General features: G+C 41.2%; 1 protein-coding gene across 7 annotated transcripts; it reads right to left on the reverse strand.

Annotated features, from left to right (window-relative positions):
• Positions 1–16,065: 16,065 nt before the first annotated feature.
• On the reverse strand, positions 16,066–91,893 carry LOC148038330 (uncharacterized). Of its 7 annotated transcripts, none has more exons than XM_087670668.1 (9): positions 91,708–91,893; positions 91,413–91,556; positions 47,160–47,199; positions 46,889–46,946; positions 46,572–46,667; positions 46,414–46,467; positions 27,711–27,776; positions 27,551–27,629; positions 16,066–16,340 (listed from the first exon to the last, which is right to left on the reverse strand). In XM_087670668.1, exons 1-9 carry the CDS (start codon positions 91,777–91,779, stop codon positions 16,332–16,334), a joined length of 618 nt encoding a protein of 205 aa, XP_087526794.1. In that variant the 5' UTR covers positions 91,780–91,893; the 3' UTR covers positions 16,066–16,331. The 7 variants fall into 7 exon arrangements, 5 of the variants coding, with proteins under 5 accessions (XP_087526794.1, XP_087526787.1, XP_087526778.1 ...); XM_087670661.1 differs by having other exon boundaries at positions 16,066–16,346; XM_087670652.1 differs by lacking the exon at positions 16,066–16,340 and adding an exon at positions 24,075–24,113.
• Positions 91,894–144,179: the final 52,286 nt, after the last annotated feature.

The following is a 144,179-nucleotide window of genomic DNA, read 5'->3' on the forward strand; positions in this document are numbered from 1 at the left end:
ATTTCTTTAACAAGTATTTAGAAACAAATAGTTAAAATTATTATCCACACTAAAATGGAAATTGTGCTTCGTTTTCACTATAGAGGTATACCAATTTTCCCATGACTTAGAAGAATACATGTTTTTAATGAGCTTATCCAAGGAGACATTATAAAACTCTTAGTTAATTTGACTTGCTATAGAGATTATTATAGTCAATTTGGAGCATCACTTAATGAAAATATTATTGCAGATAGTTTGAAGTATCCTAAGCATAATAAAGCTTGGAATTGTTTTGGCCAATCCTTTGCTATTTATTCTATCTATCCTTGCACAATTTGGATCTAAAAGAGACTATCCTTTTGAAGAGATTGTCTCCTTGAGATACAAAAATATATGCAACAAGTATTGAGTAATTAAATATTTTTTTCAGCCATTATTTTGCTAATGATTCTTTTTATTACTACAAGATTTGTGTTTAATTTATCCAAATCTAGTAAATTATAAAAAATACGTGTTATTGCATATAAAGAACTTGTATAACATCCTAGTAATACTCTTTAATACATTTTCAAACAATAAATAAGATCATGAATACTAAAGAGTAAAAGAGATGTATAGTTACAATGATTATTTTGATATACAGTTTTTTGTGAAATGAGAGATATAAAATATTAGTAGAAAGATATACAAAGACAATGTAGCAATAGTGTAGTAATGCTTTCAACCCTAAAAGGCCAAATTTTTATGATTAGAGAGAGTAGCCCATACTAGCAAAAAAGTATCCACATATCCCTAATCTATACATTTTCAGTTTGTATGTTCTGAGATGAAGAAATGGAGTCAAGTCATTTTTATTTCTCCTCATAGAAGGGAAGAGATCTTAAGAGATTGGTAAGGATGGGAAAATTAAGGGAGCATCATCCCATGACATCAAGCCACCATTCAAGTATTGAAAATCATATAGCAATGCTAATATCTAATAAGTAGTTGCTCCTTCAACATCCTCTAACATATCATGCACACATGTGATCTTCTCAGTCCTAAAGTGGATATGATACATAATGCCACTAATAGTCTTATCTATTACTAGGTTAATATTCTTTTACCTCCTGATAGATTAAGCAATGAACAATGGACAATGAATGTTTGAAAATGCAGGAGGTTTACTCGTAGCAAAAGAATTGTTTGAATCAATATTTCTATCATAAATCAAAGTGCTTCCTTCCTTCTAATTGTAATATGTTACCCTTCTCTTATCTAGTAATGCTTGATGAAAATAGACTTCTCTAAGATGGATATGACTAATGCATTTGGATAATAAGCTGATAGTTGCATGGTCTTGTACTTTCTAATGAGATATTGATTAATATAATAATAGCATATAATCTATTATGTAGAAGGGATCAAATGGAAGAGGGGAGAATGGTATTTCAAATGACTATAGAGGAAGAAATGGATGTGATTTTGGTGGAAAAACTTATGGCAAAGTATGACCTACTATGGGAAGAAAGAAACACAAGAGAGGAGGAGAGAATGATGATACAAATGACTATAAACAAATGAAATAAATGTGATTTTGGTGGAAAATGTGATGGTAGAATGGTTAACCATTCAAAAAGAATGGATAATAGTTGAAAACCCACCTCTAACATGAGGTAAGACCTTATATATTCAATGGTGGACCTCCTAAATGAACCATATATTCTCTCATTAATCGCATTTAAATGGCCAAATTTGGAGGGTCCATTATTCTAAAACCTTAGCTAGTTAACAACTTAATCATTTTCTTACAAGTGCAATTTTGAAGTGTTTTTGACCTTAATGGGCTTAAGCTTATTAAAGTTCACTTTAATTTTAAACTCTATCCCATGAAATGTGCTAGGAGGTTGTAGAGCCATTTTTTCCTATGTGTACAAATTTATATGGCCCATCCCACTTGGGCTCAAATTTTCTAGCAAAATAGGTCACATCACGTATCATAGTGTAGGACCAATTATCCCTTCTCAAAAGTATACTCTTGGCACAAAAATTATGAAGTGCTTTCATTCACTTTTCTTGATGCAATAATACTTGCAACTTAATCTCATCTAGGTGTGGTAGAGAAGTAAGTGATAGCCTCCAATTTTGTCATCAAAAAGGCTAAAAGATTTGGGATCTACATTGACAAATTATTCACTTTATCAAAAATGTTTGTGATATTGTATCTAAGTTGTACTTCATTGATATATATTTTTACCATTGTAAATGCTTGGCTTGGAGCTATAAAAGCCATTGCATATGTTCCTTGATTTTAAAAACCTTAGGAATCTTGCCTAGAATACATGCAACACATAAGGGCTTCAACCTTAGTCTTTTTGTATGGTCAAAAATATTTGATTTAATAAAGGTTCAAAAGGGTGCAATTGGGGTTCTTGGGAAAAAGTGGTTGAGGAGGTTGGAGCACGGCAGATTGTGGTGCCTCTTTAACTTCTCTCTTCCTTCTTTTCCAAACTCTCTTTGTCCATCCTTCTTCTTGCTCTTCCTGTGTGCTGCAACTATGGATCTTGAGTGTGTAGAGGAAGAGGAGGAGCCTCCTGATCTTGTTTCTTGATTGGTGAGGGTGTGTCTTGAGTCTTTTGTGTGTGTGTATTCATGGCAAGAGAGGCTTGTTTGCAGGTTTCATGGTGAGGAGCAAAGCTCCAAGCATATACTTTGCTGCTCGGTACCCTGGTTTTATGTTTTCTTGAGTGATGGGTGAGAGCCAGTTAGTAAGCCATTCTTGTAGCACCTCCTCTTCACCTAAAGAATGATCCAATGCAAACTTTATAAGGTAGTTCAATTTCTAAAGGCAAGATACATTCCTTTCCATACACTAATTTTAATGGGTGTGGCATGTTGCTCTCTTGAATGTTGTATTATGTTCCTAGACAATCACATGCAATTTCTTATCTTAATCACATTGGCCTTCTAACATAGTTTTTTATAAAATCCCCACAAGCTGCTTATTAGTATTCGCACTTGACCATTTTCTTGGGGGTTATATGGAGTAGTTTTATTGTGTTTAATCTTCGAAGCTTATGAAAATGGTCAAGTGAGAGTACCAATAAGAAGCTTGAGGGGATTTTATAAAAAACTATGTTAGAAGGCTAATGTGATAGAGATAAGAAATTATATGTGGTTGTCTAGGCATATAATACAACCTTCAAGAGAGCAACATGGCATATAAAAAAATGAGGTCCATAGTAAGAAACTATCTCCTTTGTCGACCAAAATGGTATACAAATTTTTCCACAATGAAAATTTCATTTTCCTTATCATTATCCTTCATAGTAGCATGGGCTTCAAACCACTTTGTGAAGTAATATATATCACTTACGTGATGTTGACAAAGTATGAAGTGGATTAATAAATTCAATGCCCCACTTTCCAAAAGGCAACACCACTAAAATGGGATTGAGTAGCCACTTACAATCCTCTTGGCATCCTATCTCTCACAAACGTCATAATGCTTCACATGTGCCAATGCATCTTGGAAGATCGTAGACTACTAGTATCAACCATGCAAGGCCTTCTAGGAAAAATGAACTCTGTATGCCTAATCATAGCATTTCTCTACAATAAATGACATCTTTTCAGGTACTAATGGGACAATTCTTCTACTCTCCTTCTATACAAGATACTCACAATTAGGGTAAAGCAAAGTGCTTGGTGCTTAATCTTTCTCTATTCTAACATACAAAAATTTTAAGTCAGGTTTCCTGTAGATATATAATATGTGACAGAGGTATACCACAATGGAATAGAGGTTGCATCAATCTTATAAAAGTCCTCACAGTCACTATTGTCAACCCATTCTTCTTTAAGCTCACTAAAGTCCGCAAGACATTCAAAAATTTCTTGTAAATTTGGTAACTTACTTCAAATTTTGTAGTCAAATTCTTGAAGTGAAATCAATTGTTTCACAAGCTAGTCAAGGGGTCAAAGCTTATTTACAGTGATCATAACCCCTTCACCTGGTAAATAATACCACTTTCCCATGAAAAATATAATGCCTAAACTTTTTGGTAGCAAATGCCATGGCCAAGCATACCTTCTCAAGTTAACTATAATAAACCTCATAAATTCTGAATTTTTTGGCTTGTGAAAGAAATAGTTTGATACAAGTGCACCTCCCACATCTAGGATAGGCAAAGACGAATATTGCACATAGTCATAGCTATGAAAATGTAGAAAAATTTCCCTCTTTTAGGAGCCTTACAAATTGGTGTCTTAGTGATAATTCTAGCTTCACATCCTCAAACACCGGTTTACAAGGTTCTACCTACTCAAACACATGACTATGCAACTATAAATTTATCAATGGTGATAACTATTCAACCAATGTGTTTATGAATATTCAATAATAATTGATTGATGAGATAAACATGTGAATATCCCTAGGGATAGTGGGTGGGCTCCTTACTACAAAGAAGGCTACCTTTTTAGGGTCAATAGTAGCAATGCCAACTCCACTTATAACATGACCCAATAATAAACCATAAGGCATCCCAAATATACACTTTCATGGATTTAGTGCAATGCAATACTCTTGACAATACTCAAAACATTTATGTAATACTTTGAGCTATTGATTTTGAGATGTGGCAACTCCTAGATAATCTATAAGTACTAGGAGCTCCTCAGGTGAAATGTTACCAAAGGTCATATTCACCATTCTCTACCAAGATCCCAAGGCATTGCATAAATCAAACACCATTATGTGGTATGCAAAAGTACCAAAGACTATGATAAATGCTATTTCAACTTGTCTTCTTTGACTATGGTCATTTGGTTGTAACCTATAGAGAAGTCCATAAATGAATACATCTCTCATCCTACTAAACTAATCCAAGATCTAATTGCTAAAGGATAAGGGATAATAGTACTTTTTTGTTTAAAATCCACACATAAGCATATTAGATTGTTCTTCTTTTTTCTAATCACTACTAACGAGCACAATTTAGCATGCTCTACAAGGAAAATCAATCCAACCTTTCATAGATGCATCAGTTCCTCAAAGAGAGGCTCTCTAATATCAAATGTCATCCTTCTAATCATTTTCATTAGCTACTTACTATCGTCATTTAGCAGGAATGTGTGACATTAATAGTAGAGGGAATCCCCTTTAACTCATGGAAGCTCCATGCAAACACATCCTTGAACTCAAGGAGAAGTGACACATAGTCATTACACTCTACCTTAGATAACATGGTGAGAAGTTTGATCGGACGGGGATCATGTGGAGTCCTTAGATCCAAAACCACCATAACAACATCATGAGTCCAATATTTGGCTTTGATTGGATCATTTAAAATGACTTGATACCATTCCTTTGTGGCGGAACCCTCATTAGATTTGTTTGAACTAGGGGTTTCCCTAATTGGTGTTCCTTCAAGCTCCTTTCACTCTATGAAGAGATAGAGCTCTCTTATTCAAGTGATGCTTTGGGTAAATGTCAATGATCAGTCTCTTGAAATTGTGTCCAAAATCAAACAATCAATTGGGATATCAACCAAGCAATCAACATATAATATTTATGGTCATCCAAGTAAGAGCTGATAAGTTGGCCTCCCAACAAATCGCATGAACCTAAAGTCTAGGGTGCATTCAATGTGTGCAATAGTCACTAGCAATCGGGAAACGTGTACTTCAAGTTGTCTTAAATTGTCATCCATCTTCAATATGGTGGTGGTATTATCTTAATTGCCAATCTTGCCCAACAAATCTTGCTCATAATATTCATAGAAAAGCTTGTGTCTACCACTATAATATCTATGAGAATACCCTGCACATAAGCCTAAACCCTAGGGAACTGCTTTTCAATGTGCTCTAGCCACCCATTGATTAGATTCTAATTTGATTGGCCCCAAAAGACAACAATGTAGTTTGTTTGTAGGATTATTAAAATTTCCTTACGAACATTAGGTGACAAATGGATCAACTAAAGGATATTAATATCCAGTTTGATCTCACATAAGGCATTAGCTAGGTTAAACTCCAAAAAGCTAAACAAAGCCTTATTTTTTTTCCACACCTCAATGTGAATGCTAAACATAACCTTCTTTTCGTTCCACACCATTTTTTCCTTCAGCTTTCTAAGGGCCTTAAGAACCTCCTTGGCTTTCAATTTGTGCTTATCTTTTATAGTATGCTCCTCTAGCTCAACATCAAGTCTAAGAGGACCCACTTGAGTATTTGAGTGAGTAATTTCTTATCAATGGTACTCTACTTAGGGCTAGACTTTCTTGTACTAGGGTCAGCCTTATGACATTCTTATGCTTTCTTATCACTAGAAACAACTCTAACATTGTTAGAAGTGGAGTTTCCAATAGCAGGAAAGTCTCTTAACTAAACTAACCCCATTGGGTATGGCCTCAAGGTTGGCTCTTCCTCTTTGCAAAATTTTCTTTGAGCCATCCCCTTGAGAGTTTCCATAATTATTATGATGATTGGCTAGCTAGCCAGACTACATTAGTCATCCCAAGAGTAGGTAATTAGGGATCCCTTGATTCAAGGGTCCTTGCATCTATCCGTTGGAGCTACTAGGTAATGCTTGTAGTTGGTTATAACCTGCCAACATTGCAGTAGGTAATACTCTAGGGATTGAGAGGCTTTGCCCTCTTATCATATAAGCCACTTGAATCCTTGATTCCACCCCTTTTGTGGTTATAACAACAACATCTCGATCATTAAGGGTAGTGTTACTTAAGTGGAGTTGGATAATAAGGTAGTTGTATTTAAATAATGCAAAAAAATGCTCAAATTTTGCTCCTTAAAAGCCACTTTCACCTAACCATTTCATTCCTATAAAGTATAACAACACCTCCTATTTCATAATGATAAAAATATGAGAAATTTTTGGTAGGTTTAGGTTCAATTTTTCTATTTTTGGAAATGGAACAAAAAATTTATTGTGTTACCCTTGATAGTGGAACATTGTCAAACTCTTGTTCTTTTTTAAGAGTTTGTAACTACTACCAATGGTTTAAACTATCTCTTGCATAGTCAGCTCATGCTCTAGCTCCAAATCCTTTATGCAATATCCTCTCACTTCCCTTGAAATTATGAATTTGCAATAGACTCACCTAGTTACCTCTCTCCCATGTTATAGTCCAAATATAATAGTGGTTCACTGGTGGCTTCACAATCCAAATGATATCCTTCAAGCCATTGTCTCATCTTCTTCCAACTGCAAGCCACTACTATCCCAACCTAAGAGAAGAAGATAAATTAGAAGATGGAGAAGAGATTCTCCCTAACAGGTCAGTTGTTGGTGTCCCACACTCTCTTTCTCATACACTCCCTCTCACTCAACCTCATACCCTTTCAAGCTATGGAAGCAAGAGGGGGAGAAGAGATGAAATAAAGGAGTGAAAATAAAGCTTCACCTTCACTAGTTCCTCACTCTCACTCACTCTCTTCTTCCTCACTCTCAAGATATGGAGGATAAAATCTTGTAGACAAGGAGATGGAGACAAAAAATATGCACACATAAGAATGAGGCTTCTCTTCAAGCTTACATATTATACATTAGGGTTTTCTTTTAGAGTTTCCTTTAGCCTATTTTTCTCATGATTGGTCCTTTTTACATTCCAATTTGGGAATTGTGGTCATGGTCAAAACTAGAAGTTCCCTATCAATTATCTCCACATCCACTGTGGGTCTTCTAGTTTTGACCTAATGTAGTATGATAATTTGCACAAGGGCCCAACTCTCACTTTTTTTAAACAAAAATATAGTGTCCCATTTGTAGATAATTGATAGGGAAAAGTACAACTGCACCTTACAAACGAGTAGGTATACGAATAATACAATAAACTCCTCAAGTACTACATGACTTTGCAAGCCTACTAACTATTCTTCCTATGAGTGAGGACACCTAGCAACCTACATTTGTAGTATCTCTTTAATGCCACAAGGTACTTTCATCCAAGGATTTTGTTCTTACTCCCATTTGCTCCAAGCCAGATCATTTCTCCCTTGATGCAGTGTTCCTCGCTTCCCGCGGCAATATCAAACTTGAAGGACATAAGGAATATATTCTTGTTTCACATTATGTTTGAAGAAAGGACAAGTATCCTCAATGAATTAAACCCTTAATGAACTAAACACAAGCCTAATCCATGTATCTTTCCTAGTGATAGGACCATTGTAATGCCTTTGACCTCAATCATGTTCACATTAGCCTAAACCTCAATGATTCTCAGTCTCAATGAATTAAACATAGGCTGAAGCCATGTATCTTGCTCAACGTTACAACCATTATGATGCACTTGACCTCCGCCATGTTCATATAAGCTAATATAATATCCAACAAGAGGACTATGCATGTCCCTCGCACTTCTTATCCTTCACTCATATTTGATCTCATCAACATGCTCATCAAAGAATATTGGAAAAATCACATAGCTAAGGAGTTTCTTCAACAACTACCTCCCTAAGTGATGCCTCTGTCATGGACCACAACCATAGTGGAATAACTCCTACCTATAGAAACTTGAAAATTGGCACTTCTATTCTTCTCTTTTCCTCACATGCTCATATACCATAGTTTCTTTCTCTTTTTCGATGGATTATCTCTTTGTAATAAATTTAAAATAAGTGGAATTGATCTTTTTTACTCATCCGCATAGCTAAGAGTAGAGTTGTATCATTTGAGTTTGTGAATCATGTTGTCCTGACCTTTACATAGTTCATTCATTCTTTCAATAGTTACCCAAATAAAACTATAATCCTCATTGTACATTATATCATTGTCTTCAAAGATTTTCTTGCCCCTTCTCATTGTTGCATTATGATGTAAAAGCTTATCCATTGTATTAGAGCACAAGCTTTGAGATCAAGCTTATCCTCATCATCCCACTAAACCTCAAACCATATCTTTTTATATCAAATTAGCCGTGTCTCTTGACATAGTAGTGTAAGTTTTCCTACCTTATTGCATCCTTAGAGTGGTGCCACCCTAGGTCATTAAATCCTTATATTTTTGGAGCTATACATTATTAGTTTAGTCCTAAATTGCTCATGAGTGCTTTAATCAATATACTGGATCATTGAGTTTGCAATTTATTGCATTTGCATCCAAGCTCATAGTGACTAGCAAAATTCCACTCAAGCATCTAAAAGCTCAATCCAAGGAAGAAATTGACATCAAGGGTATTGACATTAAGTACCCTTGCATATTGCAATAGTTCATTTCCTCTTCTCAATCATGCTCCATGTTGTCATCCTTGCAAGCACGTTCAAATGACCTATGTCATGTACATTGTTATTATTCTTCTCTCATGCAAACAATGATTGCAATCCAAGTATGCCCCTTATCTTGACTACCAAAATAGGTAATATATAAGTGTCAAGAATCGTGTTGTGGGGGCCTTGCTTGAGCTGTTGCGCCAAACACACACTGTATACACAAGAGGAAGCTCACTCAGGAACACAAGAAGAGAAATGGAGGCCAAAATGTTTTCTTGTTAATTTCTTCTTATTCTTCCACACACACACTATGTACACAAAGTATAGATAAGATACAACATAAAGGAAAGTGGCCTATTAAGTCAAACAATGCATAACAAACTACACTAATTGACTAGTGCTATATCTTTGCCAGCTGTAGGTAGGTGTAACAAGCTAAATATAATAAGTGATAAGTCAATGGCCATGTGAGTATCATAATGACCACCGACGTGCTAAGTGTAGACGTGCGGACCCATCTAGCTAGGGGGTCCATCATCAATGTTTGCACGCGTTGAGCTTGTCATCTCAACACTCCCCCTCAAGCTCAACTATATCTCTACAACTCCAAGTAAGCTTTGGAACTTTTGAAGCTTCTCTGCACTCAATACCTTTGTGAGGATGTCAGCTATCTAATCCTGTGTGCTGACATATACCAAGTCAATCTCTCTTGCAAGTACCTTCTCTCTCACAAGGTGGTAGTGCACGTCAATGTGTTTTGTCCTAGCATGGAACACTGTATTCCTAACTAACTGTATGTTGCTCATATTGTCACAATGAATGACAATTGGACCATCTCCCTACACATCCAAATCACCTAATAACTTTTGCAACCATACCACCTCACATGCTGCCATAGCAGCACCTCTATACTCAGCCTCTGTACTCGATAAAGCAACTGTAGGTTGCTTTTTGCTGCTCCATGTAACTGCTGCACTACTAAGGGAAAACATGAATCCACTAGTAGATCTTCTGTTAGCCCAATTTGCATCTGTGTATCCAAAGACTTGTACATCCTTACCTGCCTCATAAAAAAGTCCATAATGTAAAGTGGACTTCACATATCTCAATATACGTCTAACTACATCCAAATGAGGCTTTCTAGGCATCTGCATAAACTGACTGACAAGGCCAATAGCATAGCTCAAGTCTGGCCTTGTGATAGTCATGTAAATCAAACTCTCTACTATTCCTGAACATAGTAGGGTCTTCTATCTCATCCCCAACGTCGGCACTCAACTTCACATTTTTCTCCAATGGTACTGAAAGAGGCTTACATTCTGTCATACCGTACTTGGATAACATATCCAAGCCATACTGCCTTTGGGATAACCATATACCATCATCACATCTGATCACCTCAATACCAAGAAAGTATCTCAGCTCACCCAAATCCTTCATCTCAAACTTCTTCTTCAAGAAGTCCTTAACTTCAGCAATCCCATTGTCACTGTCACCTGTAATAATCAAGTCATCCACATAAATGACTATAATGACCAAACATGCATCTCCCCTTCTCACATAAAGTGAGTGATCAACATCAAAAATACAAAATCCAATATTGACAAGATACTCTCCAATCTTGTCAGACCATGCTCTAGGTGCTTGCTTCAGCCCATAAAGCGCCTTCTTTAACCTACATACATATGTGGGATGCTCTAAATCCTCAAAACCTACTGGCTACTCCATATACACTTCTTCTTGTAATTCACCATACAAGAAGGCATTCTTAAATCCATTTGTTGCAAACTCCAACCTTTGGCTATTGCCAAGGCAATCACACATCTAACAGTTGCCATCCTAGTAACTAGACTAAATGTCTCTTCATAATCTATGCCATATATTTGAGCATAGCCTTTTGCAACCAGCCTAGCCTTATATTTGCTAACTAAACCATCTGCATTATGCTTGACTTTGTAAACCCACTTATAGCCAATAGCTTTCTTACCCTTAGGCAAGGGTACCAAATTCCAAGTCTTATTGGCTTCTAATACAGCCATCTCCTCATCCATTACTGCATCCCAATGAGCATGACCAACAACATCCTCAAAATAAGTGGGCTCAACATCCTCAACTAGTTTCATCATATAAGCATAATGGTGAGCTGCATAACCTTCAAAGCCAAATCTTTTAACAGGGGATCTGACCCTGCTAGACCTACGTACCACTGGATCACTCAATAGAGCCTTTACATTACAATGAGCTCTCTATACACCTGGTGTCTTGATTGAAAGAATACCAAGCTCATCATCCAAACTCTCTGAACCTCTAGAATCTCCATCAAATCCCAAATGACTAGTAGATGTATCATTATCATCTAGCACTTTCTTCTTTCCTTTGTCTTTGCCTGCAACACTTATAGATACATTTGAAGATGTGGGGCTACTCCTTAGTCTCCTAGACCAAGAACTCACTGTAGATGTAGTACGAGATGATGTTTCTGGTCCACTAAGACTCTGTGATTCTTGCTTTTCTTTTTGCACATAGCTATCATGATCATTATCATCATCTAATACATCATCAGCAGGTGCATATCAACTGCTCATCTAATAAAAAATAACGTCCATGCTCACTCTGAACTCACCTATGAGACAGGGTTATAACAACGATACCCTTTCTGCTCTAAAGAGTATCCAATAAAAATACATTTTTTAGCCTTTGGATCAAGCTTCTTCCATAGCTCATCTAGCACAAGAATATATGCAACGCAGCCAAATATCTTCAAGTGTGATACATCGTGCTTCTTGCCAGTAAAACATTCTTCGGGAGTCATCCCATGAACTGCACCTGTGGGAGTTTTGTTCATAATATAGACAACAGTATGGACACCTTCAAACCAAAAATACTTTGGCATATTCTTTTCAGCCATTAATGCTCGTGCAACTTCTGTAATATGCCTATTTTTTCTTTTTGCAATCCCATTTTGCTGTGGGGTATACTTGCAAGTAAATTGCCTCTTTATCCCGTGAGTCCTCAAGAAGCCAGCAATGCCCCTCACCTTCAACACATACTCATTGATAGACATTTTCCCTTTCTTCAATGTATTCAACTCTTGCTTGAGTTGAATCTTTAGTGCCTTTGTATTTACTGAAAACATGTTCTCAAAAATTGTCTAAGCTACATGTGAAGTTTCTGCATTCCTAATATGTCTCACCTTTTTGTCTTTTGTATTCCACTCTTTCCATGCCTTTAATGCATCTATAGTCGGAGGTATACCTAGCTCTGACTTCTTTTCTTCACCTGAAACAAACTCATAAAGGCCCTTTCCAATGAGGAAGTTCGTCACACGAAACTTCCATGAAGGGTAGTTGTTCTTGTCGAGCTTCTCAATAATGGGATTTCCACTGTTCTCTATCATTATCATAAAACAGGATACAACACAGCAAGCTAGTCTTCTGTAGCCTTTCAAAACAAGTGCACAACAATATCCCAAGCAACCTTTTTCATTGATTGCTCAATAGTACATGTAATTTGCAACTTGTTTGCATATGAACCTTATGTTTGCTTTCTAGCAAACACCTCAAAATTTACAGATTTGAAATATGTAACATGTGCACCCACTTTCGGTCAATACAACCGAAATCACAGTGTACATTGAAACTGTTGTCCGCAACTTTGTGGCTCTAAAACGGGGCTTGAAACGGCCTCAGATGTCAAAAAGATTTGTGGATAAGCCCTAAATGGCTTATCTGCAGAATATACAGTACTCTACTCGCACACCAAATCTCACAGCAATCTAAGATTTTCACTCTACCCTACTTCCAGTGCCTCCATGGGCACTATCCAAGAGAGAGAGTGAAAGAATGGGAGAGCTTCCTACTACCCGTTGCTTGCTTGCTCGAACCTTGCTTCTTGTCCTTCACTTTAGCCTTCAAAATCAACCTCTCTTAGTGACGCGGCTCTAATACCATGTCAAGAATCATGTTGTGGGGGGACCTTACTTGAGCTGCTGCGCCAAATACAAACTGTATACACAAGAGAAAGCTCACTCAAGAACACAAGAAGAGAGATGGAGGCCAAAACATTTTCTTGTTTATTTCTTCTTCTTCTTCCACACACACACTATGTACACAAAGTATAGATAAGATACAACATAAAGGAAAGTGGCCTACTAAGTTAAACAATGCATAACTGACTACACTAATTGACTGGCGCTATATCTTTGCCAGCTGTAGGTAGGTGTAACAAGCTAAATATAATAAGTGATAAGTCAGTGGCCATGTGAGTATCATAATGACCACCAATGTGCTAAGTGTAGACGTGCGGACCTATCTAGCCACGCGGTCTATCGTCAATGTCCGCACGTGTTGAGCTTGCCATCTCAACAATAAGTTGGTCAACTAGTGACTCAAATTGAGGACTCTCATTGTGCCAACAATAAGGAGGTCTCATTTAGTATTGTTGGAGAACTAACTACGGGATTGGATGCTCCATCAATCTATGCATATGCTACTCTCCTAATGGCCAAGAAGCAAGAACCTGATCTCACAAGACCACTCACATCAATGAAAAGGGCCAATCTCTTAGTTGACTACCTTACAAAAGAAGATGTTATTTATCAATCATCACTCAACCACCAATCTCACTTATTTTGCCCTAATATCAAGTATATCTCTCCATCCACACCTAAATATTCTAAAGCTTCTCAAATTCACTTCTAATTCATTTACTCCTCAACCACACATTGCCATTACCTTAAGCCTTCACCCTAGTCCCTTCTATTTATTTTCACTATTTGTAACCACTTCCATTTATCATTTTATCAATCCTACCAACTTATATTATGCTTTGCATATCCTTCTTGTTGCACTGATGCCACATTCGCACAAGCCACCTTCCTTTAGCACCATTGCTTTCCTATCCCTAGCATTACTTTCTCAACAATTTCTTCTCTACCATTTCCCTATTAGGTTTCTCCTCATCTTTCATTCTTATATTATTTTCCATGACCTTTCTCTTACTCCCAGATCACCATTGCTTCCCTATCCCTAGCATTACTTTCTCAACAATTTCTTCTCTACCATTTCCCTATTAGGTTTCTCCTCATCTTTCATTCTTATATTATTTTCCATGACCTTTCTCTTACTCCCAGATCACCTAGCATTACTTTCTCAACAATTTCTTCTCTACCATTTCCCTATTAGGTTTCTCCTCATCTTTCATTCTTATATTATTTTCCATGACCTTTATCTTACTCCCAAATCTAGCTTTGCCTCTCAATATGTCATCAAATTCATTTCATCAAAGGTTCCTACATGAACGTCTCCATAAACCATCAAACCTAAGACCACATGATCCTCTTCCAACAGTATCTATCACCTTTGTGTATGGCCTCCTCATAAGTAAGGGGCTCACTAGAATTTGTCACCATAGCATAGTCCATAGAGAGAGAAATGTTCAAATATCAGATCTAGAGCATGGCAAGAGCTATCGAGGTTGGCAGATGAAGACTAAATTCATGTTGACATAGACAATGAGTAGACAACTCTTACACAAGTGAATTAGGTTCCAAGATGGAAGCTTGGACTCATAAAGACAATCTTGTGTATTGGACTGACAATGACACTAACTGAAAGAGGAAAGCATCATGATATTGCATTCATCATTATGAAAGTGACAGCCAAGTACAATGCTTTATAGAAGTTGGGTCGTTCCACTCTCCTCATTGTGCATATGGGATTCAAGACCTCTCTTCTTGGAGCATACATCATTTGTCTATTTCTCAACAAGAAAACTGATCGGTTATCTCTAGTAGACCATCTCAAAATAGATTGTGGAGCTTGTACATCTTGTCCAACATCATGATCATTGGCCATTGGAACATCAGCTGTTGGTTGTCTATCTTGTTGTATAGCAATAAGAGGTCCTTCTAAAAGATCACCCTACATATCTCAACTACCACATCAAACTACTTTTGCATCTTTTCCTCATGGAAAACAATATCATGGCTACATATAACTTTCTGAGCTTGCACAATCACTATGCATGGTAACATGAAAAGAAGCCTCCGAATCAAGCAACCAACACACTGCAAATATGTTGTAGATGAAGCATTGGTCAATTGAGAAGCATCAAGAGAGGAAGCTACTAAGATGTAATTATCATCTGAATTAGGCTGTTGCATTATTTTTATCTCTTCAATCTTTATACTAGACTTACTAGGAATAATGATGCAATCACTAGATTTTTCCTACACTTTTCCCTTGCCTTTCTCTTTGCACTTACCATCATGCATTTTATGGCACTGTGGCCAAATATGACCCTACTTCCCATAGAAATGACATGTTAGAGAGGACTTACAAAAAGACTTATTGCAAGATTGCTCACGCGAGACTAAGAACTTTGTGGGTCTCGACCATGGCAATCATTACCACTTATCATCATGTATCTTATGGCATTGTGGCCAAATATGACCTTGCTTCCCATAGAAATGGTGTGTCAGAGAGGACTTACAATAAGACTTACTACAAGATTGCTCGTGCAAGCCTAAGCTCTTTGTGGGTCTCGACCATGGTGGTCATTACCACTCTTACTATCATGTTTGTCCCCTAACAATCAAATAATGAGAAGTGCATGCTACATCTACAATGCATGCTACATCTACATTCTTTCTGTTCATCTCCTTTCTGAATAAAGCACCCTTAACATCCTGGACTTTCAAGCCATCCTTAGGTATATTAGCATGCACAGTTGTAGACAAGTATCCCATGACCTAGAAAGTGTTATAAGAAAAAACAAGGGAGGTAGGTTATCCTTAAACTCAATGCCCTATAAAGTCAATTGACTGAAAATCAAATGAAATTCATTCAAATGTGTAGACACACGAGTCCCTTTCTTTATGCAAAGGTCCACAAGATATTTCAACCAATACATATGTGATGGATGACTTTGCTTGTCATAAAGATCACATATCTTTTTCCATAATTGCCATGCATTATCCTCAGGTGCAACAACATTGAAATAAACATGTTTAAACAATGATAGTATAAGAAGGGTGGATTTATATAGTTGATGCAACTCATCCCAATCATCTTGATCTATGCCTTCAAGCTTTACACTCTTGGTTTTCAACATCCTAGCCTGCTTCTTTGGGACCAGTTCTACCATACCTGCATCTTTCAATAGGTGAAATTTATGTCATTAAGCTTTTCAATATTGAAAATAACACTATCATTCAAAGAACCAACCATAATGACAATATACCAATGCAAAATCCAAGAGAATGGGTTTTTGTAAATGGTTGTAAATTAGCCATGAAACTCAGCCAAAAGAAGGGGGAAATAGGGTGAATACCAAAGGATAGAGCTTCCATCAACTGTAAGCAATAGACTATCAAAGTACAATGTTTGCTGCTCTCCAAGACAATGCTAAAAGCTGTAATTATAGAACCATTGTAATAAATGTAGCAATATGACTAAGACTGCTATGAAAAAATAATTTAAAAATACCAAGCTCCCAATGCTAGGAATATCCAAGTAATAGTTGAGATATATAAAAGCAACTAGCAGTAAATAAGCATACAACCGATACTAAAGTTTGTCAAGGAAGTCAATCACCAATACATCCCATAGGCATAGACATCATGTATATAAGAGATCTTAAGATCAAGTGCAAAGACCTGTCAAATATACAATTGACTAAGCATAGAGTAATGAAGCTCAATACATAACCAAGAAGCATGTATACATCATGAAATCTTGTTGATAGAGGTAAGTGCCAAAGTCTAAAGCATTTAAATCAAATCAGCCCACTAGTAGGTATAATTACATCCAAGAGTATCCAAGAGAGCATGCAGATAAGGCAAGAGTCCCACTGTCTCAATAAATCAAGCTCAACTATGTAGAAAATCCAAAGCTCTAATGCAATGTATCAAACTAAATATAAATATCTCAAAAAATGCATCCAATAAAGCGTATTCAGAGTGTAAAAGAGCAATGCAAATCTCAATACATCAAGTACATAACATCCATGTGCCCATAGATATCAACCGATACATTTGGACCCAAATAAGTTTTCAACCCATAATGTCAATCATTGAAGCATATAGCCAAAGCTCAAAGACATCCAATGTAGTGCCAAACCAAGTGCCAAAGCATTCCAAAATATATTCAAGTGGCATATCCATAGAGCATGTGGACTTTAAATGCATGAAGCTTATTGTTAATGGCTTGTTTCCCAAACTGTTATTATAGTAATGAACCTCTACAAAACTAAGCTAATAAAGCTCTAAACAATTCAAGTAGCATCTCAAAGCATAAGCATAACACCCGAGCACCAAAATAGTATCACTGAAGCATTAAACTTGCATTATGAAGCTCATTGTTTGCTATCCAAACTATGTACAACAACCTGCCCTAAACCATAGAGCAATGGCTGATCCAAAACTCTTCAACCAATGCCAAGAACAAAGCTAGAGGATGCCAAAAGGACCCCCAAACAATAGGCAAAGCACCAAGCAAGAGGGAAGAAGTAAAAGGCAGGAAGGGGAGCAATAGGGTATCCCCCTAAAATGCACTGAAAATTGTGGGGTGCTATCTTAGGACTCTATTTGCTACAACTGAGCACAAGGCTCACTTTTGGGAGCTCAAATGATCAAGGGAAAGGTCTGTAACAATGTCAAAATAATCTTAAATGAGCTAAAGATCGATAGGATTGATGCATATCTCGAGATGTGGCTTCTATGAAGCTTGAAGTTGAAGCTTTGAATCCAGGCTAAAGCAAATGATGAAGAAGATCCTTGAGCTCCTTGAATGGTAGGCTCTGAAATCAATTGAAGGGTGAAATGTGAGTGGAAGTATGAGCAAGTAGGAGCAAGAGAGATACGAGCTATGGAGGATGGAGAGAGAGAGAGAGAGAGAGAGAGAGAGAGAGAGAGAGAGAGAGAGAGAGAGAGAGAGAGAGAGAGAGAGAGAGAGAGAGAGAGAGAGAGAGAGAGATGTGGGAACTCCAACGTTCACACTATGTGACCAACCTTCCCTTATTCAATAGTCACTGAAAGAATAAATAATAAAGTGACAACGATGGGCATCCGCCACGTGCAATTATAGGTGTGCAGTCATGGTGTGTATAGTAAATAGAGGGTCGTGTAGGCACATGTGCCTTTACCCCCAATAGATCTCGGTGTGTAAGGAACGAAATGTTGGATTAATGTTACACCTTGGAGAAAGTGATGATAAAATATACTTTGCTATTATTTTTAAAAAATTTATTAACCTTGTCTTTGAGTTTATACCTAAATTAAGTGAAAATCCCTTATATTAACAATATAATTAAAGAAGCTATTTTATATGTGTTAAATTAATCATGCTAGGTAATAAGATAATTAAGCACTTTCCTCTTAAAAGGGAAGTGGGAAGGTGGATCCTCGATGGGTTCATCCTATGGTTGGGTAGTCTCAGTAAATCAAGAGTTTTCCTTCAAAAGCATTAGCCTTGGGAGGTTTCAAGAAAGAGCTTAACAATAATTATCCTAGGGAAAAAGTATTATAGAGCCTAACCTCATGTCACATTTAATAGGTCGAGGTAAGACTTTGCCTAATGGGTAGAGGAGTTGATGCATTAACTCCCCTCATTTCTCACCCTCTTTAACCAAGTCCAAGACGGGTCGAGTTTGATTCGAGTTGATTTGCACAAGCAACATGCTGAAAGATCGACACTAGATAAATTGTTAAGTAATCTTAGTATTGTTTAGGATCCTTGTTTCAAGTTGATCCTCATAAGTGTGGAGCAGAGATTTTCTACGAAGTAGACTCAAGCAAGCCTAGACAACAATGTCTACGATATTCCAAGGGAGTTTTGGACGGTGTCCCATAGGACTATCACTTGATGGGCTACCCAAATCATGCCATCAAGGGTTTGTTTGACAAGTATGTTAAAAATATGGATATGTGTCTAACATTTTCAATATTAACTTTTTTTTTGTAAAACGTGTCTATTGAAATTTGATTTTTCATTACTTTTAAAACGAAAAAGGCTAAGACAAAGGGACATATTCCCCTTTCAATTTACATCCAAAGGATGTCTCTTGCTCTTATATTGAAGGGCTATAGCTTTGTCATAGGTGTTAATCATTGCATGCACATGATGACACCAAGGTATACCAAATAATACCTCACAACCCTCCAATGGTGATATGAACAAATCTTCACTATCCACAGCTCTAAATGTGTAAACAAAATTATCCAATGATGGGCGTGACAAGCTCTATATGCCCTTCCTATGCCACACCAATCTTACCCATGGGACCCATCTCATCCTCTCAAATGCCTGAACAAATAGCCATACCTATAGAGATAAAACTCACTCGTGCACTAGGATCACAGAATATCAACGTATGCTAATCCCTTACTTTTCCCCATGATACTCTATAAAGTTTTGTTTCATTGTCACTAGGGTGATCAGTAAAGCACATTGAGAACTAAACTAGCTAAAATTTTGGGCTTTTCCTCCTTTGAATTGCCCTTGTTATCCCCCTGGTCAACCTGCTTCTTGTAGGGATAGTCCTTACCCATGTGCCCCTCTTGCTCACATTCAAAATATGCATTTGCAACCATAAATTCCTTGCATCGGGGGTAGCTATTTTCCAAGTTTTTCCTTTCATTTTTTGCCTCTTTTTAGTCTTATTTTTTGAGTCGCCTCTCTTTTCAACCTTAGAAGACAACCTGGACAACTTTTCATCATTTAATTATCCTTAAGCTCATAGACTTTTCATGCTATAAAGCATTTGTTGTACATGTAGCCTCTATGAGTTGTGACATGCTTGTCATAGTGTTCTTCATGCAAAAATATGAATTCCTCGAGTAGTCCACAAACAATATTCTCTATTTTCTTAGAAAAGGAAGCATCATGAGAAGAAGTGGCAAGTAGTAATACCTCCCAAAACTTCTTATTGCACTCTAAGATTCTTTCATTGTGATGCATCCAACTTATGCTAGGTAGTCATGACATCTACTTCAAAGGTACTTGTCAACCAAGTGGAAGCAAACAATTTCTTAAACCAAAACCATGTTGGTTGTGCTCTACCTTGCAAGAAGAGAGTTGATCACTATTGTAGCACATTCAAAGAGTGGTTGTCTTTTGGATCTTCGATGACCTTGTGAAATTTCCTCTTGAATAGGCCACATCAAAGTATTGAATAAGAGGCAAAGCTTTCAATATGTGTTGCATACCACTAAACACTGCAAATTTCACCCCTTTGCCACTCTCATCATAGTCTTTTTACTTTGCACCAAGTTGTCATAAATTGGTAGCTTGCTATATTTACATCATGACTAGCACATTAAGAAGTAAAGACATAACCAACATTAATCCCATGAGCCCCTAACACACTAGGGTTACTAGATGCATTGCCAAACATGCCACTTTGTGCCCTAAGTATCATGCCAACATTACTATACAAGGCGTTTTGCATTCCATTTGCCATACCCAGATTGCAATCCATACACTACTTGTTACATACCATAAGGATTGAGGCTATACATATCCATAGTTGGTCCTTGACTAGCCATTGCATGGAAAATTTATCCACCAAAGTATTCCCAATGTGGCCCACTAGATGGTCCTTAACTAGCCATTGTATGGAAAATTGATCCACCACTAAAGTATCCCTAATGCCCCCCCATTAGCATGCATGTCTTGCTATCCAAAACTCATTGGATTGCAAAGACGTCAATTTTTTGTCCACAATTGGGCTTTAAACCAATAATCATAGTCATCTTCATCTTGCTAGTCATCAATATTTTGAGGCCTTGAGGGACCCACTTCTTGGTCAAAACATACATTCTTAGCATGCTTCCCATAAGACTATACCCATTCCATGATTTGGCATTGCATTTCCCCCAATGCTTTGTGAAGATTCAAGCTGTGATGCATCATCATGACGTGAATCCATGTCAATGAGTACGATGACATTCTTTTGCTAAATTACACTCAATGGATCACAAACTCAACAATGTGCAGCAATTCTAGCTTGCAATCAAATGCCACGAGCCCACCAATTCAAGAGACTCGATGTGATTTAATACAACTTATAGCAAGCAACAAATTTAGAAATTAGAAATCACACACTTAATTGATTAGTCTTGGACAATTAACACATATTTGGTCCAACTAACACCCCTTGCGATATTTCTTTAACTTGTATTCCTCTAAGTTGGAGTACATTGAGATATAGATTGATCTTCAATCTTCAATTTAATGAGATGTCGTAAATGATCAACAACAATAATGATTGATTTTTCCCCTGATTTGACAAAGGAATTGGCACAAAGTTGATTCTTGGACTCTTCCATGTGGGCCAAAGCAAATGGGGATGGAGCTACCCTTCAAATCGAGTGCAATTTCTTCAATTACAATTGTTAAGCCCTTATCATGTCCTCAATTCATGTGCACAGGTTCCAAGATGACTGAGAAAACACTAATTTTTGCTATAAATTAGGGTTTGACAGTAGTACACCACCACTTCCCTTCACCAAGGGCTCAAATATGTTAAAATTTGATGAGAGAATATTAGAGAACGAGAGAAAAATCTGAGAAGTGGGAATTTTCTAAATTTTGTCATTGAAAAATGTCCAAATAACCTATTTCCTACTATCCAGAGCTTGTACCAATGAGCATATGCTTGAATCCTAGTCTTAGATGAGGTTATATGCTGGCCAAGAGACTTAGGATGCTATTACCAATAGTTTAGGCATCTCCAAAAGTTATGCCTACTGCAAACTTGGTCTCTCTTGGTAGGAAAGCCCATGGACAATAGTTGGCTTATTCCTGACAACTCCTTGATGGCCAATCTCTTTCTCTCCAACAACTCTCTACCTCAAAATGGCTATCTTCACACTAATGCCAAATACCTATAAGTACTTGTCCATCATTACTTAATACAACTTATGCCAATGTCATTCAATGTAGACTTAGGGTGCTTAGACTATCACCATAACTTAACTAACTTGCAATTCAAGTGTGCACAGCTTAATAATGGCAAGCTAAGCATTTTAAAAACACATCCTCGTGATAATACACATGCTTATAGTGTAGTACTTAAAAGACACCTTCTTGGGATTCTTCTTATAGCAATTGATGTGGCAAGGAAACCTCATTGATTGAGTAATAGGAAAAAGATTTGTTGTTGAAAAAAGGGTGTTTCCTAAAGAAAAGCATAAGGAAAAACAAGAGAGTAGACAAACTCTAAGTCTAACCTACGTAGTTCTTGAAGGACTTGGTCTCTATTGGTTTGAATGCTAGCTTAAATGATAATCGTGGCATGAGTGGTATTTCTTCTTAAAGTGGCTTTTCTACCTTGCTTTTAATGGGTTTGATCTTCTAGTACTGGAGTGAATAGGGTGTAGAGGAAAGAAGTGCAAGTAACTCAAGGTAAGAGTTCTAATAGGTGAGTCGAGGCTCCCTAAGCATGTTCTACCATTGATGTTCTCTAAGTGTATGTACAAGAAGTTGGAAAGAAGGGATACGGGCTTAAAGATGGAGTTGGTTGACTAAGGACAATGGGTATCTTTAACTTGAGAATCCCTAGGTGTTATGCATTAAGTCTCTATTTTTAAATGCATCTTTTTGCTTTGGGACATACCATACAATCATTGCATGTTAGCCCCTTAGCCTTACATTCATAAGGATTGGATTACAACTGCTAATTACAAATCTCTCAACTGGCTAGCTTGTAGTCTTGTTTTTTTATTAATGAGAATCATCAGAGTCCTCTACACTTGTTATAGTCTAATTTGTCTCACAGGTTTTTGATGAGCTTCATGATCTAAGTGTAGCTCTTTTGATCCGCTACTACTCCCTCCTTTGATCTGACTATCTCTGCCACTCCAACACCAAGCAAAGAATAGAGAAGAAGGATAAGAAGAAGAAAAGAATGAAGAATGGAACTTCCTCCCAATTGCTCCCTCACTCACAATATCTCTCATTCTCTCCCTCACCCAATCCCTCACTCTCATGGTCTCACCTTCTTGTTGTTTGGATAGCAAGATGGCAAGAAGAAGAATAAGAAGAGGAGGAGGAGGCATAATGATGAGTAGCTCCTCTTTCTTGAGTCCCTCACTCACTCCCTCACTTTCTCTCCTTCACTCAAGCTATCGTGAAGCAAGCAAGAAGACAAACAAGAAGAGACTCTTAGTAGTTTGTACATACAATAATGAGTTCTCTATTTGCTTTTACATGTTATATAGATTAGATTATGGTTTCCACTTTAGGTTGGGTACTCTCTAATCCCTCTTTTTCCCATTCCACTTTGGGTATTGCAGACACTGTCTTAAGGTAAAAGTAAACAAACTTGTCGATACTCTTCTCATCCCTTGCACATCTTCTAGTTTAATCTTGGATCATGTTACAACTTGCATGGGAGTGAGCGAAGCTTTCACTTTATTTTTACAAACATGTAAGGGTCCCATATGTAGAAGTAATGGGGATGGAAAAATTACAAACTCACCTAGTAGACACATCGTGCATAAAGTAACACGCTAGAGTTCTCAAAATTTTCAACTTTTTTCAAAAATTACTTTTGGCATGCAAATTGACCTTTCCCTCTTAGCTCTTATAGTGCTATATTTAATTGTTGCTATTTTTGACAATTCTTAAATTAGCTTAAAAATCATCATCAATATTCATGGATAATAACCTAGATATGCTTGCAAACCATCTTCGACTAAAGACAGCAGAGCTTGAAACATTATGAAAGGATATATTGGGATTCTTTGGGATAACATATCCACATTTCTTATTAACTCTTAGGACATTCATTGAAGAGCAAAAGAACTTGTAGTTTGACCATGTTCTGATGATAAATCTACAAGCTTCCATACTCCTCAAGAACATCAATATGCAAGTCCACCTTCTTCTCCAAGGTTATGATAGTGTCTTCATGTGAAGCTAAGTGCAAGATAGAAAATTGGAATTTCAACAAGCTTGATTTCTCAATTAAGAAGTTAAAAGTGCTTTTGTAAGTGAATAAGAGTATAGATGTGAAAATCCGAAAAGGTCAATATTTTAGGCAACCTAGAAAGAGATTGATAATGCGGCATTCTCCTTTTGAAAAAGGCTAAAAACAAAATTCAAACTGTAGCCCTCTTTTTATCATTGTAAGGCCCAACTAAGAATATGAAAGAAAGGGATTCTTGGGTTAAAAATGTAGTGTTGACATGGACCCCTCCTCAAGCCTACCACAATCCTAGAATGACCCTTACTTAAACCCCCTCAATGAAATTATCATGATGCTAATCTTTGTTTTTATCAAGCTAATTTTAATTCAAATTTTCCCTCGTGATGTTCTTCCCCTCTTAAAGAATGGTATCAATATGAGGGCATGGTCTAATGTCAAGGATTCACTTTTAAGAGCCTCCTAAATTGAGGATTTATGCCTGTCTATCTTTCGGACCACTCAACTCATGCTATAGGCCATCAAAATAGAGCAAATCATGATGGTGATGTGATTATCTAAGATAATCCAATCTTTTGCTTCATCATAGGTAACTCTTGTTAAACACAAAGAACAAAACATTTGTGCACATTTTTGGCTATTAGAAGGATGGCATAGGGCATAGCCCTAGTGCACAATTTGCAACCTCAATCCAAGGTGGTTTGCCAAAACAGGTCTTTAGCCAATTATCATATCACATCTTGAACATAAGGTGCGATCCATGTCCTCCAATTGATAAAAACTACTTAAGAACCTCTAAACTATATAAATGATCGTTTCTATTAAAGCTAGAACGTTTTCTTAAGTGTTATACCCATTTACTACCATATCTTAGCACTACAGTTCTTTCCTGTATCTTTATCCTCATGTTTTGTGCTTTTGGTGAGTAGATGGTTATATTAGAGATTGGAGAAAATTACATGTTGCCAAGGACGTGCTAGATAGTGTGCAAAAAATTATTTCGATTTTTGAAGATATTGAAGACATACTAGGCTCTTAGACTTAGTCAATTTACAAAATTTGATGGCCAAAAAGATGGAAAAACGATTTTGCCATGGCTCAGTCAATTTGATGACAATGTTGCTGAAGAATCCTTCATTGAAAAGGACAAAATTAAGTGTAGTACTTTTGAAGGGCCAAGTTCGAGAGACTTTACATTGTACTAAGTTGAGGGTACTCGCTAACTTTGTTTTGAATCTAACTCTTCTTTTGAAGAGTGAAAATTTTCACATCCTGCCTCAAGGAGTGAAATCCCTTGAGAAGGGTCTTGCAATCTTCAAACCAAGGGCAGTTAGGGCTTGCTCTAAAAACCAGGCTAGGCGGACAAGAGGAAAGCTCAAGATTGCCATGTATAGTCTGAGCATAAGCTCGAATAACGAAGACTTGATTCGACACCAACAAGGCAGCAACAAGCTCTCCGGCTAGGCTCCCCAACAAGAAGAAAGCCTAGATTTTTATGTTACAGGTTGGGCATAAGCTCGAATAATGAACCGCAGCTCTCTGATCATCTCCAGTGTGGTGGAGCTCTCATCGATACGAGTGGCTTGAGCTCCCCCATCACATCATTCGTGAGATGCGATATCGGGATAATCACAAGCGCAGAGGCAAAGAACCCAAAAAGCCAGGCTCGATAGCTGTACTGGTGTTGGGCGCCCCATTTGCCAAAGATCCTTCACGTGTAATGATTGAGCCACTGTGCCAATAAAGGTCGAGCTCTTCAGCGCACAACAAAATGTGCTCTGTTATGAAGACTCAAAAAGTCCCACGAAACTCATCCCCAAATGACAAAAGCAAGGCTTGTCACCTTCATACTAGTTAAGTCCGCCTGCTTCAATCTGCATTAGAATTGCAAGTATTCATTCACATGTGCAAGTATGAGATATGCAAGGTTGTATACAGCATTCGACCTGGCAGGAGTCAAAATCTATGAAACTAATGAATCTGGCCTAATATTTAGTTAAAGTTGTTAGTCCGAAAAAGAATCTCTCCCCCTGTTTTTCCAAAATAACTTCTCCAAACTCACCCCATGAAGGCTTTAAAGTGGGGAAAAGGTCTAATTTTTTCCCCTTTTCTAAACATCCCATCGAAAAGTCATTTGTCAAACCATCGTGAACTATATGCCTCTTCCAAATTTGTACCATAATTGCCACAAGGATCCATATGCAACACAAATTCCACTCCAAACAAAGATGACCTACCCAAATCATTTATTTTCTCCACATGCACGATGGGTCTTATAGACAGACGGTATGATTGGTTACTACGACCTATTGGATTCAACACCTCATCCCACCCATTGCATGTGGATGACAGTCAGATTGGAAACAGCAGTAGCAATCCCAACGAACTGCACATGCGGATTACGCCATCTAAATGCCGAGAAAGACAAGTGCTACATTGCAAAGCCCTGCCTTTTACGAGATCTAACGCCCATTTAATTTCCTCTTTCAAGATGGGTTTGGTCCACTCTTCTAGACCATGGAGTCCTCTGTCTATCCTGGCTCCACTAACATGTAGGAATATCTGCTGAGACAACCAACAGCACAACCCATGGAGAGCACCGACCAACATCCGTCTAATACTAAAATGCCATCCCCTCCTACACCCCTGGATAGTCATAGGCACTTTCATTTTGTATCACTTGATGAGGATATAACCATGCTCAAGAGACTAAACAAGACAAGAGATTAAACAAGTAGTATATAGTACTTGTGTTCATTTTTAAGGCTTTCTCATTGATTGCCTTATGAATAGAGGGCTTCACAACTTCCCTCAACATTTTTGTATTATGATCTAGGATTGAATTTCTGCTAAAATCCCTTGGATTTGGTAACCATCATATTGAAGGTGATTAAATACAAGGAAAAGTGATTTCATGATGAATCTCCAAACATACTAAACAAGCTCTTAAGCCCCAATGATGCCAATTGGTAGAATGAGAATTAAATGGCGCAAGTGATGATTTAAGACTTGAAAGAGACGTCTTAAAGATGAGGACCTTGTGATGCTGTTTCAAGTATCTTGAGCCATTTTGTGATTCCAATTTCATCCCATTAATTCTTTGGAATGTGGGATTAAAGCTGCTCGTATGGATATGTAGAGCTATTACATGACTGGAGCTTCAGTTTCTCTTCCTTTTTTTTTCCTTTGACAAGTCTCTATTGAGGCCAGAAAGTCGTATGAAATCTCGCTACAACAGAAGTCATCCTGAAGCTTGAAAATCAGTGCACTCTTTGGGATGTCATGCCCACAAAAATGTCATGATCAAAAAAAGTATGAAAGCAAGGCCAAAGCATGAGGCAACTATCATGCCAAAAGCCTGCAAATAGATACCAATACGATCAGCCAGTTATTTACTGCACTTAAACTCAAAAGACTGCAACTAGCATACCTGGCCCCTCGATTTGAACTTAAAATGGTTTGTAAACAATGTCAGACCGTGGTCAATTGCTGGAGCCAGAGCAAGAGCACTGTCAAATCACACCAAGAACTCTCAATAGAGGTAAAACACAGTTATTCACGAGCAGAAACATTGAAGAAAACAAAGTTACCAGCCGGCCCTTAACACCTTGGTAACTTGGCTACCTGCCCAGACCAAGGCAAACAGTTTGATGAACCTGCATACAATAGTGTAAAAGTTTAGCTGCTACTCCTGTGGAATGGAATATAGTTTCTCTTTTTGCTCGACCAGAACTGAGAAGTTCATTCTCAATTTTTGAAATGATAAGACTTTGTTTTACGGAGATCTCTTAGAAATGCAAGTAGTTTTTGTAGGAAGCAGGATTTGCTTAAGCAAATCAACATTGAAAATCAGCAATTAAATAATGCTGCAATTAGACGAATACGTTTAAACAATGTTTGTTAGTTGCAAAAACATCGATTGCAATAAGCTCCTAAGCATCATGTTGTAAAAGAATGACGAGAGAGATTTCTAGTATCCAACCTAGAACTCCATCACAGCATAGGGTGCCTTCTGTCATCTGTAAGTTTGTCTTTCTATTCCTCCCAACTTGTAATACCATGGAATCACCTTTCTAGAAAAGTGAGGAACCAAAATTCTTGAGCTAATAGAATATCACAATGACGACAACTTAAATACAAGAACTTATGTGGTGAGGTAACATGAAGGTATGATTATTGTTTCCACCAGTTGACATTAGGAAGCTATTAAGGCCAACAAGCTCTAGACAGTGGCAAGTCATGATACAAACTGCCTTGATGTTATCAAAAGCTTATCATGTCCCCAAAGTGACAGCCCGATGGTAAAGCTCATGCTTCATAACCTAGAGGTTGTGGGTTCAAGCTAGGGACACCTATGTTCACAGGCTCACGGTAAAAAACTTGTGGTGAAGCTTGTCGTTTCTGCCAGCGTGGCAGCATGGAGTCCTCCCTGTCTACCGTGGCAATCGAATGGTCTGTGTCCAGTGTGGCAGTCAAGTCGAACAGAATCACAGCCCAGGGCCACCACCAATCACGCACAGCTAGAATCGGCGCTCTCTTTACTCTCCCCCTACACCCGCACTGGAAGACTGGTTGTGGAACAGATTCTCCTTCCCCCCTCATCCTACACTAGCCCTTCTCCGATAGGGTACAGAAGAGCCCCTACTTCACGAGCTCTAGCCCTACTTCATGAGCTCCATCCCTGCTTGCGTGTGCATCAAACCCTTCTGATCTGCCTTTTGCTGCTGTCAGTAATGCGAACACTACCCTTGTGACATTAAGGTAAATCAAGGGAAACATGCACGAGGATGACCGTCCGGGGTCTTGGGCGCCCGAACGGGGTTTAGGGGAGCCTAGAACCAAAGAGAGTCCAAGAATAGTAGGACTCACCAAGGTTTGATGGCTGGCAATCGGATCACGATGGGTTTGGCCAGCAATAAACTAGGAAAGGCTGGGAGGTGAAAGGATCGCTCGTGCTCATTTATTTTTACTGCTTTTCCTCTGGCTTTTATGGTCTTCTTCAGAGCCGTTTGACATTGGTATCAGAGCCGACGGGTCTCGTTTCGTGGATCCGTGAAGCTGTTCGACGAGAAGACAGAGCCAACGGGTCTCGTGAAGCTGTTCGTTTCCGACACCCTGGTGACACGTCATATAAAATTTGACGTGACGTTTAATTTCACCACGTCACTTATCATTTGGCGGGGAAGCTATCTTTTATGTCTAACGCCGTATCTTGAATCGTGCGCCGAATCCTGGCTCGAGCCCCGTCTTAAAGCGCATCAACGGACCACACCTTGTTCCCCTTCCCGCAGGCCGGCCCTCCAGTTGCGTGAGACTGACGCTATTCTCTGGTCTCTCTGTGACCAGCCGACTGCACGCTATCTTTATTTGTCTGGTATTCCTCTTGCCAGCCCGACTGCACTTGCATAACAAGTACAAGCTGAGCAGAGAACAAGTTCAGGAAAGGTGCATTGATGGCCTACGTGATCATTAAGAAGGGGGCTGAATACTAGTCGTTTCTGCAAAGAAGCTCCATTTCCTACGTGACCGGCTTAGTTCGGAAGATAAAATTTGTTCCTTACTCTTCGGGTTTATTTACAAACCAGCAACAGTTGCCTGCCATTAAAACCAGGGAAGTACTTTATTTTGTATGCAAATTTCTTATCTTTGCTTTCCAATTCTAGTGTATTAATGGCAGAAAAAGGGAAAGAGAGAGTAATGGAAGGTTCCAGTTCTGGGGACCACCCTATGGTAGATCCTCATGAACCAGAGATGCAAGAAGAACAGTGGGAAGAATTTTGCCCCTTGTAATTGATCAAAAAGATCTTCCATTCTGGGCATAGGGAATTTATTCTTCACCGTTATTTTATTAAGTGCTCTATAGTCAACACAAAGTCGCATAGAACCATCTTTTTTCTTTACTAATAAAATTGGTGAAGCCCAAGGTGAATTACTGGGTTGTATAAACCCTTTATCAAGGTAATCCTTAAGAAAAAGATGAACCAGAGATGCAAGAAGAACAGTGGGAAGAATTTTTTGCTACACGAGAACAATTTGATGATCTTACTGCTCGTGTACAGGCTCAGGGGGTTCAAATGGAATTTTTAACTCAAACACTTACTGAAATAAAATCTCAATTAACTTTATTGTTAGAAAGAGATAAAAATAAGATAGAAACCTCGGATGTCCCATCTTCATCGAAAGATTTAGATGTGACTATGCGAGATCCTAAGGAACCCCACCACAAGTTGAGGGATAATCCAGTTCTAAAGGATATGAAACCCCCTCAGTTTCACGGGGAGGAAAAAGACAGAAATAAAGATACAATCTTTAATTTCCTCCAAAAATGGGAAGATTTACATAAACTTAAAAATACTCCACCACATCTCCAAGCACTGGAGGCTAGTTTAACTTCGGGGCCCAAAGCATATAAATGGTGGCGAACTTTAAAGGAGGCAAATAAAATACCTGAAACTTGGGCTCAATTTGAATCCATCTTTTTAAAAGAATTCCTTCCTGAAAATGAAATGGAAAGAAATTGGGAAGATTGGGATTATGTCAAACAAAAGGGAAGACCCCTGCTGACATATCTGGAGGAATATCGTGAGATAATCCTCAAATTGGAAGGAATAGATGAATTTCAAAAAACAAGAGGATTCATTAGGGGACTAGATAAAGCCTGTAAAAAGGAGTTCACCTAAGACGCTGGAAGAGGCAATTAAATTTGCATTAATCAATGAAGATAGTATGCGTCCAGGTACACTCACTAGTCTCACTGATACGGAGCCCAAGTCTAAGAAATTGGAAACCTCAAAATTTGTGGGCAAATTTAAAAGAAAAATGCAATTTTCTAAGGGTAAAAAACAACCTTTTGAAAAGAAACAATATGTGAGGCCAAAGTTAAGTCCTGATGACTTTGATAAGGCCAAAAAAGAAAAGTTGTGTTTCAATTGCCTATCCCCTAACCATGCTGCTTGGAATTGCCCTCAAAAGAAAAAGGGGGAAGACAAAGGAAAGGATAAGGACAAGGGCAAGGGAAAAGAAAAACAAATCCATGTAGTGCAGACCTTAGAATTAAAGGGGCATGAAAGGTATAAATCTTTAGAGGTCTTGCATATGGATGTACAACACAAGTATTGTATGTCAACCTCTATGTGGCAGCCTACCTTTGGGCCACATGATTTAGTTAGAGTGCATGGATTGATAGCTGGAAAGAGAGTTAGAGTCATGATTGATGACTCTGCTATACATACTTTTATAAATTATGCACTTGTCAAAAAATTGAAACTTCCCCAACAAAAGAGTGGGCATCAATATGTTGTTCGTATGATGCAAGGCCAAGACAATAAAATATGGGATACAATGGTATCCAATTTGAAAATTGAGATTCAAGGATATAAAGATAAACTTGATTTCCAAATTATGAACATGAAAAGAGCTGATATTGTTCTAGGGAGGGAGTGGCTATGGGGATTGGAACCATCCTTAAAACGTAGTTACCATCATAATACACTGGAATTTGAAAGGGATGGTAAGACTTTTGTCATTCAAGGTGAACATGAAGTATCTGATAATCCTTTGCTGTGTTCTACTGAAGTTCAGAAGCTGATAAAGAAGGAAGTTTGTGAGGTATATATGTTATGGTCTCTTCCTATACAAAATACTTTTACTTATTGTAATATAAAGCAACAATTTTCTTATGTTTGTGAGTTGAATATAAATAATGAATTAAGTAGTTTGTTAGATGATTTTAAAGATGTGTTTCCTTCTGATTTACCAAGGGGCTTTCCACCAGATAGGGGTGATATAAATCACCAAATTGACACAAATAAGGATACACACCCTATTTCTAAACCACCGTATAGGTTAAGTGAAACACAGCACCAAGAAGTTGAAAAACAAATTAAGGATTACCTTGATAAAGGGTTTATACAACCCAGTAATTCACCTTGGGCTTCACCAATTTTATTAGTAAAGAAAAAAGATGGTTCTATGCGACTTTGTGTTGACTATAGAGCACTTAATAAAATAACGGTGAAGAATAAATTCCCTATGCCCAGAATGGAAGATCTTTTTGATCAATTACAAGGGGCAAAATTCTTCACAAAGATAGATTTAAGATCAAGCTATCACCAAGTAAGAATTAGGACACAAGATGTTCCCAAGACAGCATTTTGTACTAGATACGGGCATTATGATTTTTTGGTGATGCCTTTTGGCCTCATTAATGCACCAGCTACCTTTATGAAGCTGATGAATAGTGTTTTACGGCCCTATCTAGGACATTTTATAGTAGTCTTCTTGGATGATATCTTGATCTTTAGTAAATCAAGAGAAGAACATTTGGAACACTTACAATTAGTATTTCAACTGTTAAGAACGCATTCCCTTTATGCAAAGAAAACTAAATGTGAATTCTTTGCACAAGAGGTCAAATATTTGGGGCATATTATCTCGAAAGAGGGAATCAACATGGATCCAGAAAAAGTAAGGGCAATTATTGAATAGCCATCTCCAAGGAACCTGGAAGAGCTGCAGATCTTCCTAGGTTTATTTGGATTTTATTGTAGATTCATTTGAGATTATGCCAAAATAGTTGTTCCAATGACAGACCAACTTAAAGGGAAAGGAAAGAGCTTTAATTGGGGAACAGACCAAAATGAAAGTTTTCAAAAACTTAAGGTAGCTATTGCTACAGCTCCAGTATTATTAATAGTGGATCCCAATAAACCATTTGTGATTGAAGTTGATGCCAGTGATAAGGCGATAGGCGCGGTCTTATTACAAGAAGGTCGACCAGTTGCTTTTGAAAGCAAGAAATTAGACCGTGCAAAACAGAATTATTCTGTTTATGAGAGGGAGCTATATGCAATAGTACATGCAATGAAGAAATGGAGGTACTATCTGTACGGTGCCAAACTTTTGATTTTATCGGATCATGAAAGCATTAAGTGGCTTAATGATCAACCGGATTTACACGGGCGTAAAGCCAGATGAGCCGAACTCCTCCAAGAGTTCGACTATGAGATAAGATATAGAAAAGGAAAGTATAATATAGTAGCTGATGCACTCAGCAGAATGCCCATCATTAATGAATTGAGTTTTACTCAGTTCACTTCCAACTTGCTTGAATCTTTACAAGGGAAATGCCAGGTTGATCCGGCATATTCCAACATATGGGAAGCGATAAAAAATGGGGATCCAAATCAAAGTGCTTCTACTGAGGAAGGAATATCTGAGGATGTTCAACAAGGAAATGGAGCATTAGGGGTTGCTCAAACCGGATTCAAGTGGAAGAATTTTACCATTGATAATGGTTATTTACTCTACAAGGGTAGGGTATGTGTCCCGAAAGATATAGAAATAAGGCGCCAGATACTCTTTGAGTGTCATGATACCCCTAGCGCGGGACATCCAAGAGTTAATAAGACTTATAGTCTTATTAAAAGGCAGTTCTATTGGCCTGGAATGAATAAGGACGTCCTTGACTATGTGGTCAAATGTAATAAATGCCAGGTTAATAAAGCTGAAAGATTGAAAATGAGAGGACTTCTCCATCCACTAGAGATTCCTTCAGGAAAATGGGAGAGTATCTCCATGGACTTTATTGTTGCTTTACCCAGAACACAAAGGGGGCACGACTCTGTGTGGGTGATTGTGGATAGGTTAACCAAAATGGCTAGGTTCATTCCAACTTCAACTGATGTTAAAACACCAAAATTGGCTAGATTGTTCGTAGAGAACATATACCGATTGTATGGCCTTCTGGCAAATATAGTTTCTGATCGGGATAGAAAATTTGATAGTCAATTTTGGCATGCGGTATTTAGGAAGTTGGATACTAAACTTAGCATGAGTACGGCGGATCACCCACAAACTGATGGGCAAACTGAAAGGGTTAACCAAATCCTTGAAGATATGCTTAGGGCATATGTAAGTAAAAGGCAAACAAATTGGGAAGAGTATCTACAGATAGCAGAGTTTGCATATAATAGTGCCAAGCACTCTTCCACTGGATATAGTCCATTTATGTTAATGTATGGATTTCAGCCCAGAGCTCCTTATGCAGTCCTATGCAGGAAAAGGTTCAGGCAGCTAAGGATTTTTTGGAGGATATGAATAGTATGTTAAAATTTGCTCAAGAAAATATTAAAAAAGCTCAAAATCGAGCTAGAGCATATGCAGATCCTTATCGGAGAGACATCTCCTTTGAAGAAGGAGAATTAGTCTATCTTAAGATGCCTAAACAAACTAAAACTATGAAAAAGGGACAATGTCCAAAGCTTTCACCAAGGTATTGTGGTCCTTTCATAATACTTAAAAAGGTGGGAGAATTGGCTTACAAGCTCCAACTACCTGCTGGTAGTAAAATACATCCAGTTTTTCATGTAAGTAAATTAAGGAAGAAGCTGGATGATTTGGATAATCTAATCTTAAATGATGATATTGTGGAGCTATTAAATGACCAATCTAATCCACATGAACCAGAAAGAATATTAAATGTTCGTAATAGACGAACAAGGAATACTATTTATCAAGAATGTTTGGTTAAGTGGAAAGATTATTCAGAAGAAAGCTCAACATGGGAGCGAGTAAGTACTTTAAAGAAAAGGTTTCCCAATTTACAGTTAGACCTTCCAAGTATCGTTTTCGAGGACGAAACCGATTCTTAAGGGGAAGGAAATGTGACATTAAGGTAAATCAAGGGAAACATGCACGAGGATGACCGTCCGGGGTCTTGGGCGCCCGAATGGGGTTTAGGGGAGCCTAGAACCAAAGAGAGTCCAAGAATAGTAGGACTCACCAAGGTTTGACGGCTGGCAATCAGATCACGATGGGTTTGGCCAGCAATAAACTAGGCAAGGCTGGGAGGTGAAAGGATCGCTCGTGCTCATTTATTTTTACTGCTTTTTCTCTGGCTTTTATGGTCTTCTTCAGAGCCGTCTGACAACCCTGCATTGGGTGAAGGGGAGAAGCTGCATAGAAGAAGAAGAAGAAGAAGAAGAAGGCATCTGTCTCCTCTCGCCCTCCCCTGGCCAAGGAGGAGGAGCTCTTCTATGTACTGTTGTTGGACCTACCTGAGCAGGTCTTTGTACTACTGTTGGACTTACTTGAGCAGCTCTTCTGTGTGTACTGCTCTCTTGTTTGGATCTTGTGTTCTTAATTGTTGTACAGCTTTTTCTACTTTACTAATGGGAAACTCATCTTATCAACCCAAATCCAATGTTATGTCTACTTTGCTCATCCAAAACTAATGTGGAGCTACACTCTTCACCTCGTTTAGTAGTGGATTGATATTGTGACTAATGTGTTTGGGCAAGTTGCACCCTTCACCTCTTAAGGAATGGATTGATATTGTAACTAATATGTTAGGGCTTAATTCTCAACAAATAAAGAGCTTTGCTTTTTTATCCCATTTTGTGACATCCCCTTTTGTCTCTAAGCTAACAACACATGCTTAAATGTGGCTCTTATATCTTATATGTGTGGGTCTTAAAAGCAGAATGCATATCTAGGAGAGGAAGACAAATAAACAAGAAATGTGGATCCAAATTTGAACTTCATCACATACAAATCTACAACTTTTTCACATCTCATCTACTTTTAAACCCATGATGATGAGCTACATTCTCTTTTTTAATTCCAATCGGCTTCATATGTGGCAATTATAATCTGCATTATATGAAGTTTGAACATAGATTTAAGGATTGGAACTACATCAACATCATAAAACATCCCATAATGCTACTTTCACTGGATCAAATTCTAGGTGTTTTCTAGATCTAATTATATTTTTATTTTATCCTCTCATGTGATGCATATAGACTCTTGATATGACCAACGTAAGATGCATAAAAGTACAAACACTACCTTCTAATCCTATACAAGCCTCTTCCTTGCATTGGGAAAACATAATTGACCCCCACGCAAGGTTTAATGTTCTACATATTACTTATATACCTTGGGATCGCGTTCAAGATTTCATCAATGGGGAGGAACAAAGAGAAGGTATGCCCACAAATTTTCGAAAGCATTGGACAAGCTTAAGAGTAATGGGACCATTGCCAAAACCAAATGAGTCGAGCTATTTGCAAATGACTACGTAAGTTCTTCATAAGTGTATTTATGCTATGTACTATACAGAAGGAAGTCCTAATGAGTTTTATGTAAAAAATGTTATGTCAAAACATAGGTATTAGTGTGCATATGGTCCTAAACATAAATGTGGACAAGTATCTCAGCCCCTCATGGTACATAAGAGATGGCGTGCATCAGGCATAAATGCATGCGGATGTACATGTCACTTTAGTATTAGCCAACTATATCTCTGGTCCCATGTCGCTTGGATAAGCTATATCCAATATGAGCACATAGACACTGTTGGCAAGATATGCCATGGTATCTTTTTCTAGTGAGAGAACATCTTTCGCACCATGGTTATCCATTGACATGAAGAAGTGGATAACCGAAATGCTACACAAGGGTTTTACACCTTTACAAGTTTTGACTCATCATATTACTTTGGTGTCTCAAAGTGCAATGCAAGGTCACTTTCGTCCCATTAGGGATACATTCTTGACCCTACGAGACATCCTCAATGTACACATTTCAAACAGATGTAGATGATGCAAAAAGTGTCCATAATTGGGTATTAAGTAATCAAAGTAACACCTTCATTTACCATCCATTTGGTGGAGTGGCTAATAGACCTTTCATACTCGGTATTCAAACAGAATGGCAACTCAAAATGATGAGCAAATGGAGCCACAATAGTGTCTTGGCTATGGATGCAACATTTGGTACAAACAAATACAAGGTATCGTTGGAGATTGAATTATTTCAAATTCAGTTTGGGGATTTTGTTTGTTTTTATTTCTAAAATATTTTACTATGTTGCAGTTTCTCTTATATACAATACTTGTATTTGACACCTTCATGAATGGTGTGCCACTTGCATGGGCTATCACTTCTTACAATGATACCCCATCAATCAACTCATGGCTTAGGGCTCTACGTGATCGGATGCTTGATCACACTAAGTCTTGGGATCCAAATGCTTTCATGGTCGATGATGCCCAAGCTGAAATCAATGCAATCTAGTAAGTTCCTTTCCATTGCACATTACATTGAGTATCATTTGCAATGTGAACTTAAATAGTTTTTTATCTATTTGTAGGTAGGTGTTTGGTGTGCCAATATACCTATGTATATGGCATGTTCATAGGAGCTGGTTGAAGAATTTGATTTAAAAAAGTACGTGATCCAAGCACCCGAGCAGCTATGTTTCGCCGCCTTGGACGCATCATGAATATGCATGGTTCACCCACAATTACAACACGGAATAGAGAAGAGGAAGGTTTGCAACTTCTACAAGAGTTCTATGATGTGTATTCGACGGAGATAGAATTCTTAAAGTACTTTAAAGACCAATGGGGACATTGCATAGGTATATCCTAAAGTTATTTTATTTGAAATTTGCTATTTTTAACATCTAAATCATTTGTAATGGCCTATAGATATGTGGATTCGTGCTACAAGGATGCTTTTTAACATCTAAATCATTTGTTATGTTCTATAGATATGTGGATTCATGCTACAATCATGTGTAATGATCTATAGATATGTGGATTCAATCTCCAACAATACCTTGTATTTGTTTGTACCAAATATCACGTCCATAGCCAAGACACTATTATGGCCCCATTTGCTCATCATTTTGAGTTGCCATTCCGTTTGAATACTGAGTATGAAAGGTCTATTAGCCACTCCACCAAATGGATGGTAAATGAAGGTGTTACTTTGATTACTTAATGCCCAGTTATGGACACTTTTTGCATCATCTACATCTGTTTGAAATGTGAGAAAGTCCAATGTGCTTGCTACATTGAGGATGTCTCGTAGGGTCAAGAATGCATCCCTAATGGGACGAAAGTGACCTTGCATTGCACTTTGAGACACCAAAGTAATATGATGAGTCAAAACTTGTGAAGGTGTAAAACCCTTGTGTAGCATTTTAGTTATCCACTTCTTCATGTCAATGGATAACCATGGTGCGAAAGATGTTCTCTCACCAGAAAAAAATACACCATGGCATATCTCGCCAACTGCGTCTATGTGTTCATATTGGATATAGCTTATCCAAGTAACATGGGGCCATAGATATAGTTGGCTAATACTAAAGTGACATATACATCCACATGCATTTACACCTGATGCACACCGTCTCTTACGTACCATGAGGGGCTGAGATACTTGTCCACATGTATCTTTAGAACCATATGCACACCAATACCTATGCATTAACATGACATTGTTTACATAAAACTCATCAGGACTTCCTTCTATATAGTAGATAGCATAAATACACTTATGAAGAACTTACATAGTCATTTGTCAATAGCTCGACTCATTTGAATTTGGCAAGAATCCCATTACTCTTGAGCTTGCCCAATGCTTTCGAAAGTTTGTGAACATACCTTCTCTTTGTTCCTCCCCATTGACAAAGTCTTGAACACGATCCCAAGGTATATAAGTAATACGTAGAACATAAACCTTGAGTGGGGATCAATTATGTTTTTCCAATGCAAGGAAGAGGCTTGTATAGGACCAAGAGGTGGTGTTTGTACTTTTATGCATCTCACGTTAGTCATATCAAGAGCCTATATGCATCACATGACAGGATAAAATAAAAATATAATTAGATCTAGAAAACACCTAGAATTTGATCCAGTGAAAGTAGCATTATGGGATGTTTTATGATGTTGATGTAGTTTCAATCCTTAAATCTATATTCAAACTTCATATAATGTAGATTATAATTGCCACATATGAAGCCAATTGGAATTAAAAAAGAGAATGTAGCTCACCATCATGGATTTAAAAGTAGATGAGATGTGAAGAAGTTGTAGATTTGTATGTGATGAAGTTCAAATTTGGATCCACATTTCTTGTTTATTTGTCTTCCTCTCCTAGATATACATTCTGCTTTTAAGACCCACACATATAAGATATAAGAGCCACATTTAAGCATGTGTTGTTGTTAGCTTGGAGACAAAAGGGGGTGTCACAAAATGGGATGAAAATGCAAAGCTCTTTATTTGTTGAGAATTAAGCCCTAACACATTAGTTACAATATCAATCCATTGCTTAAGAGGTGAAGGGTGCAACTTGCCCAAACACATTAGTTACAATATCAATCCACTACTTAACGAGGTGAAGGATGCAGCTCCACATTAGTTTTGGATAAGCAAAGTAGACATAACATTGGATTTGGGTTGATAAGATGAGTTTGCCATAAGTAAAGTAGAAAAAGATGTACAACAATTAAGGACACAAGATCCAAATAAAAGAGTAGTACACACAGAAGAGTTGTTCAAGCAAGTCCAACAGTAATACAAAGACCTGCTCAGGTAGGTCCAACAAGAGTACATAGAAGAGCTCCTCCTCCTTGGCCAGAGGAGGGCGAGAGGAGGCCAAGGGAGGGCGAGAGGAGGCAGACGCCTTCTTCTTCTTCTATGCAGCTTCTCCCCTTCACCCAATGCAAGGTAGTGTTCGCATTACCGACAGCAGCGGAAGGCATACCGGAAGGGTTTGATGCACACGCAAGCAAGGATGGAGCTCATGAAGCAAGGCTAGAGCTCGTGAAGCAGGGGCTCTTCTGTACCCTATCGGAGAAGGGCTAGTGTAGGATGAGGGGGGAAGGAGAATCTGTTCCACAACCAATCTTCCAGTGCGGGTGTAGGGGGAGAGTAAAGAGAGCGCCGATTCCAGCTGTGTGTGATTGAGAATGCCAGGACATGTCCATTACTTTGAATTTGGTATGGTAGTCCAAAGGTCCTTCACTAATTTGCATTGGGAGGAGCACCTGGAGATAGAGCTGATGAACTACTAGAAAAAGTAGATGAACCATTGGATGTCCCTAAAAAACTGATTGTACAATAGGGCTTCCAGGCCTAACATTTGTGCCAGATACATATCCCCATATCTGTTTTGCAACCAGCACCACAGTCACATGGAATCGAATGGGAATGGGAATGGCCACAAGTTGCCATTCCATGTGGCTATATAGTCACATGCAATAGGCATGAAACGGGAAATGGGAATGGGGATGGGGAATGAGGGACCCAAAAATGGTGATTCCATGTGACTGAGGTCCAGCACATGCTGCGTCATGTATGCCCACATCCGGTAGTTGGTACCATCCAGCTTGTCAAAACAAGGATGGATTCAATGGTGAGCAGCTTTTCTATTTATAGATGTAAGCCCAAGAGGGGGTGTTGAGATACCAAAGTCATTAAGTGCATTGTATTCCATTATTTCTTATTTTGGCTTCCATTTACAAACCCAAAAGGGCATTACCTATATCCTTCATTAGGGTCTCGACACTACCTAGGGTACCATCCTAGAGAGTTTAGTGACTCATGTGCCTATAAATTGGGCATGAGCATTCATCCATCTTCACTCTACACTTACTCTTTCGTTCCTTCTTCATCATTCGCCCGTCACAATTTCAGCCTCAACCCTCTACCATTGTTGTCCACACCCTTACCCTAGCGGATATCTCAACTCATGGTGTTGTCCAATTGATCGTGACAACATAACAACAAGCAATTTCATTCTAGAGATCTTCTTCACATTGCCATCAGCTCCATACACTCCAAATTGCTGCATTTTTGACTCCATATAGCTTAGCGGCCTGTCCTTCATTATCTCCATTGCTGTGTTTTCTAGTTTCACTCCTTTCTGGACTCATATAGCAGATCATCTTTATCATTATCGTGCGCTCCCTCTACAATTCTCCTTTATCTTCTGATGTCTATTATAGCATTCCAATATCCAGAGGACTGCGTTTCACTCCCCCCCATGGAGCAACCCTTTTCCTTGCCATCGACACCTCTACCTAAAGGACTACATTTCACTCCCTTCATAGTGCAGATCCCTTCTAGGTATTGCTGCCTAATCAATCAAGATAGTGCAAGTATCTTCGAGCTTCGCTCCATTGTATCAACATGATTCATTCAGCATGATTTAGTGTTCATCACTATTCATTATTCTTCTATTTTTGAGTTTTCTTCGTCATAGCGTTTGTCATACACTCTGTGTTTCTCCCCGCAAACCCTACCATCTCTTGACATTGTATCAAAGTATACCATTCTATCTCCCAACAAGTGGGGGATTGGTTTGCATTTCAAGAGTTATCACAAAAGACTCCATGGTAGAGACATGGTCAACAAATGACTAAGCAACCAAAGAGACAATAGGGTTTGAAGGAAGAAACACAAAGTGTGTACTACAAACATTGAGAAAAGAAGAAAAACTCAAATGAATAAGATGAAGGACTGAAATAATGAAATGAATCTGATACAAGGTTACCATAGTACAAAAGATGCCCTGGAGCAAGGAGACTACCGAAAAAACCTCAGAGTCTACAAACGCAAGTTGACGAGTGGCTGATGAAGGTGACCTCCCAAATAACCCAAACACCGATGCTAGATGCCGTCGAGGACTAGTTCACATTCACTTGAAGAAAGGGATACTAGAAACTGCCAAACACAAGGATAAACAGCCTTTGATGAGGTGAAAATCCCAGCTAGAGAAGTAACGCTTGATGGAGGATGGAGCAGCTAGGAAGCAAATGCAAGCACCAGCTGCCGCAAAAAATTGGCGCCAAGCTGATGATGAAAATGCTAGGTGGAGAGAACACCTCCAAGCAACCAAACGCAAGTGGAGGAGTAACGCCTAAAGGGTGAAAGATGACGACAAGCAAGTGGAAACTAACGCTAGAAGGGTGTAGACTCCAAACACAAGGTATAGGAGCACACAAGAGCTATCGCCAATAATGGAAGGGAAGCACCAGTTGAAGAGGAGGGAGGTTGCCACCAAAACACAACCCAAATGATGGTGGAGGCTAGCATCTGGCAGCAGGAGATGCGATGGTGAAAGAAAAGAGAGAGAGAGAGAGAGAGAGAGAGATGATGGGAGAGAGTGTTTGATGACTGATGGGGTGTGGGAGAGACCACTAAGGACTAAGGTGGGTGGCCTATAAATAGGCAAAAGACTGTCTAGTGGGGTGACAACATGAGGGAGTCAGCTGTCTAGGGTGGCGCAAGACTATGGGCACCTAGCCCTTTTTTGGGGCTGTCCATTGAGTGAAACCCTAAAACGCAAGGACAAAAATGAACTATGGGAAGGGTTGCTCAACACCCCCTCTCAAGCACAAAAAGAAGGACAAAAGAGGAGTGAGGTGAAGAGAAGAAGATCCACCCTATAATTTGAGAATACCACCTGAAAGGGGACCAATGAAGATAGTCAAGAGACCAGATAAGCGGTAAACTTGAAACACAACCTCAGGTGAGAAGCCACTAGTTCTGTTACATCATGCTAGAAGGAATACGAAGGCCTGATCATAAAGTTATTGCTGAAAATCCAAGGGCCCCGATCAAAGATAGATCCTCTAGATGTTGGGTTTCAATGGAGGTAAAACTAGTCGAAAGAGCGCCAAACCTCGGAAGTAAAAGATGGTGCGTGAAAAACTTCAAGAGTAGTAGGGTCCCCCTCTAATCGGAGACGGAGGAGCCCCCTCTGAAGCTGAAGAAGTAATGGAAGCCCTTCCTGAATCCCCCTCTAAAGGAGATAGGAAATCCAAATGCTCACGGTTCATGGACTCCAAGGTGTCTAATGATGAAGAAAGTACCCCCGGTGGTGCCAAAGAAGATATCTGGGGCTCAAAAGTGGGAGCTGCAGAATGCCCAGAAGTGTCTTCTTGAACCTGAGTAGAAGAGGGTGGGCAATAGTCACAAGCTCTCAAACGGAGTGGACTGTGGAGATGTGGGCCGTGGTAGCCACTGGACTTAAAAATGGGTGGGGAAAACCTCCATGCAGTGCAATGGTCTCCAGGAGGACTTATCGCCTCCTAAGGTCTTACAACCTCTGGCTGCTCATGAGGAGTTAGTGCATGTTGAATGCATCTTATTGCCTTGAATATGGTTAGTTCATAGCTGATGTAGAACGATCTCTGTGGCCTAGAAAGGAGAGGTAGCACAAGAAGCGCCTGTTGGAAGACACATAAACTCTAGTGGGGTAGGGAGCAAAGGTCGAAGTCGACAGTCTTTGAGGGTATGACCGCTCTTGCCGTAGGAGGAGCACCCAATACACTGATCAAGGATCTTTGCAACTCACTGAGCACCTCTGGCTTTGATACCATGTCAAGAAATAACTAAGCAACCAAAGAGACAATAGGGTTTGCAAGGAGAAACACAAAGTGTGTAGAGCAAACACTGAGAAGAGAAGAGAAACTTAGATGAATAAGATGATGGAAGTTTGGAATAATGAAGTGCATATGATACAAGGGTGTTGTAGCGCAAAAGATGCCCTCAAGCAGGAAGACTGCCGAAGAAGCCTCTAAGTCTGCAAACACAGGACGAAGAGTGGTTCATGAAGGTAACATCCCGAACAGCCATAATGCACATGTTGGATGCCACTTAAGACTGGTGCACTATTGCCTGAAGAAAGGGATATCAAAAATTGCCAAATGCAAGGATGAACAACCTCTGATGATGAAAACACTAGCCAAAGGAGTGACACTTGATGGAGGATGGAGCAATCAAAAAGCAAACGCAAGCATCAATTCCCATAGAAAACTAACGCCAAGCCAATGATGAAAAAGCCACGTGGAGAGAACACCTCCAAGCAGCCAAACACAAGTGGAGTGACGCCTAAAGGGTGGAAGATGACAATAGGCAAGTGGAAACTAACACTAGAAGGGTGTGGACTCCAAACACAAGGTGTAGGAGCACACAGGTGATGTCACCAATAATGGAAGGAAAGCATCGGCTGAGGAGGAGGGAGGCTACTACCAAAAGGCAGCCCAAATGATGGTGGAGGCTGATGCCTAGCAGCAGGAGATGACAATGGTGGAAGAAGAGGGGGGGAGGGAAAAAGAGAGAGAGAGATGATGGGAGAGAGAGTGTCTGATGAGACTGATGGGGTGTGGGAGAGACCCACTGAGGATGAAGGTGGGTGGCCTATAAATAGGCAAAAACACTGTCTAGTGAGGCACCAGCTGTCTAGGGTGGTGCCAGACTGTGAGCACCCAACCCCTTTTTGGGGCTGTCCACTAAGTGAAACCCTAAAGCACAGGGACAAAAATGAACTATGGGAAAGGTTGCTCAACAAGTCTAAGGGTTGCTAGGGCGATGATTGAGGCCGTGACAGAGCGGATTCCATCAGATTGGCAAACAGATATAGCCCCCTCCCAAACTTTGGACTATTCTCTTTTCTAGAGGGGACATCCTTCTAGCTTTCATTGCGTCTAGCGGAGACAAGACATTCACTTTCACAGTTGAGAAGGATAGCCGCCTCTAACGAGAAGATCTTGACCATATAGCACTCAATCGTTACTCCATGCAAAGGATCAAAGTAGTAGTACACTTTGAGAGGAAGTGGCACATAGACCCAAATGCAGTCACTTGTCTTGTAGATGGATGGAGATATTGGGCATACCAAAGGAGGCCTCTACAAGGACTAGAGTGGGATCCGGGACAGTGGGTGTGAAAGGACCCTTTCCTTGACACATCATGTGACATAACCTTCTTTGGCTACACTACTAGGTTGGGGAGGAGGACACAGCCAATCGCCCCCCATTGGCACAAAGAGGGAATTTCTAATGAGTTCCTAATATAGCTTTTGGAGGAGGCTACATGACAACTTGAGGCCTAGGAAGATCTCTCTCTTTGTTTAGAAGTTGGCACTTGGCTTGGCTATGGCAAGGACCTAGTGGCATGTGCATGATGCAATGAGCCAAATGAAATACACAGACATTGCCTATGGGATTGCCCCAAAGCCCGGGCGGTTTGGAGGAGAGCTCTCAACATAGTACTCCATCGGAGTCCATAATGGCAACATGGGGGGCTGAAGCTTGGGCCACTGTTACAGGTCCCAACATGTGGCTATGAGGACATTCAGGGGAGCACTTCTTTTCTTATCGTCAAACAGCATCTGAAAAGGATCCGTACTTAGTTACTCTTCACAAAGTTCCTTGTACTTTGTATTTACCTCAGTGATTTTCTCCAAGGTGTCATTAATAGATTTCTCTTTTCCAAAATAAAATTCTCTTCATTTGCACCTCTTGATCACAATTTTACTCAAGGTTAAAAGAGGCCATAACAATCCACCTCCTAGAAGCAACCCACTTCTTTGGCCCCAAGAGAGAACTTTACGAGGCAGGCTCTAAGAGACAACCCAAGTAGGTCTAACTCCACCCCAGGTGAATAGGCAGGCTCTATGAGACAACCCAAGTCAGCCTAACTCCACCCCAAGTGAACAGGTAGGCTCTAAGAGACGACCCACATAGGCCTGACTCCACCCTAGGTAAATAGGGGTATGAAGGACTGACCCTTCTGCTGCACAGAGAGTTTAGTCCCATGACCATAAAGACCCAAGCTTCAACTCAGGCACATACACATACCCCATAACTGAAGCAATGTAAGTTATTTTGGAGCCACACTTGACCACCTTTACAAAAACAATTGATATGGTGAGCCCATCCTGCCTGCCTCAGGCACAAGCTTACCTCTGCAGGTGTCCCATGTACTAAAACTTTCGGAGTTTTCACGGCTTTTTCACTCATCCTACCAGCCAACATTCCAGATCAGTTTCACTTCCTATTGAAACTTCAGCAATATATGCAGGCAGCCTAAGGCCAATCCAGCAGCTTGGACTACCTCAGCCCTCCTCTAGCCACAGGACTATCAACAGCATTTGCACGACTAGGAAACACCAGAGACCTTCCACGACCTTCACTTGCACTTAATCAGAGTGGCCAACCCTCCCAACACCCAGAGCATTGTCAACCCACCAGCTCCCGTTACACAGAAGATACAGCAAACTACATTCCATCTAACCATGACAAAGGGGAAGCATTGAGGCAAACAACCTCACCAACCTCTTAGCCATATTATAATCTGATGTTGTACACTCCAAAGGCAAGCTTCAGCAAGAATCACAAAAGTACTGGATCCCATTTCCTTTCATTGCTTTATATCTTGCTTCCTAGTTATTTTCAGTAGTTCCTTTTGGGATTCCATGAAGCCCCTTTAACCTCCCTCTCTGTGCCTTATCTCATTTCCTCTCCATCATACTCCTCACACAATATCCATGACAATAAATGCATGTCAATATGCCTTCAAGCACCAATCTCTTATTCAGTCATAGCCTATCAAAATGACATTGAATTTACTATATGAAAACTGCTACCGTTAATTCAGATGAAATTTTGTCTTTTTTTTTTCACAATCATAGCCCTAAGGCTTTAACCTTTCAGCAGCTGCTCTATAGCCAAGTCCACCTGGAGCTGGAGAGATGACAAACCTGAGCAAACAACAATGTACAATGGTTACAGATCATATCTAGCTTCAATTGGATTTACATCCTTCAAATAAACTTATTAAAAGCTTTATCACATAGAAGCATACCAGGCAAAAAGGAATGTTCCAAGGTAGTATACCGTGTTCAAAATGCCATATGATAAAACTCCAGCCAATCCGTATCTTTTTAACTTCAACATGATACTGAACAGGAAAACCTCCACCATCAAAAACTACAAGATATAGCATGTACCAATTCATTATTTACTCATCTTAGCTGTGATGTCAGAGATACCGATAATGTTTCCTGTACGGGTATTACTATCTACTTATCTTTAGCTTGGCTGTAAGTTGAAAGAGCACAAGGACATGTCATCATGCTATCTATAATACACTTCTGAGAAAAATGAACTAAATCCCATTACCCTTCTTTACCCATGGTCTCCTGCTTGGCAGCAATCTGAGTAGCCATAGCTTTTTCATCTGTCCAATACACATTCAAACACAAGGATCAGCATATTACCCTTGCAAAAGCTAGTTTTCAATACATGTCACTATACTTCAACTATAAAACGCAAATCCATCTTCAAATTGTTGGGTGCATAATAGCTTGAAGCATTTCAGCAACTTTAAAAAGACATTTCAAATTACAAAGCATGCTCAAATCATCTACTTAACAGCGGGCTTTAAAGGTACCTTTGACTTGGAAATTCTTCAAGTCAAGTTCTTCAGAGACCTACCAACCACAACAATCATATTTCATAGAGTCATAAAATACTCTCAGGCATTTCCATATGAAAAAAAATGTGTTTGCATGATAGAGAACTATCAATGACCAATGTTTCTTATTTTTGTACAAGAAACAGTATAAAAAAATGACAACTTGTACACCAACATACATACAACATGCATGAAAACTGCTCATTATTCAGGAAATTTAAGAATCACTTAATGGAATTTCAAAGAGGCTGAAATGTATACAAATTATACATTCTAGCTGTAAAAGAGATGGACATCTTTCCTGAAAAGTCCATAGGTTTCCAAGAACAGATTCTGATCCAGGTTCTGATATGCTGCCTCTTTAAGCTCACAAAACCCCATATTGCTCAGGACAGAAAACACAACAACATACCACAGGCAATCACACAATCCCAACGAAATTTTGATTCAAATGCATTTGTCGAACATCCTCAAAACCCATGTACCAATTCTTTATTTGGCATGTCCATATGCTTACACCAGCAAACTAACCAGATCCTTGTATACCTATTCCCAGGGAACCTTCTAATTACAGAAAATACCACAGCTAACCTTTGCAAAGCACCTAAATTATCATGTGAACATGAAGAAGATGGCCAAATAAGCTAGCAACAAGGCTATGCATTTCAAGGTATGGTATGCAGACAAACTTGATGCAAGCCCTGTCAACCTGTCCTCATTAGTAGCGATTGAATCAGATCCTTGTTGAGAATCTGTTTCTACGAAAATGTAGTCTTATTTTTGCAAAGAGCCAAGCCAGATCTCTCCTGCACACCTCCCCACCCCCACCTGCCTGTTTCCCCCCCCCCCCCCAAACAAAAAAAAGAGCATCAGGCCCTTTCTCCATAAAGCATTTTTCCTCTTGCTCAGAGCATTCAAGTCCATCAGCTTCCATGCACTCAATGGTTGCTACAAGAGCATCAGGCCCTTTCTCTCTTGCTCAGAACAATCCATTCAGTTTGCACTTCCAGGCATATGATGAGGCCTACATCTATCTACTATTGGCTTATCTTTCATCAAAACGTGTTTGTCACATCCAACGGCATCCGATTAGTATTGTCTAATACTAGTACAGTACTAATCGGACTAATAAATCTTGGGCCTATGTCCAATGGAAAAATATTGTACATATAATGTTAAGCCTATACTTAATGTTGGGACTTAAAATAATATGCTTCAAACATTTAGAGACTTTATGCCAAGAGTTCACATATTAAGAGCTTGAGGATAGAGAGGATGGAGAGCTTTAGAGTGGAGATAGGGCAGAGATAGGGCAAAGGAGAGCTTGAGGGAGTGGGGGTAGAAAGCTTGAGGAGAGAGAACTTGAGAATATAGCGCTTGAAAGTTGAGCTTGAAATTTGATGCCAAGAGTTCGCATATTAAGAGCTTGAGGATAGAGAGGATGGAGAGCTTTAGAGTGGAGATAGGGCAGAGATAGGGCAAAGGAGAGCTTGAGGGAGTGGGGGTAGAGAGCTTGAGGAGAGAGAACTTGAGAATATAGCGCTTGAAAGTTGAGCTTGAAATTTGAATTTGAAAATTAGAGAGGGAAAGAGAGGGAGAGAACATATTGCCAAGAAGGGGGGGTTTGGGGGGGGAGGAGATGGGGGGGTATGTACATGTGTTGTGGGAAACACACATGTCGGCTAACACCTCTTCTCAAATCCTAGGTTTGGTGGAGGGCCAAAGAAGATGCAAATCTAAGGATGACAAGAAGTGTCAGACAAGAAGCAAGACCCCCTCTGCAAATAAAAGGTTGATCCAACAGAAGGCCACCAGAGACCAATGGACACAGAGTGGCCTTGAATGGCTCACCCCTGAAATCACATGCCGGGGATGGGTGAGCCAAACCTCTGACCCAATTGTGAGACAATAGCAAGGAGCTATCGAAGGTGTCATAAGCTGCATAGAAATAACAAGGACCAAGGGCCAAGCAGTAGGGGATGGTATCTCGATGACGAAGGAAAGAGGTCACCACTTGAAAGAAAGGCCCAAAGTAGACTATAATCCCTAAAGAAACTCCTCAAGTTAATACGAACTCCACTTTGAAGCACAAAGGATATAATGTTAAGCCTATACTTAATGTTGGGACTTAAAATAATATGCTTCAAACATTTAGACACTTTATGCCAAGAGTTCACATATTAAGAGCTTGAGGATAGAGAGGATGGAGAGCTTTAGAGTGGAGATAGGGCAGAGATAGGGCAAAGGAGAGCTTGAGGGAGTGGGGGTAGAAAGCTTGAGGAGAGAGAACTTGAGAATATAGCGCTTGAAAGTTGAGCTTGAAATTTGATGCCAAGAGTTCGCATATTAAGAGCTTGAGGATAGAGAGGATGGAGAGCTTTAGAGTGGAGATAGGGCAGAGATAGGGCAAAGGAGAGCTTGAGGGAGTGGGGGTAGAGAGCTTGAGGAGAGAGAACTTGAGAATATAGCGCTTGAAAGTTGAGCTTGAAATTTGAATTTGAAAATTAGAGAGGGAAAGAGAGGGAGAGAACATATTGCCAAGAAGGGGGGGTTTGGGGGGGGAGGAGATGGGGGGGTATGTACATGTGTTGTGGGAAACACACATGTCGGCTAACACCTCTTCTCAAATCCTAGGTTTGGTGGAGGGCCAAAGAAGATGCAAATCTAAGGATGACAAGAAGTGTCAGACAAGAAGCAAGACCCCCTCTGCAAATAAAAGGTTGATCCAACAGAAGGCCACCAGAGACCAATGGACACAGAGTGGCCTTGAATGGCTCACCCCTGAAATCACATGCCGGGGATGGGTGAGCCAAACCTCTGACCCAATTGTGAGACAATAGCAAGGAGCTATCGAAGGTGTCATAAGCTGCATAGAAATAACAAGGACCAAGGGCCAAGCAGTAGGGGATGGTATCTCGATGACGAAGGAAAGAAGTCACCACTTGAAAGAAAGGCCCAAAGTAGACTATAATCCCTAAAGAAACTCCTCAAGTTAATACGAACTCCACTTTGAAGCACAAAGGATATAATGTTAAGCCTATACTTAATGTTGGGACTTAAAATAATATGCTTCAAACATTTAGACACTTTATGCCAAGAGTTCACATATTAAGAGCTTGAGGATAGAGAGGATGGAGAGCTTTAGAGTGGAGATAGGGCAGAGATAGGGCAAAGGAGAGCTTGAGGGAGTGGGGGTAGAAAGCTTGAGGAGAGAGAACTTGAGAATATAGCGCTTGAAAGTTGAGCTTGAAATTTGATGCCAAGAGTTCGCATATTAAGAGCTTGAGGATAGAGAGGATGGAGAGCTTTAGAGTGGAGATAGGGCAGAGATAGGGCAAAGGAGATCTTGAGGGAGTGGGGGTAGAGAGCTTGAGGAGAGAGAACTTGAGAATATAGCGCTTGAAAGTTGAGCTTGAAATTTGAATTTGAAAATTAGAGAGGGAAAGAGAGGGAGAGAACATATTGCCAAGAAGGGGGGGTTTGGGGGGGGGGGGGGAGGAGATGAGGGGTATGTACATGTGTTGTGGGAAACACACGTCGGCTAACACCTCTTCTCAAATCCTAGGTTTGGTGGAGGGCCAAAGAAGATGCAAATCTAAGGATGACAAGAAGTGTCAGACAAGAAGCAAGACCCCCTCTGCAAATAAAAGGTTGATCTAACAGAAGGCCACCAGAGACCAATGGACACAGAGAGGCCTTGAATGGCTCACCCCTGAAATCACAAGCCGGGGATGGGTGAGCCAAACCTCTGACCCAATTGTGAGACAATAGCAAGGAGCTATCGAAGGTGTCATAAGCTGCATAGAAATAACAAGGACCAAGGGCCAAGCAGTAGGGGATGGTATCTCGATGACGAAGGAAAGAGGTCACCACTTGAAAGAAAGGCCCAAAGTAGACTATAATCCCTAAAGAAACTCCTCAAGTTAATACGAACTCCACTTTGAAGCACAAAGGGTCATAGAATCCACAATCCCATCATTGATATCGTCCCTCTTTGAAAGGGATGGGAGGTATGAGGGAACCACCAAAGGAAATGATGGAGGATGGGATGGAACCTGTGGAAGAGATGGTGTGTAATCGAGAGCGAGTTTAGCTAAAGACAATTGCCTTGGAGAGCCTTGCATTATGGAAAGAGAATGGAGCATGTGTAGTCCCCTCTCCGACCAACCTATCACAATAGTGACTTCTATAGAAGAATCCTCAACAAAGACAACTTGCTTGGTAAAGATAACCCAAGTCCAAAGTCTAGTAAGGCCATAACTAGAGAGGAGAGGGAAGCCCAAGTCTGGAACATGTAGGGCCTCTAAAACAAAGCTCAATGGACGTCAAACAATACATGCAAGGTGTCAACACTACAAAGAGGCACTAAAGAGATGTCACCAACAATGATGATACCCTCTAATGGATGGAGATCCTGGAACAAATCACCTCGTGGAGTCATATGACTTGATGCACCATTGTCAATGAGCCTAGGTTGCTCAAAAGATGAGATAGTCAAGAAGTAAATGTGTAGAAACACAACTCAATGGTAATAGTCGGTAATGAAGTAGAGGCTAACAAAGGCTCCAATGTAGATCCACCCTTCGCTCCTAGACGAATGTGAGGGTATTTCCTCCAACACTACTTCTCGACATTGTGAAACCCATTAATTTAGTTCATTTCTTTTCTTTAATTCCTTTTGGTTGCACACTTAGAGCCCCAAAAAAGGGTTGGGCACCCACATTCTAGGGTGCCACCCAAGACTGCCCAATGCCTATAAATAGAACACAGTACAGACTCTCATAAATTCTCTAACATCCATTCTCTCATCATCCATCATTCCTCTCCTCTCCCTAGCCTCTCCATTGTTATTCACACCCCGCCTCAGAGGACATTACAGTTTGTGGAGTATTCTTCCTTACTATCTGTTGATAAGTGCCATATCTCCTCATTTGCAAGCTTCATTTTGGAGTAGTTCAAGTCATCCTGCTGTCCACATCCTTTAGGCTGGCTGGCAATAGATTTCCCCCTGCTTGCGACCAGATTCTGTGCAAATTTGACAAGCGTTTTTGCAATTGGTCCCTTCTCCAACAACACACGTGGCTTTTGCCTGAGGGCTGACCTGAGTTTTGCAGCTAGTGATCATCTTGAGGCTACATTTTCAGCCTGCGGCAAGCCGCCCCACTGTCCTACATCATCCAAAGCCAGTGGTTATTGATTTTCTTCTTCCTTCACTTTGACAACACCTAAGGACTGCATTCTACTCTCTCTACAACCGCCCTTCACCATTCAGCATTTACTTCTATACTCTACTACCAAGAGGATTGCATGTCAATCCCTTCATTGGGCATATTCCCTTCAAGTCCTACATCATCTGAAGCCGGTGGTTGCTGATTTTCTTCTTCCTTCACTCTAACAACACCTAAGGACTGTGCTCTACTCTCTCTACAACTGTCCTTCACCATTCACCATTTACTTCTATACTCTACTGCCTAGAGGACTGCATTTGGCTCCCTTCTGTTGAGAAACCCTTCACCCGCAGTTTGTGTTTTTGCATTTTTGCATTTTGCGTTTAGGGTTTGTGTTTAGGGTTTGTAGCCCCAAAAAGGGGTGCCATCCTAGACATTGTGTCACAAGACTGTGACAACTATTATCTTTTTGTTGATTTCTTTATTACTACTTTATTTGGTTTTTCTTTTTGGAAGGATCCCTCTTGAAATCTAAACGCCTGAGTTGCATGGCCAGTATGTGAAACGGACAGAAATGTCCAGTGAGTCAAGACTGGACAGTTAAGGTCCAGTACAAGTCTAGAAGAGACTGATGGCACTGTAGATTGACAAGCCTGGAAGAGACTTGTGAAAGTGTATATGGACAAGTGTGCTAAAGAACTAGTCTGGAAGAGACTAGTTCAAAGTGAAGATGGACAAATCTCCAAGAGTAATTAGTCCATGCAGGGTCATTAGTGGAAATTCACTTTCAGTTGAGCTACATTACAAATTTGGATGTAGCCATAGTCTACAAAGATGGTCAAAAGACTAGTGGGATGCAATGGAAGGAACTCCTAAAATTTAGGGAGTTACTATTTTCGGATCCCAGAATCTGTTCGCGTCATTATCTTTGTTTTTGCACGAGGATTAATCCTCTGGTCTGTGCCGAGGTCAAATTTTGAACAGAGGATGGAGAATTTTAGACCGGAAGGTTAGAACGGGAAATATCTTCCAGTGCTGCCATTTGGCACAAATTTGTGCACTTACCTCTTTAAAGAGGGGCTGGCGTGCAGTTTTTTGGGTATTGGGGCTCATTTGTGAAGGAGAGGAGGAACAGTTGCTGATGGAGAAGATTTGAGAGCTTGCCTATCTTGTCTATGATGCACAGAGGGCTGAGCTTGCTCCCTACTCTCTCTCTCTCTTCTTGACAGTATGGTTATGCTTCAGAATCAAGGGCTTTACTGCTGATTCATGTACAGTTGTGTGGGAATATGCTGTTTTTGCATGAGGCAAGAGCCTCCTTTCTCCAGGAACAGGAGCAATTGTTTGCTGCCCCCAACAGGAACAGGTGAGGCTGGTAACCTCACTAAGCAAGTGCCTGAAACAGCACTATATCAGTACTGATTCTGGACTGTTCAGAGGTTATTTCAGAGCCCAATTGATGTCAGAATCAAGGGGCACTTGGCACAGATGATGCAGAACAGTGCAGGGAACAAAATGGGCTGAAAACAGGTTTCAAAACAGGTCTGAACCAGTAATTATAGCAGGCTGAAATGGTCAATTCTGCACTCCAACCAGAAGTTTCAGACTTGGGCAGAGTTTCCCCTCCTGGTCAACTTGTTTTGGGTCAGTAATTGTACTGTTATGCTGCCAAATTTCACCCAGAATAGGTGAAAGACAGCCCATTGTACTTTCTCTCTTTATAAAAAATAAGGAAATACCGCAAGGGGCGCCTGACTTAGGGGCCAACAGGGTGTCTGTGTGGCAACAGGAGCATTCTAGCTTCCTGTTTTTCTTCTTGATACCATCGGAGTGCTCATCAAGAGACTCTAAAGATAACTCCTCAGCATCCGATGATGAGACACACTCATACGTGTGTTCAGCAGTAGAGAGTGCAAAGAGAGTAGAGACTTGAGTTGGGTGTGTACCAGTGTGGTACACACAAAGAATGAAAGAATGTATTTATGTTTTAGGGTACGGTACATTTACACCCGCAAGAGTGCGGTCACATGTACAAGTAAAATATATACACAGGAAGTGTAGCGAAGGGCCTTTACACCCAACAACCTCCCACTTAAAGGTCATGAGCAAACCTTTAACCAACTCCCACTAGTCGAATGCAATGCTCATGCTGAGCCTTTGCAAGATTTTTTGTGAGAGCATCTTCCTCCCCGCAAACCCTACTGTCTCGCTGGTACATCATCTTTTGACATGGTATCAGAGCTGGATCTGCTCAAACACTGGCAAAGATCCTCCACTCCAGTGACAGCAAAGACCGGCGTCGGGTTCGGCATTCACTTCTCTTCTTCTTCTGCTGCATCAAAATCTCGTTTTTACAAGTTTCAAGTGCCTTCAGCTTGCTGCCCACACCCCTTTCGTGGAGAACATCACAGTCTCAGTTGTCCCTTGCTATCATCTATAATCTGGCACCTGTTTCCAGCCTTCCACCTGCAGTTTGCAGCTATTTACAGCAAAGCGACTGTTGCTGATCACTCTCCATTCAGAAAACAATCTCGTTTTTGCAGATTTCAGGTATTTCAGCTTACTGCCCACACCGCGGACGCGGAGGACATCGCAGTCCAAGCTGGCCATTGCTGTCTACAACAGTCTAGCATCTGTTTCCAGCCTATCACACACTGTTCGGAGCTAATTTCAGCATATTGATTGCTGCTGCTGTTTTTTCCTGTGGTTTTAGTCTTTCTCTCTCCTCACCTGCGTTTTTCTATTGGTTGCAACCTCTTACTACTGGTCGCATCCTCCTCCCACTAGCAACTCACTTCCAGCCCTTCCACTGCCCTCCCACCTCTTGAGGTGGACATTGCGGTTCGTGCTTCACACTGCCCTCCACCCATTGAGACGAACATTGCGGTTCGTGGTTCATGGTGGCTAACCTCTTCCTTCTTTAGCAAGGCACACTGGTATCCATGGCTTCTTTACCAACAAATGACCAGACTATTGGGTGCTCCTACTGTGGTATCACCGAACACACCACCGATGCTTGCCAACTTCGACCTTTGCTCCCCACTCCCCTGGAGTATATGCATCTTCCACCAGGCACTCCTTGTGCCACCTCTCTTTTTTAGGCCACAGAGATCGTTCTGCATCGGCTATCAGAGTACTATGCCCAAGGCAATAAGATGCATCCGATGTGCACTAAGTCCATGAAGGATCGATTGGCGCTGCGACCTCCTCGAGATCGTCACAATGCTAGCGGCAGTCTTCTCCCACTTATTTTCAAGTATAGTGGCTTCCACGACCTACGGATCTGCAGTCTGCTGCTCCATCAAGAGACAGTGATTGTTTGATACGGTCTCCTTATTAGTCTGCTCCTTCGAGAGACAATGGTTGGTCGACTCCTTCATCTTCTTCGGCTATCCAATCCGCTCCAGTGAGAGACAACAACTGTTGCCCACCTCTTGCTCATTCTGAGCCCCACCCTTCTCCACCCTCGACTACTCAAGTTCGAGAGGCTATCTATGGGAGCTCTTCAACACCCCAAATACCTTCTTCGGCACGACCGGCTGCACTTCCTTCGTCATCAGACATTTTGGAGTTTGTGATCCATGAGTTTTTGGATTCCTATCTACTTCAGAGGGGAATGTTATTTCTTTGCCCTTAGAGGGGGCATCTACTTCTTCTTCGACTTCAACGGAGGCTCCTCCACCTCCCACCTCAGAGGGGGAACCTACTCCACATGAAGTTCTTCACCCATCCTCTACTTTATTGGGGTGGCTATCTTCGACCAATCATCTCTTCTATTGATACCCAGGATCTTCAGGTACCACTTAGATCGAGAAATCGGAGGTTGAGTCGCAACTTGGTGACGAGGCCTTTGTATTGCTTATAGCATGGATGCACGGAGCTAGTGGCTTCTCTCCCGAGGTTGAGTTTCAGATTGTCCACTTCACTCTGTCTACTGTTCTTTATTGCCGGTTACCTTTCAGGTGGAAATCTTGGATCTTAGGGATCCTCTACATCTTCTTCCTCCTCTTCTTCTTGCCTTGGTCACTTGGTCAGTATGGAGCCAACTCCCGAGATCGAGTATAGGTATATCCTTATAGTTCTCGGCCCCCCACAAGGTCCAACATTCCTCCTATGCATTGCATGTATTCATCATCTTTGTACTAGGGCGCTTGGGCAAGTGAATAATTTCCCCACGAGAGACACTTTCCAAGTGGCACCTACTGCATGAGCATTCTTCAGCATGTAGCATCGCATCTCCACCTCACTCTTCTCTTTTCCCCTTTTTGGGCCTAAGAGGGGGTGTTCAAAAACCCTTCATCCGCATTTTTCGTTTTTTGTGTTTCTGCATTTTGCGTTTAGGGTTTGCAACCTCAAAAAGGGGCACCACCCTAGACTGACTGTGCCTATTTATAGGCCACTCTCTCACTCATTCTTTACGGCTGATTCATTCAGTCCGTCACCTCTTCTCTCCAACCTCTCCACTACCCTCACACCCCTTCAGGAGGACATTGCAATTCATGGTTCGTGGCTGTCTTCATCATCTTCCTTGTGCTACGGCACCCTTGTTCCCTTGTATCACATTCACCCCATGATTCAGATCTTCATCATTCCATTTATCAGAGTTTCTTCTCTCTTCTCTTCTCTTCTCCATGTTTGCCGAGTTCACTCCGTGTTCCTCTCCACAAACCCTACTGTCTCACTGGGATCTGCTCAAACAGCGGCAAAGATCCTCCCCTCCAGTGATGGCAAGGACCGGTGGCGGGTTCGGCATCCACTTCTCTTCTTCTTCCGCTGCATCAAAATCTCGTTTTTGCAGGTTTCGGGTGTTTTCAGCTTGCTGCCCACACCCCTTTCACGAAGGACATCACAGTTTGAGCTATCCCTTGCTGTAATCTATAGTCTGGCGCATGTTTCCAACCTTCCACCCACAATTTGCAACTATTTACAACAGAGCAACTGTTGTTGATCACTCTCCATTCAAAAAACAATCTCGTTTTTGCAAATTTCAGGTATTTCAGCTTGCTGCCCACACCCCGGGCGCGGAGGACATCGCGGTCCAAGCTGGCCATTGCTGTCTACAACAGTCTGGCACCTCTTTCCAAACTATCACACACTGCTCGAAGCTGATTTCAGCATACTGATTGGTACTATTGGTTTTTCCTGCGTTTTTAGTCTTTCTCTCTCCTGCACTATCATCTACATCAGATCCAACCTTCCTTGGCTGCGTTTTCCCAGAAAGATCCTCCTCAGCAGAGAAGACAAAGACCAATGGTGGGTTCGGCATCAACATTTGATTTCTCTATCATTTCTGCTGCGCATTGGGAGATATCCTTTTTCTCCCTTCCACCCTACCTTCTCCAGTTTGCCACAGCAGTACCATGGCGTCTCCACCAACAGATTGTCTTGTTGAGCTAAAATATGCATTACTTGCTAATTAGCCTCTTAAACAACCCCAAAACACACTAAAAATGCTCTTTTAGAGTAAAACCCTAAAACGGGGAGCAGTTCGAGAAAGTTTAGTGGAAACCCTAATTTTTGGGGCGCCCTTCCACATCTATAAATAGACAGGCTGCCCCCATTCAGCAATCATCCTTGTTTTGCAGGTTACACCAGCCCACACACCCTCTGCTGTTGTTGGCACCCAATTTCCAGCCTGCAGCCCGCCTCCATCTGCTGTCCAGCCATCATCAACTACAGCCACATCATCTTCAGCCTGTCCATTGCTGTAGGCGACAGCTCTCAGCTGCTGGCGACTGCTCCAAACTGTCCCAGACTGCTGTTCAGCTTGCTGTCCATCATCTCCAGGGTCAGCCAGCCTACGTTTTCAGCATTGCAGGCCCTGACACTCTCAGACACTGTTTCAGCCTGCTGTTTACAGGCAGACTGTGCACAGTTTCCAACCCCTGATCAGTGGTACACTGCTGCGTTTACCAGTTTCCAGCCTCCAAACTGCTGCATTTTGGTGACCAGCCTGCTGCCATTCACTATTCAGCACTCCTACACTCCGACTGGTGGTCACAGACTTGGGATCCGTCTTCGGTGGACGTCACACTCCGACATTGCTTTGCCCTTGAGCACACTGTACACTCTTACATTCATTTACAGCATTCATTCACTTCAGAGTTGTGTTCTCTCTCTCCCTTCTTCTATTTGTGTTTGAGTTTTGAGTTTTGCGTTTAGGGATTGAGTTTTTCCCTCTGTGTCTATGTCTGTGTCTTTGTGTTTCTGTCGTGGTCGACACTCTGTGTGTCCTCAGTGCAAATCCTAGCACGCTTCTTAACATGGTATCAGAGCCGGTGCTCTTGTAAAGAGTATCCTGCGGCTAGTCTTTGTGCGAGGCACACAATACGACTCGTAACCGAATCACAATGTCCCAGACACCTTCTTCTCCAGTTCCTATGATGTCTTATCAGGCTTCTCCATCATTGGAGGCCCTGAGACGGCATTATGGACTCGGTGAGGAAGATGACACTCCACCTTCACCAGATTTCACTAACATGACAGAGGAGGACTTTGAGGAGTACTATTGCAACAAGTGTAATGATGTTTACACCCCTCCTACCAGTTTTGCTACCACATTCGGACCAGTTGGTGAGACTGGCCAACTTTCCGATCATGGAGAACATACGGCATTCGAAACGTCTGGCGATCCATCTTTATCATCTCCGCCAGGTCCAATGTCAAGTTTGTACAATTCTTTTGTGTTGCATGAATCAAAACCCTCACATGTTTCTTCTTTTAAGGTACAGGATCTGGATGGCTTTGCATATGTGAACTTCAATAGAGGGGGCTCACGAAGCAGACGAAATTCAGGTACATCTACAGCTTCTGTTTCATTTGAGCATATTACACACACTTCTCACTTCCCTCCCATCCCACCCTCTTCTATATCACACCTTGATCATCTCTCATCATCTTCCAAAATCTTGGATTACACTCCACATCTGCATCACACACCCTAGGGTTTGGATCTTCCATCTCCGCTCCTAGCACCTTTTCCTTCTCCACCCCATTCTCTATCTCTTTGCACCATGGTACTTCGTTAGGGGGAATGCCACCCTTTAACACAGTGCTCTCACCTTTCAGCAAATGAGCACACCCATCACTCCTGGGTCGACTGTGATGGGCATCCTCCTCACTATCCCCAACTTCACATCTCCCATGACCACTCATACGCAGGGGTTTCCATCCTCAACTTATGGTGCGTTTTCACACTCTCCTTGGGTTACACCTATGCAGGGATTCCCATCTTTTGCTCCCCATGTTCCCATCCCACCTCCTTGGGTTCCTCATGTGGCTACCATGCCCATGCCTAGTCAGCCCATCCCTACCTATGGATCCACCTTGCACACTACCCGCATGCCTGGTGGGCACTCTCAGGCCCATTCCCAAGTGTACTCCACTCCCCTATCCTATCCCCACTACACTTTTTCACACTATCCATCTCCGAGCACTACCACTCCTGTTGCAACGGCCAAGAATGCCTTCACGGATAAGGCACGTTTTAACGAGTCAAATTTTACTATTTGGTCGAATTTCATGCAACAAGTGCTTGAGTCTCAAGGTCTTTGGGACCTCGTCATTCGTCTAGAGCCTATGCCGGACCCTCGACTAGCTCACCCTGACTACATCCGTCAATGGAGAGTCCGCAATGCTACAGCCAATGTTGAGCTGATGCACGAATTGCTTCCTGAGTTTCACTCTCAGTTGCAGCACTTCCCGCTCGCGTCAGAGCGTTGAAGTCACCTTCTCGACCGCTATGCGGCTTGTGATCGTACTCGGCGCATCAATCTCGACTTTGAGCTTCAAGAGTTCTCTCTTAAGAAAGGGGATGATCTGAAAGCCAAGTTGGCTGACTATAGGCGGTTACTTGCCGAGTTCGCCACTACAAGCTCTCCGAAGTCAGATGACGATCAGGTTACATTCTTCTTGAATAAGTTGCCCATAAAATACTTCAATTTCATTCAACACATCATCTCCCAACCTCGATTGCCAACCTTCTACGAGTTTGAGTGTCAGTTCTTGCGTTACGCAAGGCTGCATGATCAAGTCCACAAGAAATCCTCATCACAGCCTTATTCAGAGCTGAGGGGACTGGTTGCTTCTTCTTTGGGAGGGAAAACCACCAGTGGCAAGAACTCGCTAGATGCGAAGGCAAGCCAATCAAAGGGTGACTCCTCTTCCTCCGATGGAACCAAAGAATCAAGACCTATCTGGCAGCAACTCCCTAAGAAAAACCGGTTTTGCACACACTGCCAGAGAGCACGCCATGTGGACGAGGAGTGTCGCTCCAAGGCCCAAGATCTTCCACCTAAAAAGCCTCAATAGACCGCTGCGACTTCACAGTCCAGTGGGGCTACGCCTTCTGCTGCTGCCCCATCTACTCCTCCAGCCCCCACAGCAGCTGCTGGACATGTGGCACACGGACAGCCTCAGCAGCCATCCTTTCTCTACTCCTGAAGGATTGGCTCTGATTGGTCTGCAAGTACCGATCCCGTTGCACTTCATGCATCTATCTCACCTTTCTCCCCACCTCGTCAGGCGTTCCCTTGGCAGAGCCCTGCTACTGGACGTACGCGATGGTGGCCACCTTCTTAAACTAGCATGTCTCTAAGTCCTTTCGGATACCCTAGGTTAGTCTAGCATTCATTTTTTGCACTCTTAGAGTCGAGCCCATAGGATTTTTGTCTCTACATTTTAAGCCTTCCACTGCATTTACTCACACACACATACACATTTGCATCTTTGCACTTGTTCCTTCAGTCAGCTTTTCATTTTTGTTTTGTTTTGTTTTTGGAGCATCTCACTACTGACCTCTATGATTGCAGACTTTGATCTCCTTTGCAGGTTTTGTTTTCAGTGTCGAGCTAACATGCAGGTTTGCCCAGTCCTACCTGGGCTGGAGACTGGGAATGTGTGTCGTTCCTTCATGATTACATCATCCTTGGAGTTTTGCTCTTCTACCAGCATGGAGGCTTCCCCTCCCGAGGCGGATCGTGCAGCATCTCTCTTGATGCTATTATGGCAGTGACTTCTACCTAGCTCTTCTAGCTGGGATGCTTTCTTCTCCTCTTCATTCTTTATGGTTCTCGGCACCACACGAAGACCGACATCAGGCTCCTCTTCCTTCTTCGGCATCTACATCCAGGTTGAGAGGGGATTCCTACCCTTCTTGGTATTCTACAGGCTTCAGCACTTTGTCTTCGACATCGGCTTCTCCCCCCTGTTGTACCTTACCCTTTGCATTGCATGATTTCATCATCTTTGTACTAGGGCGCTTGGGCAAGTGATCAATTTTCCCATGAGGGACATTGTCCAAGTGGCACTTGCTGCATGAGCATTCTTCACCATGTAGCATACTTTGCATCTCATTGTGCAAAGCACCACTTGCACAGATCCTAAGTTGTTTCCACCGGCGGCTATTGTTACCACACCACCATCCTTCTTCATCATATGGATACCTCATCACCTATTTTTCCTCGTTATCGACACCTTGAGTGGATGGGTTAGCTTGTACTATTTTGTGATGTGTTGGGTATACCCTCCCTACTCCCGTATTCTGGGTCACTATTCCTCAATCGGTTGCATCCCATAAAATTTACCACACTTATTCAAAAAAAAAAACAACACACAAAAGTTCCATGTAGTTCCATCCGCCTTTGTAGGGCTTGGTAGGCCACTGGGCAACCGAGGTGCACCCTTTATCCGATGCCCTGTCCTCTCTAGGGTGACTACTTGGATTCCCTTGGTAAGATAACCATCGCCTCTGTAGTCTTGGTAGGCCACTGGGCAGCCAACGTGCACCCTTTGTCCGATGCCTTGGCTGCTTTGGGGTACAACGCCTTGGGTTACATAAACATCACTATGGCTGGCCTAACCTTTCGGCTCAGTTTTGGGCTTGAGAGAGGATATTGAGCTAAAATATGCATTACTTGCTAATTAGCCTCTTAAACAACCCCAAAACACACTAAAAATGCTCTTTTCAAGTAAAACCCTAAAACGAGGAGCGGTTCGAGAAAGTTTAGTGGAAACCCTAATTTTTGGGGCGCCCTTCCACATCTATAAATAGACAGGCTGCCCCCATTCAGCAATCATCCTTGTTTTGCAGGTTACACCAGCCCACACACCCTCTGCTATTGTTGGCACCCAATTTCCAGCCTGCAGCTCGCCTCCATCTGCTGTCCAGCCATCATCAACTGCAGCCACATCATCTTCAGCCTGTCCATTGCTATAGGCGACAGCTCTCAGCTGCTGGCGGCTGCTCCAAACTGTCCCAGACTGCTGTTCAGCTTGTTGTTCATCATCTCCAGGGTTAGCCAGCCTACGTTTTCAGCATTGCAGGCCTTGACACTCTCAGACACTGTTTCAACCTGCTGTTTACAGCAAACTGTGCACAGTTTCCAGCCCCTGATCGGTGGTACACTACTGCGTTTACCAGTTTCCAGCCTCCAGACTGCTGCGTTTTGGTGATCAGCCTGCTGCCATTCACTATTCAGCACTCCTACACTCCGACTGGTGGTCATAGACTTGGGATCCGTCTTCGGTGGACGTCACACTCCGACATTGCTCTGCCCTTGAGCACACTGTACACTCTTACATTCATTTACAGCATTCATTCACTTCAGAGTTGTGTTCTCTCTCTCCCTTCTTCTGTTTGTGTTTAAGTTTTGAGTTTAGCAGGGTTTGCACTGAGGACACACAGAGTGTACGACCACGACAAAAACACAAAGACACAGACATAGACACAAAGGGCAAAACTCAAACCCTAAACACAAAACTCAAAACTCAAACACAAACAGAAGAAGGAAGAGAGAGAACACAACTCTGAAGTGAATGGATGCTGTAAATGAATGTAAGAGTGTACAGTGTGCTCAAGGGTAAAGCAATGTCGGAGTGTGACGTCCACCGAAGACGGATCCCAAGTCTATGACCACCAGTCAGAGTGTAGAAGTGCTGAATAGTGAATGGCAGCAGGCTAGTCACCAAAACGCAACAGTCTGGAGATTGGAAACTGGTAAACGTAGCAATGTACCACCGATCGGGGGCTGGAAACTGTGCACAGTCTGCTGTAAACACTAGGCTGAAACAGTGTCTAAGAGTGTCAGGACCTGCAATGTAGGCTGGCTGACCCTAGAGATGATGGACAACAGGTTGAACAGCAGTTTGGGATAGTTTGGAGCAATCGCCAACAGCTGAGAGCTGTCGCCTACAGCAATGGATAGGCTGAAGATGATGTGGTTGTAGTCGATGATGGCTGGACAACAAATGGAGGTGAGCTACATGCTGGAAATTGGGCGCCAACAGCAGCAAACGGTATGTGGGCTGGTGTAATGAGCTAAAATATGCATTACTTGCTGATTAGCCTCTTAAACAGCCCCAAAATACACTAAAAATGCTCTTTTAGAGTAAAACCCTAAAAACGGGGAGCGGTTCGAGAGAGTTCAATGGAAACCCTAAAACGGGGAGCGGTTCGAGAAAGTTTAATGAAAACCCTAATTTTTGGGGCGCCCTTTCACATCTATAAATAGACAGGCTGCCCCCATTCAGCCATGATCCTTGTTTTGCAGGTTACACCAGCCCACACACCCTTTGCTGCTGTTGGCGCCCAGTTTCCAGCTTGCAGCCCGCCTCCATCTACTGTCTAACCATCATCGACTGCAGCCACATCATCTTCAGCCTGTCCATTGCTGTAGGCGATAGCTCTCAGCTGTTGGCGACTGCTCGAAACTGTCCTAGACTGCTGTTCAACCTGCTGTCCATCATCTCCAGGGTCAGCCAGCCTACGTTTTCAGCATTGCAGGCCCTGACACTCTCAGACACTATTTCAGCCTGCTGTTTATAGCAGACTGTGCACAGTTTCCAGCCCCTGATCGGTGGTACACTACTGCATTTACCAGTTTCCAGCCTTCAGACTGCTGCGTTTTGGTGACCAGCCTGCCGCCATTCACTATTCAGCACTCCACTCCGACTGGTGGTCACAGACTTGGGATCCGTCTTCGATGGATATCACACTCCGACATTGCTCTGCCCTTGAGCACACTGTACACTCTTACATTCATTTACAGCATTCATTCACTTCAGAGTTGTGTTCTCTCTCTCCTTTATTCTATTTGTGTTTGAGTTTTGAGTTTTGTGTTTAGGGTTTGAGTTTTGAGTTTTGCGTTTAGGGTTTGAGTTTTGCCCTCTATGTCTGTGTCTGTGTCTTTGTGTTTCTGTCATGGTCGTACACTCTATGTGTCCTCAATGCAAACCCTAGCACTCTTCTTAACTTCTACTGGGCTTCAACCCTATATTACAAAATGCGACGGATGTTAAGTGGAGGGTGTTGTTACATTGACGCAAACTGGCTTGCTTACCTCTAGAATAATTTAAAGAGGTTAAGGTGGATGGAAGCCATTAAGGTTGCCAAGATTTATCTCTTCTATGAGGCCAGAGTAAACTCAAACATGTTCACTAGAGGGTGACATGTCAAATTAAACTGATACATCTATGAGGAGGTTACAATGGTTAGATCAACTGATCGAGTCATGGTTGTAGGATGCTCTAGTTGCCACAACTACAAGAAAGATGGATTACCTTATCTTCCCTTGAAATATAGAACCTACTACTGTGGCACGAATGGTCATCCCACCAAAGATTGTCGACATCGACCTTTGCTCCCCACCCCTCTGGAGTATATGTGTTTAGGGTTTGAGTTTTGCCCTCTGTGTCTGTGTCTGTGTCTTTGTGTTTCTGTTGTAGTCGTACACTCTGTGTGTCCTCAGTGCAAACCCTAGCACTCTTCTTAACTTCTACCGGGTGCTACTACTGTGGCAGGAACGGTCATCCCACCGAAGACTGTTGACATCGACCTTTGCTCCCTACCCCTCTGGAGTATATGTGTCTTCCACCAGGCACTCCTTGTGCCACCTCTCCTTTTTGGGCCACAGAGATCGTTCTGCATCGGCTATCAGAATATTATTCTCAAGGCAATAAGCAGCAACCGACGCGCACTTAGTCCTTTCGAGCACACGGAGGCGGTTCCCCCCATCTACTTTCGAGTACAGTGGCTTCCACGGCCCACATCTCCTCCACAATCCACTCTCCTAAGAGCCCGCAATTGTTCCCCACCCTTGGCTCATTCTGAGCCTCCTTCTTCTCCACCCTCTTCCACTCAAGTTCGAGAGGCCACTTTTGGGTGCTTTCCGGCTTCTTCTTCCAAGCCCCAGATACCTTCTTCGGCACAACCGACGGCACTTCCTTTGTCATCAGATGTTTCACAGTTCGTGAGCAATGAGTAGTTGGATTCCCTTTCTCTCTCAAACTGGGATTCAGAGAGGGATTTTCATACTTCCCCCTTAGAGGGGGGTTCCAATTCTTCTTCGGCTTCATAGGGGGCTCCTACTTCTACTCCTTCCAATTCAGAGAGAGACCCTATGTCCCATGAAGTTCTTCACACACCACCATCTTTCACTTTCGAGGAGTGGCTCTCCTTTGAGCAGTCATTTCCTTTGCTCATACCTAGGATCTAGAGAATCTACCTAGATCAGGGCCCTTGGGTCTTTAGTAGCGACTTGATGGCTAGGCCTTCTTATTCCTTCTAACATGAAGTCACGGAGCTAGTGGCTTCTCTCCCGAGGTTGAGTTTCGAGTTCTACAGTTCATCCAGTCTCCTGGCTATCTTCAAAGGTCTCCTTTTAGGTAGTATTCTCAAATTACAGGGTGGATCTTCTTCGTCCCTTGGTCAGCATGGAGCCACCTCCCGAGATCGAGTGTGGGCATATCCTTATGGTTCTCGGCACCACACAAAGTCTGACATTTCTCCTATGCATTGCATGTTTTCATCATTTTTTTACTAGGGCGAAGGTAAGTGAACAATTTTCCCACGAGGGACATTGTCCAAGTGACACCTGCTACATGAGCATTCTTCAGCATGTAGCATTACATCTCCACATCACTCTTCTCTTATTTCCCTTTTTGGGCCTGAGAGGGGGTGTTCAGAAACCCTTCGCCCGCAGTTTGTGTTTACGTGTCTCTATATTTTGGATTTAGGATTTGCAGCCCCAAAAAGGGGCGCCATCCTAGACATTGACTGTGCCTATTTATAGGTCATTCTCTCATTCATTCCTCACGGCTGATTCATTCAGTCCGTCACCTCTTTTCTCCAGCCTCTCCACTACCCTCACACCCCTTCAGGAGGACATTGCGGTTCGTGGTTCGTGGTTATCTTCATCATCTTCCTTGTGCTACGGCACCCTTGTTCCCTTGTATCACATTCACTCCATGATTCAAGTCTTCATCATTCCATTCATCAAAGTTTCTTCTCTCTTCTCTTTTCTTTTCCATGTTTGCTGAGTTCCAACTTAGTCATTTTCCTTCTTCACCGACACCTAGTGATGGTAGGGATAGTATGCTTGTTTTGTGAAGTCCTTGGGTCTGACCATCCCTTATCACGCTCCCATATTGGGGCACGGATACTCAATAGGAAGAAAACTAATTTGCAAACCTCATTTAATGCTAAATCTATCAAATATAAAAAGCCCTCCAAAAAAAAAGTCCATAGGCTGATTCCATCCCCCTTTGTAGAGCTTGGTAGGCCGCTCGTCGACAACCAACATGCACCACTGGGCAGGCGACACACACCCTTTGTCTGATGCTCTAGCTACTTCAGGGTGGGACACCTTGGGGTAAAAGATAAAGGAAAAGGGCATGGCGAGCCTTCATTCTCGTGGCACCGTTGTTGGGCCTGAGAGGGGGTGTTGAGCTAAAAATGCATTAGCTTCACATAAACAGCCCCAAAACATGCTTAATTAATGAAATAGCCTTGTTTATTTAAAAGAAACGCGATCCCAGAGAGAACTATGTCCCATAAGCACAAACCCACTTGGGAGGGCCCAAACTTTCTATAAATAGATATGTTGCCCTCCATTCAATCTAGATCTCGTGTTTGCAGGTTTCACGTGTTTTCAACTTGCTGCCCATACCCCTTTCACGAAGGACAACACAATCTCAACTATCCCTTGCTATCATCTACAATCTGGCACCTATTTCCAACCTTCCACCCACAGTTTGCAACTGTTTATAGCAGAGCGACTGTTACTGATCACTCTCCAACTGCCGCCTGCTTAGTTTTCTCTCTCCTCCCTACTATCGCAGCAGACATTCTCTCTCCACTACCTGCGTTTATTGTTTTCTCTCTCCTACAGCCTGCGTTTTTAGTCTTTCTCTCCTTCTGGGCCACAAAGGTCATTTTTCTACATCGACTATCAATTTTTTATGCTCAAGGTAATAAGACACACCCAATATGCACTAAGCCACTATGAGTAAAAGAAGGCTCTAGGACCCCACGAGGCAATAACCCCTCTTGGAGACCAGAACCATGCCATACCGAGGTTTCCCCCACCCATTTTCAGGTCTAATGGCTTCCACTGCCTATGGTTCTGCAGTCCACTCCATCTCGAGAGAATGATTGCTAGATACCATCTCCTCGATAGTCTACTACCTCGAGAGACAACAACTATTAGACTCCTTTGGCTCCGCAATCCGCTCCGACTAGAGACAAAGGTTGTTGCCCACCTATGGCTCCACAAGAGCAACCCATTTCAGAAATAGAAGAACCCTATATATGGGTCTCAAACCAAACTCAACTAGCTAAGGTGGCATACTAACTAAGCCACGAACTAGAGTAGATAAGGATAGCTATCATGTAGCTATTATTCATGGGCGGTGTACCAACCGCATCTGCAACTGACAAGTCGGTGACATAAATGCACAACGGTCACCCTGGCATATCACAAGTGGAGCTCGATATCTTAACACTCCCCCTCGAGCTCAATCCCAATTCCTGCACACCAAGCAGGTCTCTGTCCTCAAACACTCCAAAGGCCATGATACATGAGGTTTTAATTTCCCTATCTCTCTAAGAGGGGGATTCAAAGGGGGATCATCTTTCTTTAATTCCAAGGAGGATCCCATTCCTCCGACTTCAAAGGGAATCTCTACTCATCGTGTGGTCCTTTGCACACCTTGTCGAAAAAACCCTTTTCCTTCTTGGGGTGGTTGACATCGCCATGCCATCTCACCTATTGATACCCAAGATCTACAAGTCCTACCTAGTTCGGGGCCTTGGATGTTTCAGCCATGACTTCCTGGCTAGGCCTTCCTCTTTCTTCCAACATGGAGAAGTACCTACAAGGAAACAAAGAACATGCTGCCATTAGGATAAAAAACAACCAATAAGAGGTGTCCTTGAGAAATCGGGATATGTAAGGCTGCTGTATAGAAGAAGAATGACGTCAACAAGGTAGACGCAAAGTATCCAATGCCGAAAGGAGCACACAAGGCCGGGCAAAAAGGGCTGGCCGATTGAATGCAGATATGCAAAGGGTGATATAGCTTGTTTGAAGGTACATGAATGATAAAAGTACTTATTGACGTAGTAATCTGCAAGAAACGCAGATGTCCAGCCAAGAAGAGATGTAGATAACATTTGTCTCAAGCTGCCCAACACATGTAGAAGGTCGCCCAGGTCAAAAAGAACCAAACCGAAATGAAATGCAGCAACAAATAGAGATCTCTGCACCTATAAAAAATCATCCACCACTGTGCCTCATGTGCTTCTGTGCACTTCAGCAAGCCAAGCCTCTGTGTGCCATGCCAACCCTTAGTGAGCATTCCCACACCTTTGGCAATCACCCCAAAATTGCCAACATCCCTTACCAAGCCCTACCCTTCTTGCCCAATCTCTTGAAAACATAGATGTTCTAGAAATCGTTGATAATGTAGGAGAATTATGATCTACTACTTAAATGGATTCTTATGAAGTATCTATTGGTCCTATTATCACTAATTTGTGTAGGTTTTCATAATTTAAGTGAGATTGTTATGGTGTAAGAGCAGATATGGTTTCATATTCTCCTGTTTCCTGTATCGATTATGTTCAGTAGTAACAGCAGGCTGAAAATTTGTGCTTTCAACAATAGGGTGGTCTTCTTTGAAGGAAACCTCTGTCCTCACTTAGGCGATGATACCATGTGAAAGAGCGCAATGGAAGAGGAACACGAACATGGAGAGAAAAGACTGCATGAATGGAAGAGAAATCTGCACTGAATCTGGAAAGGAAACTAAATACAATGGACTGATCAGTCCCTACCTGCAGCCCAAAACATCAGTAGGGCACCAAATCAGGCTGAAAATGATGGCAGCACAGAAGATGAAGACGGAGACACAGTGTGCAGCCTGCAGCAACCTGCACAAGACAGAAGAAGAAGATGATCTTTCTACTGCTAAGTGTGGGCTATATATAGCCAACAGCCCGACTAGCAAATAAGCAAAAAATATGCAGTCTGACTGCATAAAATCTGGCCAACTGCAGTAAATGCTGCAAAAAAAATGCTGATGTGGCAGCAACAAGGCAGCTCAGAGCATACAAGGGCTGATCGCAGCCTACATATGCTGCCAGAAAAACATAGAAATGCACATCTAGAACTCATAAGAGAAGGAAATACACACAAAACTGAAAGGGAACCACAGTCATAGCTACCAATGTCTCCGTCAGACTCTAATGGAGCTCACAACCAAGAGATGACAGACTGACAAAGGAAAATGGCGGCTAACAATAACCTAACCCAATATTAAACAAGACTAAATTGGCCCAATAAACTTTAAATTGATCCATAAGGTCCCTTTGAAAACAGCTCCAAAAAGGCCAATTTAAAGATTGAAAGTTCTAGTTTGGGTAGGACAGATGCCCACCCAAGCCCTATTTTCATTCCCCATTATATATCTTTAGGGCCATCGTTATTATCATGCCTATGTCATCTATAGCTTTTATGCCAACCTCCATTGTTCCCACTAGCCCTTGTTGCAGCCATGATTGCTTAACAATTCAACCAACCTCCACAACTACTCCAACTACTCATTTTTTGAGCTAAAAAATGCATTACAAGCTGATTAGCCTCTTAAATAGCCCCAAAACATGCTTAATTAATTAAAAATCCTAAAATGGGAAGTAGTTCGAGAGAGTTACTATGTAAACCCTAATTTGGGAGGGTCCATCCACATCTATAAATAGCCAGGCTGCCCACCATTCAGCCTATCCTTTTGTGCAAGTTTCTCACTCTACCGGGCAGATTTTAGCCATCAGCCACCTACCATCTACTGTCTAGCTATCACCAACTACAGCCCATCACAATCTAGCCCTAGGTAGTCTGTTTCCAACCATCACCCTGCTGTTTGGAGGTCTCCATTTGTTGCATCATCATAGCACACGATCAACTTGCGTTTTCAACATTTGGTGATAGACGACAAGCTTCTGGCATCCCTCCCACTGCTGCAATACCTGTGTTTTTGCTATCCAGCAGCCCACCTACATCAGCAAACAACCCTCTTATTGTTCCCTAACAATTATTTGCCTCGGGTGATCAATTGTCAGCCTTCTTTGGTGATTATTTGCTGAGTTTGCCATTACTGGCTTTCCGAAGCCAGACAATGATCAAGTTACATTCTTTTTTAATAAGTTACCTGAAAAATACTTGCATTTCATTCAACATATTATCTTGTTCCCCAATTGCCGACCTTCTATGAGTTTGAGTGTTAGTTTTTGCATTACGCAAGGCTATACAATCAAGTCCACAAGAAATCCTCCACATACTCATATTCCAAGAGGAGTCTGGTTGCCTCTTCTTTAGGGAAAACCGGAAGTGACAAGAATCCACAAGATGAAAAGGCAAGCCCAAACAAGGGTGATACCCCTTCCTTCAACGGAACCAAAGAAACAAAACCCATCTGGCAACAACTCCCTAAGAAAAATAGGTTTTGCGTACACTCCCAAAGATCGGGCCATGTGGACAAGGTATCGTACCAAAGCCCAAGGTCTACCTCCTAAGAAACCCCAGTAGACCGTTGTGATTGCCTCCCATCCTATTGGACAATCCAGTGAGGCTACACCTCTTGTTGTTGCTCCATATGTCCCAATGGCTACTAGACATGTGGCATGCAAATAGCCTCAACAACCTATATCTTTCAATACTCCTAAAGGATTAGCTGATTGATTTGCTAGCTCCCCACCCATCGCACTCTTTGCATCCATTGCACTCTTTGCATCTAGGACTAGTTCTCCACCTCATTAGGCGTTTCATTAGCAAAGACCTACTAATAGATGTACACGATGGTGGCCCTATCTTTAGTTTTTCCTTCTTAAGTCTTCCACTGCATTCACACACACATACACCCTCATTGCATTTTTCTTTCATTTAGCTTTACTTTCTATTTTATTTTGCTTTGAAGCATCTCACTTCTAATCTCTGTTTTACAAATTCTAATCTCTCTCGTAGGATTTTGTATTTCAGTACATAGGGTTAACATGCAAGTTTGCACCGGTCCTTACTGAGCTGGAGACATGGGATGCACATCACTCCTCATCATGGTTTCGTCTTCCTAGGAGATTTGCTCTTCTACCAATATGGAGGCTTTTCCTTCCAAGGCAAATCATGTAGAATCTCTCTTGATGCTATCATGGCGATGTCTTCTACCTTGCTCTTCCAGTCGAGTGCTTCATCAAAGCACCCCTGGGGCAGATCTTGAGCTGTCTCCACCAGCGGTTCTTCCAATCCACCACCTTACTCCTTCATCACTCTTTTTCCTTGTGGTTGACACCCTTGGGTGGTTGGGTTAGCTTGTTTGTTTTAAGGTGTGTTGGATCTAACCATCCCTTTTCATTCTTCTATATAAGCACAATTACTTAATCACCCGCAAACCATCTCTAATCACACATTTTACCAAACAAAAAAAAGATTCAATGTGGTTCCATCCGCCTTTGCAAGACTTGGTAGGCCACTGGGTAGTGGCTAGCCAACGTGCATCCTTTGTTCGATGCCTTGTCCTCTCTAGGGTGACTACTTGGACTCCCTTGGTAAGATAACCATCCCCTCTATAGTCTTCGTAGGCCACTGGGCAACCACTATACACCCTTTGTCTAATGCCCTACCTGATTTGGGGTGGAATGCCTTGGGATAAAACTTGGTTGGCCTTCCTTTCTAGCCCTATTTTGAGCCTAGGAGGGGGTGTTGAGCTTACAAATGCATTACATGCTAGCCGGCCTCTTAAACAGCCCCAAAACATGCATATTTAATGGAAAACCCTACAACGGGGAGCAGTTCGAGAGAGTTTCTGTGTAAACCCCCCTAATCTGGGAGGGTCCATCCACATCTATAAATAGACAAACTACCCACCGTTCAGCCTATCCTTTTGTGCAAGTTTCTCACTCTACCGTACACATTTCAACCATCAACCATCTATGTAGCCCATCACCATCCAACCCTAGGCACCCTGTTTCTAGCCATCACCTTGCTGTTTGGAGGTCTCCATTTGTTGCATCACTACAGCACCTGATCAGCCTACATTTTCAACATTCGCTGCCAAGTGATAGGCTGCTGCCATCTCCCCCACTAGGCAACTTTTGCAATACCTACATTTTTGCTATCCAACAAGCTCCCTACATTAGTAGCACCTCTCTTATTGCCACTTGACTACTGTTCTCTACCTTGGGTAATCAATTTTCAGCCTTCTTTGGTGGTACACTACTACATTTACCAGATTTTAGCCTCCTACCACAATGTTTTGGTGACCAGCCTGCTACCCTTCATTATTCAGTACTCTCTCATCTCTGACTAGTAGTTACAGCACTTGGGATCCATCGCCGATGGATGTCGCTCTCTAACACTCACCACTCTGCCCTCAAGCATTCTATACACTCTTACATTCATTCATAGCATTGATTCATTCACTTCAAAATTCTCCTCTCTCTCATTGTGTTTGTGTTTTTGCACTTTGAGTTTTGCATTTTGTGTTTAGGGTTTCAGTTTTGAGCATCACTATCTGTGTCTTTGTTTTTCTATCGTGGTTGTAATGAGGCATCCAAGCCAGCCGGATCAGGACAGCAGCAAAGCGCAAGGTTTAAAGCAGTTGGAAGGAGTGATCAACCTGAAGCAGTAGTCAAAGAACACAGTATAGCACGAAAACCAAGACACTTGAGCTTAGATACCATGTCAAAATGATGCGGAACAACGAAAGGAAAAAAATAGAGTTGTTATACCACAAAGAACTGAACAAAAGAACAAAAGCACATGAACTCAAAAGTAATGAACTAAAGCGATAGAAGGAGGGGAAGGTGGCTGCGAGGGACTATCAAAACAAAACCACATAATCAAGATTAGCAAGAGCGTTATCAAGAGCATTAGGTGAAGGCGTATCCCGACCGTCGTACAAGGAATGATCCATGTACCAAAAGCACAAGAGTGCATACAAAGGCACGGGCAGTGGGCAATCACCAGAATGCTCCCAATCTTCCCCCCTCTAGCAAGATGCAATGAGCATGTATGAATGATGAATGAGAGGGAGGAGAGGCAGCCTATAAAATGAGCAGTTGAAAAAGCAATATTAAATAATTGCACGTCATGATGAAGGCAAGGTCTGGGCAAGAAGAGAAATCTTCTACGAATCTTTTGAAGAAAGGGATCAAGTCCTTCTCTCAAAACTTGAGACTACCTTCTACCCTTTTTGCGTTGACATTGTATATCAAAGGGAAATCGTACCTGCCATGCCTTGCAAAGTTGTAGTCAACTCCTTGTTGCCTAGAACAAGGCATGTAAGTGGGGTTCTCTCTTTTGGACGGTAGCGAGCTGCAAAAGGCCACCCATGCTTCCATCTTGTTATCCAAGATGTTGGTTCTCCAGGCAGATTGAGACTCGTAACCTTTCACGGTTCATGACACCTCAAACACCTTGTCATGTCAATAATCTGCTGATTCACATTGCCACAATCCAGGATTCTAAATCTTTTTCTCTAGCCATCTTTTTCCTAGCCTTAATGACACTTGAATTACCTTCTGCACAACTATCAAAGACAGCACATTTTTCAGCCCACACGGAAAGTTAAAAGCAACTTGCATAGGCGATTCCTGAGCCTCCCATTGTTCCCAAGTGATGAGTTCTCTATCCCAACCGATCGATAGATACTCCCCTCTCTACGGAAAGGGTATATCTTGCACTGGTTGAGTAGTAGCAGTGAGCTTCCTTTTACTTCTTTCCACCCATTCTCTTCTTCTCTACATGGCTTCCGTAATATTTCTTGGAGGGGTAAGTCCTCTTTCTGTTTCTGTGGCAATTTCTGGTTGTGGGAATTCCCATTGCTCATGTTCTTCCTATTCCTAGTCTACTTCAAGCGCAAGGAGTAATGATAGTGGTACTTCCATAGTTTGGGCGGGTTCTTTAGTGATGGCTATTCCAATCATCTTCAATTCGTCTGTAGTAGAGAGCCCCATTTCCCTAAGCCTCTGCACCTATTCTTACTTGATCATGTTGTACTCTCGTTGGGGAACTCTCACCCTAGACTGTGTGTAAGTGCCTACTTAATGAGTTGCAACTTCTTCTTGAGATTGTCCATCGTGTCATCCTCACATGGCTTCCACACCTCAAGTAGTGTGTTGATAAAACCTAGCTGTCGAAACTACATCATTGCTTCAATTGTCTTAGCTCTTTCTACTTCCAAGCTTCTTTCACATTCCACTTGTGCTAAACAAGTGGCCATGTTCTACAAGGCGTTCACATTCTTTTCTTCCCACTAACTCACTTTTTCCTTTGCTATCTCTAGCCCTTGGTTTTGCCATTTAGCAAGGATTTCTAGCATGGCTTGCTATTCTTGCCAAGTTTAGGCAAGGATGTTTCTTTGTTGCACTTCATGGCCTAATTGCTTTTGGAGTTGGAAGTAGTTATGTCCAGATTTTTCTATCTCATTTTCCAACTCTAATAGCTGGCGGGTCTTTTGCTAGGCCTCCTCTTTGGCTCGCTTTGCCTCATCCATCTCCCTTATTCGTTGTCCTTGGACCTTCTTCATCTCCTCTTGTTCTACTTCTAACTTAGCTTTGTCTTTCATGGCTTGGGCATACTGGCCTTCAAGCCACGGTTTTCTCTTTCTACTTTACATTTTTCCTGCAACTCTTTATATCCTTTTTCCTTGTCATTGCCTTCCCTTACTACAGCCAATTCTCTCTTCAAACTGAAAATCTCTCTTGTTTTCTGTTGTCGATAAGTAGCATGGGCTCTCTTTTGCTTTTCTAAAGCTTCCAAGGCTAGCTTCCTCTCATCATCTAGCTGATCCTTATGCTCTTCTAGCTCTTTTAATAGCTATTCCAAACATCATACTGGGCTTAGGGCAGTCATGGATAAAGAAGCTGAGAACCCTTCCACTCTTAACATTTTAGGCACCTTTTGACGACCAAACTCTGCATCCATAACTACCATCCATTTAATACTATTGGCCGCGGCTTCTTCTGATCTCGCCTGTGAGGGAGCGGTAATTTGTGTAGCATGCTAATAGGCCATGCTCTCTAGTCTACTTCTAGCCAAATCATCTACTGTGGGGCTAGGACAGGTGATGTTACGACTACAAGTGAAGGAAAATGCATTTCTAGTGGAGCCTTCCCTGTGCCTAAGATGATTGGTGGCCTAGCTACAAGTCCTGTTGCACTGGTACCTATCTCTGAAGACCCTCCCATGTTGAGAATCACTAGAGCCAACTCTTCTACTCTTGAGGATTGCTCTACTGATCTTCGAATCCCTAAGGCTACATCTTCCTGCTCTTGCTTTCTAAGGCGCTCCTCCTCTTGTTGTTTTGTCCATCGTTTGCCTTCCTCTCTTTTGGAGGCTTCTTTCACTTTTTCGAGTTCTTTCTCCTCCTCTGTCAAGCCGTTCTCTCATTTGGTTGATACCCTAATGACAAATTTTTCCCCTTCTTTTTCTTCTAACAGATATGGATTGCAGCTTGTGACTTCTATTGTTGTTGCTGGGTTTCTAGCCTCATGTACTGTGGATCTTGGAACCTCTTGCTCCTCAACTCAAGTGGTTACTCTAGTGCCATGGCTTGAGCCTAAATATCAGTTGTTATGCGCCCATGCTAAGTCGCTTCTTGTTCTCCAATTGAGCTTGTCATGGGGGCTTCAATTGCAGCTCTTTACTGGGTGCTTTCTTGGTTTGAAGCTTCTGCCATCTAGCAAGTCTTCTCGCATTCTCCTCTACCTCCTGTTGCAATCTCTTGATTTCCTCTTGCTCTTGCTCCTTCGAGGATCCCTACTCTAGAGTTTCAGTACAAGTGAATGACACCTCCTACATTGCTATGCCTTGTGGTTCCTGTACTCATGGTTTTGCTCTTGGATGTGATTCTCCGATGACTTCTTGTATAATGGTTGTTAATACCCCATTGAATCCTACCAGAGTAGCCTTGGTTGCTTCCTTCCTCCTTTTTGCCTCTCTGCTTGTTGCTCACACGGATCTTGATTTCTTAGACTTGTGCGTCAAAGCTCAATGCCTTTGCCACATCATGGATGGTTTTTATGATGTGGATATTGAGATTTTTATTATCCATTGCCCAAGCAATCATACTTTCTAGCATTGTGACATGGATTCTATTCATCAGGGAGTTGTACCTATTTCAAGAGAATAGGGCATGTATCAATTTAGTTTGAATCTTAATTGAGGGATCCGGGATGTCCTCCAACCTAATGCCATCATTGGTGAAAACCTTCTGCTTGTCCATCCCTAGCATTGCATAGACGTCTCTCTTTGGTCGCTTCTCTTGCTTATCTGGTAGACCCAAAACTTTGTGCACCACCATTGGATTAAGAAGGATCTCCACCTGTTCTTATCCATGGTTGTTGTTCACTGTAATCAATCCACTATGCTTGTCAGGATTGTAGATTGTGAGAAATTCTGTGCATTGCTAATAATTTATCTTCCCTTCAAATTTCTCCATATACTTATGCAATTCGCATTAGTCTACTAAATCTCTAGCATCTAGATTTTTGGCAGTCGCTTCTTTTAGATTGTGAATTTGTTTATACTACAAGTGGCAATAACCTTGAACTTCTATACTCAGCTTGTAGTCTACCTGTTCTCCTTTGGAAAACAATCTTTGGGACTTGGTCATCCTTTCACATGTGGCTTTGTCTCCTTGTCCTACCATACTCAAGGTTTAACAACATCTTGTGATGAGTTTTCAAGAAGTATTGAATTTGTTAAGAATGACACATATACATACCATTTGCCAAGAAAAACTAAAGCTTCACACCTTGCACAAGCACAAAGAAAATCGAAATTCCTACCTTAAGGCTTTGTGTCTCACACAATGAAATTTTCGCATATCAAAAAAGTCAAAAAATGATTCAAATCATGCCCAATTTACAAACTTTAAGCAAAGTTTATGCAAACCCCTCCTCACCCCTATGAACTGCAATACTTCTAAGATTGCGCAAGGGGTTATAGCAACTATGTTTGCAACCATCACTCTTAGAAGTGTGGATTGTAATTCATGGTAGCGTAATGTTCCATATCCTATGGATGGTTATCGATATGGGTAATATAGATTAGAACATCAATAAGAAGGTCCGATGAATTGATTTGACTAGCAATATGAAGCTCTTCTTCGCTAAGGACTTGATCTATGTACGGATGTAGCATCACATTATCTTCAAGCATGCATTTATGAGTGAGAGCAAGTACCCGAACAGATGTGGAGGCAGCATAAGTAGAATTGTACTCTAATGTCTTAATGGCACGTTGTTGGTTTGCGTTGGTCACGATTTGACATTCCACTCTTTACCATTGCATTCGTAGAGTGAACCAATGGAATCAGTCTATGCAAGACAATCAAGGTTGTCTAGTTCATAGAGTGTGATCTCAACATAGCTTCGTTTGAAGGAGGTAATTAATCTTCCTTTCAGCTTGCTCCCATGAAACCCGAGTTGCAATAATCTTCCCAGCGATTAAAGTAGCCTTGGTGAAGATCAGTTCATATTCTTGTCATGAGCATGGTAGAGACCTCACATCATCTGCGGTGTTTTCATCAAGGAGGCCTAGGTCAAGTCATTCGTAGCTACAGGCAAATAGAGTGAAGGTGTTATCGAGCCGTCGAATACATGTGACTATGTCGTCGCTAGTATCCTGTAATATTCCACGTTAAGGAAATAAATGAGATTTATGGAAATTTTTTTATTCCCCCCTTATCCCTCCAGCCGACTGACGAGCTGGAGGGGGAGGGGAAAAGAAGGAGCTATAAGCTCCTTGGTGGAGCCTTAGGAGGGAGGGGGACCATGCGTGATGACACGCCGTGAGGAAAGATCCCCATCCCTTCCACTATTTAAACGAGGCGGGGGGGGGGGGGGGGGGCCGCTGTAGAAATGAAGGCGGAGCCGTGAGAGAAGAGGCCGAAGAGACAACCCTGCCGGATTGCTGAAGGAGGAGACGCCGTCGTAATCCGTCGCCCTAGGCAGTCGTAAACCATGCCCCTGCCGCCGTCAGAACGCCGCCTTTGGTGTTGGTTCTCTTTCCCCCCCCTACCACGTGGTTCTGAAGCTGTAGAAGCTTCTTGGGGGGAAGCTTCTAAGGGGGCTTTATAAGCCCCCTTTCCCCCCCTTAAAAAAAAAAGAACCTTCTAGCCCCCCTTTCACCCCCCCCTTATGTTTTTTTAAACCCCCTTTGTTTCCCCCCCCCCCCCCCCCTGGAATTTCCCCCCTTGGGGTTCCATAAGGCCCTTGTTTCCCCCCCCCCCCCTCTGGTTTTAATCCCCATAAGCCCCCTTGTTCCCCCCCCCCCCCCTCCCCGGGTTTAAATTCCCCCCTAAGCCCCCTTGTTTCCCCTCCCGGTTTTAATTCCCCCTAAGCCCTTGTTTCTTTCCCCCCCTTAGCTCTTTAGACTACTCAAGTCACACCCATAGGCCTACTTTGTCCTTAGGCTACCTTGCAGACTTTCATTCTCTTGCATTAATTCCTTCATTCACTTTTTAGATCTTTTTGTGCAAGTGCTCTCTTAGTTGAGCTTTGTGTTCTTAGTTTTATCAAACAAGCCGGTGTCCACACACTCCCATGTCCTAAAAATCCAATTCATCATCATGGCCTCGTATGATATCCCGTAGGGGAAAAGTAGCCGTGAGAGAAAAGATAGGGAGGGAAGGTAGAGGGAGTGAAAAGAAGGAGTGAAGGAGAAAGAGTGGGAAAAAGATAAAAGAAAGGGAAGGAAGGAGAATAAGTGCTTTCTATTCCGTCTACCCCAAGTCAAAATCCTACAAGGGTTCCGTGGTTGCAAAAACCACAGTCCCCCATAAACTTTTTTTGGATCCAAAGAGACGGTGGAATTCTAGACGAAAGAGAAAAAGGCTATCTCTCATTCGAACTACGATGCCGCCGAAGAAAGTCCAAGGTGTAGCTGCGGAAGGGTCAGCCCCCGGTATCCATGTGGATATCTCACCCCAAAACCAGGTTTTTTTTTTCTTGGCTTTAATTCGGTTTTAAGTCGATCATGCAAAGGAAAAATGTTAAGGATAGGATATATTTGTTCGAGTTATTTGTAACAAAGGAATTTAGCTTAGGAATGACGATGTATAGAATTTAGCTTTCTTCAAATTGCATCAAGCATTATAAAATTACAAGCAAGATTAACCATTTACTATAGTAATATATTCCTAAAGTGTAGAAATTATATCTTGCACCATTAGTCTTATTCCTTTCGCAATGATTCATGGTAAATAGCTAAATTCAAGAAAGGTTTCTTTCGATGCTCAAATTACTAGGGAGTTATCTTTGCTAGTTGCACATCTTAGCAAGGAAATTGTTGTTATTTGGCATGAGTTCATCTTTAAAGAAAACGGAAGTTAAATGTTAGGAATTAACAAGTATAAAAATTAGATATACGAACTCATTTGGAAAGAAAATGTAAAAGGGGACTGCTGGATGACACTCTGTTAACACTTTTCCCCTGCTATTTGAGGACTTGGGACTAATAAAGTGTGTATACACCAATTTCACAGCTAGGCCTTTTTGTCCCAAGGAGTATTGTCGCTCTTTGTATCACCTTGGCATTATGCTATATGCCAAATTAAACTGTATTGATTGAGAAAGTAAATTGTCACAAGGATAGTAAAACCGTGACAAGACGATTAATATTACCTTCCAAAAGTTAACTAAACCAATCTAAACATAGAAACATTCATACCCTAAACACTTGACTACTTTCCTTACTGTAGGGACAATAAATTCATAAAGATAAGAAACTAGGGTTTGTCCCTAAGGTTCTTAAATGAAGAAACCCTAGGCCTGACATACGTCAGCTTAAAGAATCTAAACAGATTATTCCATCGCAGGACTTGCGCAACATGTATGAAATCATTTAGTCTTGTGATTGATTCACAAGGAGAAAAGGGAAAAACCCTCATCAAGGACGGCAGATCCTTACGCAAGTTATCTTGCAAAAAGACGTATTTTTGGATATCCTTCTAAATAAGGAAAGTTGTAAACCAGAAACTAGCATATCTAAGGTACCTTAGGGTTAACCAAGTTGGGTATGCCCTACACCGGAATGTAAGAGATCTTGCCAAGTTACAAGACACCTTGGGAACGAGTGCTGATACACTCAAAAAGGAAAGAACACTTCCTTAGCAGTTTGCCATATAACTGGGTTGATTAATGGAAATGTTTGTGCTTGCTAGAGATTTTAGGGCTCTGTTTGAATTATGAATTACAAATTAAATAAGTAACTATACTTCAGGTTAAAGGCCTGAAGGGAGAGGCAGCTTCAGTTACCCCCGACTGCCTGCCTGACCCTAACCAAGGGGGTTGTTGACCGCGCCGGGAACGTGGACCGAACCCGCCGCGAGAGGTCTCTCCGTTGAGTTCTACTTGGAGCAGGAGGATGCTTGGGTGCCAGGGGGGGCTCTGGCCGTAAATCCCTCGCCTTCCGGGTCCTGCACAAGAGGCTAACGTGACTCGGGATTGGATCTCGAGGCCCGCATACTAGTTGACGGGTGGTAGCTTGGAATAGTGATCCCTGGAGATTACTGGTTAGCCTTCGGGCAGATTATGGACAAGCCTACGGGCGGAACTCCTTGTATTTCAAAGATAAAATGATGAAATGTTAAAAGAACTTGCTTGATGTTGTTTTTCTATGTCACGTGATAAGATTACGTTAAGGAACCAGTGCTTAACAAGTTTAATTAAAGAAGCTGATTGTTATATGTCAAATTAATGTGTTAGATAATTACATAACTAAAACAAACCGAGGAAAGTGCGGAGGATGGGCCATGGGTCCGTCCTACGGTTGGGTGGTCCCGGTTAGCCGGGAACTTTTCTCAAAAATCTCGAAGAACAGCGGAATGATCATCATCATCAAAAAGAATAACGAGAACGATGACCTAGAGTTACGTCTTACCCGATTTACGTTGTTTTAGGGGAACGGAATGGGACTATGCCTTATGGCGGAGAGGTTGAGCTTTGCATCCCTCTCGTTTCCCATTCTCCTTGAACCAAGTGCAGCGTGAATCCGCTTCGGACCTGGCGTTTCTGCGTAAAGTAGTTCGCTCGGGTCTGACGCTAGTTGCTGTTAGCTAATGACCCATTAGGAAAACCCTAATTCCGGTCGATCCTAAGTGGGAATGGCCAGGATACTTCCGCTACATGGCAGACGCGGGAAGAACTAGATCGCAAAACCCGTAACATTCCATGGGAGTGCCGGGCGGAGCTTTCTAGACATCCTTTCCGATGGACTGCTAAGACGTGTCCTGGATGATACTAGGGGACACGTTACAGTTGGTATCAGAGCCGACCAACAACGGAATTGTTTTTATGAGATCTCAATAAAATGAAATAAAGAAATTGTTGCTGTCCAAACATTTCCTCATCTTCAATGCTATCTTGCAGAACTATGAAGCGTGGAACAAGTTTTTGGTGTTTCGGGTCATGTTTATGACTGCAATGCATTCTCCGCTTTATAGACAAAGAATTGGGATGATGAACATCCTGGAGCAGATTTATAATCCATCACCTTTATACATAGAACGAAGATGGACAGGGTCTTCAGGAATCTACTACATAGCCGCCCACCGGTTTGCTTATCTACAGACCAACCTAAAGAGGATCAAGTGGTTCGAAGACTTGAAAGTCGTGAAGCTGTTCATTTTTGTGGAAGCTCACGTAAATTCGACTTTACATATTCAAGGTCGAAGGGTTGAAATGAACTCATATGTATATAAGGAAGTAACCCGTGTAATCCCAGTCGACAGGATTAAAGTGTTGGGCCGCCATGAGAAGTATGGATTCCAATGAAAAGGGTATCCTGAACTTCCAATGAATTATCAATTCCTAAAGATCCATGACCCAAAACCCTACTATTACACAGTTCCTGTAGACAAATGCAATACAACGTTGTTCTCCCCAAACTGAATGTAATGATTGGATTATCATCACACGAGACGTTGTATAAGGCTACGCCCATGTAAATATAAATAAAGACTTCTTTTATCAATATCTGGCTGTGCATCAGAGTTGTTAAAAAGTTAAGTAGCTTCATTATTTACGAGATAGCTGAACTAAAGATAAGCTAACATCAATTATCATATAATAACGTTAAGAAAACTTTTATCCAGGCACAACCCCAGGTACAGGTTCCAAATTCGCCCCCTACATCAACAACTGCTGTGACCCAGGAGAAGAAGTTCCTCCTCAAGCAGATAAAGCCACCCGAGTTTGACGGGAGAGGCAGATTCGTCCAGTTTGATGCTGAAATTTGGATTGAATCTATGGAGGATTACTTTGAAGCAGCTGGTACTGCACCTACCAATCAGGCCATGCTCGCCAAGTTAAAACTCACCGGCGAAGCCAGACTTTGGTGGAAACAATGGTGCAGGGATCAAGGGACTTTAGAGGGGTCCGTTACCTGGGAGAAGTTAAAGAAAGCCCTGCAGGGGAGATATTTGCCACCTGCATATCGTACGCAGAAAATGAATGAGTTCTACGAGCTAAAACAGCTAGGACTCACTCTGGACGCATACTACTCTAAATTCGTCTCACTTTTAAAGTATGCGCCACAAATGGACATGACGCAGCAGGTGTCCAAATTTTGCGCGGGCTTAAATCCACCCGTAAATACCCGTCTCGAATCTATGCGTCCATCAGATCTTCAGGATGCACTCATTCGAGCGGCACCTATAATTCAGGAGGTGCAAGCTAGACCAAGGGGTAATAAAACTTGGTCCTATAGTGACCCGAACAGAGGAGCATTCAGACCTCAAGTGAAGAGAGTTCAAGGTCACAATCAGGGACAAAGGAAGAAAGCAAGGACAAATAACGTCAACAACTTTGTTCCTACTCAAAGTAATGGCCGAAACCTCCGATGTTTCCACTGCAACGAACCCGGTCACTTCAAGAGGCAATGTCCCAAGCTCAGCGGGGGACATCGTCAAACGCCTTTCCAAGGTGCAAGCCGCGGTCAAGGAGCCGCCACCCGTGGAAGAGGAAGAACTGCCTGCATTGCCAATAGGCAAAGATGCGAAGAAGAACATGAGGAAGATCCGACTATGGAAGCAGAATTCGAAAGAGCGACCGTCCATGCTGCTTTACACAAGAAAGGGCCGAATCGTCAGTTCTCGGTGATTCAGACACCGTCGGACTATCAAGGTAAAGGTTTCAAAACCTTGATTGATTGTGGCAGTACACATTCCTTTATCTCACCAGCATGTGCAAAAAGATTAGGAATAGCCACAGTAGAAGCACCTACCCTGCTTGTGGAATTGGCAAACGGTCGTGAGGTAACTTGTACCAGGCAAACTGCTAAGGTGGAATTCTTTCTGGGAGGAAAGAAAACCTCAGTCAAATTCAGAGTTATGAATTTAGGTATCCATGAGTGTCTACTCGGGATGGATTGGCTTAAGCCTAATGACGCCCACATCCACTGTGGAAAGGGTCAAGTTTCCTTTCGAAACTCTGAAAGGGAATTTGTCACAACTCAAGGTGAGGCAGGAGTGCCAAGAATCCAATTAGCCAAAGTATCTCGGATCATAAAAGAAGTCAGAAAAGGATTACCCGTTTACCTGATCAAACTCAACAAGTTAGATCAAAAGCAAGAGTCTCATGAAGGACCTTCTTGGCTAAAGGAATACGCTGACGTATTCCCTGAGGAATTGATTGAACTTCCGCCTCCAAGAGAAGTAGATCATGAAATTAGGCTAGTGCCTGGAGGTGCACCAATTGCAAAGAGACCTTATAGAATGTCCATACCTGAAGCAATTGAGTTGAAGGAACAGCTCAAGCAACTGTTGGATCAGGGTTACATCCGGCCTAGCAACTCACCGTGGGGAGCTCCAGTACTATTCCAGAAAAAGAAAGATGAGACACTTCGACTATGTATTGATTACCGAGGGTTGAATCAATCAACAGTCAAGAACAAGTATCCTATTCCTAGAATAGATGAGCTTCTTGATCGTCTTCAAGGTGCAAAGATCTTCTCCAAGATTGATCTCAGGTCAGGTTACTATCAGATAAGGATCAAGGAAGAAGATATTCCAAAAACGGCCTTCAATACAAGTTATGGGCACTTTGAGTTCTTGGTTATGTCATTCAGGCTTACAAATGCACCTGCCACCTTCAATAGATTAATGCATGATATTTTTAGACCATATCTTGATGATTTCGTACTTGTCTTCTTCGATGACACTTTAGTCTATTCTAAACAAGAAGAAGATCATGAACCTCAACTTCGGATTGTCCTTGAGACAATGAGGTCCCATAAGCTGTATGCAAAAATGAAGAAGTGTGCATTCTTCAAGCGTCAGATTGAATATCTGGGATTCATAGTATCATCAGAAGGAATATCAGTAGACCCAGCCAAAGTCAGAGATGTGCTTAAATGGCCAATACCAGTATCCGTCAAAGAAATACGTAGCTTTCTTGGATTGACAGGATGGTATAGGGTCTTTATCAAAAACTATGCTTTGATTGCAGCACCTCTTACAGACTTACTAAAGAAGCAGACTTCTATTACATGGTCAACTATACTTCCTTCAGTACCCATCCCTGCTACCTCTGGCAGTGATCTCCCTGGGTTTCTCACTTGTAATAACCTGTTCAGAGCACATCGAGAAGGATCATTGGACATATCAGTTCCCTCCCTGAACAGTCTAGTCTCAGGAGATGCAATTCCTTTCCTTTGTAAAGATATTCAAAGTTCCATTGAGTTGTCAGTGACAGCCTGTGTTCAACAGCTGTATGCGTCTTTTTATGAAGAACTCATGCAGTCTAAGGACCAGTTGCATAAGGCAACATCCGAGTTAGCTTCTGCTAAGGATACCCTAGCAGATTTGTTTAAGCAAATGGAACAGCAAACCCAACTGGTTGCCACCCAAAGCAATGAGATCTATTCTTTGAAGATCCAGTTACTAGAGGCTCAATCCCAGGTTACTAGCCTTTCAGAGGAGAAGGAGAGGATGTCCAGCGAAGCACAGGAGTTCCAAGCTATCTTAGATGACAAACTTTCAGCTTTACAGATTGCTAATGACACAGTGGCATCCCAAGCCTCCCAAATCAAGCAGTTGCAAGATCAACTCGCAAAGTCACGCTCTGTTCCTCCAAGCCCTAATGTTCCCTTGATTCCTTCTCTTTCACAGCAAGACTTGGCTGCTCTTCAGAGACAGGCTACTTTGTGTCCTCTATTCCAAGATAAAGTGGAAAGATTGCAGTCCAGAATGGACTTGTTATGGTCTACCTTTGAGCAGTTTCAGGAATATGTTCTACCAGACCATTCTTTCTTTGTCCACTACCACTTACAGAAGTTGGTCTTCTACATGAAGCTTTCCACGATGGATTTACCTCTTCCAGAGGATGGCTGGAGTGGGGCTTGGTCTGCTGAGTTGCTGACAGAGGTAGTCAGGATGGTGTTTGAAGATTCTGTCACGCCAGACACCATGTTGATGTCATACATGTATCTACGAGGAGACTTGTTAATTCCAGATGAGGTGGATATGGCATGGTATGTGGGGGATGTGGTCTTACAGGCTGTTTTGTATGTCAATCATTTGGAGTTGCGCATAGCTGACACGTTTCAGAGTTATTCCTCCAAAGTGGCTGATTGTCATGATAATTCTTGGCATCCCATGATTGATTCTGTGGTCCTGAATCAACGACAAAACACAGCTCCTACCTTTGCCCAGAGTACTAATCAACTGAGGACGGATCTCTTAGCCTATCTTTCAAAGCATAATCCGTTTGATGCTACCTTCTTTTATGCCTATCATCGACGATCTCTCTTAAGACCTTCTATTCCTACCCTCCTCTATTACCAACAAATGGCTCACCGATATGCTATATATCTTTCCCTTTGTCAATCTAATTCCACAATTATTTTACCCCTTCTTTTCCAACCTTCATTTTTCCCTCAATTTTCCATTTTTACATACTGTTCCTTTATTGAGGATAGGGTATTTTCCCCTTCTCCACCCTGTTCTTCTCCATCCATTAATGTACCCTCCACATTTCCTATTTATTAGTTAACACCCTTCCTTAGTGATTCCCTCCAAATTTCTGCCACTCCTTCTTTAACCTTTTCTTCCTTTTATGATTTTTCCTATCCCTCACTTCATCCACTTTTCCTTATTCCACTACCCTCTCCTAACACTTCTATATCTCAACCACCTCAGTTGGTTAGTGACTGTGAAGGGTTTGATAATCAGATTTCCAGAAGAAGGGGATGGAGTTCGGATGATTCCCTTACAGGACCTCAGATCAATTGGCCAGTAATTCCAGGAGAATGGACAGCTTCCAGTCAAGCTTATCAGAACTATGTTCATTTTGCTCAGCAGTATTCACAGTCTGCAGATCCCTCAGTGAGATTAACTGCTCACTTTGCTTGGTACCTGGCGTATATGCATAGGCACTCTCATAATGATTCCAAGCCTATTCCAAAGTTGTGCATGAATATCAATGTGAGCATTGATTCCCAACAGCTGGATATATTGTATTTTCATACCCTTTGTTTGCCTAGCAGATACCTGGTCCTGTTGGAAAGGATGTGCTGTCTTCAGTTTTTTCAAAATCCTCCTAAAAACTTTGTAGATGAATCCTTGTCTATGGATCGTTTCCGACAACATCAATCTTTCAAGAGGGATCATCTTCATTGATACCTTTCCAATGTATGGTGGATGCTTTTTAATGAAAATCTCTCTTTTTGGAGGAGTCATTCAGATGGTTGTGTTGTATTAGTGTTTGTGTTGTGAGTTCATTTATGTAAAACGAACGTGGTGGTTTCCTATTGGATTGGATTTCGTGCGAGCTACATTTTGGAGAATTGTGGTGATGGGGTCGTGGTTGGAGAGTTGAAGCTGATGCAGATGAAGAAGAAGCAAACTCTTATATCCTTTACAAATTTGTTGTGATTTTTTAGTTTGATAACAGGTGTTACTGTATAAAGGGTTTTCCTTTCTTTGTATTTTTATATCAGATACAGGTTATAAGTTGAGGTCGTGGTGGATGGATTCTTTTTGAAGAGATCTTGACGATCAAAGTTGAGCTTTTCCCTGAACTTGTATTTCCTTTTTCCTGGGTCGCGAGGACGCTTCCTTATTAAGTGTGGGGATATGTTGAGTATTGAAATGACTTGTTTTTTGGCTGATTTTTGTTGTTTTTGAGAGTTGAATGGTTGATTTTATGAGATGATTGATTGGTTTGGAAGTGGTTTGAGAGTGTTTTGGATGATATTGATTGTGTTTTGGAAGTTCATGATGTTTATTGGTGGTTCTGTGATGTTCTGATAGGTTCTGATTGGTTCTGTATACCTTCTGTTTTGTTCTGTTTTGCTCTGTTTTGGTCTGTGAGAGTTTGGAATGGTTTGAGTATGAGTTATGTGGTTTTGATGACCTTCTGTAACCTTCTGTAGGTCTTCTGTAGAGCCTCTGTTTCTGTTCTGTTCTGTTCTGGTACTGTTCTGTGACTGTTCTGTATGCTTCTGTATGTGTTCTGATGGATGAGAGTGTAGCTTGGGAAAGTTTTCTAGCCTTGGAAAGAGGTGAATACAAGTGCAAAAGAGCTGAAAGAAGTGAAAAAAGTAGTTGTTGAAGACTCAAGTGAAGACTAGAGTGAAGTGACAGTAGTGAGCTATGAAAGGACACTGTAGTGGCTCTGGTGACTCTTCATATCAGACATACCTCTTGGGAGGGGTATCCACGACCTAAGAAGGATTATTGAGAGTGATTTTGAGAGATTGTAGTGAGGATATGATGTATTATTGATGGAGTGAGAGAGAGAGAGTCAGAGATAGCCAATTCTACTCAAACAGAGTGATTGTATATGAGAGATTGAGAGAGAAGACTATGAAGATATTGAAGATGAATACTATGTGATGTATTTCCATTCAAAGATGGTGTATTCCTTTGCTTTCTTTGTTCTATTGATGGATTTTGTGAAGATGTTGAAGAATATGGTTGATTCTTTCAAATCCGTGGGAGATCTACATGATGCTGCATGAAGATTTGTTGTGCCTGGTGTTCTTTTCTTCATTGTGATCATATGAAGCATGATAAACAAGCTTGTTGATGATACAAGATAGATTTTCTTGCAAGAGAATTCCCTTTTCCTTGGTGTTCCTCTCGGGGCTCCACTCATCCTTAGTCGAGTCATCGACACGCTAGCTAGTGGATAGCCTCCGAATATAGCAAATGCAAACTGCAAGATGATGTCGGATATTGAAGACTGACATCTAGATCTGGAAAGCTAATGCCTAATGTGAGAAGATAACACTAGGATAGGAGATGGTCAAAGAAGGCAACAAACCACAATGTTCTCCGATAGGGATGTAGGTAATAGTGGCATGGAGAGAGAGGAGTATCGGAGTAATGGAAAAAGAGAGAAGAATGACTAAAGAGACAACCTATTTATAGGCATAAGCTATCTAAGGTGATGTACCACTAAGTGGGCGCCACTGAAAAAGTGAGCAAAATGTGGACACCAGCCCTTTTTGGGACTGCCAATGCAAAACCCTAAATGAGATGTGTAAACTGAAGAAGTGGTTTCTCAACACTCTCTCTCAGGCCTAAAAAGGGATAAAGAAAGAAGAGCGAAGAGAGATATAAAGAAGATATAGAGAATCCCGAAGATCCAAGCTTTTCACTTGAAAGGTAACTATTGAGCTAAAACATGCTTTTTAGTTTATTAGCATTCTTAAATAGCCCCAAAACACACTTAATTAATGAAAAATCCTAAAACGAGGAGCAGTCCAAGAGAGTTTCAGTGGCCCCCCAAAAACCCTAATTCTTTGGGGCACCCTTCAACATCTATAAATAGACAGGCTTCCCCCATTCAGCCTATCCCTCCCATGTAGGTTTCTCACCCTTGTGTGCAAATCTCAGCCATCAGTCTCCCACCACATGGCAGTCCAGCCTTCGTGACTGCTACCATCATCTCGTTCTACTGCTGCGTTTTACTGCCCTGTTTTACCACGGCATTCTATTGCTGCGTTTTACTACCGCGTTTTACTGCTACTTTTTACTACGGCATTATACTGCGACGTTCTACTACAGCATTTTACTGTGGCATTCTACCACTACATTTTGCTGCTTCGCCCACATCATCAGGCATCATCCATCATCCTCTGTAGTCTCCTCACACTCTAGTGATCAACGTTTGGTGTTTCTCCCACTCCGACTGGTGGTCACAGCACTTGGGATCCGTTTCCGATGGATGTCACTCTCCGATACACTACTCTACCCTTGAGTATCTATACACTCTTACATTCATTTGCAGTATTCATTCACTTCAAAGTTGTGTTCTTCTCTCCCCTCTTCTGTTTGTGTTTGAGTTTCTATATTTGAGTTTTGAGTTTTGCGTTTAGAATTTGAGTTTTGCTTTCTATGTATGTATCTGTCTCTTTGTGTTTCTGTCGTGGTCGTACACTTTGTGTTTTCTCAATGCAAACCCTAGCAGTTTTCTTCACAGTAACCTGTAGTAAGGAACAATAGATGGGATGAACTATAGAACCCGACTCCACCTCGAGAGAGAAGCCACTAGCTTCATAACTCCATGCTAGAAGAAATTTGAAGGCCTCGTCACCAAGTCGCAATGCTGAACCTCCAAGGCTTCGATCTAGATGGTACCTGAAGATCCTGCATATCAATAGAATAAATGACTGCTTAAAGACAACCGTTCCCAAAGAGTAAATGGCAAGTGAATAACTTCATGATGAGTAGGTGCCTCTGTGAACGTGATGAGAAAGTGGTCCCCTCTGAAGCCGAAAAAGTAGGAACCCCCTCTGAGGGCGAAGAGTGTACATCCCCCACTAAATCCCTCTCTATGAGAGAGAGAGAGAGAGAGAGAGAGAATCTAAAAACTCATGGATCACGGACTCTAAATCATCTGATGACAAAGAAAGTGTCGGCCGAAGAATGTATATGGAGCGTCAAAGATGTTGAAGAATTCCCAGGGGTGGCCTCTTGAATTGGAGTAGTCGAGGGTGGAGAAAGGTGAGGCTCGTGCTAAGCCAAGGGTGGTAGGTTCATAATATGGTCGAACAGCCCGACTAGACTACCTTCCCAAGCTATAAAAAAAAAATCCCTCTAAAGCCATCGTCAATCTATCTTTTACCTAGTCAAAGTTCTACCAACTACCATTATGCTCTTTGTCTATCATCTGTCTAAATCGCCATCTAGGCTTCATAGTGGAAGCGCACGGATGGACAGAGCCATCTTTGTATTAGTTCATTTGAAATAAAAGTAATTTCTGCTCTTCTCACATTTCCTATGTGTTCTCTACTCCTTGCTCAAATTCTGTCCGCTGTGCCGTGTAATTTCTACATGGTATCAAAGCCCAAGGGGCTCTGAGGAGTAAAGAGTACGCGAGAGACAAGGTATCACAACTTTGAGAAGTGTTGCAGGGCAAATAAAAGCTGAACAGTCCATGTTGGGACAGGTCTTTTGATGAACATGAAGAACCATTGGACTACAAATTCCATTTGCTCCCTGTGCCGGAAGAAAACCAAGTGTAATGCTATAGACCTCCCGACTGGTTATTCTCTCAAGCAGTGTAATAGACATCCCCTTGTTGCATATTTTAAATTTTTTTATAGGGAAGCCCCTTACAAGACTACTTTGTAGTTTGCATTTTGCCTTGGGATATTTTGTTCCGACGAATCTTATTAATAGAATTTCTTCTGTTCTTTGTGGGGGGGGATTGTACTAAATGCAACTGGACAAGACAAAGAGAATGCTACTTTTTTGAAACCCTTGCAGAGCTGGTACTCACATGGTCATTTTCTTCAGATTGGTATGATTCCCTACCGCTTGGGGTAGCTCTGACAGCACATTTTGCTGCAAGACAACCGCATTTTGTACGTAAGAAGCCAGCATACTGTGGCTCGCGCTGATCCCAAGCTCCAGATTCTGTATTCTGGGAACATGCCGTAGGATCATGCATCTAATAAGAGTGCGTTTCAGCTCGTGTTAAGCTTGAAAACCTTCGTTCTCAGCTGTGATCCTAGCTATGGAACTCCCCAAATAAGAGCTCTGTCTCTACTTGAAATAACGAACTCCAAACTTACCAGACGGTAGGGAGATTGTTGCAGTAAGCCTGAACAACTATTATGACACAACGTTAGCGTTCGCATCTTCATCGCTTCGGACGCCTTTCTGGCGTCTATCGTCGAATTAACAAAGGAGCGTACAGTCACCTGGCATAAGCACCCAGTATATATATATATTGACGTCCTGACGGGAGGAATCGTGAAAGGTTCGGCCCACAACTAATGAAACAGAACCTTCTTATTTTGGTCAATGTTTAAATTGGTGGGCTGGGCGATTATAAGGCCTGTTACACACTGGGCTGCCAACTTGTTCCTCGTAAAACTCCCAAAACACTAATAGTAATCTTACTACTAGTGTGAAAATTTATGTCAAAAAAAACTTTAAATTAAAAAAAATTGAAAATATTTAATTTAAAAAATAAATTAACTAAGAGAGAGAGAGAGAGAGAGAGATTTTTTATTTAGAAACAAATTTAATTTAATTTAAAAAAGGAGAGGAAAAAGAGTGAGAGAAAGCCTAGGCCGTACACATGAGAGGGGAGGAGGGGGATTTAATTAAAAAGAGGAGGGAGAAGATAAAGGGAGAGGTTATTAGTGAGAGAGAGGGGGTTTTAATCTTATCTTACTACTCTATTATTTTGGTTGTAGGTTCGAGAAGCCCCAAACCTCCAGAAGGTTTCCCAAACTTACCCCCTCCCCAAACCTCTAGAGGGTTTCTCGAACCTATCCCTTTTTCGAAAGAGATTACACATGAAAAAGAAGGAGTTTTAATCTAACTACTATATTATTTTGGTTGTAGATTCGGGAAGCCCCAAACCTCGAGAGGGTTTCTCAAACCCTACCCCCTTTTTCGATCCCCCTTTTTAATTGAATCCCCCTCCCCCTCTCTCGCGTGTAGAGCCAATGCCAATCTCTCTCTCTCTCTCTCTCTCTCTCTCTCTCTCTCTCTCTCTCTCTGTGTTAAATTAAATTTTTTAATTTAATTTTCAATTAAATATTTTTAAAAAATAATTTAAAGCTTTTTGACATACTTTTTCACACACTTTGAGAGGGATATAGAAGAAGAAGAAGATAGAGAGAAAGGGGGAAGAGAGAGAGAGAGAGAGAGAGAGAGAGAGAGAGAGAGAGAAGGAAAAGAGACCAGAGAGAGGGAAAAAGAAAAGGGAGGAGAGAGAAGAATAAGAAGAAAAAGCAGAGAGAGAGAATTATAGAGAGGAATGATCAATTTTAAAAGAGAAAAAAGAAAAAAATTTAAAGAGAGAGAGAAAGAGAGAAGAAAAAAAGGAAAAAGAGGAGAGGGAGAGAGGGGGAAAGAGAGGAAAAACGGCGAGAGAAGAAAAGGAGATAGAGAGAGAGAGAGAGAGAGGAGAAGAAGAAAGAGAAAAAGATGGAGAGAGAGAGAGGGAAAAATGATGAAAGAGAATAGTCTTTTTTAAATTAGACCATTTTTTACATAGTTTTTTACTTAGAGAGAGACACAGAGAGGAAATAGATAATTTTAGAGAGAGAGGAAATAGGGGAGAAGAGAGGAAAGAGAAAAATAGAGAGAGAAGAAAAAATATAGAAAGAAAAAACTTAAAAGAGAAAGAGAGAGGAAAAAAAATTTGACGAAGGTGATTGCCTAGAATAGTGCATCCACTACCATGGGTACTGCACTCAACTCAGCTCGAATGAAATCTTGGAGAAAAGACTAAAATTTAAAGAGAGAAAGAAAAGAGAGAGAGAGAGAGAGAGAGAGAGAGAGAGAGAGAGAGAGAGAATAAGAAAAAAAGAAGCAAAAACAAGTTTCTTGGTGGCATGTGTTGATTCCACGAGGTCTATTAAGGTCTCCTAGTCTTTTCTCCTTTCTTATTTGATTGCATTCTAGCAATAGATTTTGTGTTTCACTGTTTGATGTCTCCTGATCTTTATGAGGAGAATTTGCTGCAAGGAGAAGTGCTGGCTACCTCCTGCAGGTTGTTGGACTGGCTTGGGGTTGAAAGATTTATCTAACTCTGGAAGTTTAAGATTCCTTATCAAGGTAAAGTTTTCATATGGAGGTTGCTTATTGGGGGTCTTCCAACTGGGGATGTGTTGCGTGCTCGCAAGGTCTCTCGTGGTCGCTGTGTATTTTGCACTACATGTGATGAAACATTGCGTCATCTCTTCGTCTATTGCCATGTTTGGTGCGCAGATCGGACGCAGATAGCTCACGTGGTGAATCCCGGAAGGTCCCCAAGAACAAAGTACTCTACTTTTTAGCACAAAAACCCATGTAAAAGCAAGCACGACAAGAGCCAAGAGACAAATTGGGTTCAATCTCCCCCATGCCTTGTGTGAGCGCTTCATAAGGCATGTATTTAATGTATATTTCCAATCTTCATGCTCAATAATAGCCCAATTACAAAAATATGACAAGCTTTTAGCTTTTGGGTTTGCTTTCTACCAAAAATAGGAAAATAAAGCTAATGGACGGTGCCCATAGTGTCTGGCACGCCCAATCTCAATGTCCAAATAGAAATAACATATCCAGGCGCATAAGCGCATACAAAATAATAATAAATAATCGATGTCTCAATAGACATAACAAAATATAGGCGTGGCGCCTATCAAAATCTAATCCAAGAGTCGAAAACCCGCTAGACTCCAATGCTTTCCTCCGCCAGTGCTGCTATCTCTACACATCAACTGAAGCATTCACAATCGTTAGTAAAATAACACAATTAAACCGACAAAAGTGAATACCTAGCAGTCTTCAGCTACATAAATAAATCAACTGGTTAGAAATAAATCCTAACCTTAATTTATTACGAGTGCGCACTCTAAACTCATAAACGTTTATTAATTTAATATGCATTTTGCGGAATCACCCGCTATGGAATCACCCATGTACACACTAAATTAATGAAACGCCCGAAAAGGACAGGCGTCCCCATCAACTTCTCGCACAAAGAATCCTCTTTGCGTATGAGCCCCGGTCATCTAAGTTTACGGAATCCACCGTAAAACCTCACGGAATCCACCGTGGAATATGCCTCCTGGCATCATACCCCCGGGGTGGGATAGCAATTGACCTCAATTGCTATTAGCTCAATGTGGAGCTAACAGAGTGGGGAAAGCATTTAGGTCTCTAGCGTGCATCCATTGTGCTTCCTCTACAGGATGGTTCTTAAATTTCACTAGATATCTAGAATACCTTCGGCCAGTTCTAGTGGTCATGTAGTCAGTGTCTATAATGGCTTCTGGTTCAAGTATTTCAGTCTCTTCTTCTAGTAAAGGTGGGTTTTCATAGACAGGGTGGATAGGTAATTGGCCTCTAAATGGTCTCAACAAACTAATATGAAATGTATTATGAATTTTCCAATGAGATGGCAATTCTAACTTGAATGCATTGTCATTAATCTTATGAATGATTCTAAATGGTCCGTAGAATCTAGGAGCTAACTTGACAACTGGATGTCTATCTACACTTTGCAGTCTACGCTTTTCTATTCTAAGCCAAACATAATCATCAACTTTGAAATTCATAGCTTGTCTTTTCTTGTTGGCTTGTTTGGTATATGATTGTTGGGCTTTAGCAATCATATCCTTTACCTCATCAAAAATAGTGTTATGCATAACAGCAATATCATCAGCACTTTGTATTCTATTAGACAAAGATGCAACAGGTGTAGATAATCTATATCCATAAATAACTTCAAAAGGTGCTTTCTTTGTAGATGTGTGCGGTGTATTGTTATATGCAAACTGTAATAAATGTAAATGAGTATCCCAAGTCTGAGGTTTAGAAATAGTGTATGCACGTAAAAGATCTAAAATAGTGCTATTTGTGGCTTCTGTTTGTCCATTCGTTTCTGGATGAAATGCAGATGAAAAATCAATCTTTGTGCCTAGATTTGCAAACAGTGTAATCCAAAAATTATTACAAAATCTAGAATCTCTATCTGAAATAATCACTTTCGGCAATCCATGGTTAGTAAAAACAGTTTTCAAAAATAATTGTGCTGCTTGTGATGCTGTTAAAGTTTTCTTACATGCAATGAAATATGCTTGCTTACTAAATCTATCTACAATTGTCCAAATCATGTCATGGTTAGATTTAGTATTTGGTAAACCAGTAATAAAATCCATAGATATATGTTCCCAAGGTTTAGATGGAATAGATAAAGGCATTAATAATCCATACTGTTTACCATGATGTCTCTTTATTCTTTGACAAATCAAACATTCAGAAACAAAATTAGATACATCTGCATCCATATGGGGCCAATAAAAATCTTCAGTTAACATGCGTAATGTAGAAATGATACCTCTATGACCTTGATATGGGGGACAATGAATTTCATTCAAAACAAAAGATCGGAATGGAATAGTAACACACAGACTCTTTTCAAAGAACATGAATCCATCATTATATGACAATGAATCAACAGGAATGAAATTATTTTGAACTAATTTTTGCCAATCAGAATGAAAAGTAATATCCTGGTGATATGTGTCTTTCATGGCAATCAAAGAATCAGAAGATATGATAGAAATGTTATGAATTGCAGGTCTTCTACTCAATGCATCGGCAACTACATTTTCTTTTCCAGGTTGGTATTGAATGATAGGATGGAAACTTTGAATGAATGAAGCCCATTTGATATGACGGTCAGAAATTTGGGGTTGGCTAAGTAGATGTCTAATGCTTTGCTGGTCGGTCTTTATCATGAATTCTGAACCCATTAAATAATGCTTCCATTGTTTTAATGCTTGGACAACTGCTAAGAGTTCCTTGTCATAAGTGGAATATTTAAGCTCAGAGGGTTTCAGCTTAGAACTAGAATATGCTATTGGATGGTTGTCTTGCATTAATACGGCTCCTATTCCTGATCCGCTAGCATCGGTCACAACTAGAAAGAATGGTCTATTAAAGTCAGGCAATTGTAGAACAGGGGCATTGGTCAATGCACGTTTGAGTAAGTCAAAGGATTTTTGCTGGTTTTCAGTCCATTGATAAACAATGCATTTCTTAAGAAGTTTTGTTAATGGTAAAGCAAGTAATGAAAAATTACGTACAAACTTCCTATAGAAACTAGCAAGACCAAGGAATGAGCGTAATTCATGTACATTTTTAGGAATAGGCCAATGCAATATTGCGTCAATTTTCTTAGGATCAACTTTTATTCCTTCTTTTGATACAATATGACCTAGATATTCTATTTCTGTCTTAAAGAATTCACTCTTTTCAGGATTTGCAAACAATTGATTTTCTTTCAGTAATTGAAAAACTAATGATAAATGCTCATAATGCTCTTTTTCACTTTGACTGAACACTAAAATATCATCAAAGAAAACAATCACACAATATTGATATTTTAGAAAAATACGGTTCATCATTCTACTGAAAGTAGCAGGTGCATTAGTTAATCCAAATGGCATGACTAAGAATTCGTAATGGCCAAACTGTGTCCTGAATGCAGTCTTAAATATGTCGGATCTATCTAACCTCACCTGATGATATCCAGACTTAAGGTCAATTTTACTAAATATAGAAGATCCTTGCAGTTTGTCCATAAGGTCATCAACTCTAGGTATAGGATACCTATTCTTTACAGTGATCTTGTTTAATGCTCGGTAGTCAATACACATCCGATAAGTATTATTCTTTTTCTTGACTAAGAGCACAGGTGCACCGAATGGAGAACTGCTAGGTCGAATTAAGCCTCTATTTAGTAATTCTTCAACTTGACTCTGGATTTCTTTTTGCTCTATTTGATTGTGTCTATATGGGGCTTTGCAAGGTGGTTGTTGCCAGGTATTAGGTCAATCTTATGGTCTTCTGGACGTGATGGAGGTAAACCTGGTGGTAGGTCTTCTGCAAAACAGTCCTTAAAATATGCAAGAAATTCCTTATGCCTAGGGTGCAGATGATTTTCCTTTGCATGCAATTCATTCACCCAAATGAGATATGATTTAGTATTCTTGCGTAGTGCACGTTTTGCTTGAGTATGCGAAAGCAGTGGAAAGATATGAGATGCATGCATACCAAATAATGTAATAGATTTTCCTTGAAAATTTATATTCATTGTGTGTGTGGAATAATCTATATTGGGATTATGTTGGTGTCTCCATGGCATTCCTAGAATAATGTCGCTAGACTGTAATGGGACAACTAAGAAATTTCTTCTTTCAATATATGGACCAATTTGAATTTCTAAATCTTGAACTTCTTATGTGCCATTGTACCTAGTGCCTAAAAATGCAGCTTTTATGCGATAATACGTAGGTACAGTATGCAATTTCAATTCCTTTACCAATTTTGCTGAAATAAAGTCATGGGTACTACCGTCATCATGCAATATAGTTCTTTCTTTTCCATGCACCATACATTTCATAGTCAACAATGAATGTGAAGTAGGCATACCTGGTAAAGTGTCGGAAGTAGTAGTAGGATCATCCTCATCTTCAGTAAAATCTGGCATATCCTCATGCTCGTCTTCGTCCATAGCTCCAAGGTAGTTGATATGTGCTGGTGGCTTCTTTGAATGACAATTTGCTGCGAGATGCCCTGGCTGGTGACACTTGTAGCATACGATGGACTTGGCTTTGGTCACATTATTTGCAATGGCTGGGAGTCTGGGTATATTTAAATTTGCTTGTGGAATAGGTTTAGAATTTGGATTGACAGTGGATGGTAATGCAGGTGGTTTAGGCCAATTCTTGCGGAAAGATGGTGATGAAAAACGACCTGGATTAAACCTTCTGAAATTGGAATTGAATTGTTTAGATCCATAATTACCGTTTGCTTGGAATGGCTGTGGTCGTCGATCTCTTCCGCGTAACTTATCTTCAGTGTCGTGGGCTAAGGAGATGGCGTCTTCAAGGGTAGCAGGCTTGAACATATTCACCTCAGCGTAGTAATGTCCAAGAAGTCCAGACATATACTTCCGCTTATGTGTCGTCTCTGGTACGTCTTCAAGCATGCGTAACTGTAGAAGTGCATTCCAAAAACGCTCTGTATACTGTGGAATAGGCTCACGATCACGCTGTTGGAGTAAATCCCATTGTTTGATAGCCTTCTCATGAAATTGCGGTGGAAGGAAATTTTGCATGAACTTCTTCTTAAAATCTTCCCAAGTAGCAGGACATTCTATGCTCTTGCGGACTACAGTCCACCAAAGTGATGCTCTGTCTATTAGATGATTAGTAACACACTTGATTTTATCTTTTTCGGGATAAGTTTCCTCATGGAAATAGTCATCAAACTGGCTAATGAATGATAAAACAGTCTTTCCTTCTCTTATGCCATTGAAAGTGCGAAACTTGAAACTTCGTTTACTTATCTTGGATTCCTTGCGAATGGTTTGTGCTTCAAGAGTGGCGTTGATGGTACGGCGAATCAAATCTTCAGCTTGCGGTTCTTCTTTGTCAGTGGACGCTCCTTGTAGCTTTGTCAATTGCGCTTGCAAGGCTTGCCTAGCTCTTCGCTCTTCTTCCAATTGCAGCATGATAAGATCCAGCTTTTGTTCCATGGTAGGCTCGGGTAGATCGTCTTCAGCCATAGGATCATCCATATGTGGGGTAGTCATCCTGTAAAACTCAACAAACCTTTCTCACTCAAAATCAGTTAGCGGGATGAGCGTAGCTCAAATTTGGGGTTACAAGGCTATGCATTTTTGGGTATTTTCTTCTTCAATTTTCAGAAATTCTGCAATATTTATGTATCCGTTTGCTGAAAGTACTTCAACGAACTTGTAGATAGGTAGAACAGCTTGCTGCAAACAACTTTCCAGTTCAGAGTTTTTGCATACGAACAAGTCTTCTATGAGTTTTAAGCACTAGTCAGTTCTGATTTAGTCTGACTTGCAGAGTTGCAGACTTAGCAGACTTGCAGAGTTGTGGACTTGCTGAACTTAGACCGACTTGCAGAACTTGCAGAACTTGATTAGAGTCGACTTGCGGAACTTGACTTCAGTAGTGCGAGACCCGGAGTATATCGACTTCTCTGCCCTGTGTAACTTGCAAAGTATTGTGCGACTTAAGCTTAATGAATTAAGCTTAAGCTTAATAAGCTTAATAGCTTAAGCTTATTAGGGAGAGAGTAGCGATTGAAAACGGCGCAGATCGTGGAGGTCAAGAGGAGGTGTTTGATGACGTCGCGCGAATTTCGGACAGCCTCAGATACCTCGTGGAGAATTTTTGTGGAGCTTCTTTAATTTCCTAAGTCTTTAAGCTTGAAGACTAAGCTTTTTGAAGAAATAGATATGGCTTCTTATTGTTTTATCCACGACTTGTTCATGGAGATGAGGGAGTGGTCCTCCACCTGTAGAGATTGGTCCTTCGCGATCTGACAGTGGAAACAGGGGTTCTTGATCGCCAGAAGTCTGCCTGTATCGACGGTTCGCGACGAGGTTGACTGTAGAGCCCGTTTGTTCCTGGAGCTCCACCTTCGCCCGAGATTGGTAGCGATTGGAAGCTCTTGATCTCTGCTCCGCTCTGATACCACTGGTGCGCAGATCGGACGCAGATAGCTCACGTGGTGAATCCCGGAAGGTCCCCAAGAACAAAGTACTCTACTTTTTAGCACAAAAACCCATGTAAAAGCAAGCACGACAAGAGCCAAGAGACAAATTGGGTTCAATCTCCCCCATGCCTTGTGTGAGCGCTTCACAAGGCATGTATTTAATGTATATTTCCAATCTTCATGCTCAATAATAGCCCAATTACAAAATATGACAAGCTTTTAGCTTTTGGGTTTGCTTTCTACCAAAAATAGGAAAATAAAGCTAATGGACGGTGCCCATAGTGTCTGGCACGCCCAATCTCAATGTCCAAATAGAAATAACATATTCGAGGCGCATAAGCGCATACAAAATAATAATAAATAATCGATGTCTCAATAGACATAACAAAATATAGGCGTGGCGCCTATCAAAATCTAATCCAAGAGTCGAAAACCCGCTAGACTCCAATGCTTTCCTCCGCCACTGCTGCTATCTCTACACATCAACTGAAGCATTCACAATCGTTAGTAAAATAACACAATTAAACCGACAAAAGTGAATACCTAGCAGTCTTCAGCTACATAAATAAATCAACTGGTTAGAAATAAATCCTAACCTTAATTTATTACGAGTGCGCACTCTAAACTCATAAACGTTTATTAATTTAATATGCATTTTGCGGAATCACCCGCTATGGAATCACCCATGTACACACTAAATTAATGAAACGCCCGAAAAGGACAGGCGTCCCCATCAACTTCTCGCACAAAGAATCCTCTTTGCGTATGAGCCCCGGTCATCTAAGTTTACGGAATCCACCGTAAAATCTCACGGAATCCACCGTGGAATATGCCTCCTGGCATCAATGTTGCTCGACATATTTGGAGTTTTGTTTCCTATGTATGGTTCTCAGTGACTCAACACAGCAGCAGCGAATATTAGCTCATTCGTGGATTATGGGAAGGATACCTTTTATGTTCACCTTGTAATCAGATCATTCCTTCCTTTTTCATTTCCTCAAACGGACAGCTCTGTGGCATATTTGGTATACTTGGAATGCCTTTATTTTTTATTTTGCCTCTTGGGTATCCATGGTCATGTTGCTCGTGTTCATGGTTTATTGTTATGGCTAATCTCCTCTATGATGTCAATTGACCAAGTTCTTCTTGACATTGCTGCTCCTTGGCTAGATATTGTTTGCTCCACTCATGCTGTCCTTTTTGTGTGATATTTGTGTGTTATGGTCGTAGAGGCCTTTTGGCTTTATTTGTGTTTGTTTTGTTTTTCTTAGCTGACTTGATGGTCTGATGTAAACATTTCCATTTAATTCAACTATTTTCATGAACAAAAAAGAGGAGAGAGAGAGAGAGAGAGAGAGAGAGAGAGAGAGAGAGAGAGAGAGGAGAAGAAGAAGAAGAAGAAGAAAGAGGAAAAAAGGAAGAGGGGGAAGAGATAAAAAGAGAGAGAGAAGAAAAGTGGAGAGAGAGAGAGAGAGGAAGAAGAAGAAAAAGGAGGAAAAGAGGGAGAGGGAGGGAGAAACATAGGAAAGAGAAAAGTCTTTTTTAAATTTAAACCTTTTTTGAGAGAGAGAGAGAGAGAGGATAAAATTTAAAAAAGAGAGAAGGAAAGAAGAAAAATAGAAGAAAGGGGAGAAGAAGAAAAGAGGGAAGAGAGAGAATAAAACAAGAGAGAAAGAGAGGAAGGGAGAGAAGAACAAGAGAGAGAATATGAACACAGAGACATAAAATTATAAAGAGAGAAAATATAAAATTTATAGGAAGAGAGGAAATAGAAAAATATAGAGAGAGAAAAGAGAACGAGAGAAAAAAAACTTGAAAAAGAGAAAGAGAGGAAAAGAAAAATGAGGAGAGAAAGGGAGGGAGAGAGAGAACAAGAAATTGAGAGAAAGATATAGAGAGAGACGAAAAGAAATAAGAGGATAGGGGGAAGAGAGAGAGAGAATTATAGAAAAGAAAGATATAAATTTGAAAGAGAGAGAGAGAAGAAAAAAAAGAGGAGAGAGAGAGGGAAAAGAGAGGGGAGAGGGGGGAGAAGAAAAGAGGAGAGAGAGAGAGAGAGAGAGAGAGAGAGAAGAAAAGTGGGGAGAGAAAAGAAGAAGACGAGAGAATATGAACACAAAGAGAGAGAGAGAGAGAGAGAGAGAGAGAGAGAGAGAGAGAGAGAGAGAGAGAGAGAGAAAAGAAAAAAATTTAAAGAGAGAGAAGAAGAAGAACAGAGGAAAAAAGAGGAGAGGGAGAGAAGGAAAAGAGAGGGGAGAGATAGAAAGAGAGAGAAGAAAAGTAGGGAGAGAGGGGGGAGAGAAGAAAAGGTGGGAGAGAGAGAGGGAGAGAAGAAGAAGAAGAAGAAGAAAGAGGAAAAGAGCGAGAGGGAGGGAGGAAAAGAGGACAGAGAAAAGTCTTTTTTAAATTTAAACCTTTTCTGAGAGAGGGGGAGGAAGGGTGAGAGAAGAAGAAGAAGAAGAAGAAGAAGAAAAAGAAGAAGAAGAAGAGAGAGAGAGTGAGGGGGAGAACAAAGAGAGAGAGTAAAGATAAAAGTTAAAAGAGAGAGCGGGAGAGAAGAAAAATAAGAAAAAAGAGGAGAGAGGGAAGAAGAAGAAAAGGGGGGAGAGAGAGAGATAGAATATGAATACAGAGATTGAGAATTATAGAGAGGAAAAATATAAAATTTATAAGAAAAGAGGAAAGAGAAAAAATAGAGAGAGAAAAGAGAGCGAGATCGAAAATTTAAAAAAAGAGAAAAATAGAGGAAAAGAAAAATGAGGAGAGAGAGAGAGAACAAAAAAACATAGGAAATATAAAATTTAAGAAAAGAAAAGAAAGAAAGGTATATTAACGTCTTCTAAAGACCAAAACTGGCCTACGAGACAAATTGTGATACAACTGATGAGGTCCAGCTATCCAAAATAAAAGTGTTGAATGAAAAGCTAAAAACTGGAAACTGAAAATATGGTGCTGTGAGTGTGATAAGTGTCGTGTATGTGTATGTGCGTATGTAGCTCTGGTACTCCAGATAATGGCTACAAAAGGGGAACAAATGTCGGCTGTGATAGGGGAACAACTGTCGGCTGTGATAAAGTGGTGCGATGTGTATATGTAACAGATGTAGGGAGATATACTATCCTGGGATGTAGTAGCAGTCGTCGAAGTCGCTAATAGCAGGTGATCCCTCCTGGATGCAGGATGTGGTACATCGGCGGTGGAGAAAGAGCAAACTGGAGATCTGAGATCCAATGTGTCGAGTGTCGTCGGATCTCAGTCTGCTGTCGATGTAGATCAAGAATCCTCCGGATCTCCTGTCGGTGTGGCTGTGGGGACCGAAACCAACGGATCCTCGTGCGGCGTCGAGTACGCTGGTCCTCAGCCTGCTGTAGTGTGAGCCCGGAGGTCTGGCTGGAGGCTGGTACAGTAGCTCTCACTCTGTCTGTCTGAAAGAACTGTGTAATAGTCGTCTGGGTGGGCCCCTCTCTGACTGGGACCCGCTGTGTGCTCTGCTCTCTGATGTGCCATGCCTCTCCCAGAAAACGGCCAAATGATCTCTGATCCATATCAGTCATACATCCCTGAAGTGAGCTGCTCAATGTGTATCTAGATCTCAACTCTGAGTATGCCGGGCATCTGAGAACAAAATGCTCCTCACTCTCCATCTCTGATGTGCAAAGGGGGCATATCCTCTCCTCCCGCAGGATGCCACTGGCTCTGCCACTCTCAATCATAAGCTGATGTGATGATACCCTGAGCTGTCCAATAAGAACTCTCAATCGATGTGGCATATAGATCTGCATATATCTCGGAATCTCTATGAATCCCTGCTCTGATATCCTCAAGAACTGTATATAATAATGTGCCATCTTCGATGGCAGTGGCTGTGCAGGGCTGACCCATGTCCTCTGTATATAAATATGCCATATCTCCTGTCTGATGACTATGTTCCTCTCAGAGAGAGAGAGTGTGTAAGTGGGAGCCTGAGTATCATATAGAAGAGGTGGGAGTCTATCAATGTCCAGCCCATGTCTGTCAAACCAAGCTCTAGTCTGTGCATACCATGATGTGGTATCCCCCGCTCGAGCCATCTCTTGAGATGCCATATATGCTCTATATGCAATGCGATCTCTGTCCATATCCTGAAATCTGTGTAGGAAGCAGACTGTCTGAAATAATGCCTCGACTAGCATGGGCGGTGTGGCAAGCTCTGCTCGCACAATGTCATGTGGGACTGAGGCCTTGCTGCGAATCAATCTAGATATCATGATCACCTGAGGTCTCTCCATTAATGTCCATACATAATCGGCAAGGCCTGGCCCCCATATAGCTGCTCCATACATCAGTGCTGGAGTGACTAGAGTATCAAAGAGCCACCCCTTGGTGCGGGGCTCCTGGAAATGTGCCTGATGACACTGTCGCTCCATAAGAGCCAATGCTGAGTATCCTCTAGTGAGGCGGTCACGAGCTGCCTATGTCATCGAGAAAGTCCCTGAAGCTGCTGTAAAGGTGACTCCCAAGTATACATATGATCCAGTGACCTCAATACTCCCTCCTGCTGCCATGAAAATATTCTTCCTGCATATCTGAGCTGATGTATGGAATATAAGAACCTTGGTTTTACCAAGGTTTACTGGCATGCCTCTCTGTATACAAAAATCATCCAATGCTAATAAATGCTGCTGTAATCCCTGAGCTGAGTCTGAGACCAACACAATGTCATCTGCATATAGTAAGATATGAACTGTGGCTCCACTGAGATCTATACCTCCACCGGCTCGCTGTTGAATAAACTCTGCTATCTCATCAATGTATAGCCCAAATAGAGTCGGTGAGAGTGGGCATCCTTGCTTCACACCAATGGTGCTCACAAGGGGATTTGATATACCTCCCGGACATCTGACTCTGCCAGTAACCCGCTCATATAGTGCATAAATACCCCACATCATGTCATCATCCACCCCCAGATCAAGTAGGCGTCTGAAAAGCCTCTCTCTCGGAACCGTGTCAAAGGCTTTGCGGAAATCCACAAAGCAACAGTACAATCTCTGTTTCTTCACTCGTGTCTGGTCGATCAGACAACGGAGAGTAAAGATGTGGTCTATGGTAGAAAATGCCCGTCTGAACCCTGCTTGTCCGGGTGTGCGCATGCACTCTCTCTCTGCCAGCGTGCTGAGCTCCTCCTCCATCACCGTGCCATAAAGTTTGGACAAAACTGGCCCAATCATGATGGTCCTATATGTGTTAGGATCCATAGGATCCCCTGACTTGTAGGTAGGTACAATGGTGTGCTCTGTCCACGAGTCAGGGAACCCCTCAGACAATGCACGGTTGAAGAGGTGAGCAATGAGTGGAGCCAATGTGTCTCTGCCATATATAATATGCTCTGCCTGAAGATCAAACTGGTCTCGAGCGCGGCCATGCTGTAACCATGAGATAGCATGTTTCACCATACTAGTGGTGAAAAAGGATGAAATACCTGGTCTCGGTGTACATGGTGTGGGTATCAGCGGCTGTGCGGGTACATGATATAAACTCTGTGCGTATCCATGCCATACTGCAGGGTCATGTATCGGTGTGGATAAGTGTGGTTCTCTGATCTGCCTCCATGCCTTTGCACAATCTCTGCTCATAAGAAGGTGGTATATATCCCAATATCTCTCCTCCTCCCATTCCCGCTTTTTACGGTGGGTCAAGCGGTGCATGCGTCTCTGCGCCTGTTTATGTGTGATCTCTCCTCTGGCCTCCAAATCGCGTAGCTGTCGACATAGATCTCTGCACTCATCATCATACCACCTGTTCTGTGGCATGGTACCGGTCCGAGGGGGTGCGTGTATGTGTGATGTGGAAAACTGAGTGTAGCAGAATCATGCAGAATGCGTGTGATATCAGTGGTCAGTGTATCAAGGGGTGCGTATGGATCAAGTGACATGATGTACTCCTCCAGATGCTGTGAGTAAACATGTGAGAGCTCATGAGTGAAGTGTATGGTAGTATGCATGTGGGGTATGATATCTGCAGGTGGTGATGGTAATGAGGTGAGGAGTGAGAGACTGAGAAAGGTGTGATCGGCACCGAGTGGAAGTCTCCCAAGGCCGAAGGACTCGATAGTATGGATCCCATCGATCGGTCCGAGCAGATAATCTACAGTACTCTCGCCCCCCCCATGTGGGAAGCATAACGAGATGATGTCTACTACCAAGCTCAAGTAAATGCCCTCCATACCCTGTGGCGTCTGGCCCAGTATCTACTGACTCCCTACTGATCCCCAACTCCTCAGGGTCTAATGCTCTCACGATCTCTGGCTGCTCCATATCAAAACTCTCACATTGTCGGCTCTGTGTGCGCCCGTTGAAGTCCCCCATAAGGAAGACCTCACGCAAACTAGAATACAGAATAATGTCCTCTGAGAGCTGTGAATAAGGGGAGGGGGAATCTTTGGCCTGAATATCACCCTGCGTAGTAGCATATCTGGACCCTCGTGGTGAAAAGTAGCATACTGCCATATAGATCCATCTCTCATCTGATATCTGCACTCTGATCCATATGTAACTGGCCTCCTCATCTCGTCTCACTAACTGGATATGTCTCTGTAACCCCTGACGGAATAGAATTGCCACCCCTCCTGAGCCCCTAGATGTGCTCTGCCTAGTAGTAGCCCGGTATGCAGATACCCACTCAAATCCTGTAATGCGTGGGAGCCCTCTCTCTGGGCTCTCATGTGTCTCTGTGAGGCATATAACATCATGGTCGGGTAAAATCTCCTCAAGTCTGTCCGGTCGTGACCATAGGGAGCCGTTGCAGTTCCAAACTGCCACACGTATCGGGGTCTCCTGTACAGTCCTCTGCCCCGTCTCATAGGCCACGCCCCCCTATTTGGTGGGGCGTCCATCTATAAAAATCCGGCCATCTCGATAGAAGGCCTTACGGCCTTCTCTATGTGCTTGGAGTATCTGTGGCATGCATGCTCGTCTGTGTGCAATCTGCATCTGAGTCAGGTCCTCATCCATGAAGATGGGAGCCCCAGTCATCCCTCGGAGCGAAATCCGCTTCCGAAACAAAGCGGCTCTGTCCTTCGGTGTGCTCATATGTAATATCAGAGCTCTGACCCTGGTAGTATCTCGTCCTGCACACCATGCTTGAGTAAAGGGCATGCTCGTGTACCCTAGTCGGGTGCATAGCCCGCGTGCGTCCTCCTTCGGAGAGGCCCCTTCGGGGAGCCCGGTAATACGCACGTTCAATCTACGCGCGTTCCTGAGCCTCTCCTCCTCTAAGGTCTCCTGAACCCGGACTACCTCCTCCTTTTTATTTTTTTCCTGGACCTCCTTCTTAATGTTCTTCTTCACTACCTCAATCCACCCCTCCTTATTCCCTTCTAATTCTTCCTTCATGTTTGCTTTGATTTTTTCCTCCCATCCCTCTCTCGAAGCCTCAACTTCGGTTTTAATGCATACCTGGAGGTCCTCTCGGCATTCCTTCGTGATAGCCTCTCGGAGGTCTGCTTTGAAATCCGCGTCCTCTCTTGCCTCCCGTAGATGTGACACTTTCGTTTGTAGCTTGTCCAGGTCGGTTTTGAGATCCTTCTTCTCTTCCGTGAGTGTCTTCACCATCTTCTCCAGTCGCCGGATCCTCTCATGGAGCCGGCGGGTTTCTTGGTTCAAGGCATTATCCGCATCCTTCTTGAAATCTTTCTTCGCCTCCTTGATAGCGTGGCTGATTAGAAGCTCCACGTTATGGAGCTCGAGCGCCATGTCGCCTCACGGGGAAAAAGCCCCCTCGATAGACCTGTTGAATGTTAGAGAGACCACCTTCAATGAAGAAAGTTTCCCACTTTTCACCTCCTCCTGAAACTGAAACTGCACATCCACAAATGCTGCCCCAGCTTGCACATTCCAGGAGCCTTCCTTCTGCAATGCCTCTAAGCTTGACAATGTGTAACCCTTTGGAAGAACATAAAAATCCTGCACACTACGAATCTGGATGTATGTGACCCCAGGCTGGGCAGGTTGTTTTAGAGCATGAAAAGGGAGAGCAGAAATGCCAGATCCTCCAATGCCCAAATATGTGAAGTCGTATACATGACCTCTTTCTAAAGACAACTCTATTTGCCCAAGAAGTTCAACTTTCACACCCAAGTGCTCCACTCTCTTGCCTGGCAATGGATCTATCCACACCTCCCCTGCTACTGTCTCTCTACTGTGAAAGACAGGAAATGTTGAGGAGAGACCATTTTCTTTACGAATGGAGGCCTGCTTTCGTGTTTCTGCATCTGTAAACTTGATTGAGACTGTACATGGCTGCTTGAAAGCTCCAACAAGATAATTCTGTCACAAGGCTGTTCGTTCCCGGATATCGCAGCGGAGTGTTGAGTGATCACTTTAACGTGCACAGATTTTGTCCTCGGGGCGTTTATCCCGTCCAGCCCATCGAATCGAGAGAGAGATTTGATTCCAATCTTTGCAATAGTCCGCTCAGAGCCGTAATCAAGAAGAGGATTGCGATCTGCTTCTGTTAAGCCAAGAGCATGATGCTTCTTTGTTTATGGCCCCCCCTGCGGCGTCTCGCCCTACAGCCAAGAGAGGACGGGGGCCTTCATCCGAGAGAGAGAGAGAGAGAGAGAGAGAGAGAGAGAGAGAGAGAGAGAGAGAGAGAGAGAGAGAGAGAGAGAGAGAGAGAGAGAGAGAGAGAGAGAGAGAGAGAGAGAGAGAGAGAGAGAGAGAGAGAGAGTAATCTTGTATTTTTTTGGGTATTTTTTTCGTAATTAATACAATTACCTTTTACGAAAAGAAAGAGAGAGAGAGAGAGAGAGAGAGAGAGAGAGAGAGAGAGAGATGTTGAGGAATCAAATAAAGAGAAAGGGAAGAAAGCAATTGCAGAGAAAGTGAGAGAAGAAAAATGAAAAAAAGAGGTGAGAGAGAGAAGAGATGAGGGAGAAGAAAAGGGGGGAGAGAGAGAGAGAGAGAAGAAAAGCGAGGAGAGAATAAAAGTAGAGAGAAAGAGAAGAGAGAATTATAGAGAGATGAAAGATAAAATTAAAGAGAAAAAATTAAAAAATTAAAAGAGAATGAAGAGAGAGAGAGAGATAAGAAGGAAAAAAATGAAAAAAGAGAGGGAGAGAGGACAAGAGAGCAGAGAGGGGGAGAGAGAAAGAGAGAGAGAGATGAAGACATGCAAAGAGAGAAGAGAAAAAAAAAGGAAAAGATAGAGAGAGAAAGAGGGGGAAAAGAGAAGTCTTTTTTAAATTTAAATCTTTTTTGAGAGAGGGGAAGGGGGAGAGAGAGAAGAACAAGAATGAGAACATGAGAGAGAGAGAGAGAGAGAGAGAGAGAGAGAGAGAGAGAGAGAGAGAGAGAGAGAGAGAGAGAGAGAGAAGGAAAAAAGATGAGGGAGGGGAGGAGAAGAAAAGGGAGGGAGAGAGAGAGAAAGAATTATAGAGAGGGGAAAGATAAAATTTACATACTTTGAGAGGGACTGAGGGGGGAAGGAAGAGAAAGAAGAAGAAGAAAAAGAAGAGAGAGAAAGAGAGAGGGGCAGAAGAGAGAGAGAGAGAATTATAAGAGAGAAAATATAACATTTAAAGGAGAGAGATACGAAAAAGAGAGAGAGAGAGAGGAAGAAGAGATAATATGAAGAGAGAGAGAGAGTTATAGAGAGAGAAAATATAAAATTTAAAAGAGAGAGAGAGAGAATAAAAAACTAAAGAGAATGAAGAGAGAGAGAGAGAGGAGAAAGAAAAGGAAAAAAGAGGAGAGAAAGAGAGAGAGAAGGAAAAGAGAGGAGAGAGAGAGACAGAGAGGAGAAGAAGAAGAAGAAGAAGAGAGAGAGACAAAGACAGAGACAGAGAGAGAGAAAGAGAGAGGGGGAGACAAAAGAAAGAGAATAGTCTTTTTTAAATTAGATATTTTTTGACAATTTTTGACTTAGAGAGAGAGAGAGAGAGAGAGAGAGAGAGAGAGAGAGAGAGAGAGAGAGAGAGAGAGAGAGAGAGAAATGAAAGATATAATGTGTGAGAGAGATAGAGGAAATAGGGGAGAGAGGAAAGATAAAAATAGAGAGAAACGAAAAAATATAGAGAGAGAAAAGAGAGTGAGGGAAAAAAACTCGAAAGAGAGGAAAAGAAAAAAGAGGAGAGAGAGAGAGAGAGAGAGAGAGAGAAAACAAAAAGCCGAGAGAAAGATACAGAGAGAGTAGATAAGAAAGAAGAGGAGAGGGAGAGGGAGAGAAAGGGGGAATAGAGAGAAAGAGAATTATAGAGAGAGGAAATAGAAAATTAGAGAGACGAAAAAAGAAAAAAAGAGGGGAGAGAGAGAAAGAGAGAGAGAGAGAGAAGGAAAAGAGAGGAGAGAGGGGGAAGAAGAAAGGGGGGGAGAGAGAGAGAGAAGGAAAAGAGAGGAGAGAGGGGAAAGAAGAAAAGGGGGGAGAGAGAAATAGAGAGAAGAAAAGCAGGGAGAGAAGAAAATGAGAGAGAGAGAGAGAGGAGAAGAAGAAGAAGAAGAAGAGAGAGAATTTGAATACATAGAGAGAGAAAATATAAAATTTAAAAGAAAGAGAGAAAAGAGAAAATTTTAAAGAGAGAATGGAGAGAGAGAGAGAAGAAAAAGAAGCAGAAAAAAAAAGAAAAAAAGAGGAGAGGGAGATAGAAGGAAAAGAGAGAAGAGAGGGGGAGAGAGAAGAAAACTGGAAAGAGAAGAAAAGGAGAGAGAGACAGAAGAAGAAGAAGAAGAAGAAGAAGAAGAAGAAGAAAAAATAGGAAAAGAGAGAGAGAGGGAGGGAGGAAAAGAGGAAAGAGAAGTCCTTTTTAAATTTAAACCTCTTTTGAGAGAGAGGGGAAGGGAGAAAAGGAAAAGAAGAAGGGCAAAGAGAGAGATAGAGAGAGAAGAAAGGGGAGAGACAGAGAGCCAGAGAGAAAGAGAGAGAGAATTAGACATGGGGAATTGGGGAAGGGAGAGAGAGAGAGAGAGAGGGAAAATTTTAGAAACAAAGAGGGAAAAGAGGAGAGAGAAAGAGGAGAAATGGATTGTTGAGCAAAGTTACTGTGCGGCAACGTCACTTGCCGCTCCTAGCATTCCGTGCTACGTTGTCATGCCGCTACGCACACACCATGTGAAAAACTCTAAAGTGCGGCTTTCTTATTGATCTAGAGAGCCAATGCCATTTTAAACATTAGTGTTAGTGTCCATGGTTCAAACATATTAGTTTTTTGGACAAGTGAAGCCAATTTATGATATTTTAGATATTATCTCTTGTAAAAATCCAAAAACTATAGACAACTTCTAGATTAGGATGACATGCAAAAGAAAGCATGTAGCTTTCAGCCATCTGTGAGGATTTTATGTAAAAAGAGAGGGACGAAATTGTGCGCATCATGATCGTTGTTTTCAGGCAGTGAACAGCACACTCCGAAGTGGGAGATGAAGAAGGAGTGATCTCGTAGAATTTTGGCCAGGTGTGCTGGTATTTTACCCCCCTTTTGAAGCCAATGGAAGCATCAGATTGGCGGTCTGAGCCGCATAGAGGAAGGTATTATTTTGTGTACATTTTGTGTACAAGAGATTTGTCTTCTCATAATGGAGAAATAAACTGACAGGCTTCAATTCTATGAGTATTATTCTACGTCTTCTATTTCTTTCTGCGAGCATTCTTTCATATCTTCTCTTTCTTTCAATCCCTTCTCTTCTGTCTACTCCACTCCTTGAATCTCCCTTCTTCACCCTATTGTCTCTTACCCCTGTGGTAGACTTTCTATCGCAAACGCTCTGACAATGGTAAACCCGACGTGAAAGTCGATAGCAGAGGTGTGTAAAGATGGGAGATTCTACATCTTCAAATGGTGGTGATGCATTACAACAAATGATTGCTTTGTTGCAGCAACAACAACAGCAGCAGTTGTTGTTACAACAACAGATGCAAACTCGGCAGGAAGCAGAAAGAATTGATTCCTTAGCTGTGAATGCATTGCAGGCAGTGGGACAAGAATTAAAGTAGTTTAAATGTCAAAATGTTTCGGCCTTCATCCGGCTACATGAAGAAAAGATGTTGTTTCATGGGGTACCATAGTAGGCATGGAGTCGGTATTTCTCCCGTTTGGCCATGCATGCTTTGCATGATCGAATTGATGAGTTACATAGAAGAGATGCTAATTGGGTAGCTTTTAAGAAAGCTTTGAGAGAAGAGTTTTTCTTGGAAGATGCAGGATTGGTAACTAAAAAGATATTTATAGATTGGATTGAAAAGGCCAATAAAGGGTTGGCTACTACAACTTTGCTTCGTGAATTTGAAAGTTGGTATGTGCAATTGGATGCCGATGAGCAGCAATCATTGGAGAGTCAGAAAATTGATTTGTTTCTAAAGGTTGCAGATCTTGTCTTGTTGGAGAAGCTGACTGATCGTTTAGAAGATGCCTCTTTTGAAACAGGGCTGAAATCAGATTGGGCTAATGTAACTGAAGCAGTGCATATGTTGGTAAAGAGAGAGCCGATGAAATTAAAATGGGGTACAGGCACCACAACTACCAGTGCTCAAAAGGGGGCTAAAATTGCAGCCAAGGCGCATGTAGCTATGGCAAAACAACCGGCTATACCTATTGGTCCAACTCTTAAAGGTGATGCTGTGGATGAATTAATTGAAGGCATGTGTGATTTGAGGCTGAATTTAACAGAAATCTATACAAACGTCGAAAGTTTGGATGTTAAGGTAGAAGAGAAGGCTCGGACAACAGCCCAAAGATCGTACAAAGAAGGATACAAGAGGAGATACATTTGGTGTGACAGTTTACAACATGAAAAGTGAGATTGTACAGCTTACCATGAAGTGGAAGCAAAAAGGTTAATCTTTTAGAAAGATGGAAAAATGCATGCAACATAAATTGGTCTTCCAATAGAGCCAAATTTTGGAAATGGTGGCATGCAGAAGAAGTTGGAAGATATGGTCGCAAGGACAACATTTGCTGCCATAAATGCATCCACATATGGGTTGAGAATTGAAAGGACTGATGAAGCTCATAAAGGAAGCATGGCTGAAGCAAAATCTCGTGTTTGGATGCAAGCATTATATTGCATGGAAAAGGGCAAAACATCAAAGTCTGAATTGGTTGATGCAAGTTAGAGTATACGAGGGAGAACAGGATGGAGTGCACCAGTGGACTCATTTTCAGCCTATGCTTATTTGGCTGAGGTTCATAATCAAGAAGCTCTTGTGGAAGAAAAGAGAAGAAGAGATGAGGGCACTATTGGTCCATCTTAACGCATAACATGAAGTAAAATGGAGCAACAAAAAGAGACTGAAAAAGCCATACCTGAGCATGTTATGGATGATGCATCTCAAGAGAAGAAACAAGAGGGGAAGAAAAGGGACAAGCAGCCTGGTTATAGGTTACAACCAAATCTTGAGACTGCCACAAATCTTAAAAAAGTCTTGGAAGATCGCATACTTGGCAGTAGAGTGGAATTCACACTTGGCAAAGTTCTTGGAATTGCAAAGCGTAAATTTCATGATGCAATCATTGATATGCTGAAACGAAAAAGACAGTTTGATGGTAAAGTTTTGCAAGCATTGATGCAGGTTGACAAAGACATAGAGAAACATCTTCAAAGGGAATATGATGATGTATGTAATGTTGTTTTGGAATAGGCTGATTCTGAAAATGGGTTAGGCGGAAGTATAGACAGCAAGCTTTGGCCAAAAATGTTCTTATGGGCAGCACTAAGCATAGAGAAAAGGCTATGTATAATAGGGATGTCCATCAACAAGCACATGAAGAAGAAGATGCTCATTTTATTCCAAGTAGTCATTATTCACGAACGCATTGGGCTCGTGCTACAACAGAGACAATTGTTAAAGTGGGAGAAAGAGAGATGCCTTGCATAGCTCTCTTAGATCATGGTTCTGAAATCAATGTTATGGCACACAGTTTATATGAGAATGGAGGTTGGCCAATTGATGTAGATCCAGGTTGGCGCATGCGGGTGACAAACAATTCATCAGGGGATCTTTATGCAGCATGTTCGAATGTACCCGTGACTATTGGAGATGTTAGGGATGAATATCATTTTTTTGTACAAGATTCATGTAGTTGTCCAGTGATTTTGGAGCAGCCCTATATTTCAGAATCAAGGCTGGAAAAAAAAGCCTTGGATGATGATTCTTCATATGCTCGGGTTCGGAGTATAGATAATGCAAAGGCATTACAGTTTCTCACTGTTTGTGTGAATCATCCCTGCAATCGGGATAAGCTGTGGGATAATCCCATGCCACCTAATGCACGAGAGTTTAAGGGTTTTTAGATAGCACTGCTCTAAGGGGAGGCTATGGCAGTGCCTTTAGGAAGATAATTATGCCTCCAAGAAAGGGGGAAACTGTATTTGTGTCTGGATTGCAGGAATGGACAGCATGTAGTCTTGGGAGTTTTAAGAATGTTTCAGCCATGTGCAGGACTGAAAAGAAATATGTAGGATGGGTTGAAAAAGAGCTGAAGACATATGGTTTGATGGCTGCAAATGAATGTATTTTAGGGCTGTTTTCAGGGCTAATTGATGTTGATACAATGGCTGAAATTTTTGCAGCAATTAATGCTGAAAGCATGGCAGAAAAAGAGGTTATTTATGTTAACACTTTAGAAATGTATGAAGTCATTCAAGTGTTTGCTAAGCATGAATGTTATGGACTGCAATATGGACTGCAAAACAAGGCTGAAGCAAGGGTGGATACAAAGTGCAAAAGAGTTGCAAAGAAGGTTAAGCATGTGGCTTTGCCTTTACCACCTGAAAGTGACGAGTTGGCTGAAAAAGTGACTAAATAGCCTAGTTTACAGGATCCACATGGAGTGGGGCATAAATTTACAGCTGAAACTTTACAAAAGCTGAAAATTGGTGATACAAGCTTTCTTTTACCTGTGCAGAAAGAGCTTCTTTCTTGCAGATGTTGGCAAGGCATGGGAAAGCCTTTGCATTTCAACCAGATGAAATTGGATGTGTTGATTCGACCATAGTTGCACCTATGGTGATCTTTACAGTACCTCATGTGCCATGGAATTTAAATCCTATTCCAGTACCTTAGGCATATTTGCCTAAGTTACTGAAGCTTTTGAACGAGAAGATCAGGATGCGGATTTTGGAGCCCTCTTCAATTCCATATTCGAATCGGTGGTTTACTGTTCCAAAGAAAAATGGTTATTTGAGGTTTATATAGGATTTGCAACCAGTAATAAAGTCACCATAAGGAATGTTGGATCGGGCCTGATAGTGGATGAATTTGCAGTGGATGAATTTGCAGAAGCATTTGCAGGCAAGGAAATTTACTCTTTGGGAGATTTATATTCAGGATATGATCATTTCCAGCTTGCATTAGAAAACTGGGATATCACTACCATGAAGACACCACTTGGATTGGTTAGGATATGTACGCTTCCACGGGGGGCAACCAATTCAGTGGCGCATATGATGAATGCTATGCATAAAGTTTTGAGGGAGTATATTCCTCAGTTGACCTTACCCTTTCTCGATGATGTGCCGATAAAAGGGTGCGATATCCATGAGAAGAATGACGAGCTGAATGATCAGGGATATAGAGGATTTGTGACTGATCATATTGCTGATTGTGACATGATTTTGAGTCGTCTTGAAGGAGTGCATTTGACTCTGTCAGGAGAAAAATCAGTTTTTGGAGTAGAGGAAGTATTGGTTGTTGGGCACATGTGTGGACCATATGGAAGAAAGCCCTCACCAGTAAAGATTGATGCCATAAGCAGGATGTGGGAGACATGTTTGAATGTATTCGAGGTAAGAAGATTTTTGGGTGCATGTGTCTTTTACTTGATATGGATTTTGCATTTTGCTCATGTGACTGAAAGCCTATATCAGCTCTTGAGAAAAGGGCAAAGGTTTTGGTGGGGAAAACAACATACAAAGGCAGTTTAGAAGTTAAAGAGCTTATTGATTTCAGCCCCAACACTAAAAAGAGCAAATTATGAGAATGGGCAACCTATTATTCTCACTGTGGATATAAGCCCAATTGGCATTGGTTGGGCAGTGGGTCAGGATGATGCTGATGGGAATAGATGTGCCATTCGGTTTGGAGCAAAGGTCCTCAATGAACGCCAATGATGGTATTATCAAGTCAAAAGAGAGATTTGGGGTGTAGTAACAGCCCTTAAGTGTGATAGGAAGTATTTTATGGGAGCTCATGTAGTGGTAGAGACTGATTGTCTATCTCTATTGGGCATGATAGCAAATTGCTCAACTCCTGATATTGCCATGTTACGATGGATTGCATATATAAAGTCACTTAACCCTGATTTTTAGCATACTGCAGGTAGAGAAACCCCCGTGGCTGACATGCTTTCACGAGCGAGGTTTGAAGATGAAGAGGAGTTGATGGAAGATGAAGAGGATGATGTGATAGGTGCTGAAAATAACTTTATGACAATAGGGAATGAGTATGCAGCTGCTGCTGTTACTGCAGGTACAATGGTTGTAATAGGGATTTCAACAGTAATAAAAGAGCTTACAGCCATGAAGAAGAAATGGGCAGTAGAGAGAAAGCATCATCAGTGTTATGCTTCAGTGAGAACACAATTTTTTGAAGAGTTGTATGAGGATGATTGGCTGAAAATAGGTCAATATCTTAGTCTCATGACAAAGAAGGCTGAATGATCCGAAGCTGAATTCAAAAGGATTAAAAGAAAAGCTTATGGAGTTTTCTTAAAAGATGGATGTTTATGGAAGCATGCAAAGAAAAAGAGAGGAGCTCCAGTACGTGTTTTGGGAGATAGGGCTTCTCAACAATAGGTGATGCAGGAGTTTCATGAAAGCTTATGGGCAGGACATAGAGGAGTTTGGGGCACATTTGCCAAGATCAAAGAGAAGTATTGGTAGAAAAACATGTATAAAGATGTGGAACATTATGTGGAATCATGCAATGTCTGTCAGATGTATTCCATGGTAAAGCATAGAGATGGGTTGCAACCGACCTATCCATTGTCTATGCAAATAGATTTATGGAATATGAGATATCTTGTGCTTGCACGAGAAGACTTGACAAATCAAGTGGAAGGTCGAGCTCTTAGTACAAAGACTACTCAAGCAGTTTGCAGGTTCTTATTGGAAGAAGTCTTTTGCAGGTATGGTTGTGTTGGTAAAGTGGTTGCTGATAGAGGAGAATTGGATGTGGATGAGGCTCATGACTTCTTTTCGCGATTGGGTATCAAGTTGGCTTTAACTTTAGCCTACAATCTTGAAGCAAATGGCAAAAGTGAAAGAGGTCATCAGCCTATCATTAAGGCATTAGCAAAGTCATGCAAGGGCAGGATGAAAGAATGGCCCAAGAATATTACCCTTTTCTTTGTGGGCTGATAGGACCACTCATAATGCAATTATAGGGTATATGCTTGCTGAATTAATGTATGGACAACAACCAATCATGCCTATTGAGGAGACTATTGCTACTTGGAGTGTTCTACCATGGGAAGAGGGTTTGAATAGAGAAGAGTTGCTGGTCCTATGCATTAGACAGTTAGAAAGAAGACCTGAAGACATTGAGATAGCCATGAAAAAGTTGAAGACTGCAAGGATCAAGAACAAGAAGAGGTTTGACAAGCGACAGAGACTTGGACCACAAGCTATACAAGAAGGAGACTAGGTGCTAGTTTATGACAATAGCTTAGAAAATCATCATAGTGCTAGTCGGAAGATGACAAAGCGGTGGTTTGGTCCATATGTGATAAGGTTTATTTTTGACAATGCTACCTATGCATTAAATGAGATGGATGGGATAACTCTAAGGATTCCAGTGGCTGAAAAATGTATCAAACTCTTTAAACGTAGGGAGTCTTCGGCATATGAGTTTAAGGAGCTGGATGCTTAGCATGAACATGAGAATATGGAAGAAGAAGAGGTAGAAGATGAAGACATTGACATGGCAGAGGATACTTCTTCTGACACTGCGGATCCATAAGACTTTGGCACGTGCCAGAGGATGTGCAGGTTAGGAGGGGGTGGATGTCGTGCCGCTACGTGCACACCATGTGAAAAACTCTAAAGTGCGGCTTTCTTATTGATCTAGAGAGCCAATGCCATTTTAGACATTAGTGTTAGTGTCCATGGTTCAAACATATTAGTTTTTTGGACAAGTGAAGCCAATTTATGATATTATATCTTGTAAAAATCCAAAAACTGTAGACAACTTCTAGATTAGGATGACATGCAAAAGAAAGCATGTAGCTTCCAGCCATCTGTGAGGATTTTATGTAAAAAGAGAGATGGACGAAATCGCGCGCGTCGCGATTGCTGTTTTCAGGCAGTGAATAGCACTCCGAAGTGGGAGATGAAGAAGAAGTGATCTGGCAAAATTCTAGTCAAGTGTGATGGTATTTTACCCCCCTTTTGGAGCCAATGGAAGCATCAGATTGGCGGTCTGAGTAGCATAGATGAAGGTATTATTTTGTGTACGTTTTTGTGTACAAGAGATTTGTCTTCTCATAATGGAGAAATAAACTAACAGGCTTCAATTCTGTGAGTATTATTCTACGTCTTTTATATCTTTATGCGAGTATTCTTTCATATCTTCTCTTTCTTTCAACCCCTTCTCTTCCGTCTATCCACTCCTTGAATCTCCCTTCTTCACCCTGCTGTCTCTTACCCCCGCGGTAGACTTTCGACCACAAATGCTTCGACAGCGTGCAAAATAAAAAGAAATATAATAAAGAGTCTCTTGCATTCACATCTATCCAAATGGTCACACAAATCCAAGGTTGACTTAGACAATGCCCCATTCTAATGGTCACACAAGTCCAAGGTTGATTTATATAATGCCCTGTTTGGGCTTGCATTATTTACTAATGGCCTCGACCTGAAACATGTCCCCATGCACAAACAATGAAATCACTCCCTTTTTTGTTCAAGAAATAAGTCTTGAAACCCCATACCTCCACAATCTTAAGCATAGCGTTATCAATTCACCATCCACGTGTATGTGAAAGGCATTCAAACAATTTAGACTTTATTCTAGGGGACATGAGTCACTTTAAACATTGTGTGCCTAGTCCATAACCAATCTAAAACTTATGAGCTTGTAGCATGAAAGATAAAGTTCTAATGTAAAGAAAATTGAAAAATTTTAAGGGAAATTTTAACATTTTATAATAGATATATTTAAAGATTTTACTTTTTTATTATAGAAATGGCAAATCTATGAAAGTTGATTCAAAGGTCCATTTTAATTTTGTTGACTAAAGGTTTTGTATTTGCTACCATGAATGTCTTTTGTGATTCAATATTGTACTTGCTAAGATGGGAGGTTGCAAGTTCAAGGTCCTATCTAAAGAGTCAACATTTTGTGGTATGTTCCAAAATGGAACATTGAGCAAGTTCAAAGGCCATATCAAGTTGGGAGTTCAAAATCTATATTCTATGTTTTGCAAGCACTTCACATCCTTCACATTTGTGAGCTCACAAAAAAAGGGTGGATGGTAGACTTTGCACATTGTTATGTGTAACCCATCAATCTCGAAAGATAATAACTTGCACTAGTTGGCTTGGCCAGAGTTATTGACCAGGCCTACTAACTGTACATTGTTCAATTTGTGGACTTGCAAAACTCTCGAGGCTTCACCTCATTCACTTTGCACTTTTGTGAGGAAATGTTTGCTCACAAAAGCAAGACAAATAGCACACTTTGTGCACAATGAATGATGCAATCAACTCCTATTAATTAAAATCCCACCAATTTGAGGAGACTATTCATTTGTGATCTCTCTCTCTCTCTCTTTCTCTCTCATACCAAATATAGAACCAAATTTTTTATTGCTTAAGTTTTTAGTTAGGGCGACCTATAATATATGTTTCACGACAAGAGGCCATAGTTTTTCACATGGGAGGTAACATTTGGCAAGGGTGGATGGGATGTATGTGGGTGTGTCTACGCATATGCACATGTGTACATGAAGGGAGGGGAACGAAGAGGTGGGGGATGTGTGTGTGTGTTAACAGTGCATTGCTTTATTGGTACCTAGGTTAGAAATGATGGGATTCTAGATGTGTCTAAACAACTTGATATGCATATGTGCTTTAGTGTCCAAATATAAAAATAGCTTTAAGGGATTAAGGTACCTACAAAGTTGATTTGGTTTGGGTTTTTTTTTTAAATTTTTTGGTTGGGTGGGGCAGGTGCATTGCACAGGCACACTTGTCTATACCTTAATTATATTTAATCACTTAGGTTAAGACTATGGTGCCTAAAATTTGAGTTAATGTTGAATTTCCTAGTTGAGACCTAGGTTAGATGATGGAATCCTAAAAGTGTTTTAAAAACCAAGTATGCATGCATGCATAAGTGCAAAGGTGTCGAAACCTTGAGTTAATGTCGAATTGCTTTGACAGACTTGAGTTAGAATTGATGGAATCCTATACATCTCTTAAAAACTAGATATGTATGTTTGCATAAGTGCAAAGATACCCTAAATTCAAATACGGAATTATCTTTAAGGGGGTAGGGTAGCTACCAAGATGGCTAGGTTATATTAGGCATCCATGTGTGGGGTGGTATGAGGTGTACATGGAGTATCCAATGCTCTTATCTCATACATTAACATTGTCAACTCCAACCCTATTGATGCAATTTAAGCTCGAGCTATTTCCACTTCCAATTTTGAAGAGCATAGTTTATCAACTCCAACTGTATTGATGCAATTTAAGCTTGAGCTATTTCTAGTTCCAATTTTGAAGAGCTTATCATGGGCCTAGCGTCCTTCTCATTTGTGGGCAATGGAAGGCTATATGAATCAACCCTTTCATTATGCACTCCAAGTCATCATCCAGGTAGTTTGCACATGTAGGACACACACACACACACACACACACACACACACACACACACACACACACACACACACACACACACACACACACACACACACACACACACACACACACACACACACACACACACACACACACACACACACACACACACACACACACACACACACACACACACACACACACACACACACACACACACACACACACACAACTATAAAGAAAGCAGGGGTAATTTGTACATCCTTGGTTGTTCGAGAGCATGCTCATTGGCTTTTATGTTAATCATTTGATGCTCTAACAATGGTGGAGCTTCTAATTGGATAAAGGAAGTGCAAGAATTACGGTGACACCAATGCATCAGCATGTTGCTTAAGCTTCCCAAAGGTAATAACATCCCCTTGTCATTCAAGAATGTAAATTCCACTATAGCATAAATAATTATATTAGTTTGAAATTTGTTCATTATAAGATGCATGCATATGCTTTCTTATTGGCACATGAGATGGGGGCTTTAGCCTTGGTTCCTCACTCTCACACACTCCCTCCCTCCCTCCCCCCCCTCTCTCCTCAGGAAATTCACTATATATATACCCTTTATATCACGTGTGTTCAAGGCCTATTTATAAATATCCTTATTTGTGAAATTTCCCTTATTAAAACATAACCCTTTTCTATTCAATTTGTAAGTAAATCTTTTATATGGGACCTTTTTGTATTGAAAAATGGTATTTTCCTTATGTTGAACCCATGTGGTACATACATATATTTATGAATGACCTCCTCGGGTCCCCCCCCCCTCTCTCTCTCTCTCTCTCTCTCTCTCTCTCTCTCTCTCTCTCAAAATGATGGAAGACAAGAAAGTGAGGCAAAGAAATGAGCACACATGTCAATAACCTTTTCCATTCTCTTTGATCATTTTTATACAAATTTTTAGGATTAGGGCTTCCCCATCCCCCTTGGACCAAAGACTAATCTTCCCTCTATGCATGCACTTAATTCCATGTTCCTATACTAAGTGCTACTAGAATTAATTACAAATTGCACAAGAGGAAGACTAGCTCTCGTTTACAACAATTGATTTTTTTCCCAAGGCCTAATAAATTTTTTAAAAATTTGTGGCTTTGATGTTCTTCTTTCTCTTCAAGTCTTTGTTTCTTGAATTGGTTAACATTTGTCCCTCTCCTAGTCGAGTGCCAATCCCATGGCACTCACTCCTTAGACTGGTATATTGTGCTAGGATGGTCAATACAATGATCCTGGTGAAGGGGATGCTTAATTGTCATAGTGAGAGTTGGTTAGGGCAAACAATGAGGGTGTTGTTTGTTGTAAGTGGAGGAGCTTGTAGGAAGAAGAAAGTGCAAGCCACCGATTGATGGGTCTTTAAGCACTCCATGAACCTATCATGTTGTTGTGTGCTCCCTGAGGTGTATGTCTACCTGTTTAGTGCCATATGGAGTGCACATGCTATGCAACTAGGAGATGGATCAAGTTTCGAGTATACTCGGAATGTTGTTCTACTCTTGAGGACTCAGTTGGTGTAGGATTGGGTGCAATGCTATGCCTACTGTGACAATTCTATCGAGCATGCTTGAGTTGTCCCTCCCTTAATGTGTGATGGGCTTGTCGTATGGTGGTGTGGACTAGGAGATGGACCCCTAGGTGATGCAAGCATGCCATTATGCTTCTTTTTTTTTTCTTTTTTAAAGATAAAAAAATTGGATGAGTAGTCACGCTACTTAAGAACTACCATGAGTGCATGCTGAACTCATCCCATGTTGACCATATATTCTTTTAGTGAATTGTGTAGTTACAAGTGTGACTTAAGGTATGTGCACATAACGCAAACCAACTATCCACCATATCTTCTAGTAGCTCAATACAATAAGGAGGTAATAGTATGGCTCTAAAATGATGTTGTATCATTGCCACTTGATCAATCTCTGTATTCATATCAAAAAATAGTGACAGAAGTGGCTCCTCATATGGCATGATGGGCTACCAAAGTAATGTAATGAGAAGGTGGAGATAGTTGTAAGTGGTGATAAAAGAAGGATTAGGGCAGTTAGTGAATCTTCTCACAAAAATGGTAAAAGATGGAATGAGGTTAAGGGGCTAGAACAGGTAGGTCTTTTTCTTGTCATTGGCTCTTACATTGGGAGTTTTGAGAAAGTTATACCTACCATATTCTCCTTCATTGTATTCTTTGTTGTGTCAATGAGGGTGGGGACAATGGAGTGGGTTCACCTTCGCAATGTTGCTTGAGTAAACAAAGGCCTACCAAGTCATCTTGTCATTTTCTAGGATGGGATATCTCCATTCCTCTTGTCTTGGCCGAGCTTCCTGTGGTTTTATGGTAAGGTAACTACTTTTGCTTCTTGTGGTGTGAAAAGATTTCTTAAATGCTTCTATATCAAGTTGCCTTGCCCAAATTTCTACTATGCTTTTGGTTGCTCGAATGATTACTCACACTGTGCATGGGGATAGTGGCTCCTTGAACCTATTTCCTTCATCCACTTTGAAGTAAACAATTATTGCATTGCTAGACTCTTCTTGTGCTTGATAGTTTTGTACTACCTCTTTAGGGTTTACTTGCTCTGCTTCAACTAGGAGTTTAAATGGGAGAGGAAAATCCACAACCTTTTGCGGCTATGCTCTCAACTCCTCAATCATGGCTTCATAAGCCTCTTTTTGTTTGGTGTTTCCTCCATCAGATGTTTCACTAATTCTACAAAGTTTGGCATATCGGGTAGATCTGTGGATGGTGTCATGGTGGGTAGTGGCTTGAGGATGATGGGAGGCTGTGAGGGATTATTTTTTGTCACAGGAGGCCTACTACTTTTAACTCTCCCTCCCCATACCCTTTCTATTTCAAACGATAGATCAAATCTTCTTTGGTGTTCTCCATAGCCAACATATTGATTCCTTGAATTAGCTCCAATCCTTCTAAGGTACGAGTCACTAGAGCTTTGAGCTCTTTGATGTCTTCTATTTGTGGAATGCAAGCTAACAAGGTAGCTTCTCTAAATACTTTTTGTTGCTTTGTCATAGCATACCTATATGCTTCATTTTCACTTTATGCTGGCTTTCACTATATAGTGCTATGCCATTTGTTGATGTTCTTGTTTTTCTCTTTCATGTAGTGCAATTTTCATTACCTCTTGTAATAGTTTGAGCATGGCATTTGTAAGTTGGCAATTCATCTCTTGTAGCTACTGTCATAATTCCATCATCTCTATGTTTTTCTCCTGAAGCATGGAATCATTCTGTTGGAGTTGATTTTGTAGGTATTATACCCATTCCTTTGATTGGATGATGACCTTCCTATATGTTTCTTGTGTCTCATTTAACTACTCTTGAAGTTCATGTTTGCTCACAAGAGCTTCTTCTTTCTCCTTCTTGAGCTCTTCGCATAGTTTTTGTAAGGTTTCAAGACTTTCTCTTGTGCTTACTTCTGTAACCTAACCTTGAGTTTAGGCGAGCTCCTCCTTGTGAGCTTGTTCCTATTTAGTCTTATTAGGAGTCCCTTCCATGGTCTTTACCTTGGCCAAGTCTGCAACCTTAGTTTGCAATCCTTTTATGGTTGTTATGAGATTATGTAGTGTTGTTGCTTCAACAATTTGTGAGCCTTCACCAATCTTCTCTTTGCTCTTTTCTGGGTCCTTGTTTCTTCCCATTCTTTTTTTATTAGGAGCTCTTTGATGGATTGTACTATTCTCTCCTCCATCTTCTTCATATCCTTCCTAGACCATCTATGGATTAACTGAATCACATATCCTTGCCCGCTTGTCTTCTCCTCGTTAGATGTTTTAGAGTATGAGCTAGATTTTGCTTTGTCTCTTTCCTTTCTTTTCCTACTTTCTTCAGTGTAGCTTCCATATTTCCCCCCAATACTTCCTTGGGATGGAGGTGGCTAGTCAACATATCTTAGAGGTAGGACATCCTTGATAGGAACTCATAAACTATCAACTAGGATTTTTGTAAGGACCCCTGAGTAGTTGATGAAGCCATGCTTTCCTTTCGACCCATTGAGCTTTTCATTGGGATTCTTTAGGAGGACTTTGTGGGACTTGGCTAAAGATTCTATGATACTCTCTAGATATAGTGTATTTAAGTCATGATTGACTACGTTATCTGTCAAAATATCCTCCACAAATCATTTTGGGCACTTGGATGGGTGGCCCATGGTTTTATAACAAGTGAACATACGATGGATCACCTGTGATGTGACTCTTAGTTCATCTTTTGGGATATTTTTCAAATTGACTCCATCTGTAATAGCAATTGTTGATTCCCTTAATTGTTGAGTCACTTGAGTCACATAGGATGCTCTGACATATTTCCCTAATCCTAGCTTGATGCCTAGGGTTTCCTTAATCAATTTTGGAGTAAACTCAAAGGCCGCTTCTTTATCTTCATAATCCTGGCCTATCCGCACTGAGTACATAAACTAGCTAGTTCAAGTATAGGGGTTGTAGTTTTTAATGACCATCACAAGTCGAGAAATGAATGGGCATCTCCATGACTTTGATATACTCAACTAGGCCACATTGGATGACCAGATCTCGAATAGCTTGATGCTTGGTTACCAAGTTGTGTGAGGCTGGTTAGTACTTTGAACATGAGGTGGCCTACTCCCCATTTCTGTATGACCCTATTATAGTCCAGTTGAGGAGAGAACACAACTTTATCTTCATTGAGGGCATCCTTGATGCGTATGGGAATTGGGATAGGTTTAAGAGTAGGAATACATTGGGTCGCCATTTGCCAAATAGAAAATTCAAGATTAAATTTCACAAAAAGGATTATGATAAATTTTTACTTACCATCTATTTACATGGTTAACCTTTTACCATAGTAAGAAATTTTACTACAGGTGGGTTAGGTCTTGCATTGATCAATTTGTTTTGTTGGTTGATTGAGGGTAACATGTCCCCAAGCTGAAGGGGAAGTCTAATTGCACAAAGCAATGTGTAATTGGCTTGTTGGAGAGTATTGATAAATCTTTAGCCATTTTGTAGATTGATTGGCTAGTCTCTTGAGGGTAGTTGGTGGTGGGGGTCGATACTTGCTCATTTGATATGGGACAGATGTATAAAGATAAATACGAACAGCCTCTTTTGAAGGTAGTGTATCCTTTTCCAAGTGTGTAGACTAGGATGGTGCTAACAAGTGGGTTTGGTCCTCCTGAGGGGGTGGAGTAGGTGGAAAATAAGAAGGAAAAGGAGAGATTAAGGGGGAGCCTTGTTCAGTGATAGGTGTGTGGCACTTGGGCTCCACAAGAGTTGGACTAGAAGAGAGAGCAATCTGGGCCTAGTTGTGGGCACTTCAAATGACCACAGGCTTTGATAACCCTCATAGTAGCCTTGTGCATCTAGGAGGGTTTTAGAAACCTAATGCAAAGTGATGTGCGGGTGGGAGCATCATTGATGATGTTTGTGTAAGGGTGGGTGCTTGTATTTTCATGATGTGAAAGTTGGGGTGGCTTGGAATGAGGTTTTAGGTTGCCACTACCATTGTGGCGGTGTGCTATAACAAGCCCCCAGTTGCACCTATGGTCTTTGAGGAGTTGGGTTAAGAAGGTAGTGGTTTGGGGTGATCGACTAGGCTGAAGAGTGCATATGGTTTGACTGGTTTCAAGCTGTGCCTTTTTCGGGGAAAATGTGGTGATTATGTGGGTATCAGCTAAGTGGAGATGAATGCATTTGTCAATATAGGTGATGTTACAATTGGTCAAGTACTTGAAGATGCACCCTAAGAAAATTTTAGTACTGACTCCTTTGATGCTCAAGACAACATAAAAGAGAAGTGAGATACTTTTACTCTTGATCGTGACTGTTAAATTACAATAACTCAACAATGTGTAAGGTCGTCCTCCATAGGGATTCAATTTCACATTGGTTGGTTGTAATGATGGTTGCCCTTGCTTGCTCCAATAGCATTATGGTAGAATATTATCCTTCATCAATGAGAGTGTTAGTCGTCATTGAATGAGTGGAAGTGAGCTTATTGTTGTACTCTATTTTTAGCATGGTATAATTACAATTTAATGCACTATTTATGAGAGCATTCACCTCCTCTTAACTATCTTTTGCTTATAGTTTGTAGATAACTCATTACTTTAGTAGTATCTCTTGTCTCCCACTTGATTTAGCACTAGTCTTGGGCCTGATTTGCAAGGTATTATAATAGTCCATTTTGCCCTACTCTGTAGTTGCTTGCTCTCATTATGGCTATTGGTTCTCACAACAGTTGCTATCTTCAATATTAAGTTTACACATAGGAGGTATCTTTTGACAAAAAACTTACTTTTCTTGAAAATACAATCACTTGTGTCAAAATCTCTTGTCAACATCTCATAAAATCACTTTTGATTGTAGAGTCAAAACATGGAACAAAAAAAAAAAGTTCATTTTAGAAAGGCTAGTAGACCACTATTGATTCCTTAGAGGGTTAGTAGCAAAATGTGAATTGAGTGCTTACATCAAAGCTACCACTTGCAACATCCTTTTCTTGGCATGTGAGACAACCATCGATCACTTTAATCCAGAGAGGAAGGAATTCAAGTTCAATTACTCTATCAAAATAGGAAAATAGTGGGAGAGCTATAAAGTTGTGATACAACTCACCCCATAGATAGTGGAGGAAACCTTGGGCACAAAAGCAAAGTTAGAAAAATATGTTAGAGCCAAGGAATTCACATAATTATCCTAGTGGTGGCAAGACCCCATCACTAAGAGTGAGAAAGCACTGCTAGTAGAAGTATGAGGAGAAGGGTTATGAGTCATAGCATAGGTGATCCACCACCTGTTCACCTACTATGGGCCCTCCACAAGCAAGTCAAGGGTATCCAAATGACCAATGAAAGATATTCTCATTGGAAAACTATCATGAACTGTATGATGGGGGGACTTACTTGAGCTATTGCATCAAACACACACCATACACACAATAGGAAGCTCATTCAAGAACACAAGAAGAGAGATAAAGACCAAAAAATTTTCTTGTTGGTTTCTTCTTCTTCTTTTACACAAAATACAATTCACACAAAGTATAGGTAAGATATGCTATAAAAGAAAATGGCCTCCTAAGTTAAACAATATATAACTGACTATCCTAATCGACTAGTGCCATAACTATGCCGAATGTAGATAGGTGTAATATCAAATATATTAAGTGATAAGTTAGTGGCCATGTGATGATTATAATGACCACCGACATGCTAAGTGTAGATGTATGGACCCATCTAACCAAGCAGTCCATCATCAATATCTGCATGTGTTGAGCTTGCCATCTCAACACTCCCCCTTAAGCTCAATTGTATCTCTACAACTCCAAGTAAGCTTTGAAATTTTTGAAGCTTCTCTACACCCAATGCTATGAAAATGTCGGCTATCTGATTCTATGTGTTGACATATACCAAGTCAATCTCGCCTGCATGTATCTTCTCTCTTACAAAGTGATAATGCACCTCAATGTGTTTTGTCCTAGCATGGCTAACTGTAGGTGTAGTACTAGATGATGTTTTTGGTCCAGTAAGGCTTCTGATTCTTGCTTTTCTTTTTGTACATAACTATCATGATCATCATCATCATTCGATGTATCATCACTAGATGCATACCAATTACTCATCTCATTAAAAAAAACATAATTGTTCACTTTGAACTCACGCGTGATAGGTTATAACAATGATATCCTTTGTGCTCTAAAGAGTATCCAATAAAAGTATAAATTTCAACCTTTGGATCAAGCTTCTTTCATAGCTCATTTGGCACATAAACATATGCAATACAACCAAACACTTTCAAGTGTGACATGTTGGGCTTCTTGCTTATAAAACATTCTTCAGGGATCATCCCATGAACTGCATGTGTGCAAATTCTGTTCATGATATAGACATCAATATGAACATATTCAAACCTAAAATATTTGGCCAAAATCTTTTTAGCCATCAATACTCGTGTAACTTTTACAATATGTCTATTTTTCCTTTCTGCAACCCATTTTGTTGTGGAATATACCTACAAAGTAAACTATCTCTTTATCCTATGAGACCTCCAAACATCACTGAACTCATTAGAGAGGTATTCTCCCCCTCCATTTGACCTCAAGCACTTGACTTTCAAGCCTATTTCTATTTCAATAGCAACCTTGAAAGTTTTGAAGTGCTCAAATATATTACTCTTTTCCTTTATGAAATACATCCATAGCTTTCTTGAAGAATCATAAATAAATATATATATTTTTTTGCTTCCACTAAGAGATATGTTTTGCGTAGGCCCCCAAACATTTGTATGCACAACATCAAGTATAGTCCTACTCACATCGCTATCATGCGAAAAAGGTTATCTTGCGAAAAAGGAATTCTAGCATCTAAAGTGAACATGTGGCCAACTCTTATTTCTTTTGCAACCATCCTACACTTATCATTAAAGTCTTCCACAAAACAACCTTTTGTTTTAAATCAAACTTGCAGCCCTTGCTCTACCATTAGGCCAACAAACACTAAATTCTTTGTGATGGATGGCATATGTAATATATTTGATAGATTCTTTGTCTCACCATTATGTAAGGACAAGGGAACTTTTCCAATGTGTGAAATTGGGTGATATAAATCATTACCCATTTGCCCATAACCTAGATTTTATAAATTCAGCATCTCTCCAAACAATTTAGTATGGCTAGTCATATGATTAGAGGCATCTAAATCAACATACCATACATTGTCATGTGTTTCCCTTCTTATAAAAACATTCATCATGTGTTGCATAACAAACATATGCTCATTTTTTTATTCATTCTGTCGTGAAGATGATACATTGTTTCCTTGCTACAATATACCACTGCGGATATCACCCTTTGAGAGCTAGATTTTGGGACCCGTTTTTGAAGTGTTTGAGCCCATTCTTGGAGTGAAAAAGTGGCTAGGAGGTATCAAGGACCAAATTTTCATGCAAAATTGAACGGTGGCGGATGGTTAAGCTAGAGTTTATCTAAGTGGATTTCAATGCTAGGAATCCAACACAAGCCTCCATTCATTGATCGGAGGTCGTTTGACCCGCCATTTAATCCTCGCAAGGTTTAGTGCTCTAAAGTAGCTATGTGATTCAGGAGCCAAAAAGTGTGCAACAGGGTCAAGGTTTATAGATTTTGACGTCACGTAATCAGTCGTCCAGTCAGTTCGCAATTCTGAGTCCATTTTGCTTCTCCAAACATGCCAAAAACCCTCGCGGAGCAGTGTGAAAGTGATTTTTTTCAAAGTAGACATTTAATAAATGACATGAAATGAAATGTAAATGAAAAAAACATACAAATTCTTGCTCGATAGGAGGAGGAGGTGTTTTTTGTTTTGCGCCCCATTTTTGGATTTTGATTGAATCTTCAAAAATTTGAATTGAATTGTTTTGAACGAAAGTTACCATTAGTTTGAAATTGTTGTGGTCGCTTCTCTCATCCTCGAATTTTGTCTTCAGTGTCGTGGGCCAAGAAAATTGCATCTTCGAGAGTCGTTGGCTTGAACATGTTGACCTCTGCATAAAAATGTCCAAGTAGCCAGACATAAACTTGCGTTTATGGGTTGCCTCATGTACATCTTCGAGCATTTGTAGTTGCAATAAAGCATTCCAAAAACGCTCGATATATTGTGAAATAGGCTCACGATCCCTCTGTTGCAGAAGTATATATATATATATATATATAGAGAGAGAGAGAGAGAGAGAGAGAGAGAGAGAGAGAGAGAGAGAGAGAGAGAGAGAGAGAGAGAGAGAGAGAGAGAGAGAGAGAGAGAGAGAGAGAGAGAGAGAGAGAGAGAGAGAGAGAGAGATGGAATCTTGATCTACATGCCAAGAGCAAGATTTTGACTTTAAATGTGTGAAATATGATCAAGGAAATGAAATTCTAATTTCTTAGTGTTTCTCTCTCCTCTCTCCTTGCTGCCCATTCATATGTTTGATTCTATGAGAGAAGGGGGTAAGTTTTGATGAAAGATGCTGATGGAATGATGGTGATGGAGTGCAAAGGATTGTAGATCGGGCTATGGAAGAGCGTCAATGGCCAAGAAAGAGTGTTAGTGGCTTCCCAACCTTGAAATACAAGTCTCAAAAAGTGTGTTTTTATACGTAAGCAATTGTTTCACTTGTTTTATGATAGATTCTAGTTGAAATTGTTTGGAAATGGTTGTCTTTGGTTTTTAATGTTGTAATCTATCAGAGATGCTGAAGAAAATAAGAAAATTCAGTCACATAATAATTTATACATAAACCTGCAAAACTCGTGATTATGAGATTTTAAGGAAAATGATCAATTTTGGAATTTTTGTGGTGTTTATGGGGTTTGTGTGGAATAAAAAATGATATAAATTAATTCTTAGTACACATGATCAATCCAAACTAGAAAATAAAAAAATCATATTTTATGCATAAATAAATATAAAAAAATAGAAAAAAGAGAAAAAATTATGTTTTTTACATTCGAAAAATAGATAAAATAAGATTTATGTTTGTGGATGTGTGGCATGGCTAGAGCATGAGGGATGAGCCTCAATTCAGCCCTATCTTTATGTTAAAGTGGAGTCTTTATCGCTTTTATAAAGAAAAACACATAAAAAGTGCTTCCTACGCCTATCAACGCATAGATAACCTAAGTAGTAGGGAGAAGGAGGGGTTTTGAGGGTGACTAATTGCTTATAAGATTCTAAATTTTGATATTTTGCTGATGCATGGATTGAAGTTTGGATATTCTTCATTTATCCCTTGCTGTAATTTCTGCATTATTGTGGTAGCATGCTCCTCCATCATATATTCCTCTTGTATGTCATTTATCCAATCTTTATATATAATGGAGACGGTAGATACAGTACATGCCCACATCCTAGAGAGCGCGTCCACCACTACATTGTCTTTTCCAGCCATGTATGCTATCTCAAAATCATATGATTGAAGAATTACCAACCACCTTCTTTGTTTAGGAGACAAGTTGGGTTGTGAGAGGAAATACTTCAACACCCTATGGTCACTTTTCACTTTAAAGTGACTTCCATAGAGGTAATGATGCCATTTTAAACTGCATGTAGTATAGCTAGCATCTCTTGCTCATATACATGCATTTTGTCTCTCTTTTTCATCAAATTTTCTGCTCTCATATGCAATGACACCATGTTCTTGGGCTAAAACAACCCCCAATCCTCTCCCACTAGGATTTGCATAGATAACAAAGACCTTAGAAAAGTCATGACAAACCAATATGGGTGCTGAAATGAGGAGTTGCTTCAGCTCATTGAAGCTCTTGTTGGCCATTTCATCCCAAAAGAAAGCTTCTTTCTTTAACCTATCAGTTAATGGTGCAGCCACATGAGCATAATTCTTGATAAATCTTCGGTAGAAAGAAGATAAGCCAAGAAAACCCCTCAAGGAAGTGGTATCTGCCTTGTTTTGGTCCATAAATAGTAGGAAATGTAGGGATCTTGCTGTAGGTATTTGTTGGCTTTCCTCCTTGCTGAAATTTAGTCTTTGATTGCCCATAATTTGTAGTTGTTCTAATGTAGGGATTCTTGCTGAAATTCAGTCTTTGACTACCCATAATTTGTAGCTATTCTGATGGACTGGTTTGGCTAAAAATGTTGCCCTGTTCTTTGCTGAAAACTCTTGCATTTTTTATCATACCTTTCAACCAATTTTATAGCATCTTGTAAAGAGGGTGATTTCATAGCTCCCACTTCCGACGATAGAGAAGATTCAAGCCCAAATATATACTTATTCATCTTGGCATTGTCAGATACTCCATCCACATACATGGAGAGGTTAAGGAATTGGTTAGAATAATCTCTAATTGATAATCCCCTTTGCTCAAGAGCATACCATTTCTTCTCTAACTTCTCTTTTTCAATAGGAGATACAAAAACTTCGATCATTGCCCGCTTTAATGCATCCCGTGTTAAGAATTCATTACCAATCCTTGACATGTACCGCCACCAAGTGTGTGCATATCCTTCCAAATGTAAGGCTGCAAATTTTATCTTGGCATTCTCTGGTCTAAGATACAAAGAAAAATACATCTCAAGCTTGTCAAACCATTCTCTGGTCTAGGATACAAAGAAAAATGCATTTCAAGCTTGTCAAACCATTCTTCTAATTAAGTAGGGGATGGATTTTCACCCTTGAAATTACAAGTGGTTATTTTCTCCTTGTATTCCCACTCATATTGATGAGTTTGGCCATTATTGTGTTGTTGTCCATAAAAGTTTGGACCAAAAGAATTTTGTCTTTGAACATCATTATTCCATGTTCCATGAACATATGGTTGTTGTTGTCCATGAATAGTTGCAAACCTATTTGGTTGATTAAATTGTCCTTGCGGCGAAGAGAAAGAGTTGCCAACAATGTGAGCTTGTCCATAGACTTGATGTCCATACATTGGAGAGTGTATATTTGGTGTGGCATTCATTAGTGGTTACTGTCCACTCCACTGATGAGGCCAAAACTGATTTGAATGAGGGCCTTGTTTAGAGGGCTGATTATATACATGATTATTATTGACATGGTGTTGCTGTCCATAAGAATTTGGAACTAAATTTACATGACCATGTCCATTGTAAGGATACTACCCATGAGAATTATTACCTCCACTTGCTTGACCATGATAAGACCTTTGTTCTTTAGCTTTCTCTTCATGTGCATATTTAGGGATCGTAGATGGATGTCCATAAAAAGACTTGTAAAAAGGATGGCATCCATGTGTGTCATCATCAAGCCTTGAATTAGCATGATTTTTATCTTCCAAATCCTATCCATGAGGGCTAGTGTAGGTCTTGGGTTGATAAAGAGGCTGAGATTGAGGTTGAAAATGAGAGGGCTGAGCTCTCGATGGCTCTTCAACTTCAAAGTGCCCAACAACCTTGGGAGTTGTGGACTTTGACTGCTCTTGGACAATGGGGAGACTTGGAGCATTTGGAATAGCTGTAGGTAATATCCTCTCACTCAAGAGAGCCACAAGCTTATCAATGCCCGATTTCATGTCCTTAATGTCGTTGGAGAGTTGTTGAAAAGTGTTAGAATCAGTAGAGACATGAGTAGGGCCAACCCCATTCACTTGTTTGTTTACTACAACATGTGTTAACTTACCTCTAGCTCCTCATTATCATGGTTCTCAAGGTAAATAGCCTCTTATGAAGCTTCATGCTCTTTATCCAACTGATAGTCTCTTAATCCTTCACTGATGGTATCCATGATGGGTTCCTTTCTTTTATTTTCAGCCATAGGTGACGTCCTGTCTTGAGTATTCAATAGAAGAAAAACTCAAATATCTTGATCTCTAATGATCCAAATGACCAACTTCTTAGCTTTGTATAAAGCTTAGGATGCCCCCTTTCAAATGAACTATCAAGTGTTGAAAGTGGTTAAGTACAGAAAATTCTATAAGCAATTTATTGTAGCTGTCTGGAATTTCCTACAACCTGTGAATGCTCTGTTCTGGTCATTTAATGACTTGCACCACCCATTTCATGCATGTACCAACTATGTAGACCTGCAAAGGAACTCCATACATCTACCTACATTGATAATAACCTCTACAAGTGACCCAAAGGATTGAAAAATCCCACTGTAGATTGCAAAATAAGGATCTAATCAATGGAACCTTGCTTGAAATTTGTGCTCCAACTCTTTATTGTTGACCCAAGTTTCAAATGCCACAAGTAGCATACATCTTGCTCAGCATAACTCTGTCCCAAATTGCCAATAGCATTGCATTATGTTGCCATACATTTGCCTTCACATCATGTACCCCATGCCAAATACACCATGCTGAAGGCTGAATTCTTGTGCCTTTGAAGTGGTACCTGCACCTAAACTTTAAATGTGTGGGATCCAGACTTAAGGGGTGTGCAAATTTCCCTCTCAAGCCGGTTTGTGCTCCCCTTCAAGGTCCTTGTAAAAAGGGGAAGGGCACCTCTCTTTTGTCCTACCAAGTCACTCGGCATCCACTTTTCCTCGTGGGTAGAGACATGGCAACTCAATGCTAGATTAAGAAGACAGCATGAAATGCATGTATCGGAAAGGATTTGATTGTCATTTCATGATATGCATGAGCTTGGAAAAAGTTGTTTGAACTAAAAATGAAGTGGGATTAGGTAAGGAATACCTGCAGCAATGACTCACTACTTTACAATTGTATTTCACTTACCATTGGGCAATATTTTTTTATTCAAGGCAATGAGACAAAAGGAAAATAATTCAATTTTAGCTTAGAGAAGAATGGGTGAGAATTTGAACATTGGAAGTGATTATTTTTAATGAATGTAAGTGATAGATCAGTAATTAATCACTAGGGTTGCTAAATGGATTGTCCATGAAGTGTTTTGAGAGAATAATTGGAATTCTGAATCATTTGAATCCCTCATTCATCAATTGGATTAGCTCAGCAAGTGGATTCAGAAGGGAGAGATTAATACCTCATATGCTTGTGAATGATGAATGTAGTTGATGTAGATTCCTCACATGAAGATGGACAGTCTTTAGCTATAAAGATCCACATAAATCCCCAATTTCAGCATGCTTCAATGTAGGATTTAGCTCCCAGCTTCATATGAACTCCATTGTTGCCACATGCTTCAATGTATTTATAGTGGACTCAATCCTATAGGATCATGTATAGAGAAGGCGTTACTTTCTCTGGTTGGAGTGATTTTGAAGTACAAGAATGTGAAAGATAAGAAGGATGAAATTTTTGATAATGCCAAAGAATGATGCTACATTAGCACTTCTTGCCTTTTATACTAAACCCTCAGTCCTCTTTCTCTTGGCTCAAGTATTTACAAAGTTTTATACTTGGAATAGGCTTTTACTCTCACGTTGATAATTTGCTTCATTACAGTAAGTCAGCCTACATCAAGTGTAGGTGTTAACCCACCTTCACCAAATCCTATTGCAAATCCAATTGTCGTTATGGCATAGCCTATCGCAATTTCTACTGGAATGGCAGATTTCCCAGCCCTTAGGTTTCCCCCTACCCATCTTTAATGGGTTAGTGGAGGAAGATGCGGAGCTCCATATTAGGGAGTTTCAAAAGTTGATGTTCAATTCTCGTATTCAAGATGAATGACATTTAATGATGTTCTTTGATATGACTCTCAAGAGAAGAGCTATAGTATGGTATCACGACCTAGAGGCCAAAACCATAACCATTATTGATTTATTTTATGCAGTCTTTCAAAGGGAATTTACCCCTGAAAGGGGTGGTCAATATTGGCTAAGTGTACTAAATATGACATGTCAAGAGCCACATGAGTATATCCAAGCATATGCCAAGAAGTTAAAAGAGGTCTTTCGCAAATTGCAAGCCTCTATCCCTATCCCAAATTGCAATATTTTTTGCATGGTTTGGATGTCAATATTCAGGTGCAGTTGAATAGTGTCACCTTGCCGAATATAGACACTGCTATTAGATGAGCAGAGGAAGTAGAATCTCAATGCAAGTGGCCTACGTCTCTAGAGCCGATCTTAATGCAGGTCTAGTTTTTGGAAATAATTTGGCATTGACCAATGGAAGTCAAGGGATAGCTATGACTAACCCGAATGGAAGAGAAAGCATAATACAAAATGTGCCCTTGCTACCAGCTCCTCCCAGTGTGACCATGCCAATGGCTAGTCAGATGGTTCCACTAACTAATGGAAGTCAAATGATAAACCCTAATGTGGTTCCAATTAATCAATAACAGCCAACCCCTAATTAGGTGGTTAGGCTGATGGAACAACAAGTAGATGATCGTGGCTATGAGTCTAGTGCATCGAATGTCCTTAGTGAAGTTAAGGATATGATGAAGCATTATATCGACATGATCACCGAACAATATAGAAAAATAGCTCTTGATGTTAATTTTCTTTAAAAACAACAAAATTTGATATAGGGAGTCGACGTGCCCCCTTAAGATTCAGCTGTAAGTAGTGTGGTAGCTAACATTTCCCTAGGAATTGCCCTAATGTTAAATGTGACATATGTGAGAAGTCCAGCCATGTAGCTATTGGAGTAAGATTAGTTCTCTCTAGCAAGGGAGTAGGCAACCAAGTCCAATCAATCATCAAGCGCAAGGGAATAATCTCCAATAGGATGATGGACCAAAGAAAATATTGCAAAGAGGGAAAGCTACTGTAGAAGAGCTGCCTAGTGGTAGTGGTGTCAACCTTATTGAAGTTGTGCGTGCCAATAACATTGAAGCTGTGAGTGCCGATAACGTTGAGTGCCAATAGGATGATGGACCAAAGAAAATATTGCAAAGAGGGAAAGCTACTACAGAAGAGCTGCCTAGTGGTAGTGGTGTCAACCTTATTGAAGCTATGAGTGCCAATAACATTGAAGCTTCTAATTTGTGAGCCATTACAAGAGGGCAAAAGGCTAAAGACACTACAAGATACAGGCCTCATATTGACATTCAAAGCAATGAAAATGTTCACAAAAAAATTGCCCCCATTGTTGTCACTAAACAGATTGATATTAGCGATGCCATAGAACCATCGCTATCGGCAGCTCTATTTGCAATGCAAACTACGACGATAATAGCGACGTGTGTAGTAAATTTGTGACGCTAATAATGACGGTTACAGAGATTTTTTTTTTTGGTGACAGGGCAACAAGATGCCTTGCCACATGTAGCACTATGTGTTGTATTTGGGCCATACAAAAGGGTTACAGTAAAGTATACAATGGTCATCAAAATGAAGGCAAAGTATACTTGAATCCACAAGACTGATACATAAAATAAATACAAGATCGCTTAATGAAAGCACTCATGGAATCATGGCAAGATACAAAGGATGATAATAACATAGTGTATAGAAAATGCCTACATAAATCACAGAATAAAAAAAGAGAGGATGTACTCTGCACGAATCCAAGCGCGAGCTATAAATCCTCGCCATCTGAAAGCTCTCATCCCACCACAAAGGAGCATCGAATAGACTCTGGAAAAAAAGAAACAACTACACATTAGTCCACCATACAATAATGCATTTTAGTTAAAATTAGTAACTATGGACAAGAAAGATGAGTGACTTATTGGGCCACCGCGTGCATATAATCTATCAATCAATGCAGTGAGATTGTGTCTCTTTGCATATCGAGTCTTTAGGCTGGTGGAATCACGGTTTGTAATGGAGTGCTGCAAAGAAAACAAAATACAATTGTTAGAAACACGATTGTCAGTACAAACGATATTGCAAAAAAATAAACGAGAAGAACAAAATAAAAACTTACAAAGTCCTCCAGGTAAGTCCTATGGTGGCGACTCCTATGATGATAGACCACTCCTGCCTCTAGTCATGCCTTTGCTGCCTCACGCTGCTGTCTCCAACATCTTGGAGAATCTGTAGCCTCCTCCCTGAGTCGGTGCCAGTCATCTACATCTGGGCACTCGGGCTTTGAGGCCCCACTCTTAAGAGCCTTGTGTGCATCTGATTGTCTCTGTGACATGTACGCACACATGCACTCCATCATCCAGCCTGTGGAAAACCTATCTGGTGTGGTGGGTACTAGAAACTGCTCATGCAAGGATGCTACTATGTAGTCCTTGCTGTAAGAGAGGGGGGATTTAATAATGGGAAAATACTAGCTACACTTGCTTGTATATAAGGTGTTAGGGACTTGATTTTTGGGCATTAGATTATAATACAAGTCTCCTTTACCAAGAGCTCAAGGACTGGGAGAACAATAGTCAGGAGCATTAATGAAGTCCTTGGACCAAGTTTGGAGGCTGGAAGAATGGATTTGGCAGCTCGTGGGTCATTTTGGGCCAAATTTGAAGGTAAATTTTTAGAAACAATGGTCACAAGAAGTAGGGAAGAGTTAGTCTTGGTTACTTTTCACATGGAGTCTTCTCTCTCTTCATTCTCAAGCTCTTGCCAAGCTTCCATGGAGGAGAAACAACATAGATCTTCTTCCTTCCATCTCCAATGGTCAGATGCCTTCTACCACAGCTTCCAGGAGGTCTCATGCTTCATGTCAAGTACCTATTTGGTTGTTTGAGCTCCCCTCTTCCCTCCTGTGTACAGCCCGCAATTTGCGACGCAAATTTCGCGCATGAATCTGGGCAAAATCAGCAGCACATCAAGCTTCTCCTTCATCTTGGCCTTCTTCCCCACCATCTAGCATTTGGTTCTTGCAAGTCTGAAGCCTCCTTCTCATCTTTTGGACTTTTTTCAACCTCTAAAACCCTAACAAGTGCAGGCCATGGACAACCATGGATTATTCTTCAAAACTCACTGATTCTTGAGGGCTTTTGCCTTTCTTGGTGCTAAGAACTTGTGTGCCTACAAGAATCTTTGAAGAAGCAAGCATCAAGAAGCCCATATTTGAAGATGGAGGCAAGAATGCAAGCTTGACATTTGGGGCAGCCATAGCCATAGACCAAGAACCTTCAATTTCTTCAAGTTCTCTTCAAGATTGGGTCCTGGGGCTTCAAGATTGGACTCCTTGCTATCAATGGAGCTTGCCTACCCATTTGGAAGAGCTTTGGAGCATGGGAAGGCATTATATGGGGTGAGATTTTGGGGCATTCTTCTTCTATGACCTTCAAGGCATGCACAGAGCTACTGAAGTTCAACCCCTCCTTCTCCCATTGAAGAATCAAGCTTGAAGACTCAATTCTTGGCTGAAGTTGTCATCATGGAGCTAAGGGGAGCATCGGAGAGCAACCATGGGACATTCTCAGCCTGTCTTCACCAATCAAAGAGGTAATTGACTCTTGAACTCTCTTTTAATTCCATCCTCTTACTGAGCCTAAAAGCCTATTGTTGGAAGAGGTTCAAGTAGTCAATCATGCATTTTATTGAAGGTTTCAATGCTTATATGCTTCCAATTTAATTTCAGTCCTCTCTTAGGCTTCCTTGCATTGAAAATGGTCCATTCTATGTTGAAAATTCTCACTAGTACTTACTGATTACCTCACCCTAATCTCTTGACTTGTGATGATTGTTTGAGCATAAAATAATCTCTAAAATCCATTGTAAATGAGGTGAGATAGCAATGAGTCGCTGCTCGGTAAGCCCTCTCCTTATTCCCAACTCAATTCCATGCATTTCATGAAAAGAATTACTTCCAAGCTCCCATGCATAGCATGTTGATTGTTTAATTAATAAATGTCTGCCATGTATACTTTGAGTGAGGAAAAAGCCCGATGCTAGGCGAGGTGGCAAGACAAAAGAGGGGTGACTCCCCTTGCTATTAAAGACCCTGAAGGGGTGCACAACCCGGCCCGGGGGGCACTTTGCCCACCTCCCAGTGATCTGGAGCCTGAACTTGTTTGCAGGTGCAGGGATATTTTGGAAACAGTGAGAATTGGCATGTCATGATGATGCCATTGATGTCTATGACATATTGATGTACTTGAGATTATGCCACTGATGTATATGGCATATTGGTGTACCATGATGTACTTGCAATGATGTATGACTGAGAATCAATGCCACATGCAATCGTGTATGCAGTTGTGACAGTGAATGCAACAAACAATGCATGTATGATGCTCATATGTGAGTGACACGGTCATGGGAATGCTTATTTTCATGCTCAGCAGTGATGTTATGGTGCAAACCATGTATATGTATGTTGAAGCAATGTATGGTGCCATGGGAGAAGCAGTTGCGGACATATAATAGATGAGGGGACCATATTTCAGCTCTCTTGGATTTCTACAGGGTGTTGTAGGCATTTTCAGTAAGTTACAGAGGTAAAGAGTGAGTACCAGAACTGAAGAGCAGGCCCCAAAGAGTGTTTGCAGACCTTAGAAACCCCCCCATTGGTCTGACACTTTAGTTGGGCACTACCCATCCATTACAGGCCAAAACAGTCCCCTACTACTCTCAAACAGGGTGCTAGACTGCATAAAACAGCCACAAATTTGCTATTACAGAATTTTTTGTATTAAACATGTAGCAATGTGCTTATGCTCAATTTGAAGAGGGCATCCTTGGCTCCGAGTTGAATAAAAAATTAGGTCAATCGGAGCTTCCTAGCTCAAGTTACGGGCAAAATAGTGACAGGTGGTCTAACGGGACTGCATCTAACCATGTCAGGGAATAAGGGAAAAACTAAGGCAAATGATGACCTCCAGCAACAAATAAGGGATGCACGCACCTCGAGGACTGAAAATAACCCTGAGGTGGAAGATGAAGATTATTCTCATGACATGGGGAGCCTTAGCGTGCTCACTAACACCCTCAGTTCGCATGAGACAAGGCATGTTGAGAGGCATAGAGAATTGATGGAAGGCATTGGTCAAATAAAGACCACTATGGACACCCTTGCTGCCTATCTCACTAAGTGGACGGAATTCCAAATGAAAGGGAAGGAACATGAGGATAGATCGGGTATACATACTGAACGAGTGATGGGCCCATCAGTGAATGCAACAAATATGAACTCCCAAGGCATCTTGGGGAGAGTGGGCATCCCTAACAACACTTTTGAACAACGAGAGCTTTCACATAGACAAGAGGAGCCCATGAACAATGCAATGAGGGGCAATTTTCAGTCATCACAAGGACCCATGCCATCTATGCAAGTTTAGCCATCTTTTGGCGGAAATTTCTCTAACAATGGTTCATTTTTGGGTAGCCACATGGATCAGCCTCAGTTTGGATATATGGGACAACCACCTAATCATGAAAGAGAGTTGAGAGACAATATTATTTTCTCAAAATTCAATAGTCAGTCATCATCTCTAGCTAAACTCAAAGAGTGGTTCTCCAAGCTTGAGGATTATTTTGACATCTTGCCCCGTAGTGATGACCAAAAGATCCATTTTGCAACAATCTACTTGGAAGGATTTGCACATACATGGTGGAGGTACATTAAAAGAGAAAATCAACAAGTGAACTCGTGGGAAGTATTCAAGGCACTCACGGTGCAAGTATTTGTCTCGTCGGTGGAGAAAGAAAAGCTTGCCCGCCAATGGTATGGCCTTGAACATCGTGGTCTTGCTGTTAGAGAATACACAAATCAGTTCCTCAACCTTACCATGTATGTTGAGTCTATTAGTGATGATGCCAAGTTACACAAGTATGTATATGGGCTGGATCCCCAACTCTCGACTGATGTTTCAGCTCAAAATCCATCGGATTTGTTCAAAGCTATTGAATTGGCTGGGAGGTACTCTCGCAAGTATTGCCGGGATGCTTCATTTCAGCAGACAGTAAAGAGGGGCATCAGCCAGTGTTTGGGTAACAAAGAGGACCTATGCAGTCATATTTTGGACAGCAAAGAGGTGCTGTAAGGCCAGGACAGTTTGGGGCAAGTTATGGTAGTGGTAACATGCCATTCAACACTCAGAAGATCCCCACATACCCCACTTTTAATGCCTTAAGACCACAAAGTAATTTAAGGACAACAAATAGCCCAAGAATGGATAATAGGCAAGGGGACAACAAAAATAAAAATGCTTCAACCTTTGGTACCTTTGGTAGTCCAAAGTCCATGGCTTTGTTTCAAGTGTGGCGAGAAGTATACAACTAATCATGCCTCAAAATGTGCTTTTAGAAATGCTAAGGCACGGGTTCACAGCATGTTGGTATTTGAGGACTCCGAGGAGGACCTTGAGGATACACATGCTTTTATGATGATGACTGCTGAAACGGATGATGATGATGAAGAGTTTGGTCAAGAAGAGTTCTTTGACCTTGCTAACTCTTTTCCTTTTGACCCCGATGGTCATGTATCATGAGATATGGGTAGAAAAAATGAACCACATGCTGCCACTATTTATACAATATCTATGGATGCTTGGACAGGATCCAAAAGCCCTAACACATTACGTATTCAGGGCCAAATTCATGGGAAGGATGTGTTTAAACTTGTAGACAGTAGTAGCACTCATAGTTTCATTAATAGAGTAGTCATGGACATGTTGAAGTGTTTTCCCACTGATTTATAGCAGCCATTAAAGGTGCAAGTTGCCAATGGGGATGAAGAAATTAGCACGCAGGTATGCCCTGCTGCTCATATTCAGCTTGTTGAAAATTTTGGACAGCAATTGGATTTAATTGCATTGGAAATGGGGCCTATAGATGTTGTCTTGGGTTGTGATTGGTTGAAAACTTTGGGTACTATAACTATGGAATTTTCCTTACTGTATATGGAGTTTGTCAGTGCGGGACAACTCACTCACTTGCAGGGAATTCAAAATAACAGTGAATTTCAGCTCATTACCAGCACAAACAACTCAAGAAAGAGTTCAAGAAACGGTCCCAAATCTTTGTATTGCAATTAAATAAAGAAAATTCAGATAAGTCCACTAAAACAATAAAGAATTCAGCATTGAAAACTCTTTTAGAAGCATACAAGGACCTCTTCCAAGTACCTACAGCACTACCCCCTAATAGGGTGGTTGATCATCCCATAGATCTGGAGCCTTAGTCAAAGCCTGTAAACAAGCCACCTTACAGATTGTCTAGGTGTGAAAGAGAAGAAGTTGCCAAACAAGTCAAAGAATTACTGAACATGGAATTTATTGAGCCCAGTTCCTCACCATATGCTTCCCCCTATGTTATTGGTCAAAAAGAAGGATGGATCTTTCATGATGTGCATAGACTACACGGATCTTAATAAGATCACCGTGAAGAATAGGTACCCCATTCCACACATAGACGACTTGTTGGATGAACTCAAGGGGGCTAATTACTTTACAAAAATAGATTTGAGGTCAGGCCATCACCAGATCCACATGAAGGCAGGGGATGAGGTCAAAACAACAATTCAGAATGATTGGGGGCTTTATCATTTCTTGGTTATGCCTTTCAGGTTAACTGATGCACCGGCCACCTTTCAGAGCTTAATGAACAAAGTCCTTCAGCCCTTTCTTTTCAGATTCGTGTTGGTTTTCTTTGATGACATCCTCATCTATAGTAGATCATTGAAGGATCACCTTTGGCATATGAGGTAGGTGTTTGATGTATTGATGCAACATAGTCTCTTTGCCAAGGACACAAAATGTTCTTTCATGTAGACGGAAGTGGAATACTTGGGGGTTGGCCCACATTTGTAAATACCACTTCACTTAGAGGATTTCTTGGTCTCTCATCATTCTATCGCAGATTCATTAGGCATTATGCCACTATTGCAGCTCCCTTGACGGATAGGCTTAAGAAAGAGGCCTTTTTCTGGGATGCCATTGCTGATAAGAGCTTTAATTAGCTCAAGGAATTGCTTACCTCAGTGCCCAGCTTGGTTTG

The sequence above is a fragment of the Lygodium microphyllum genome, chromosome 3, assembly GCF_053477565.2.
Source record: "Lygodium microphyllum isolate KBCC chromosome 3, Lygodium_microphyllum_v1.1.10, whole genome shotgun sequence".
Lineage (NCBI taxonomy): Eukaryota > Viridiplantae > Streptophyta > Polypodiopsida > Schizaeales > Lygodiaceae > Lygodium > Lygodium microphyllum.

Excerpts from the sequence above, each read along its gene's own strand:
- LOC148038330 (XM_087670640.1), bottom strand. The coding sequence starts at position 91,779 with ATGAAGATGCGAACGCTAACGTTGTGTCATAATAGTTGTTCAGGCTTA. Across the intron at positions 46,947-47,159 it reads GAAGAATTTCCAAGTCAAAG|ATGAAAAAGCTATGGCTACT; the intron begins GTACCTTTAAAG and ends TGTATTGGACAG. Across the intron at positions 46,468-46,571 it reads GGAACATTCCTTTTTGCCTG|GTTTGTCATCTCTCCAGCTC; the intron begins GTATGCTTCTAT and ends TTGTTTGCTCAG.